Source organism: Electrophorus electricus, chromosome 8, assembly GCF_041902795.1.
Source record: "Electrophorus electricus isolate QZ-2024a chromosome 8, ASM4190279v1, whole genome shotgun sequence".
Classification (NCBI taxonomy): domain Eukaryota; kingdom Metazoa; phylum Chordata; class Actinopteri; order Gymnotiformes; family Gymnotidae; genus Electrophorus; species Electrophorus electricus.
The window spans coordinates 16,976,424-17,120,602 of record NC_137504.1 but is presented as its reverse complement, the minus strand read 5'-3'; positions in this window follow the sequence as shown (position 1 = coordinate 17,120,602).

The window sequence follows — 144,179 nt, the reverse complement described above, 5'->3', positions numbered from 1 at the left end:
GCATTGTAAGAAGAATGTTTACTTTGAAACTCTGTTCTTTACCTTTTTCACACTATGAAACAGCTTTAAATTCAACTTAAACACTGTTTCAGGGCAAGAGATTGTGTTTAGACTAAAATAGACTGCATTATAAGAAGAATCTTTACTTTGAAACTCTGTTCTTTACCTTTTTCACACTATGAAACAGCTTTGTATTCACCTTAAACACTGTTTCCGGCCAAGAGATTGTCTTTTAGACTAAAAGGGAATGCATTATAAGAAGAATGTTTACTTTGAAACTCTGTTCTTTACCTTTTTCTCACTATGAAACAGCTTTATATTCAACTTAAACACTGATTCAGGGCAAGAGATTGTGTTTTAGACTAAAAGGGCATGCATTGTAAGAAGAATGTTTACTTTGAAACTCTGTTCTTTACCTTTTTCTCACTATGAAAAAGCTTTATATTCAACTTAAACACTGTTTCAGGGCAAGAGATTGTGTTTTAGACTAAAATAGACTGCATTATAAGAAGAATCTTTACTTTGAAACACTGTTCTTTACCTTTTTCACACTATGAAACAGCTTTGTATTCACCTTAAACACTGTTTCAGGGCAAGAGATTGTGTTTTAGAATAAAACGGAATGCATTATAAGAAGAATCTTTACTTTGAAACTCTGTTGTTTACCTTTTTCTCACTATGAAACAGCTTTATATTCAACTTAAACACTGCTTCAGGGCAAGAGATTGTGTTTTAGACTAAAAGGGAATGCATTATAAGAAGAATCTTTACTTTGAAACTCTGTCCTTTACCTTTTTCTCACTATGAAACAGCTTTATATTCAACTTAAACACTGCTTCAGGGCAAGAGATTGTGTTTTAGACTAAAAGGGAATGCATTGTAAGAAGAAACTTTACTTTGAAACTCTGTTCTTTACCTTTTTCACACTATGAAACAGCTTTGTATTCACCTTAAACACTGTTTCAGGGCAAGAGATTGTGTTTTAGACTAAAAGGGAATGCATTATAAGAAGAATCTTTACTTTGAAACTCTGTTCTTTACCTTTTTCACACTATGAAACAGATTTGTATTCACCTTAAACACTGTTTCAGGGCAAGAGATTGTGTTTTAGACTAAAAGGGAATGCATTGTAAGAAGAATCTTTACTTTGAAACTGTTCTTTACCTTTTTCACACTATGAAACAGCTTTGTATTCGCCTTAAACACTGTTTCAGGGCAAAAGATTGTGTTTTAGACTAAAAGGGAATGCATTATAAGAAGAATCTTTACTTTGAATCTCTGTTCTTTACCTTTTTCTCACTATGAAACAGCTTTATATTCAACTTAAACACTGCTTCAGGGCAAGATATTGTGTTTTAGACTAAAAGGGAATGCATTATAAGAAGAATCTTTACTTTGAAACTCTGTTCTTTACCTTTTTCTCACTATGAAACAGCTTTATATTCAACTTAAACACTGCTTCAGGGCAAGAGATTGTGCTTTAGACTAAAAGGGAATGCATTATAAGAAGAATCTTTACTTTGAAACTCTGTCCTTTACCTTTTTCTCACTATGAAACAGCTTTATATTCAACTTAAACACTGCTTCAGGGCAAGAGATTGTGTTTTAGACTAAAAGGGAATACATTGTAAGAAGAATCTTTACTTTGAAACTCTGTTCTTTACCTTTTTCACACTATGAAACAGCTTTATATTCAACTTAAACACTGTTTCAGGGCAATAGATTGTGTTTTAGACAAAAATAGACTGCATTATAAGAAGAATCTTTACATTGAAACTCTGTTCTTTACCTTTTTCACACTATGAAACAGCTTTGTATTCACCTTAAACACTGTTTCAGGGCAAGAGATTGTGTTTTAGACTAAAAGGGAATGCATTGTAAGAAGAATATTTACTTTGAAACTCTGTTCTTTACCTTTTTCACACTATGAAACCGCTTTGTATTCACCTTAAACACTGTTTCAGGGCAAGAGATTGTGTTTTAGACTAAAAGGGCATGCATTGTAAGAAGAATGTTTACTTTGAAACTCTGTTCTTTACCTTTTTCACACTATGAAACAGCTTTATATTCAACTTAAACACTGTTTCAGGGCAAGAGATTGTGTTTTAGACTAAAATAGACTGCATTATAAGAAGAATCTTTACTTTGAAACTCTGTTCTTTACCTTTTTCACACTATGAAACAGCTTTGTATTCACCTTAAACACTGTTTCAGGGCAAGAGATTGTGTTTTAGACTAAAAGGGAATGCATTATAAGAAGAATCTTTACTTTGAAACTCTGTTCTTTACCTTTTTCTCACTATGAAACAGCTTTATATTCAACTTAAACACTGTTTCAGGGTAAGAGATTGTGTTTTAGACTAAAAGGGAATGCATTATAAGAAGAATCTTTACTTTGAAACTCTGTTCTTTACCTTTTTCTCACTATGAAACAGCTTTATATTCAACTTAAACACTGCTTCAGGGCAAGAGATTGTGTTTTAGACTAAAAGGGAATGCATTATAAGAAGAATCTTTACTTTGAAACTCTGTTCTTTACCTTTTTCACACTATGAAACAGCTTTATATTCAACTTAAACACTGTTTCAGGGCAAGAGATTGTGTTTTAGACTAAAATAGACTGCATTATAAGAAGAATCTTTACTTTGAAACTCTGTTCTTTACCTTTTTCACACTATGAAACAGCTTTGTATTCACCTTAAACACTGTTTCAGGGCAAGAGATTGTGTTTTAGACTAAAAGGGAATGCATTATAAGAAGAATCTTTACTTTGAAACTCTGTTCTTTACCTTTTTCTCACTATGAAACAGCTTTATATTCAACTTAAACACTGCTTCAGGGCAAGAGATTGTGTTTTAGACAAAAAGGGAATGCATTATAAGAAGAATCTTTACTTTGAAACTCTGTCCTTTACCTTTTTCACACTATGAAACCGCTTTGTATTCGCCTTAAACACTGTTTCAGGGCAAGAGATTGTGTTTTAGACTAAAAGGGCATGCATTGTAAGAAGAATGTTTACTTTGAAACTCTGTTCTTTACCTTTTTCACACTATGAAACAGCTTTATATTCAACTTAAACACTGTTTCAGGGCAAGAGATTGTGTTTTAGACTAAAAGGGAATGCATTATAAGAAGAATCTTTACTTTGAAACTCTGTTCTTTACCTTTTTCTCACTATGAAACAGCTTTATATTCAACTTAAACACTGTTTCAGGGCAATAGATTGTGTTTTAGACAAAAATAGACTGCATTATAAGAAGAATCTTTACTTTGAAACTCTGTTCTTTACCTTTTTCACACTATGAAACAGCTTTGTATTCAACTTAAACACTGTTTCAGGGCAAGAGATTGTGTTTTAGACTAAAAGGGAATGCATTGTAAGAAGAATATTTACTTTGAAACTCTGTTCTTTACCTTTTTCACACTATGAAACCGCTTTGTATTCGCCTTAAACACTGTTTCAGGGCAAGAGATTGTGTTTTAGACTAAAAGGGCATGCATTGTAAGAAGAATGTTTACTTTGAAACTCTGTTCTTTACCTTTTTCTCACTATGAAACAGCTTTATATTCAACTTAAACACTGCTTCAGGGCAAGAGATTGTGTTTTAGACTAAAAGGGCATGCATTGTAAGAAGAATGTTTACTTTGAAACTCTGTTCTTTACCTTTTTCACACTATGAAACAGCTTTATATTCAACTTAAACACTGTTTCAGGGCAAGAGATTGTGTTTTAGGTTAAAATAGACTGCATTATCAGAAGAATCTTTACTTTGAAACTCTGTTCTTTACCTTTTTCACACTATGAAACAGCTTTGTATTCACCTTAAACACTGTTTCAGGGCAAGAGATTGTGTTTTAGACTAAAAGGGAATGCATTGTAAGAAGAATATTTACTTTGAAACTCTGTTCTTTACCTTTTTCACACTATGAAACCGCTTTGTATTCGCCTTAAACACTGTTTCAGGGCAAGAGATTGTGTTTTAGACTAAAAGGGCATGCATTGTAAGAAGAATGTTTACTTTGAAACTCTGTTCTTTACCTTTTTCTCACTATGAAACAGCTTTATATTCAACTTAAACACTGCTTCAGGGCAAGAGATTGTGTTTTAGACTAAAAGGGCATGCATTGTAAGAAGAATGTTTACTTTGAAACTCTGTTCTTTACCTTTTTCACACTATGAAACAGCTTTATATTCAACTTAAACACTGTTTCAGGGCAAGAGATTGTGTTTTAGATTAAAATAGACTGCATTATAAGAAGAATCTTTACTTTGAAACTCTGTTCTTTACCTTTTTCTCACTATGAAACAGCTTTATATTCAACTTAAACACTGCTTCAGGGCAAGAGATTGTGTTTTAGACTAAAAGGGAATGCATTATAAGAAGAATCTTTACTTTGAAACTCTGTCCTTTACCTTTTTCACACTATGAAACCGCTTTGTATTCGCCTTAAACACTGTTTCAGGGCAAGAGATTGTGTTTTAGACTAAAAGGGCATGCATTGTAAGAAGAATGTTTACTTTGAAACTCTGTTCTTTACCTTTTTCACACTATGAAACAGCTTTATATTCAACTTAAACACTGTTTCAGGGCAAGAGATTGTGTTTTAGATTAAAATAGACTGCATTATAAGAAGAATCTTTACTTTGAAACTCTGTTCTTTACCTTTTTCACACTATGAAACAGCTTTGTATTCACCTTAAACACTGTTTCAGGGCAAGAGATTGTGTTTTAGACTAAAAGGGAATGCATTGTAAGAAGAATATTTACTTTGAAACTCTGTTCTTTACCTTTTTCACACTATGAAACCGCTTTGTATTCGCCTTAAACACTATTTCAGGGCAAGAGATTGTGTTTTAGACTAAAAGGGCATGCATTGTAAGAAGAATGTTTACTTTGAAACTCTGTTCTTTACCTTTTTCACACTATGAAACAGCTTTATATTCAACTTAAACACTGTTTCAGGGCAAGAGATTGTGTTTTAGATTAAAATAGACTGCATTATAAGAAGAATCTTTACTTTGAAACTCTGTTCTTTACCTTTTTCTCACTATGAAACAGCTTTATATTCAACTTAAACACTGCTTCAGGGCAAGAGATTGTGTTTTAGACTAAAAGGGCATGCATTGTAAGAAGAATGTTTACTTTGAAACTCTGTTCTTTACCTTTTTCACACTATGAAACAGCTTTATATTCAACTTAAACACTGTTTCAGGGCAAGAGATTGTGTTTTAGATTAAAATAGACTGCATTATAAGAAGAATCTTTACTTTGAAACTCTGTTCTTTACCTTTTTCACACTATGAAACAGCTTTGTATTCACCTTAAACACTGTTTCAGGGCAAGAGATTGTGTTTTAGACTAAAAGGGAATGCATTATAAGAAGAATCTTTACTTTGAAACTCTGTCCTTTACCTTTTTCACACTATGAAACCGCTTTGTATTCGCCTTAAACACTGTTTCAGGGCAAGAGATTGTGTTTTAGACTAAAAGGGCATGCATTGTAAGAAGAATGTTTACTTTGAAACTGTTCTTTACCTTTTTCACACTATGAAACAGCTTTATATTCAACTTAAACACTGTTTCAGGGCAAGAGATTGTGTTTTAGACTAAAATAGACTGCATTATAAGAAGAATCTTTACTTTGAAACTCTGTTCTTTACCTTTTTCACACTATGAAACCGCTTTGTATTCGCCTTAAACACTGTTTCAGGGCAAGAGATTGTGTTTTAGACTAAAAGGGCATGCATTGTAAGAAGAATGTTTACTTTGAAACTCTGTTCTTTACCTTTTTCACACTATGAAACAGCTTTATATTCAACTTAAACACTGTTTCAGGGCAAGAGATTGTGTTTTAGACTAAAATAGACTGCATTATAAGAAGAATCTTTACTTTGAAACTCTGTTCTTTACCTTTTTCTCACTATGAAACAGCTTTATATTCAACTTAAACACTGCTTCAGGGCAAGAGATTGTGTTTTAGACTAAAAGGGCATGCATTGTAAGAAGAATGTTTACTTTGAAACTCTGTTCTTTACCTTTTTCACACTATGAAACAGCTTTATATTCAACTTAAACACTGTTTCAGGGCAAGAGATTGTGTTTTAGATTAAAATAGACTGCATTATCAGAAGAATCTTTACTTTGAAACTCTGTTCTTTACCTTTTTCACACTATGAAACAGCTTTGTATTCACCTTAAACACTGTTTCAGGGCAAGAGATTGTGTTTTAGACTAAAAGGGAATGCATTGTAAGAAGAATATTTACTTTGAAACTCTGTTCTTTACCTTTTTCACACTATGAAACCGCTTTGTATTCGCCTTAAACACTGTTTCAGGGCAAGAGATTGTGTTTTAGACTAAAAGGGCATGCATTGTAAGAAGAATGTTTACTTTGAAACTCTGTTCTTTACCTTTTTCTCACTATGAAACAGCTTTATATTCAACTTAAACACTGCTTCAGGGCAAGAGATTGTGTTTTAGACTAAAAGGGCATGCATTGTAAGAAGAATGTTTACTTTGAAACTCTGTTCTTTACCTTTTTCACACTATGAAACAGCTTTATATTCAACTTAAACACTGTTTCAGGGCAAGAGATTGTGTTTTAGATTAAAATAGACTGCATTATAAGAAGAATCTTTACTTTGAAACTCTGTTCTTTACCTTTTTCACACTATGAAACAGCTTTGTATTCACCTTAAACACTGTTTCAGGGCTAAGAGATTGTGTTTTAGACTAAAAGGGAATGCATTGTAAGAAGAATATTTACTTTGAAACTCTGTTCTTTACCTTTTTCTCACTATGAAACAGCTTTATATTCAACTTAAACACTGCTTCAGGGCAAGAGATTGTGTTTTAGACTAAAAGGGCATGCATTGTAAGAAGAATGTTTACTTTGAAACTCTGTTCTTTACCTTTTTCACACTATGAAACAGCTTTATATTCAACTTAAACACTGTTTCAGGGCAAGAGATTGTGTTTTAGATTAAAATAGACTGCATTATAAGAAGAATCTTTACTTTGAAACTCTGTTCTTTACCTTTTTCACACTATGAAACAGCTTTGTATTCACCTTAAACACTGTTTCAGGGCAAGAGATTGTGTTTTAGACTAAAAGGGAATGCATTATAAGAAGAATCTTTACTTTGAAACTCTGTCCTTTACCTTTTTCACACTATGAAACCGCTTTGTATTCGCCTTAAACACTGTTTCAGGGCAAGAGATTGTGTTTTAGACTAAAAGGGCATGCATTGTAAGAAGAATGTTTACTTTGAAACTGTTCTTTACCTTTTTCACACTATGAAACAGCTTTATATTCAACTTAAACACTGTTTCAGGGCAAGAGATTGTGTTTTAGACTAAAATAGACTGCATTATAAGAAGAATCTTTACTTTGAAACTCTGTTCTTTACCTTTTTCACACTATGAAACCGCTTTGTATTCGCCTTAAACACTGTTTCAGGGCAAGAGATTGTGTTTTAGACTAAAAGGGCATGCATTGTAAGAAGAATGTTTACTTTGAAACTCTGTTCTTTACCTTTTTCACACTATGAAACAGCTTTATATTCAACTTAAACACTGTTTCAGGGCAAGAGATTGTGTTTTAGACTAAAATAGACTGCATTATAAGAAGAATCTTTACTTTGAAACTCTGTTCTTTACCTTTTTCACACTATGAAACAGCTTTGTATTCACCTTAAACACTGTTTCAGGGCAAGAGATTGTGTTTTAGACTAAAAGGGAATGCATTATAAGAAGAATCTTTACTTTGAAACTCTGTTCTTTACCTTTTTCTCACTATGAAACAGCTTTATATTCAACTTAAACACTGCTTCAGGGCAAGAGATTGTGTTTTAGACAAAAAGGGAATGCATTATAAGAAGAATCTTTACTTTGAAACTCTGTCCTTTACCTTTTTCACACTATGAAACCGCTTTGTATTCGCCTTAAACACTGTTTCAGGGCAAGAGATTGTGTTTTAGACTAAAAGGGCATGCATTGTAAGAAGAATGTTTACTTTGAAACTCTGTTCTTTACCTTTTTCACACTATGAAACAGCTTTATATTCAACTTAAACACTGTTTCAGGGCAAGAGATTGTGTTTTAGACTAAAAGGGAATGCATTATAAGAAGAATCTTTACTTTGAAACTCTGTTCTTTACCTTTTTCTCACTATGAAACAGCTTTATATTCAACTTAAACACTGTTTCAGGGCAATAGATTGTGTTTTAGACAAAAATAGACTGCATTATAAGTAGAATCTTTACTTTGAAACTCTGTTCTTTACCTTTTTCACACTATGAAACAGCTTTGTATTCAACTTAAACACTGTTTCAGGGCAAGAGATTGTGTTTTAGACTAAAAGGGAATGCATTGTAAGAAGAATATTTACTTTGAAACTCTGTTCTTTACCTTTTTCACACTATGAAACCGCTTTGTATTCGCCTTAAACACTGTTTCAGGGCAAGAGATTGTGTTTTAGACTAAAAGGGCATGCATTGTAAGAAGAATGTTTACTTTGAAACTCTGTTCTTTACCTTTTTCTCACTATGAAACAGCTTTATATTCAACTTAAACACTGCTTCAGGGCAAGAGATTGTGTTTTAGACTAAAAGGGCATGCATTGTAAGAAGAATGTTTACTTTGAAACTCTGTTCTTTACCTTTTTCACACTATGAAACAGCTTTATATTCAACTTAAACACTGTTTCAGGGCAAGAGATTGTGTTTTAGATTAAAATAGACTGCATTATCAGAAGAATCTTTACTTTGAAACTCTGTTCTTTACCTTTTTCACACTATGAAACAGCTTTGTATTCACCTTAAACACTGTTTCAGGGCAAGAGATTGTGTTTTAGACTAAAAGGGAATGCATTGTAAGAAGAATATTTACTTTGAAACTCTGTTCTTTACCTTTTTCACACTATGAAACCGCTTTGTATTCGCCTTAAACACTGTTTCAGGGCAAGAGATTGTGTTTTAGACTAAAAGGGCATGCATTGTAAGAAGAATGTTTACTTTGAAACTCTGTTCTTTACCTTTTTCTCACTATGAAACAGCTTTATATTCAACTTAAACACTGCTTCAGGGCAAGAGATTGTGTTTTAGACTAAAAGGGCATGCATTGTAAGAAGAATGTTTACTTTGAAACTCTGTTCTTTACCTTTTTCACACTATGAAACAGCTTTATATTCAACTTAAACACTGTTTCAGGGCAAGAGATTGTGTTTTAGATTAAAATAGACTGCATTATAAGAAGAATCTTTACTTTGAAACTCTGTTCTTTACCTTTTTCTCACTATGAAACAGCTTTATATTCAACTTAAACACTGCTTCAGGGCAAGAGATTGTGTTTTAGACTAAAAGGGAATGCATTATAAGAAGAATCTTTACTTTGAAACTCTGTCCTTTACCTTTTTCACACTATGAAACCGCTTTGTATTCGCCTTAAACACTGTTTCAGGGCAAGAGATTGTGTTTTAGACTAAAAGGGCATGCATTGTAAGAAGAATGTTTACTTTGAAACTCTGTTCTTTACCTTTTTCACACTATGAAACAGCTTTATATTCAACTTAAACACTGTTTCAGGGCAAGAGATTGTGTTTTAGATTAAAATAGACTGCATTATAAGAAGAATCTTTACTTTGAAACTCTGTTCTTTACCTTTTTCACACTATGAAACAGCTTTGTATTCACCTTAAACACTGTTTCAGGGCAAGAGATTGTGTTTTAGACTAAAAGGGAATGCATTGTAAGAAGAATGTTTACTTTGAAACTCTGTTCTTTACCTTTTTCACACTATGAAACAGCTTTATATTCAACTTAAACACTGTTTCAGGGCAAGAGATTGTGTTTTAGATTAAAATAGACTGCATTATAAGAAGAATCTTTACTTTGAAACTCTGTTCTTTACCTTTTTCACATTATGAAACAGCTTTGTATTCACCTTAAACACTGTTTCAGGGCAAGAGATTGTGTTTTAGACTAAAAGGGAATGCATTATAAGAAGAATCTTTACTTTGAAACTCTGTCCTTTACCTTTTTCACACTATGAAACCGCTTTGTATTCGCCTTAAACACTGTTTCAGGGCAAGAGATTGTGTTTTAGACTAAAAGGGCATGCATTGTAAGAAGAATGTTTACTTTGAAACTGTTCTTTACCTTTTTCACACTATGAAACAGCTTTATATTCAACTTAAACACTGTTTCAGGGCAAGAGATTGTGTTTTAGACTAAAATAGACTGCATTATAAGAAGAATCTTTACTTTGAAACTCTGTTCTTTACCTTTTTCACACTATGAAACCGCTTTGTATTCGCCTTAAACACTGTTTCAGGGCAAGAGATTGTGTTTTAGACTAAAAGGGCATGCATTGTAAGAAGAATGTTTACTTTGAAACTCTGTTCTTTACCTTTTTCACACTATGAAACAGCTTTATATTCAACTTAAACACTGTTTCAGGGCAAGAGATTGTGTTTTAGACTAAAATAGACTGCATTATAAGAAGAATCTTTACTTTGAAACTCTGTTCTTTACCTTTTTCACACTATGAAACAGCTTTGTATTCACCTTAAACACTGTTTCAGGGCAAGAGATTGTGTTTTAGACTAAAAGGGAATGCATTATAAGAAGAATCTTTACTTTGAAACTCTGTTCTTTACCTTTTTCACACTATGAAACAGCTTTGTATTCAACTTAAACACTGTTTCAGGGCAAGAGATTGTGTTTTAGACTAAAAGGGAATGCATTGTAAGAAGAATATTTACTTTGAAACTGTTCTTTACCTTTTTCACACTATGAAACCGCTTTGTATTCGCCTTAAACACTGTTTCAGGGCAAGAGATTGTGTTTTAGACTAAAAGGGCATGCATTGTAAGAAGAATGTTTACTTTGAAACTCTGTTCTTTACCTTTTTCTCACTATGAAACAGCTTTATATTCAACTTAAACACTGCTTCAGGGCAAGAGATTGTGTTTTAGACTAAAAGGGCATGCATTGTAAGAAGAATGTTTACTTTGAAACTCTGTTCTTTACCTTTTTCACACTATGAAACAGCTTTATATTCAACTTAAACACTGTTTCAGGGCAAGAGATTGTGTTTTAGATTAAAATAGACTGCATTATCAGAAGAATCTTTACTTTGAAACTCTGTTCTTTACCTTTTTCACACTATGAAACAGCTTTGTATTCACCTTAAACACTGTTTCAGGGCAAGAGATTGTGTTTTAGACTAAAAGGGAATGCATTGTAAGAAGAATATTTACTTTGAAACTCTGTTCTTTACCTTTTTCACACTATGAAACCGCTTTGTATTCGCCTTAAACACTGTTTCAGGGCAAGAGATTGTGTTTTAGACTAAAAGGGCATGCATTGTAAGAAGAATGTTTACTTTGAAACTCTGTTCTTTACCTTTTTCTCACTATGAAACAGCTTTATATTCAACTTAAACACTGCTTCAGGGCAAGAGATTGTGTTTTAGACTAAAAGGGCATGCATTGTAAGAAGAATGTTTACTTTGAAACTCTGTTCTTTACCTTTTTCACACTATGAAACAGCTTTATATTCAACTTAAACACTGTTTCAGGGCAAGAGATTGTGTTTTAGATTAAAATAGACTGCATTATAAGAAGAATCTTTACTTTGAAACTCTGTTCTTTACCTTTTTCACACTATGAAACAGCTTTGTATTCACCTTAAACACTGTTTCAGGGCTAAGAGATTGTGTTTTAGACTAAAAGGGAATGCATTGTAAGAAGAATATTTACTTTGAAACTCTGTTCTTTACCTTTTTCTCACTATGAAACAGCTTTATATTCAACTTAAACACTGCTTCAGGGCAAGAGATTGTGTTTTAGACTAAAAGGGCATGCATTGTAAGAAGAATGTTTACTTTGAAACTCTGTTCTTTACCTTTTTCACACTATGAAACAGCTTTATATTCAACTTAAACACTGTTTCAGGGCAAGAGATTGTGTTTTAGATTAAAATAGACTGCATTATAAGAAGAATCTTTACTTTGAAACTCTGTTCTTTACCTTTTTCACACTATGAAACAGCTTTGTATTCACCTTAAACACTGTTTCAGGGCAAGAGATTGTGTTTTAGACTAAAAGGGAATGCATTATAAGAAGAATCTTTACTTTGAAACTCTGTCCTTTACCTTTTTCACACTATGAAACCGCTTTGTATTCGCCTTAAACACTGTTTCAGGGCAAGAGATTGTGTTTTAGACTAAAAGGGCATGCATTGTAAGAAGAATGTTTACTTTGAAACTGTTCTTTACCTTTTTCACACTATGAAACAGCTTTATATTCAACTTAAACACTGTTTCAGGGCAAGAGATTGTGTTTTAGACTAAAATAGACTGCATTATAAGAAGAATCTTTACTTTGAAACTCTGTTCTTTACCTTTTTCACACTATGAAACCGCTTTGTATTCGCCTTAAACACTGTTTCAGGGCAAGAGATTGTGTTTTAGACTAAAAGGGCATGCATTGTAAGAAGAATGTTTACTTTGAAACTCTGTTCTTTACCTTTTTCACACTATGAAACAGCTTTATATTCAACTTAAACACTGTTTCAGGGCAAGAGATTGTGTTTTAGACTAAAATAGACTGCATTATAAGAAGAATCTTTACTTTGAAACTCTGTTCTTTACCTTTTTCACACTATGAAACAGCTTTGTATTCACCTTAAACACTGTTTCAGGGCAAGAGATTGTGTTTTAGACTAAAAGGGAATGCATTATAAGAAGAATCTTTACTTTGAAACTCTGTTCTTTACCTTTTTCACACTATGAAACAGCTTTGTATTCAACTTAAACACTGTTTCAGGGCAAGAGATTGTGTTTTAGACTAAAAGGGAATGCATTGTAAGAAGAATATTTACTTTGAAACTCTGTTCTTTACCTTTTTCACACTATGAAACCGCTTTGTATTCGCCTTAAACACTGTTTCAGGGCAAGAGATTGTGTTTTAGACTAAAAGGGCATGCATTGTAAGAAGAATGTTTACTTTGAAACTCTGTTCTTTACCTTTTTCTCACTATGAAACAGCTTTATATTCAACTTAATCACTGCTTCAGGGCAAGAGATTGTGTTTTAGACTAAAAGGGCATGCATTGTAAGAAGAATGTTTACTTTGAAACTCTGTTCTTTACCTTTTTCACACTATGAAACAGCTTTATATTCAACTTAAACACTGTTTCAGGGCAAGAGATTGTGTTTTAGATTAAAATAGACTGCATTATCAGAAGAATCTTTACTTTGAAACTCTGTTCTTTACCTTTTTCACACTATGAAACAGCTTTGTATTCACCTTAAACACTGTTTCAGGGCAAGAGATTGTGTTTTAGACTAAAAGGGAATGCATTGTAAGAAGAATATTTACTTTGAAACTCTGTTCTTTACCTTTTTCACACTATGAAACCGCTTTGTATTCGCCTTAAACACTGTTTCAGGGCAAGAGATTGTGTTTTAGACTAAAAGGGCATGCATTGTAAGAAGAATGTTTACTTTGAAACTCTGTTCTTTACCTTTTTCTCACTATGAAACAGCTTTATATTCAACTTAAACACTGCTTCAGGGCAAGAGATTGTGTTTTAGACTAAAAGGGCATGCATTGTAAGAAGAATGTTTACTTTGAAACTCTGTTCTTTACCTTTTTCACACTATGAAACAGCTTTATATTCAACTTAAACACTGTTTCAGGGCAAGAGATTGTGTTTTAGATTAAAATAGACTGCATTATAAGAAGAATCTTTACTTTGAAACTCTGTTCTTTACCTTTTTCACACTATGAAACAGCTTTGTATTCACCTTAAACACTGTTTCAGGGCTAAGAGATTGTGTTTTAGACTAAAAGGGAATGCATTGTAAGAAGAATATTTACTTTGAAACTCTGTTCTTTACCTTTTTCTCACTATGAAACAGCTTTATATTCAACTTAAACACTGCTTCAGGGCAAGAGATTGTGTTTTAGACTAAAAGGGCATGCATTGTAAGAAGAATGTTTACTTTGAAACTCTGTTCTTTACCTTTTTCACACTATGAAACAGCTTTATATTCAACTTAAACACTGTTTCAGGGCAAGAGATTGTGTTTTAGATTAAAATAGACTGCATTATAAGAAGAATCTTTACTTTGAAACTCTGTTCTTTAACTTTTTCACACTATGAAACAGCTTTGTATTCACCTTAAACACTGTTTCAGGGCAAGAGATTGTGTTTTAGACTAAAAGGGAATGCATTATAAGAAGAATCTTTACTTTGAAACTCTGTCCTTTACCTTTTTCACACTATGAAACCGCTTTGTATTCGCCTTAAACACTGTTTCAGGGCAAGAGATTGTGTTTTAGACTAAAAGGGCATGCATTGTAAGAAGAATGTTTACTTTGAAACTCTGTTCTTTACCTTTTTCACACTATGAAACAGCTTTATATTCAACTTAAACACTGTTTCAGGGCAAGAGATTGTGTTTTAGACTAAAATAGACTGCATTATAAGAAGAATCTTTACTTTGAAACTCTGTTCTTTACCTTTTTCAAACTATGAAACAGCTTTGTATTCACCTTAAACACTGTTTCAGGGCAAGAGATTGTGTTTTAGACTAAAAGGGAATGCATTATAAGAAGAATCTTTACTTTGAAACTCTGTTCTTTACCTTTTTCTCACTATGAAACAGCTTTATATTCACCTTAAACACTGTTTCAGGGCTAAGAGATTGTGTTTTAGATTAAAAAAGACTGCATTATAAGAAGAATCTTTACTTTGAAACTCTGTTCTTTACCTTTTTCACACTATGAAACAGCTTTGTATTCACCTTAAACACTGTTTCAGGGCAAGAGATTGTGTTTTAGACTAAAAGGGAATGCATTGTAAGAAGAATATTTACTTTGAAACTCTGTTCTTTACCTTTTTCACACTATGAAACCGCTTTGTATTCGCCTTAAACACTATTTCAGGGCAAGAGATTGTGTTTTAGACTAAAAGGGCATGCATTGTAAGAAGAATGTTTACTTTGAAACTCTGTTCTTTACCTTTTTCACACTATGAAACAGCTTTATATTCAACTTAAACACTGTTTCAGGGCAAGAGATTGTGTTTTAGATTAAAATAGACTGCATTATAAGAAGAATCTTTACTTTGAAACTCTGTTCTTTACCTTTTTCTCACTATGAAACAGCTTTATATTCAACTTAAACACTGCTTCAGGGCAAGAGATTGTGTTTTAGACTAAAAGGGCATGCATTGTAAGAAGAATGTTTACTTTGAAACTCTGTTCTTTACCTTTTTCACACTATGAAACAGCTTTATATTCAACTTAAACACTGTTTCAGGGCAAGAGATTGTGTTTTAGATTAAAATAGACTGCATTATAAGAAGAATCTTTACTTTGAAACTCTGTTCTTTACCTTTTTCACACTATGAAACAGCTTTGTATTCACCTTAAACACTGTTTCAGGGCAAGAGATTGTGTTTTAGACTAAAAGGGAATGCATTATAAGAAGAATCTTTACTTTGAAACTCTGTCCTTTACCTTTTTCACACTATGAAACCGCTTTGTATTCGCCTTAAACACTGTTTCAGGGCAAGAGATTGTGTTTTAGACTAAAAGGGCATGCATTGTAAGAAGAATGTTTACTTTGAAACTGTTCTTTACCTTTTTCACACTATGAAACAGCTTTATATTCAACTTAAACACTGTTTCAGGGCAAGAGATTGTGTTTTAGACTAAAATAGACTGCATTATAAGAAGAATCTTTACTTTGAAACTCTGTTCTTTACCTTTTTCACACTATGAAACCGCTTTGTATTCGCCTTAAACACTGTTTCAGGGCAAGAGATTGTGTTTTAGACTAAAAGGGCATGCATTGTAAGAAGAATGTTTACTTTGAAACTCTGTTCTTTACCTTTTTCACACTATGAAACAGCTTTATATTCAACTTAAACACTGTTTCAGGGCAAGAGATTGTGTTTTAGACTAAAATAGACTGCATTATAAGAAGAATCTTTACTTTGAAACTCTGTTCTTTACCTTTTTCACACTATGAAACAGCTTTGTATTCACCTTAAACACTGTTTCAGGGCAAGAGATTGTGTTTTAGACTAAAAGGGAATGCATTATAAGAAGAATCTTTACTTTGAAACTCTGTTCTTTACCTTTTTCACACTATGAAACAGCTTTGTATTCAACTTAAACACTGTTTCAGGGCAAGAGATTGTGTTTTAGACTAAAAGGGAATGCATTGTAAGAAGAATATTTACTTTGAAACTGTTCTTTACCTTTTTCACACTATGAAACCGCTTTGTATTCGCCTTAAACACTGTTTCAGGGCAAGAGATTGTGTTTTAGACTAAAAGGGCATGCATTGTAAGAAGAATGTTTACTTTGAAACTCTGTTCTTTACCTTTTTCTCACTATGAAACAGCTTTATATTCAACTTAAACACTGCTTCAGGGCAAGAGATTGTGTTTTAGACTAAAAGGGCATGCATTGTAAGAAGAATGTTTACTTTGAAACTCTGTTCTTTACCTTTTTCACACTATGAAACAGCTTTATATTCAACTTAAACACTGTTTCAGGGCAAGAGATTGTGTTTTAGATTAAAATAGACTGCATTATCAGAAGAATCTTTACTTTGAAACTCTGTTCTTTACCTTTTTCACACTATGAAACAGCTTTGTATTCACCTTAAACACTGTTTCAGGGCAAGAGATTGTGTTTTAGACTAAAAGGGAATGCATTGTAAGAAGAATATTTACTTTGAAACTCTGTTCTTTACCTTTTTCACACTATGAAACCGCTTTGTATTCGCCTTAAACACTGTTTCAGGGCAAGAGATTGTGTTTTAGACTAAAAGGGCATGCATTGTAAGAAGAATGTTTACTTTGAAACTCTGTTCTTTACCTTTTTCTCACTATGAAACAGCTTTATATTCAACTTAAACACTGCTTCAGGGCAAGAGATTGTGTTTTAGACTAAAAGGGCATGCATTGTAAGAAGAATGTTTACTTTGAAACTCTGTTCTTTACCTTTTTCACACTATGAAACAGCTTTATATTCAACTTAAACACTGTTTCAGGGCAAGAGATTGTGTTTTAGATTAAAATAGACTGCATTATAAGAAGAATCTTTACTTTGAAACTCTGTTCTTTACCTTTTTCACACTATGAAACAGCTTTGTATTCACCTTAAACACTGTTTCAGGGCTAAGAGATTGTGTTTTAGACTAAAAGGGAATGCATTGTAAGAAGAATATTTACTTTGAAACTCTGTTCTTTACCTTTTTCTCACTATGAAACAGCTTTATATTCAACTTAAACACTGCTTCAGGGCAAGAGATTGTGTTTTAGACTAAAAGGGCATGCATTGTAAGAAGAATGTTTACTTTGAAACTCTGTTCTTTACCTTTTTCACACTATGAAACAGCTTTATATTCAACTTAAACACTGTTTCAGGGCAAGAGATTGTGTTTTAGATTAAAATAGACTGCATTATAAGAAGAATCTTTACTTTGAAACTCTGTTCTTTACCTTTTTCACACTATGAAACAGCTTTGTATTCACCTTAAACACTGTTTCAGGGCAAGAGATTGTGTTTTAGACTAAAAGGGAATGCATTATAAGAAGAATCTTTACTTTGAAACTCTGTCCTTTACCTTTTTCACACTATGAAACCGCTTTGTATTCGCCTTAAACACTGTTTCAGGGCAAGAGATTGTGTTTTAGACTAAAAGGGCATGCATTGTAAGAAGAATGTTTACTTTGAAACTGTTCTTTACCTTTTTCACACTATGAAACAGCTTTATATTCAACTTAAACACTGTTTCAGGGCAAGAGATTGTGTTTTAGACTAAAATAGACTGCATTATAAGAAGAATCTTTACTTTGAAACTCTGTTCTTTACCTTTTTCACACTATGAAACCGCTTTGTATTCGCCTTAAACACTGTTTCAGGGCAAGAGATTGTGTTTTAGACTAAAAGGGCATGCATTGTAAGAAGAATGTTTACTTTGAAACTCTGTTCTTTACCTTTTTCACACTATGAAACAGCTTTATATTCAACTTAAACACTGTTTCAGGGCAAGAGATTGTGTTTTAGACTAAAATAGACTGCATTATAAGAAGAATCTTTACTTTGAAACTCTGTTCTTTACCTTTTTCACACTATGAAACAGCTTTGTATTCACCTTAAACACTGTTTCAGGGCAAGAGATTGTGTTTTAGACTAAAAGGGAATGCATTATAAGAAGAATCTTTACTTTGAAACTCTGTTCTTTACCTTTTTCACACTATGAAACAGCTTTGTATTCAACTTAAACACTGTTTCAGGGCAAGAGATTGTGTTTTAGACTAAAAGGGAATGCATTGTAAGAAGAATATTTACTTTGAAACTCTGTTCTTTACCTTTTTCACACTATGAAACCGCTTTGTATTCGCCTTAAACACTGTTTCAGGGCAAGAGATTGTGTTTTAGACTAAAAGGGCATGCATTGTAAGAAGAATGTTTACTTTGAAACTCTGTTCTTTACCTTTTTCTCACTATGAAACAGCTTTATATTCAACTTAATCACTGCTTCAGGGCAAGAGATTGTGTTTTAGACTAAAAGGGCATGCATTGTAAGAAGAATGTTTACTTTGAAACTCTGTTCTTTACCTTTTTCACACTATGAAACAGCTTTATATTCAACTTAAACACTGTTTCAGGGCAAGAGATTGTGTTTTAGATTAAAATAGACTGCATTATCAGAAGAATCTTTACTTTGAAACTCTGTTCTTTACCTTTTTCACACTATGAAACAGCTTTGTATTCACCTTAAACACTGTTTCAGGGCAAGAGATTGTGTTTTAGACTAAAAGGGAATGCATTGTAAGAAGAATATTTACTTTGAAACTCTGTTCTTTACCTTTTTCACACTATGAAACCGCTTTGTATTCGCCTTAAACACTGTTTCAGGGCAAGAGATTGTGTTTTAGACTAAAAGGGCATGCATTGTAAGAAGAATGTTTACTTTGAAACTCTGTTCTTTACCTTTTTCTCACTATGAAACAGCTTTATATTCAACTTAAACACTGCTTCAGGGCAAGAGATTGTGTTTTAGACTAAAAGGGCATGCATTGTAAGAAGAATGTTTACTTTGAAACTCTGTTCTTTACCTTTTTCACACTATGAAACAGCTTTATATTCAACTTAAACACTGTTTCAGGGCAAGAGATTGTGTTTTAGATTAAAATAGACTGCATTATCAGAAGAATCTTTACTTTGAAACTCTGTTCTTTACCTTTTTCACACTATGAAACAGCTTTGTATTCACCTTAAACACTGTTTTAGGGCAAGAGATTGTGTTTTAGACTAAAAGGGAATGCATTGTAAGAAGAATATTTACTTTGAAACTCTGTTCTTTACCTTTTTCACACTATGAAACCGCTTTGTATTCGCCTTAAACACTGTTTCAGGGCAAGAGATTGTGTTTTAGACTAAAAGGGCATGCATTGTAAGAAGAATGTTTACTTTGAAACTCTGTTCTTTACCTTTTTCACACTATGAAACAGCTTTATATTCAACTTAAACACTGTTTCAGGGCAAGAGATTGTGTTTTAGATTAAAATAGACTGCATTATAAGAAGAATCTTTACTTTGAAACTCTGTTCTTTACCTTTTTCTCACTATGAAACAGCTTTATATTCAACTTAAACACTGCTTCAGGGCAAGAGATTGTGTTTTAGACTAAAAGGGAATGCATTATAAGAAGAATCTTTACTTTGAAACTCTGTCCTTTACCTTTTTCACACTATGAAACCGCTTTGTATTCGCCTTAAACACTGTTTCAGGGCAAGAGATTGTGTTTTAGACTAAAAGGGCATGCATTGTAAGAAGAATGTTTACTTTGAAACTCTGTTCTTTACCTTTTTCACACTATGAAACAGCTTTATATTCAACTTAAACACTGTTTCAGGGCAAGAGATTGTGTTTTAGACTAAAATAGACTGCATTATAAGAAGAATCTTTACTTTGAAACTCTGTTCTTTACCTTTTTCAAACTATGAAACAGCTTTGTATTCACCTTAAACACTGTTTCAGGGCAAGAGATTGTGTTTTAGACTAAAAGGGAATGCATTATAAGAAGAATCTTTACTTTGAAACTCTGTTCTTTACCTTTTTCTCACTATGAAACAGCTTTATATTCAACTTAAACATTGTTTCAGGACAATAGATTGTGTTTTAGACAAAAATAGACTGCATTATAAGAAGAATCTTTACTTTGAAACTCTGTTCTTTACCTTTTTCACACTATGAAACAGCTTTGTATTCACCTTAAACACTGTTTCAGGGCAAGAGATTGTGTTTTAGACTAAAAGGGAATGCATTGTAAGAAGAATATTTACTTTGAAACTCTGTTCTTTACCTTTTTCACACTATGAAACCGCTTTGTATTCGCCTTAAACACTGTTTCAGGGCAAGAGATTGTGTTTTAGACTAAAAGGGCATGCATTGTAAGACGAATGTTTACTTTGAAACTCTGTTCTTTACCTTTTTCTCACTATGAAACAGCTTTATATTCAACTTAAACACTGCTTCAGGGCAAGAGATTGTGTTTTAGACTAAAAGGGCATGCATTGTAAGAAGAATGTTTACTTTGAAACTCTGTTCTTTACCTTTTTCACACTATGAAACAGCTTTATATTCAACTTAAACACTGTTTCAGGGCAAGAGATTGTGTTTTAGATTAAAATAGACTGCATTATAAGAAGAATCTTTACTTTGAAACTCTGTTCTTTACCTTTTTCACACTATGAAACAGCTTTGTATTCACCTTAAACACTGTTTCAGGGCAAGAGATTGTGTTTTAGACTAAAAGGGAATGCATTGTAAGAAGAATATTTACTTTGAAACTCTGTTCTTTACCTTTTTCACACTATGAAACCGCTTTGTATTCGCCTTAAACACTATTTCAGGGCAAGAGATTGTGTTTTAGACTAAAAGGGCATGCATTGTAAGAAGAATGTTTACTTTGAAACTCTGTTCTTTACCTTTTTCACACTATGAAACAGCTTTATATTCAACTTAAACACTGTTTCAGGGCAAGAGATTGTGTTTTAGATTAAAATAGACTGCATTATAAGAAGAATCTTTACTTTGAAACTCTGTTCTTTACCTTTTTCTCACTATGAAACAGCTTTATATTCAACTTAAACACTGCTTCAGGGCAAGAGATTGTGTTTTAGACTAAAAGGGCATGCATTGTAAGAAGAATGTTTACTTTGAAACTCTGTTCTTTACCTTTTTCACACTATGAAACAGCTTTATATTCAACTTAAACACTGTTTCAGGGCAAGAGATTGTGTTTTAGATTAAAATAGACTGCATTATAAGAAGAATCTTTACTTTGAAACTCTGTTCTTTACCTTTTTCTCACTATGAAACAGCTTTATATTCAATTTAAACACTGCTTCAGGGCAAGAGATTGTGTTTTAGACTAAAAGGGCATGCATTGTAAGAAGAATGTTTACTTTGAAACTGTTCTTTACCTTTTTCACACTATGAAACAGCTTTATATTCAACTTAAACACTGTTTCAGGGCAAGAGATTGTGTTTTAGACTAAAATAGACTGCATTATAAGAAGAATCTTTACTTTGAAACTCTGTTCTTTACCTTTTTCACACTATGAAACCGCTTTGTATTCGCCTTAAACACTGTTTCAGGGCAAGAGATTGTGTTTTAGACTAAAAGGGCATGCATTGTAAGAAGAATGTTTACTTTGAAACTCTGTTCTTTACCTTTTTCACACTATGAAACAGCTTTATATTCAACTTAAACACTGTTTCAGGGCAAGAGATTGTGTTTTAGACTAAAATAGACTGCATTATAAGAAGAATCTTTACTTTGAAACTCTGTTCTTTACCTTTTTCACACTATGAAACAGCTTTGTATTCAACTTAAACACTGTTTCAGGGCAAGAGATTGTGTTTTAGACTAAAAGGGAATGCATTGTAAGAAGAATATTTACTTTGAAACTCTGTTCTTTACCTTTTTCACACTATGAAACCGCTTTGTATTCGCCTTAAACACTGTTTCAGGGCAAGAGATTGTGTTTTAGACTAAAAGGGCATGCATTGTAAGAAGAATGTTTACTTTGAAACTCTGTTCTTTACCTTTTTCTCACTATGAAACAGCTTTATATTCAACTTAATCACTGCTTCAGGGCAAGAGATTGTGTTTTAGACTAAAAGGGCATGCATTGTAAGAAGAATGTTTACTTTGAAACTCTGTTCTTTACCTTTTTCACACTATGAAACAGCTTTATATTCAACTTAAACACTGTTTCAGGGCAAGAGATTGTGTTTTAGATTAAAATAGACTGCATTATCAGAAGAATCTTTACTTTGAAACTCTGTTCTTTACCTTTTTCACACTATGAAACAGCTTTGTATTCACCTTAAACACTGTTTCAGGGCAAGAGATTGTGTTTTAGACTAAAAGGGAATGCATTGTAAGAAGAATATTTACTTTGAAACTCTGTTCTTTACCTTTTTCACACTATGAAACCGCTTTGTATTCGCCTTAAACACTGTTTCAGGGCAAGAGATTGTGTTTTAGACTAAAAGGGCATGCATTGTAAGAAGAATGTTTACTTTGAAACTCTGTTCTTTACCTTTTTCTCACTATGAAACAGCTTTATATTCAACTTAAACACTGCTTCAGGGCAAGAGATTGTGTTTTAGACTAAAAGGGCATGCATTGTAAGAAGAATGTTTACTTTGAAACTCTGTTCTTTACCTTTTTCACACTATGAAACAGCTTTATATTCAACTTAAACACTGTTTCAGGGCAAGAGATTGTGTTTTAGATTAAAATAGACTGCATTATAAGAAGAATCTTTACTTTGAAACTCTGTTCTTTACCTTTTTCACACTATGAAACAGCTTTGTATTCACCTTAAACACTGTTTCAGGGCTAAGAGATTGTGTTTTAGACTAAAAGGGAATGCATTGTAAGAAGAATATTTACTTTGAAACTCTGTTCTTTACCTTTTTCTCACTATGAAACAGCTTTATATTCAACTTAAACACTGCTTCAGGGCAAGAGATTGTGTTTTAGACTAAAAGGGCATGCATTGTAAGAAGAATGTTTACTTTGAAACTCTGTTCTTTACCTTTTTCACACTATGAAACAGCTTTATATTCAACTTAAACACTGTTTCAGGGCAAGAGATTGTGTTTTAGATTAAAATAGACTGCATTATAAGAAGAATCTTTACTTTGAAACTCTGTTCTTTAACTTTTTCACACTATGAAACAGCTTTGTATTCACCTTAAACACTGTTTCAGGGCAAGAGATTGTGTTTTAGACTAAAAGGGAATGCATTATAAGAAGAATCTTTACTTTGAAACTCTGTCCTTTACCTTTTTCACACTATGAAACCGCTTTGTATTCGCCTTAAACACTGTTTCAGGGCAAGAGATTGTGTTTTAGACTAAAAGGGCATGCATTGTAAGAAGAATGTTTACTTTGAAACTCTGTTCTTTACCTTTTTCACACTATGAAACAGCTTTATATTCAACTTAAACACTGTTTCAGGGGAAGAGATTGTGTTTTAGACTAAAATAGACTGCATTATAAGAAGAATCTTTACTTTGAAACTCTGTTCTTTACCTTTTTCAAACTATGAAACAGCTTTGTATTCACCTTAAACACTGTTTCAGGGCAAGAGATTGTGTTTTAGACTAAAAGGGAATGCATTATAAGAAGAATCTTTACTTTGAAACTCTGTTCTTTACCTTTTTCTCACTATGAAACAGCTTTATATTCAACTTAAACATTGTTTCAGGACAATAGATTGTGTTTTAGACAAAAATAGACTGCATTATAAGAAGAATCTTTACTTTGAAACTCTGTTCTTTACCTTTTTCACACTATGAAACAGCTTTGTATTCACCTTAAACACTGTTTCAGGGCAAGAGATTGTGTTTTAGACTAAAAGGGAATGCATTGTAAGAAGAATATTTACTTTGAAACTCTGTTCTTTACCTTTTTCACACTATGAAACCGCTTTGTATTCGCCTTAAACACTGTTTCAGGGCAAGAGATTGTGTTTTAGACTAAAAGGGCATGCATTGTAAGACGAATGTTTACTTTGAAACTCTGTTCTTTACCTTTTTCTCACTATGAAACAGCTTTATATTCAACTTAAACACTGCTTCAGGGCAAGAGATTGTGTTTTAGACTAAAAGGGCATGCATTGTAAGAAGAATGTTTACTTTGAAACTCTGTTCTTTACCTTTTTCACACTATGAAACAGCTTTATATTCAACTTAAACACTGTTTCAGGGCAAGAGATTGTGTTTTAGATTAAAATAGACTGCATTATAAGAAGAATCTTTACTTTGAAACTCTGTTCTTTACCTTTTTCACACTATGAAACAGCTTTGTATTCACCTTAAACACTGTTTCAGGGCAAGAGATTGTGTTTTAGACTAAAAGGGAATGCATTGTAAGAAGAATATTTACTTTGAAACTCTGTTCTTTACCTTTTTCACACTATGAAACCGCTTTGTATTCGCCTTAAACACTATTTCAGGGCAAGAGATTGTGTTTTAGACTAAAAGGGCATGCATTGTAAGAAGAATGTTTACTTTGAAACTCTGTTCTTTACCTTTTTCACACTATGAAACAGCTTTATATTCAACTTAAACACTGTTTCAGGGCAAGAGATTGTGTTTTAGATTAAAATAGACTGCATTATAAGAAGAATCTTTACTTTGAAACTCTGTTCTTTACCTTTTTCTCACTATGAAACAGCTTTATATTCAACTTAAACACTGCTTCAGGGCAAGAGATTGTGTTTTAGACTAAAAGGGCATGCATTGTAAGAAGAATGTTTACTTTGAAACTCTGTTCTTTACCTTTTTCACACTATGAAACAGCTTTATATTCAACTTAAACACTGTTTCAGGGCAAGAGATTGTGTTTTAGATTAAAATAGACTGCATTATAAGAAGAATCTTTACTTTGAAACTCTGTTCTTTACCTTTTTCACACTATGAAACAGCTTTATATTCAACTTAAACACTGTTTCAGGGCAAGAGATTGTGTTTTAGATTAAAATAGACTGCATTATAAGAAGAATCTTTACTTTGAAACTCTGTTCTTTACCTTTTTCTCACTATGAAACAGCTTTATATTCAATTTAAACACTGCTTCAGGGCAAGAGATTGTGTTTTAGACTAAAAGGGCATGCATTGTAAGAAGAATGTTTACTTTGAAACTCTGTTCTTTACCTTTTTCACACTATGAAACAGCTTTATATTCAACTTAAACACTGTTTCAGGGCAAGAGATTGTGTTTTAGATTAAAATAGACTGCATTATAAGAAGAATCTTTACTTTGAAACTCTGTTCTTTACCTTTTTCACACTATGAAACAGCTTTATATTCAACTTAAACACTGTTTCAGGGCAAGAGATTGTGTTTTAGATTAAAATAGACTGCATTATAAGAAGAATCTTTACTTTGAAACTCTGTTCTTTACCTTTTTCTCACTATGAAACAGCTTTATATTCAACTTAAACACTGCTTCAGGGCAAGAGATTGTGTTTTAGACTAAAAGGGCATGCATTGTAAGAAGAATGTTTACTTTGAAACTCTGTTCTTTACCTTTTTCACACTATGAAACAGCTTTATATTCAACTTAAACACTGTTTCAGGGCAAGAGATTGTGTTTTAGATTAAAATAGACTGCATTATAAGAAGAATCTTTACTTTGAAACTCTGTTCTTTACCTTTTTCACACTATGAAACAGCTTTGTATTCACCTTAAACACTGTTTCAGGGCAAGAGATTGTGTTTTAGACTAAAAGGGAATGCATTATAAGAAGAATCTTTACTTTGAAACTCTGTCCTTTACCTTTTTCACACTATGAAACCGCTTTGTATTCGTCTTAAACACTGTTTCAGGGCAAGAGATTGTGTTTTAGACTAAAAGGGCATGCATTGTAAGAAGAATGTTTACTTTGAAACTGTTCTTTACCTTTTTCACACTATGAAACAGCTTTATATTCAACTTAAACACTGTTTCAGGGCAAGAGATTGTGTTTTAGACTAAAATAGACTGCATTATAAGAAGAATCTTTACTTTGAAACTCTGTTCTTTACCTTTTTCACACTATGAAACCGCTTTGTATTCGCCTTAAACACTGTTTCAGGGCAAGAGATTGTGTTTTAGACTAAAAGGGCATGCATTGTAAGAAGAATGTTTACTTTGAAACTCTGTTCTTTACCTTTTTCACACTATGAAACAGCTTTATATTCAACTTAAACACTGTTTCAGGGCAAGAGATTGTGTTTTAGACTAAAATAGACTGCATTATAAGAAGAATCTTTACTTTGAAACTCTGTTCTTTACCTTTTTCACACTATGAAACAGCTTTGTATTCACCTTAAACACTGTTTCAGGGCAAGAGATTGTGTTTTAGACTAAAAGGGAATGCATTATAAGAAGAATCTTTACTTTGAAACTCTGTTCTTTACCTTTTTCACACTATGAAACAGCTTTGTATTCAACTTAAACACTGTTTCAGGGCAAGAGATTGTGTTTTAGACTAAAAGGGAATGCATTGTAAGAAGAATATTTACTTTGAAACTCTGTTCTTTACCTTTTTCACACTATGAAACCGCTTTGTATTCGCCTTAAACACTGTTTCAGGGCAAGAGATTGTGTTTTAGACTAAAAGGGCATGCATTGTAAGAAGAATGTTTACTTTGAAACTCTGTTCTTTACCTTTTTCTCACTATGAAACAGCTTTATATTCAACTTAAACACTGCTTCAGGGCAAGAGATTGTGTTTTAGACTAAAAGGGCATGCATTGTAAGAAGAATCTTTACTTTGAAACTCTGTTCTTTACCTTTTTCACACTATGAAACAGCTTTGTATTCACCTTAAACACTGTTTCAGGGCAAGAGATTGTGTTTTAGACTAAAAGGGAATGCATTGTAAGAAGAATATTTACTTTGAAACTCTGTTCTTTACCTTTTTCACACTATGAAACCGCTTTGTATTCGCCTTAAACACTGTTTCAGGGCAAGAGATTGTGTTTTAGACTAAAAGGGCATGCATTGTAAGAAGAATGTTTACTTTGAAACTCTGTTCTTTACCTTTTTCTCACTATGAAACAGCTTTATATTCAACTTAAACACTGCTTCAGGGCAAGAGATTGTGTTTTAGACTAAAAGGGCATGCATTGTAAGAAGAATGTTTACTTTGAAACTCTGTTCTTTACCTTTTTCACACTATGAAACAGCTTTATATTCAACTTAAACACTGTTTCAGGGCAAGAGATTGTGTTTTAGATTAAAATAGACTGCATTATAAGAAGAATCTTTACTTTGAAACTCTGTTCTTTACCTTTTTCACACTATGAAACAGCTTTGTATTCACCTTAAACACTGTTTCAGGGCTAAGAGATTGTGTTTTAGACTAAAAGGGAATGCATTGTAAGAAGAATATTTACTTTGAAACTCTGTTCTTTACCTTTTTCTCACTATGAAACAGCTTTATATTCAACTTAAACACTGCTTCAGGGCAAGAGATTGTGTTTTAGACTAAAAGGGCATGCATTGTAAGAAGAATGTTTACTTTGAAACTCTGTTCTTTACCTTTTTCACACTATGAAACAGCTTTATATTCAACTTAAACACTGTTTCAGGGCAAGAGATTGTGTTTTAGATTAAAATAGACTGCATTATAAGAAGAATCTTTACTTTGAAACTCTGTTCTTTAACTTTTTCACACTATGAAACAGCTTTGTATTCACCTTAAACACTGTTTCAGGGCAAGAGATTGTGTTTTAGACTAAAAGGGAATGCATTATAAGAAGAATCTTTACTTTGAAACTCTGTTCTTTACCTTTTTCTCACTATGAAACAGCTTTATATTCAACTTAAACACTGTTTCAGGACAATAGATTGTGTTTTAGACAAAAATAGACTGCATTATAAGAAGAATCTTTACTTTGAAACTCTGTTCTTTACCTTTTTCACACTATGAAACAGCTTTGTATTCACCTTAAACACTGTTTCAGGGCAAGAGATTGTGTTTTAGACTAAAAGGGAATGCATTGTAAGAAGAATATTTACTTTGAAACTCTGTTCTTTACCTTTTTCACACTATGAAACCGCTTTGTATTCGCCTTAAACACTGTTTCAGGGCAAGAGATTGTGTTTTAGACTAAAAGGGCATGCATTGTAAGAAGAATGTTTACTTTGAAACTCTGTTCTTTACCTTTTTCTCACTATGAAACAGCTTTATATTCAACTTAAACACTGCTTCAGGGCAAGAGATTGTGTTTTAGACTAAAAGGGCATGCATTGTAAGAAGAATGTTTACTTTGAAACTCTGTTCTTTACCTTTTTCACACTATGAAACAGCTTTATATTCAACTTAAACACTGTTTCAGGGCAAGAGATTGTGTTTTAGATTAAAATAGACTGCATTATAAGAAGAATCTTTACTTTGAAACTCTGTTCTTTACCTTTTTCACACTATGAAACAGCTTTGTATTCACCTTAAACACTGTTTCAGGGCAAGAGATTGTGTTTTAGACTAAAAGGGAATGCATTGTAAGAAGAATATTTACTTTGAAACTCTGTTCTTTACCTTTTTCACACTATGAAACCGCTTTGTATTCGCCTTAAACACTATTTCAGGGCAAGAGATTGTGTTTTAGACTAAAAGGGCATGCATTGTAAGAAGAATGTTTACTTTGAAACTCTGTTCTTTACCTTTTTCACACTATGAAACAGCTTTATATTCAACTTAAACACTGTTTCAGGGCAAGAGATTGTGTTTTAGATTAAAATAGACTGCATTATAAGAAGAATCTTTACTTTGAAACTCTGTTCTTTACCTTTTTCTCACTATGAAACAGCTTTATATTCAACTTAAACACTGCTTCAGGGCAAGAGATTGTGTTTTAGACTAAAAGGGCATGCATTGTAAGAAGAATGTTTACTTTGAAACTCTGTTCTTTACCTTTTTCACACTATGAAACAGCTTTGTATTCACCTTAAACACTGTTTCAGGGCAAGAGATTGTGTTTTAGACTAAAAGGGAATGCATTGTAAGAAGAATATTTACTTTGAAACTCTGTTCTTTACCTTTTTCACACTATGAAACCGCTTTGTATTCGCCTTAAACACTATTTCAGGGCAAGAGATTGTGTTTTAGACTAAAAGGGCATGCATTGTAAGAAGAATGTTTACTTTGAAACTCTGTTCTTTACCTTTTTCACACTATGAAACAGCTTTATATTCAACTTAAACACTGTTTCAGGGCAAGAGATTGTGTTTTAGATTAAAATAGACTGCATTATAAGAAGAATCTTTACTTTGAAACTCTGTTCTTTACCTTTTTCTCACTATGAAACAGCTTTATATTCAACTTAAACACTGCTTCAGGGCAAGAGATTGTGTTTTAGACTAAAAGGGCATGCATTGTAAGAAGAATGTTTACTTTGAAACTCTGTTCTTTACCTTTTTCACACTATGAAACAGCTTTATATTCAACTTAAACACTGTTTCAGGGCAAGAGATTGTGTTTTAGATTAAAATAGACTGCATTATAAGAAGAATCTTTACTTTGAAACTCTGTTCTTTACCTTTTTCTCACTATGAAACAGCTTTATATTCAACTTAAACACTGTTTCAGGACAATAGATTGTGTTTTAGACAAAAATAGACTGCATTATAAGAAGAATCTTTACTTTGAAACTCTGTTCTTTACCTTTTTCACACTATGAAACAGCTTTGTATTCACCTTAAACACTGTTTCAGGGCAAGAGATTGTGTTTTAGACTAAAAGGGAATGCATTGTAAGAAGAATATTTACTTTGAAACTCTGTTCTTTACCTTTTTCACACTATGAAACCGCTTTGTATTCGCCTTAAACACTGTTTCAGGGCAAGAGATTGTGTTTTAGACTAAAAGGGCATGCATTGTAAGAAGAATGTTTACTTTGAAACTCTGTTCTTTACCTTTTTCTCACTATGAAACAGCTTTATATTCAACTTAAACACTGCTTCAGGGCAAGAGATTGTGTTTTAGACTAAAAGGGCATGCATTGTAAGAAGAATGTTTACTTTGAAACTCTGTTCTTTACCTTTTTCACACTATGAAACAGCTTTATATTCAACTTAAACACTGTTTCAGGGCAAGAGATTGTGTTTTAGATTAAAATAGACTGCATTATAAGAAGAATCTTTACTTTGAAACTCTGTTCTTTACCTTTTTCACACTATGAAACAGCTTTGTATTCACCTTAAACACTGTTTCAGGGCTAAGAGATTGTGTTTTAGACTAAAAGGGAATGCATTGTAAGAAGAATATTTACTTTGAAACTCTGTTCTTTACCTTTTTCTCACTATGAAACAGCTTTATATTCAACTTAAACACTGCTTCAGGGCAAGAGATTGTGTTTTAGACTAAAAGGGCATGCATTGTAAGAAGAATGTTTACTTTGAAACTCTGTTCTTTACCTTTTTCACACTATGAAACAGCTTTATATTCAACTTAAACACTGTTTCAGGGCAAGAGATTGTGTTTTAGATTAAAATAGACTGCATTATAAGAAGAATCTTTACTTTGAAACTCTGTTCTTTAACTTTTTCACACTATGAAACAGCTTTGTATTCACCTTAAACACTGTTTCAGGGCAAGAGATTGTGTTTTAGACTAAAAGGGAATGCATTATAAGAAGAATCTTTACTTTGAAACTCTGTTCTTTACCTTTTTCTCACTATGAAACAGCTTTATATTCAACTTAAACACTGTTTCAGGACAATAGATTGTGTTTTAGACAAAAATAGACTGCATTATAAGAAGAATCTTTACTTTGAAACTCTGTTCTTTACCTTTTTCACACTATGAAACAGCTTTGTATTCACCTTAAACACTGTTTCAGGGCAAGAGATTGTGTTTTAGACTAAAAGGGAATGCATTGTAAGAAGAATATTTACTTTGAAACTGTTCTTTACCTTTTTCACACTATGAAACCGCTTTGTATTCGCCTTAAACACTGTTTCAGGGCAAGAGATTGTGTTTTAGACTAAAAGGGCATGCATTGTAAGAAGAATGTTTACTTTGAAACTCTGTTCTTTACCTTTTTCTCACTATGAAACAGCTTTATATTCAACTTAAACACTGCTTCAGGGCAAGAGATTGTGTTTTAGACTAAAAGGGCATGCATTGTAAGAAGAATGTTTACTTTGAAACTCTGTTCTTTACCTTTTTCACACTATGAAACAGCTTTATATTCAACTTAAACACTGTTTCAGGGCAAGAGATTGTGTTTTAGATTAAAATAGACTGCATTATAAGAAGAATCTTTACTTTGAAACTCTGTTCTTTACCTTTTTCACACTATGAAACAGCTTTGTATTCACCTTAAACACTGTTTCAGGGCAAGAGATTGTGTTTTAGACTAAAAGGGAATGCATTGTAAGAAGAATATTTACTTTGAAACTCTGTTCTTTACCTTTTTCACACTATGAAACCGCTTTGTATTCGCCTTAAACACTATTTCAGGGCAAGAGATTGTGTTTTAGACTAAAAGGGCATGCATTGTAAGAAGAATGTTTACTTTGAAACTCTGTTCTTTACCTTTTTCACACTATGAAACAGCTTTATATTCAACTTAAACACTGTTTCAGGGCAAGAGATTGTGTTTTAGATTAAAATAGACTGCATTATAAGAAGAATCTTTACTTTGAAACTCTGTTCTTTACCTTTTTCTCACTATGAAACAGCTTTATATTCAACTTAAACACTGCTTCAGGGCAAGAGATTGTGTTTTAGACTAAAAGGGCATGCATTGTAAGAAGAATGTTTACTTTGAAACTCTGTTCTTTACCTTTTTCACACTATGAAACAGCTTTGTATTCACCTTTAACACTGTTTCAGGGCAAGAGATTGTGTTTTAGACTAAAAGGGAATGCATTGTAAGAAGAATATTTACTTTGAAACTCTGTTCTTTACCTTTTTCACACTATGAAACCGCTTTGTATTCGCCTTAAACACTATTTCAGGGCAAGAGATTGTGTTTTAGACTAAAAGGGCATGCATTGTAAGAAGAATGTTTACTTTGAAACTCTGTTCTTTACCTTTTTCACACTATGAAACAGCTTTATATTCAACTTAAACACTGTTTCAGGGCAAGAGATTGTGTTTTAGATTAAAATAGACTGCATTATAAGAAGAATCTTTACTTTGAAACTCTGTTCTTTACCTTTTTCTCACTATGAAACAGCTTTATATTCAACTTAAACACTGCTTCAGGGCAAGAGATTGTGTTTTAGACTAAAAGGGCATGCATTGTAAGAAGAATGTTTACTTTGAAACTCTGTTCTTTACCTTTTTCACACTATGAAACAGCTTTATATTCAACTTAAACACTGTTTCAGGGCAAGAGATTGTGTTTTAGATTAAAATAGACTGCATTATAAGAAGAATCTTTACTTTGAAACTCTGTTCTTTACCTTTTTCACACTATGAAACAGCTTTATATTCAACTTAAACACTGTTTCAGGGCAAGAGATTGTGTTTTAGATTAAAATAGACTGCATTATAAGAAGAATCTTTACTTTGAAACTCTGTTCTTTACCTTTTTCACACTATGAAACAGCTTTATATTCAACTTAAACACTGTTTCAGGGCAAGAGATTGTGTTTTAGATTAAAATAGACTGCATTATAAGAAGAATCTTTACTTTGAAACTCTGTTCTTTACCTTTTTCTCACTATGAAACAGCTTTATATTCAACTTAAACACTGCTTCAGGGCAAGAGATTGTGTTTTAGACTAAAAGGGCATGCATTGTAAGAAGAATGTTTACTTTGAAACTCTGTTCTTTACCTTTTTCACACTATGAAACAGCTTTATATTCAACTTAAACACTGTTTCAGGGCAAGAGATTGTGTTTTAGATTAAAATAGACTGCATTATAAGAAGAATCTTTACTTTGAAACTCTGTTCTTTACCTTTTTCACACTATGAAACAGCTTTGTATTCACCTTAAACACTGTTTCAGGGCAAGAGATTGTGTTTTAGACTAAAAGGGAATGCATTATAAGAAGAATCTTTACTTTGAAACTCTGTCCTTTACCTTTTTCACACTATGAAACCGCTTTGTATTCGCCTTAAACACTGTTTCAGGGCAAGAGATTGTGTTTTAGACTAAAAGGGCATGCATTGTAAGAAGAATGTTTACTTTGAAACTGTTCTTTACCTTTTTCACACTATGAAACAGCTTTATATTCAACTTAAACACTGTTTCAGGGCAAGAGATTGTGTTTTAGACTAAAATAGACTGCATTATAAGAAGAATCTTTACTTTGAAACTCTGTTCTTTACCTTTTTCACACTATGAAACCGCTTTGTATTCGCCTTAAACACTGTTTCAGGGCAAGAGATTGTGTTTTAGACTAAAAGGGCATGCATTGTAAGAAGAATGTTTACTTTGAAACTCTGTTCTTTACCTTTTTCACACTATGAAACAGCTTTATATTCAACTTAAACACTGTTTCAGGGCAAGAGATTGTGTTTTAGACTAAAATAGACTGCATTATAAGAAGAATCTTTACTTTGAAACTCTGTTCTTTACCTTTTTCACACTATGAAACAGCTTTGTATTCACCTTAAACACTGTTTCAGGGCAAGAGATTGTGTTTTAGACTAAAAGGGAATGCATTATAAGAAGAATCTTTACTTTGAAACTCTGTTCTTTACCTTTTTCACACTATGAAACAGCTTTGTATTCAACTTAAACACTGTTTCAGGGCAAGAGATTGTGTTTTAGACTAAAAGGGAATGCATTGTAAGAAGAATATTTACTTTGAAACTCTGTTCTTTACCTTTTTCACACTATGAAACCGCTTTGTATTCGCCTTAAACACTGTTTCAGGGCAAGAGATTGTGTTTTAGACTAAAAGGGCATGCATTGTAAGAAGAATGTTTACTTTGAAACTCTGTTCTTTACCTTTTTCTCACTATGAAACAGCTTTATATTCAACTTAAACACTGCTTCAGGGCAAGAGATTGTGTTTTAGACTAAAAGGGCATGCATTGTAAGAAGAATGTTTACTTTGAAACTCTGTTCTTTACCTTTTTCACACTATGAAACAGCTTTATATTCAACTTAAACACTGTTTCAGGGCAAGAGATTGTGTTTTAGATTAAAATAGACTGCATTATCAGAAGAATCTTTACTTTGAAACTCTGTTCTTTACCTTTTTCACAATATGAAACAGCTTTGTATTCACCTTAAACACTGTTTCAGGGCAAGAGATTGTGTTTTAGACTAAAAGGGAATGCATTGTAAGAAGAATATTTACTTTGAAACTCTGTTCTTTACCTTTTTCACACTATGAAACCGCTTTGTATTCGCCTTAAACACTGTTTCAGGGCAAGAGATTGTGTTTTAGACTAAAAGGGCATGCATTGTAAGAAGAATGTTTACTTTGAAACTCTGTTCTTTACCTTTTTCTCACTATGAAACAGCTTTATATTCAACTTAAACACTGCTTCAGGGCAAGAGATTGTGTTTTAGACTAAAAGGGCATGCATTGTAAGAAGAATGTTTACTTTGAAACTCTGTTCTTTACCTTTTTCACACTATGAAACAGCTTTATATTCAACTTAAACACTGTTTCAGGGCAAGAGATTGTGTTTTAGATTAAAATAGACTGCATTATAAGAAGAATCTTTACTTTGAAACTCTGTTCTTTACCTTTTTCACACTATGAAACAGCTTTGTATTCACCTTAAACACTGTTTCAGGGCTAAGAGATTGTGTTTTAGACTAAAAGGGAATGCATTGTAAGAAGAATATTTACTTTGAAACTCTGTTCTTTACCTTTTTCTCACTATGAAACAGCTTTATATTCAACTTAAACACTGCTTCAGGGCAAGAGATTGTGTTTTAGACTAAAAGGGCATGCATTGTAAGAAGAATGTTTACTTTGAAACTCTGTTCTTTACCTTTTTCACACTATGAAACAGCTTTATATTCAACTTAAACACTGTTTCAGGGCAAGAGATTGTGTTTTAGATTAAAATAGACTGCATTATAAGAAGAATCTTTACTTTGAAACTCTGTTCTTTAACTTTTTCACACTATGAAACAGCTTTGTATTCACCTTAAACACTGTTTCAGGGCAAGAGATTGTGTTTTAGACTAAAAGGGAATGCATTATAAGAAGAATCTTTACTTTGAAACTCTGTTCTTTACCTTTTTCTCACTATGAAACAGCTTTATATTCAACTTAAACACTGTTTCAGGACAATAGATTGTGTTTTAGACAAAAATAGACTGCATTATAAGAAGAATCTTTACTTTGAAACTCTGTTCTTTACCTTTTTCACACTATGAAACAGCTTTGTATTCACCTTAAACACTGTTTCAGGGCAAGAGATTGTGTTTTAGACTAAAAGGGAATGCATTGTAAGAAGAATATTTACTTTGAAACTCTGTTCTTTACCTTTTTCACACTATGAAACCGCTTTGTATTCGCCTTAAACACTGTTTCAGGGCAAGAGATTGTGTTTTAGACTAAAAGGGCATGCATTGTAAGAAGAATGTTTACTTTGAAACTCTGTTCTTTACCTTTTTCTCACTATGAAACAGCTTTATATTCAACTTAAACACTGCTTCAGGGCAAGAGATTGTGTTTTAGACTAAAAGGGCATGCATTGTAAGAAGAATGTTTACTTTGAAACTCTGTTCTTTACCTTTTTCACACTATGAAACAGCTTTATATTCAACTTAAACACTGTTTCAGGGCAAGAGATTGTGTTTTAGATTAAAATAGACTGCATTATAAGAAGAATCTTTACTTTGAAACTCTGTTCTTTACCTTTTTCACACTATGAAACAGCTTTGTATTCACCTTAAACACTGTTTCAGGGCAAGAGATTGTGTTTTAGACTAAAAGGGAATGCATTGTAAGAAGAATATTTACTTTGAAACTCTGTTCTTTACCTTTTTCACACTATGAAACCGCTTTGTATTCGCCTTAAACACTATTTCAGGGCAAGAGATTGTGTTTTAGACTAAAAGGGCATGCATTGTAAGAAGAATGTTTACTTTGAAACTCTGTTCTTTACCTTTTTCACACTATGAAACAGCTTTATATTCAACTTAAACACTGTTTCAGGGCAAGAGATTGTGTTTTAGATTAAAATAGACTGCATTATAAGAAGAATCTTTACTTTGAAACTCTGTTCTTTACCTTTTTCTCACTATGAAACAGCTTTATATTCAACTTAAACACTGCTTCAGGGCAAGAGATTGTGTTTTAGACTAAAAGGGCATGCATTGTAAGAAGAATGTTTACTTTGAAACTCTGTTCTTTACCTTTTTCACACTATGAAACAGCTTTATATTCAACTTAAACACTGTTTCAGGGCAAGAGATTGTGTTTTAGATTAAAATAGACTGCATTATAAGAAGAATCTTTACTTTGAAACTCTGTTCTTTACCTTTTTCTCACTATGAAACAGCTTTATATTCAACTTAAACACTGCTTCAGGGCAAGAGATTGTGTTTTAGACTAAAAGGGCATGCATTGTAAGAAGAATGTTTACTTTGAAACTCTGTTCTTTACCTTTTTCACACTATGAAACAGCTTTATATTCAACTTAAACACTGTTTCAGGGCAAGAGATTGTGTTTTAGATTAAAATAGACTGCATTATCAGAAGAATCTTTACTTTGAAACTCTGTTCTTTACCTTTTTCACACTATGAAACAGCTTTGTATTCACCTTAAACACTGTTTCAGGGCAAGAGATTGTGTTTTAGACTAAAAGGGAATGCATTGTAAGAAGAATATTTACTTTGAAACTCTGTTCTTTACCTTTTTCACACTATGAAACCGCTTTGTATTCGCCTTAAACACTGTTTCAGGGCAAGAGATTGTGTTTTAGACTAAAAGGGCATGCATTGTAAGAAGAATGTTTACTTTGAAACTCTGTTCTTTACCTTTTTCTCACTATGAAACAGCTTTATATTCAACTTAAACACTGCTTCAGGGCAAGAGATTGTGTTTTAGACTAAAAGGGCATGCATTGTAAGAAGAATGTTTACTTTGAAACTCTGTTCTTTACCTTTTTCACACTATGAAACAGCTTTATATTCAACTTAAACACTGTTTCAGGGCAAGAGATTGTGTTTTAGATTAAAATAGACTGCATTATAAGAAGAATCTTTACTTTGAAACTCTGTTCTTTACCTTTTTCACACTATGAAACAGCTTTGTATTCACCTTAAACACTGTTTCAGGGCTAAGAGATTGTGATTTAGACTAAAAGGGAATGCATTGTAAGAAGAATATTTACTTTGAAACTCTGTTCTTTACCTTTTTCTCACTATGAAACAGCTTTATATTCAACTTAAACACTGCTTCAGGGCAAGAGATTGTGTTTTAGACTAAAAGGGCATGCATTGTAAGAAGAATGTTTACTTTGAAACTCTGTTCTTTATCTTTTTCACACTATGAAACAGCTTTATATTCAACTTAAACACTGTTTCAGGGCAAGAGATTGTGTTTTAGATTAAAATAGACTGCATTATAAGAAGAATCTTTACTTTGAAACTCTGTTCTTTAACTTTTTCACACTATGAAACAGCTTTGTATTCACCTTAAACACTGTTTCAGGGCAAGAGATTGTGTTTTAGACTAAAAGGGAATGCATTATAAGAAGAATCTTTACTTTGAAACTCTGTTCTTTACCTTTTTCTCACTATGAAACAGCTTTATATTCAACTTAAACACTGTTTCAGGACAATAGATTGTGTTTTAGACAAAAATAGACTGCATTATAAGAAGAATCTTTACTTTGAAACTCTGTTCTTTACCTTTTTCACACTATGAAACAGCTTTGTATTCACCTTAAACACTGTTTCAGGGCAAGAGATTGTGTTTTAGACTAAAAGGGAATGCATTGTAAGAAGAATATTTACTTTGAAACTCTGTTCTTTACCTTTTTCACACTATGAAACCGCTTTGTATTCGCCTTAAACACTGTTTCAGGGCAAGAGATTGTGTTTTAGACTAAAAGGGCATGCATTGTAAGAAGAATGTTTACTTTGAAACTCTGTTCTTTACCTTTTTCTCACTATGAAACAGCTTTATATTCAACTTAAACACTGCTTCAGGGCAAGAGATTGTGTTTTAGACTAAAAGGGCATGCATTGTAAGAAGAATGTTTACTTTGAAACTCTGTTCTTTACCTTTTTCACACTATGAAACAGCTTTATATTCAACTTAAACACTGTTTCAGGGCAAGAGATTGTGTTTTAGATTAAAATAGACTGCATTATAAGAAGAATCTTTACTTTGAAACTCTGTTCTTTACCTTTTTCACACTATGAAACAGCTTTGTATTCACCTTAAACACTGTTTCAGGGCAAGAGATTGTGTTTTAGACTAAAAGGGAATGCATTGTAAGAAGAATATTTACTTTGAAACTCTGTTCTTTACCTTTTTCACACTATGAAACCGCTTTGTATTCGCCTTAAACACTATTTCAGGGCAAGAGATTGTGTTTTAGACTAAAAGGGCATGCATTGTAAGAAGAATGTTTACTTTGAAACTCTGTTCTTTACCTTTTTCACACTATGAAACAGCTTTATATTCAACTTAAACACTGTTTCAGGGCAAGAGATTGTGTTTTAGATTAAAATAGACTGCATTATAAGAAGAATCTTTACTTTGAAACTCTGTTCTTTACCTTTTTCTCACTATGAAACAGCTTTATATTCAACTTAAACTGCTTCAGGGCAAGAGATTGTGTTTTAGACTAAAAGGGCATGCATTGTAAGAAGAATGTTTACTTTGAAACTCTGTTCTTTACCTTTTTCACACTATGAAACAGCTTTATATTCAACTTAAACACTGTTTCAGGGCAAGAGATTGTGTTTTAGATTAAAATAGACTGCATTATAAGAAGAATCTTTACTTTGAAACTCTGTTCTTTACCTTTTTCACACTATGAAACAGCTTTATATTCAACTTAAACACTGTTTCAGGGCAAGAGATTGTGTTTTAGATTAAAATAGACTGCATTATAAGAAGAATCTTTACTTTGAAACTCTGTTCTTTACCTTTTTCTCACTATGAAACAGCTTTATATTCAATTTAAACACTGCTTCAGGGCAAGAGATTGTGTTTTAGACTAAAAGGGCATGCATTGTAAGAAGAATGTTTACTTTGAAACTCTGTTCTTTACCTTTTTCACACTATGAAACAGCTTTATATTCAACTTAAACACTGTTTCAGGGCAAGAGATTGTGTTTTAGATTAAAATAGACTGCATTATAAGAAGAATCTTTACTTTGAAACTCTGTTCTTTACCTTTTTCACACTATGAAACAGCTTTATATTCAACTTAAACACTGTTTCAGGGCAAGAGATTGTGTTTTAGATTAAAATAGACTGCATTATAAGAAGAATCTTTACTTTGAAACTCTGTTCTTTACCTTTTTCTCACTATGAAACAGCTTTATATTCAACTTAAACACTGCTTCAGGGCAAGAGATTGTGTTTTAGACTAAAAGGGCATGCATTGTAAGAAGAATGTTTACTTTGAAACTCTGTTCTTTACCTTTTTCACACTATGAAACAGCTTTATATTCAACTTAAACACTGTTTCAGGGCAAGAGATTGTGTTTTAGATTAAAATAGACTGCATTATAAGAAGAATCTTTACTTTGAAACTCTGTTCTTTACCTTTTTCACACTATGAAACAGCTTTGTATTCACCTTAAACACTGTTTCAGGGCAAGAGATTGTGTTTTAGACTAAAAGGGAATGCATTATAAGAAGAATCTTTACTTTGAAACTCTGTCCTTTACCTTTTTCACACTATGAAACCGCTTTGTATTCGCCTTAAACACTGTTTCAGGGCAAGAGATTGTGTTTTAGACTAAAAGGGCATGCATTGTAAGAAGAATGTTTACTTTGAAACTGTTCTTTACCTTTTTCACACTATGAAACAGCTTTATATTCAACTTAAACACTGTTTCAGGGCAAGAGATTGTGTTTTAGACTAAAATAGACTGCATTATAAGAAGAATCTTTACTTTGAAACTCTGTTCTTTACCTTTTTCACACTATGAAACCGCTTTGTATTCGCCTTAAACACTGTTTCAGGGCAAGAGATTGTGTTTTAGACTAAAAGGGCATGCATTGTAAGAAGAATGTTTACTTTGAAACTCTGTTCTTTACCTTTTTCACACTATGAAACAGCTTTATATTCAACTTAAACACTGTTTCAGGGCAAGAGATTGTGTTTTAGACTAAAATAGACTGCATTATAAGAAGAATCTTTACTTTGAAACTCTGTTCTTTACCTTTTTCACACTATGAAACAGCTTTGTATTCACCTTAAACACTGTTTCAGGGCAAGAGATTGTGTTTTAGACTAAAAGGGAATGCATTATAAGAAGAATCTTTACTTTGAAACTCTGTTCTTTACCTTTTTCTCACTATGAAACAGCTTTATATTCAACTTAAACACTGTTTCAGGGCAATAGATTGTGTTTTAGACAAAAATAGACTGCATTATAAGAAGAATCTTTACTTTGAAACTCTGTTCTTTACCTTTTTCACACTATGAAACCGCATTGTATTCGCCTTAAACACTGTTTCAGGGCAAGAGATTGTGTTTTAGACTAAAAGGGCATGCATTGTAAGAAGAATGTTTACTTTGAAACTCTGTTCTTTACCTTTTTCACACTATGAAACAGCTTTATATTCAACTTAAACACTGTTTCAGGGCAAGAGATTGTGTTTTAGATTAAAATAGACTGCAATATAAGAAGAATCTTTACTTTGAAACTCTGTTCTTTACCTTTTTCACACGATGAAACAGCTTTGTATTCACCTTAAACACTGTTTCAGGGCAAGAGATTGTGTTTTAGACTAAAAGGGAATGCATTATAAGAAGAATCTTTACTTTGAAACTCTGTCCTTTACCTTTTTCACACTATGAAACAGCTTTGTATTCACCTTAAACACTGTTTCAGGGCAAGAGATTGTGTTTTAGACTAAAAGGGAATGCATTGTAAGAAGAATCTTTACTTTGAAACTCTGTTCTTTACCTTTTTCTCACTATGAAACAGCTTTATATTGAACTTAAACACTGATTCAGGGCAAGAGATTGTGGTTTAGACTAAAAGGGCATGCATTGTAAGAAGCATGTTTACTTTGAAACTCTGTTCTTTACCTTTTTCACACTATGAAACAGCTTTGTATTCGCCTTAAAAACTGTTTCAGGGCAAAAGATTGTGTTTTAGACTAAAAGGGAATGCTTTATAAGAAGAATCTTTACTTTGAAACTCTGTTCTTTACCTTTTTCTCACTATGAAACAGCTTTATATTCAACTTAAACACTGTTTCAGGGCAATAGATTGTGTTTTAGACAAAAATAGACTGCATTATAAGAAGAATCTTTACTTTGAAACTCTGTTCTTTACCTTTTTCACACTATGAAACAGCTTTGTATTCAACTTAAACACTGTTTCAGGGCAAGAGATTGTGTTTTAGACTAAAAGGGAATGCATTGTAAGAAGAATATTTACTTTGAAACTCTGTTCTTTACCTTTTTCACACTATGAAACCGCTTTGTATTCAACTTAAACACTGCTTCAGGGCAAGAGATTGTGTTTTAGACTAAAAGGGCATGCATTGTAAGAAGAATATTTACTTTGAAACTCTGTTCTTTACCTTTTTCACACTATGAAACCGCTTTGTATTCAACTTAAACACTGTTTCAGGGCAAGAGATTGTGTTTTAGATTAAAATAGACTGCATTATCAGAAGAATCTTTACTTTGAAACTCTGTTCTTTACCTTTTTCACACTATGAAACAGCTATGTATTCACCTTAAACACTGTTTCAGGGCAAGAGATTGTGTTTTAGACTAAAAGGGAATGCATTGTAAGAAGAATATTTACTTTGAAACTCTGTTCTTTACCTTTTTCACACTATGAAACAGCTTTGTATTCACCTTAAACACTGTTTCAGGGCAAGAGATTGTGTTTTAGACTAAAAGGGAATGCATTATAAGAAGAATCTTTACTTTGAAACTCTGTCCTTTACCTTTTTCACACTATGAAACCGCTTTGTATTCGCCTTAAACACTGTTTCAGGGCAAGAGATTGTGTTTTAGACTAAAAGGGCATGCATTGTAAGAAGAATGTTTACTTTGAAACTCTGTTCTTTACCTTTTTCACACTATGAAACAGCTTTATATTCAACTTAAACACTGTTTCAGGGCAAGAGATTGTGTTTTAGACTAAAATAGACTGCATTATAAGAAGAATCTTTACTTTGAAACTCTGTTCTTTACCTTTTTCAAACTATGAAACAGCTTTGTATTCACCTTAAACACTGTTTCAGGGCAAGAGATTGTGTTTTAGACTAAAAGGGAATGCATTGTAAGAAGAATGTTTACTTTGAAACTCTGTTCTTTACCTTTTTCACACTATGAAACAGCTTTATATTCAACTTAAACACTGTTTCAGGGCAAGAGATTGTGTTTTAGATTAAAATAGACTGCATTATAAGAAGAATCTTTACTTTGAAACTCTGTTCTTTACCTTTTTCACACTATGAAACAGCTTTGTATTCACCTTAAACACTGTTTCAGGGCTAAGAGATTGTGTTTTAGACTAAAAGGGAATGCATTGTAAGAAGAATATTTACTTTGAAACTCTGTTCTTTACCTTTTTCACACTATGAAACCGCTTTGTATTCGCCTTAAACACTATTTCAGGGCAAGAGATTGTGTTTTAGACTAAAAGGGCATGCATTGTAAGAAGAATGTTTACTTTGAAACTCTGTTCTTTACCTTTTTCACACTATGAAACAGCTTTATATTCAACTTAAACACTGTTTCAGGGCAAGAGATTGTGTTTTAGATTAAAATAGACTGCATTATAAGAAGAATCTTTACTTTGAAACTCTGTTCTTTACCTTTTTCTCACTATGAAACAGCTTTATATTCAACTTAAACACTGCTTCAGGGCAAGAGATTGTGTTTTAGACTAAAAGGGCATGCATTGTAAGAAGAATGTTTACTTTGAAACTCTGTTCTTTACCTTTTTCACACTATGAAACAGCTTTATATTCAACTTAAACACTGTTTCAGGGCAAGAGATTGTGTTTTAGATTAAAATAGACTGCATTATAAGAAGAATCTTTACTTTGAAACTGTTCTTTACCTTTTTCACACTATGAAACAGCTTTGTATTCACCTTAAACACTGTTTCAGGGCAAGAGATTGTGTTTTAGACTAAAAGGGAATGCATTATAAGAAGAATCTTTACTTTGAAACTCTGTCCTTTACCTTTTTCACACTATGAAACCGCTTTGTATTCGCCTTAAACACTGTTTCAGGGCAAGAGATTGTGTTTTAGACTAAAAGGGCATGCATTGTAAGAAGAATGTTTACTTTGAAACTCTGTTCTTTACCTTTTTCACACTATGAAACAGCTTTATATTCAACTTAAACACTGTTTCAGGGCAAGAGATTGTGTTTTAGACTAAAATAGACTGCATTATAAGAAGAATCTTTACTTTGAAACTCTGTTCTTTACCTTTTTCAAACTATGAAACAGCTTTGTATTCACCTTAAACACTGTTTCAGGGCAAGAGATTGTGTTTTAGACTAAAAGGGAATGCATTATAAGAAGAATCTTTACTTTGAAACTCTGTTCTTTACCTTTTTCTCACTATGAAACAGCTTTATATTCAACTTAAACACTGTTTCAGGACAATAGATTGTGTTTTAGACAAAAATAGACTGCATTATAAGAAGAATGTTTACTTTGAAACTCTGTTCTTTACCTTTTTCACACTATGAAACAGCTTTGTATTCACCTTAAACACTGTTTCAGGGCAAGAGATTGTGTTTTAGACTAAAAGGGAATGCATTGTAAGAAGAATATTTACTTTGAAACTCTGTTCTTTACCTTTTTCACACTATGAAACAGCTTTATATTCAACTTAAACACTGTTTCAGGGCAAGAGATTGTGTTTTAGATTAAAATAGACTGCATTATAAGAAGAATCTTTACTTTGAAACTCTGTTCTTTACCTTTTTCACACTATGAAACCGCTTTGTATTCGCCTTAAACACTGTTTCAGGGCAAGAGATTGTGTTTTAGACTAAAAGGGCATGCATTGTAAGAAGAATGTTTACTTTGAAACTCTGTTCTTTACCTTTTTCTCACTATGAAACAGCTTTATATTCAACTTAAACACTGCTTCAGGGCAAGAGATTGTGTTTTAGACTAAAAGGGCATGCATTGTAAGAAGAATGTTTACTTTGAAACTCTGTTCTTTACCTTTTTCACACTATGAAACAGCTTTATATTCAACTTAAACACTGTTTCAGGGCAAGAGATTGTGTTTTAGATTAAAATAGACTGCATTATAAGAAGAATCTTTACTTTGAAACTCTGTTCTTTACCTTTTTCACACTATGAAACAGCTTTGTATTCACCTTAAACACTGTTTCAGGGCTAAGAGATTGTGTTTTAGACTAAAAGGGAATGCATTGTAAGAAGAATATTTACTTTGAAACTCTGTTCTTTACCTTTTTCACACTATGAAACCGCTTTGTATTCGCCTTAAACACTATTTCAGGGCAAGAGATTGTGTTTTAGACTAAAAGGGCAGGCATTGTAAGAAGAATGTTTACTTTGAAACTCTGTTCTTTACCTTTTTCACACTATGAAACAGCTTTATATTCAACTTAAACACTGTTTCAGGGCAAGAGATTGTGTTTTAGATTAAAATAGACTGCATTATAAGAAGAATCTTTACTTTGAAACTCTGTTCTTTACCTTTTTCTCACTATGAAACAGCTTTATATTCAACTTAAACACTGCTTCAGGGCAAGAGATTGTGTTTTAGACTAAAAGGGCATGCATTGTAAGAAGAATGTTTACTTTGAAACTCTGTTCTTTACCTTTTTCACACTATGAAACAGCTTTATATTCAACTTAAACACTGTTTCAGGGCAAGAGATTGTGTTTTAGATTAAAAAAGACTGCATTATAAGAAGAATCTTTACTTTGAAACTCTGTTCTTTACCTTTTTCACACTATGAAACAGCTTTGTATTCACCTTAAACACTGTTTCAGGGCAAGAGATTGTGTTTTAGACTAAAAGGGAATGCATTATAAGAAGAATCTTTACTTTGAAACTCTGTCCTTTACCTTTTTCACACTATGAAACCGCTTTGTATTCGCCTTAAACACTGTTTCAGGGCAAGAGATTGTGTTTTAGACTAAAAGGGCATGCATTGTAAGAAGAATGTTTACTTTGAAACTCTGTTCTTTACCTTTTTCACACTATGAAACAGCTTTATATTCAACTTAAACACTGTTTCAGGGCAAGAGATTGTGTTTTAGACTAAAATAGACTGCATTATAAGAAGAATCTTTACTTTGAAACTCTGTTCTTTACCTTTTTCAAACTATGAAACAGCTTTGTATTCACCTTAAACACTGTTTCAGGGCAAGAGATTGTGTTTTAGACTAAAAGGGAATGCATTGTAAGAAGAATGTTTACTTTGAAACTCTGTTCTTTACCTTTTTCACACTATGAAACAGCTTTATATTCAACTTAAACACTGTTTCAGGGCAAGAGATTGTGTTTTAGATTAAAATAGACTGCATTATAAGAAGAATCTTTACTTTGAAACTCTGTTCTTTACCTTTTTCACACTATGAAACAGCTTTGTATTCACCTTAAACACTGTTTCAGGGCTAAGAGATTGTGTTTTAGACTAAAAGGGAATGCATTGTAAGAAGAATATTTACTTTGAAACTCTGTTCTTTACCTTTTTCACACTATGAAACCGCTTTGTATTCGCCTTAAACACTATTTCAGGGCAAGAGATTGTGTTTTAGACTAAAAGGGCAGGCATTGTAAGAAGAATGTTTACTTTGAAACTCTGTTCTTTACCTTTTTCACACTATGAAACAGCTTTATATTCAACTTAAACACTGTTTCAGGGCAAGAGATTGTGTTTTAGATTAAAATAGACTGCATTATAAGAAGAATCTTTACTTTGAAACTCTGTTCTTTACCTTTTTCAAACTATGAAACAGCTTTGTATTCACCTTAAACACTGTTTCAGGGCAAGAGATTGTGTTTTAGACTAAAAGGGAATGCATTATAAGAAGAATCTTTACTTTGAAACTCTGTTCTTTACCTTTTTCTCACTATGAAACAGCTTTATATTCAACTTAAACACTGTTTCAGGGCAAGAGATTGTGTTTTAGATTAAAATAGACTGCATTATAAGAAGAATCTTTACTTTGAAACTCTGTTCTTTACCTTTTTCAAACTATGAAACAGCTTTGTATTCACCTTAAACACTGTTTCAGGGCAAGAGATTGTGTTTTAGACTAAAAGGGAATGCATTATAAGAAGAATCTTTACTTTGAAACTCTGTTCTTTACCTTTTTCTCACTATGAAACAGCTTTATATTCAACTTAAACACTGTTTCAGGACAATAGATTGTGTTTTAGACAAAAATAGACTGCATTATAAGAAGAATGTTTACTTTGAAACTCTGTTCTTTACCTTTTTCACACTATGAAACAGCTTTGTATTCACCTTAAACACTGTTTCAGGGCAAGAGATTGTGTTTTAGACTAAAAGGGAATGCATTGTAAGAAGAATATTTACTTTGAAACTCTGTTCTTTACCTTTTTCACACTATGAAACAGCTTTATATTCAACTTAAACACTGTTTCAGGGCAAGAGATTGTGTTTTAGATTAAAATAGACTGCATTATAAGAAGAATCTTTACTTTGAAACTCTGTTCTTTACCTTTTTCACACTATGAAACCGCTTTGTATTCGCCTTAAACACTGTTTCAGGGCAAGAGATTGTGTTTTAGACTAAAAGGGCATGCATTGTAAGAAGAATGTTTACTTTGAAACTCTGTTCTTTACCTTTTTCTCACTATGAAACAGCTTTATATTCAACTTAAACACTGCTTCAGGGCAAGAGATTGTGTTTTAGACTAAAAGGGCATGCATTGTAAGAAGAATGTTTACTTTGAAACTCTGTTCTTTACCTTTTTCACACTATGAAACAGCTTTATATTCAACTTAAACACTGTTTCAGGGCAAGAGATTGTGTTTTAGATTAAAATAGACTGCATTATAAGAAGAATCTTTACTTTGAAACTCTGTTCTTTACCTTTTTCACACTATGAAACAGCTTTGTATTCACCTTAAACACTGTTTCAGGGCTAAGAGATTGTGTTTTAGACTAAAAGGGAATGCATTGTAAGAAGAATATTTACTTTGAAACTCTGTTCTTTACCTTTTTCACACTATGAAACCGCTTTGTATTCGCCTTAAACACTATTTCAGGGCAAGAGATTGTGTTTTAGACTAAAAGGGCAGGCATTGTAAGAAGAATGTTTACTTTGAAACTCTGTTCTTTACCTTTTTCACACTATGAAACAGCTTTATATTCAACTTAAACACTGTTTCAGGGCAAGAGATTGTGTTTTAGATTAAAATAGACTGCATTATAAGAAGAATCTTTACTTTGAAACTCTGTTCTTTACCTTTTTCTCACTATGAAACAGCTTTATATTCAACTTAAACACTGCTTCAGGGCAAGAGATTGTGTTTTAGACTAAAAGGGCATGCATTGTAAGAAGAATGTTTACTTTGAAACTCTGTTCTTTACCTTTTTCACACTATGAAACAGCTTTATATTCAACTTAAACACTGTTTCAGGGCAAGAGATTGTGTTTTAGATTAAAATAGACTGCATTATAAGAAGAATCTTTACTTTGAAACTCTGTTCTTTACCTTTTTCACACTATGAAACAGCTTTGTATTCACCTTAAACACTGTTTCAGGGCAAGAGATTGTGTTTTAGACTAAAAGGGAATGCATTATAAGAAGAATCTTTACTTTGAAACTCTGTCCTTTACCTTTTTCACACTATGAAACCGCTTTGTATTCGCCTTAAACACTGTTTCAGGGCAAGAGATTGTGTTTTAGACTAAAAGGGCATGCATTGTAAGAAGAATGTTTACTTTGAAACTCTGTTCTTTACCTTTTTCACACTATGAAACAGCTTTATATTCAACTTAAACACTGTTTCAGGGCAAGAGATTGTGTTTTAGACTAAAATAGACTGCATTATAAGAAGAATCTTTACTTTGAAACTCTGTTCTTTACCTTTTTCAAACTATGAAACAGCTTTGTATTCACCTTAAACACTGTTTCAGGGCAAGAGATTGTGTTTTAGACTAAAAGGGAATGCATTATAAGAAGAATCTTTACTTTGAAACTCTGTTCTTTACCTTTTTCTCACTATGAAACAGCTTTATATTCAACTTAAACACTGTTTCAGGACAATAGATTGTGTTTTAGACAAAAATAGACTGCATTATAAGAAGAATCTTTACTTTGAAACTCTGTTCTTTACCTTTTTCACACTATGAAACAGCTTTGTATTCACCTTAAACACTGTTTCAGGGCAAGAGATTGTGTTTTAGACTAAAAGGGAATGCATTGTAAGAAGAATATTTACTTTGAAACTCTGTTCTTTACCTTTTTCACACTATGAAACCGCTTTGTATTCGCCTTAAACACTGTTTCAGGGCAAGAGATTGTGTTTTAGACTAAAAGGGCATGCATTGTAAGAAGAATGTTTACTTTGAAACTCTGTTCTTTACCTTTTTCTCACTATGAAACAGCTTTATATTCAACTTAAACACTGCTTCAGGGCAAGAGATTGTGTTTTAGACTAAAAGGGCATGCATTGTAAGAAGAATGTTTACTTTGAAACTCTGTTCTTTACCTTTTTCACACTATGAAACAGCTTTATATTCAACTTAAACACTGTTTCAGGGCAAGAGATTGTGTTTTAGATTAAAATAGACTGCATTATAAGAAGAATCTTTACTTTGAAACTCTGTTCTTTACCTTTTTCACACTATGAAACAGCTTTGTATTCACCTTAAACACTGTTTCAGGGCAAGAGATTGTGTTTTAGACTAAAAGGGAATGCATTGTAAGAAGAATATTTACTTTGAAACTCTGTTCTTTACCTTTTTCACACTATGAAACCGCTTTGTATTCGCCTTAAACACTATTTCAGGGCAAGAGATTGTGTTTTAGACTAAAAGGGCATGCATTGTAAGAAGAATGTTTACTTTGAAACTCTGTTCTTTACCTTTTTCACACTATGAAACAGCTTTATATTCAACTTAAACACTGTTTCAGGGCAAGAGATTGTGTTTTAGATTAAAATAGACTGCATTATAAGAAGAATCTTTACTTTGAAACTCTGTTCTTTACCTTTTTCTCACTATGAAACAGCTTTATATTCAACTTAAACACTGCTTCAGGGCAAGAGATTGTGTTTTAGACTAAAAGGGCATGCATTGTAAGAAGAATGTTTACTTTGAAACTCTGTTCTTTACCTTTTTCACACTATGAAACAGCTTTATATTCAACTTAAACACTGTTTCAGGGCAAGAGATTGTGTTTTAGATTAAAATAGACTGCATTATAAGAAGAATCTTTACTTTGAAACTCTGTTCTTTACCTTTTTCACACTATGAAACAGCTTTGTATTCACCTTAAACACTGTTTCAGGGCAAGAGATTGTGTTTTAGACTAAAAGGGAATGCATTATAAGAAGAATCTTTACTTTGAAACTCTGTCCTTTACCTTTTTCACACTATGAAACCGCTTTGTATTCGCCTTAAACACTGTTTCAGGGCAAGAGATTGTGTTTTAGACTAAAAGGGCATGCATTGTAAGAAGAATGTTTACTTTGAAACTGTTCTTTACCTTTTTCACACTATGAAACAGCTTTATATTCAACTTAAACACTGTTTCAGGGCAAGAGATTGTGTTTTAGACTAAAATAGACTGCATTATAAGAAGAATCTTTACTTTGAAACTCTGTTCTTTACCTTTTTCACACTATGAAACAGCTTTGTATTCAACTTAAACACTGTTTCAGGGCAAGAGATTGTGTTTTAGATTAAAATAGACTGCATTATAAGAAGAATCTTTACTTTGAAACTCTGTTCTTTACCTTTTTCACACTATGAAACAGCTTTGTATTCACCTTAAACACTGTTTCAGGGCAAGAGATTGTGTTTTAGACTAAAAGGGAATGCATTGTAAGAAGAATATTTACTTTGAAACTCTGTTCTTTACCTTTTTCACACTATGAAACCGCTTTGTATTCGCCTTAAACACTGTTTCAGGGCAAGAGATTGTGTTTTAGACTAAAAGGGCATGCATTGTAAGAAGAATGTTTACTTTGAAACTCTGTTCTTTACCTTTTTCTCACTATGAAACAGCTTTATATTCAACTTAAACACTGCTTCAGGGCAAGAGATTGTGTTTTAGACTAAAAGGGCATGCATTGTAAGAAGAATGTTTACTTTGAAACTCTGTTCTTTACCTTTTTCACACTATGAAACAGCTTTATATTCAACTTAAACACTGTTTCAGGGCAAGAGATTGTGTTTTAGATTAAAATAGACTGCATTATAAGAAGAATCTTTACTTTGAAACTCTGTTCTTTACCTTTTTCACACTATGAAACAGCTTTGTATTCACCTTAAACACTGTTTCAGGGCAAGAGATTGTGTTTTAGACTAAAAGGGAATGCATTGTAAGAAGAATATTTACTTTGAAACTCTGTTCTTTACCTTTTTCACACTATGAAACCGCTTTGTATTCGCCTTAAACACTATTTCAGGGCAAGAGATTGTGTTTTAGACTAAAAGGGCATGCATTGTAAGAAGAATGTTTACTTTGAAACTCTGTTCTTTACCTTTTTCACACTATGAAACAGCTTTATATTCAACTTAAACACTGTTTCAGGGCAAGAGATTGTGTTTTAGATTAAAATAGACTGCATTATAAGAAGAATCTTTACTTTGAAACTCTGTTCTTTACCTTTTTCTCACTATGAAACAGCTTTATATTCAACTTAAACACTGCTTCAGGGCAAGAGATTGTGTTTTAGACTAAAAGGGCAAGCATTGTAAGAAGAATGTTTACTTTGAAACTCTGTTCTTTACCTTTTTCACACTATGAAACAGCTTTATATTCAACTTAAACACTGTTTCAGGGCAAGAGATTGTGTTTTAGATTAAAATAGACTGCATTATAAGAAGAATCTTTACTTTGAAACTCTGTTCTTTACCTTTTTCACACTATGAAACAGCTTTGTATTCACCTTAAACACTGTTTCAGGGCAAGAGATTGTGTTTTAGACTAAAAGGGAATGCATTATAAGAAGAATCTTTACTTTGAAACTCTGTTCTTTACCTTTTTCTCACTATGAAACAGCTTTATATTCAACTTAAACACTGTTTCAGGACAATAGATTGTGTTTTAGACAAAAATAGACTGCATTATAAGAAGAATCTTTACTTTGAAACTCTGTTCTTTACCTTTTTCACACTATGAAACAGCTTTGTATTCACCTTAAACACTGTTTCAGGGCAAGAGATTGTGTTTTAGACTAAAAGGGAATGCATTGTAAGAAGAATATTTACTTTGAAACTCTGTTCTTTACCTTTTTCACACTATGAAACCGCTTTGTATTCGCCTTAAACACTGTTTCAGGGCAAGAGATTGTGTTTTAGACTAAAAGGGCATGCATTGTAAGAAGAATGTTTACTTTGAAACTCTGTTCTTTACCTTTTTCTCACTATGAAACAGCTTTATATTCAACTTAAACACTGCTTCAGGGCAAGAGATTGTGTTTTAGACTAAAAGGGAATGCATTGTAAGAAGAATATTTACTTTGAAACTCTGTTCTTTACCTTTTTCACACTATGAAACCGCTTTGTATTCGCCTTAAACACTGTTTCAGGGCAAGAGATTGTGTTTTAGACTAAAACGGCATGCATTGTAAGAAGAATGTTTACTTTGAAACTGTGTTCTTTACATTTTTCACACTATGAAACAGCTTTGTATTCACCTTAAACACTGTTTCAGGGCAAGAGATTGTGTTTTAGACTAAAAGGGAATGCATTATAAGAAGAATCTTTACTTTGAAACTCTGTCCTTTACCTTTTTCTCACTATGAAACAGCTTTATATTCACCTTAAACACTGTTTCAGGGCAAGAGATTGTGTTTTAGACTAAAAGGGAATGCATTATAAGAAGAATCTTTACTTTGAAACTCTGTCCTTTACCTTTTTCTCAATATGAAACCGCTTTGTATTCGCCTTAAACACTGTTTCAGGGCAAGAGATTGTGTTTTAGACTAAAAGGGCATGCATTGTAAGAAGAATGTTTACTTTGAAACTGTTCTTTACCTTTTTCACACTATGAAACAGCTTTATATTCAACTTAAACACTGTTTCAGGGCAAGAGATTGTGTTTTAGACTAAAATAGACTGCATTATAAGAAGAATCTTTACTTTGAAACTCTGTTCTTTACCTTTTTCACACTATGAAACCGCTTTGTATTCGCCTTAAACACTGTTTCAGGGCAAGAGATTGTGTTTTAGACTAAAAGGGCATGCATTGTAAGAAGAATGTTTACTTTGAAACTCTGTTCTTTACCTTTTTCACACTATGAAACAGCTTTATATTCAACTTAAACACTGTTTCAGGGCAAGAGATTGTGTTTTAGACTAAAATAGACTGCATTATAAGAAGAATCTTTACTTTGAAACTCTGTTCTTTACCTTTTTCACACTATGAAACAGCTTTGTATTCACCTTAAACACTGTTTCAGGGCAAGAGATTGTGTTTTAGACTAAAAGGGAATGCATTGTAAGAAGAATATTTACTTTGAAACTCTGTTCTTTACCTTTTTCACACTATGAAACCGCTTTGTATTCGCCTTAAACACTGTTTCAGGGCAAGAGATTGTGTTTTAGACTAAAAGGGCATGCATTGTAAGAAGAATGTTAACTTTGAAACTCTGTTCTTTACCTTTTTCACACTATGAAACAGCTTTATATTCAACTTAAACACTGTTTCAGGGCAAGAGATTGTGTTTTAGACTAAAATAGACTGCATTATAAGAAGAATCTTTACTTTGAAACTCTGTTCTTTACCTTTTTCACACTATGAAACAGCTTTGTATTCACCTTAAACACTGTTTCAGGGCAAGAGATTGTGTTTTAGACTAAAAGGGAATGCATTATAAGAAGAATATTTACTTTGAAACTCTGTTCTTTACCTTTTTCACACTATGAAACAGCTTTGTATTCACCTTAAACACTGTTTCAGGGCAAGAGATTGTGTTTTAGACTAAAAGGGAATGCATTATAAGAAGAATCTTTACTTTGAAACTCTGTCCTTTACCTTTTTTTCACTATGAAACAGCTTTATATTCAACTTAAACACTGCTTCAGGGCAAGAGATTGTGTTTTAGACTAAAAGGGAATGCATTGTAAGAAGAATCTTTACTTTGAAACTGTTCTTTACCTTTTTCACACTATGAAACAGCTTTGTATTCGCCTTAAACACTGTTTCAGGGCAAAAGATTGTGTTTTATACTAAAAGGGAATGCATTATAAGAAGAATCTTTACTTTGAAACTCTGTTCTTTACCTTTTTCTCACTATGAAACAGCTTTATATTCAACTTAAACACTGCTTCAGGGCAAGAGATTGTGTTTTAGACTAAAAGGGAATGCATTATAAGAAGAATCTTTACTTTGAAACTCTGTTCTTTACCTTTTTCTCACTATGAAACAGCTTTGTATTCAACTTAAACACTGCTTCAGGGCAAGAGATTGTGTTTTAGACTAAAAGGGAATGCATTATAAGAAGAATCTTTACTTTGAAACTCTGTCCTTTACCTTTTTCTCACTATGAAACAGCTTTGTATTCACCTTAAACACTGTTTCAGGGCAAGAGATTGTGTTTTAGACTAAAAGGGAATGCATTGTAAGAAGAATATTTACTTTGAAACTCTGTTCTTTACCTTTTTCACACTATGAAACCGCTTTGTATTCGCCTTAAACACTGTTTCAGGGCAAGAGATTGTGTTTTAGACTAAAAGGGCATGCATTGTAAGAAGAATGTTTACTTTGAAACTGTGTTCTTTACATTTTTCACACTATGAAACAGCTTTGTATTCACCTTAAACACTGTTTCAGGGCAAAAGATTGTGTTTTAGACTAAAAGGGAATGCATTATAAGAAGAATCTTTACTTTGAAACTCTGTTCTTTACCTTTTTCTCACTATGAAACAGCTTTATATTCAAGTTAAACACTGCTTCAGGGCAAAAGATTGTGTTTTAGACTAAAAGGGAATGCATTATAAGAAGAATCTTTACTTTGAAACTCTGTCCTTTACCTTTTTTTCACTATGAAACAGCTTTATATTCAACTTAAACACTGCTTCAGGGCAAGAGATTGTGTTTTAGACTAAAAGGGAATGCATTGTAAGAAGAATATTTACTTTGAAACTCTGTTCTTTACCTTTTTCACACTATGAAACCGCTTTGTATTCGCCTTAAACACTATTTCAGGGCAAGAGATTGTGTTTTAGACTAAAAGGGCATGCATTGTAAGAAGAATGTTTACTTTGAAACTCTGTTCTTTACCTTTTTCACACTATGAAACAGCTTTATATTCAACTTAAACACTGTTTCAGGGCAATAGATTGTGTTTTAGACAAAAATAGACTGCATTATAAGAAGAATCTTTACTTTGAAACTCTGTTCTTTACCTTTTTCACACTATGAAACAGCTTTGTATTCACCTTAAACACTGTTTCAGGGCAAGAGATTGTGTTTTAGAATAAAACGGAATGCATTATAAGAAGAATCTTTACTTTGAAACTCTGTCCTTTACCTTTTTCTCACTATGAAACAGCTTTATATTCAACTTAAACACTGTTTCAGGCCAAGAGATTGTGTTTTAGACTAAAAGGGAATGCATTGTAAGAAGAATCTTTACTTTGAAACTGTTCTTTACCTTTTTCACACTATGAAACAGCTTTGTATTCGCCTTAAACACTGTTTCAGGGCAAAAGATTGTGTTTTATACTAAAAGGGAATGCATTATAAGAAGAATCTTTACTTTGAAACTCTGTTCTTTACCTTTTTCTCACTATGAAACAGCTTTATATTCAACTTAAACACTGCTTCAGGGCAAGAGATTGTGTTTTAGACTAAAAGGGAATGCATTATAAGAAGAATCTTTACTTTGAAACTCTGTTCTTTACCTTTTTCTCACTATGAAACAGCTTTGTATTCAACTTAAACACTGCTTCAGGGCAAGAGATTGTGTTTTAGACTAAAAGGGAATGCATTATAAGAAGAATCTTTACTTTGAAACTCTGTCCTTTACCTTTTTCTCACTATGAAACAGCTTTGTATTCACCTTAAACACTGTTTCAGGGCAAGAGATTGTGTTTTAGACTAAAAGGGAATGCATTGTAAGAAGAATATTTACTTTGAAACTCTGTTCTTTACCTTTTTCACACTATGAAACCGCTTTGTATTCGCCTTAAACACTGTTTCAGGGCAAGAGATTGTGTTTTAGACTAAAAGGGCATGCATTGTAAGAAGAATGTTTACTTTGAAACTGTGTTCTTTACATTTTTCACACTATGAAACAGCTTTGTATTCACCTTAAACACTGTTTCAGGGCAAGAGATTGTGTTTTAGACTAAAAGGGAATGCATTATAAGAAGAATCTTTACTTTGAAACTCTGTCCTTTACCTTTTTCTCACTATGAAACAGCTTTATATTCACCTTAAACACTGTTTCAGGGCAAGAGATTGTGTTTTAGACTAAAAGGGAATGCATTGTAAGAAGAATATTTACTTTGAAACTCTGTTCTTTACCTTTTTCACACTATGAAACCGCTTTGTATTCGCCTTAAACACTATTTCAGGGCAAGAGATTGTGTTTTAGACTAAAAGGGCATGCATTGTAAGAAGAATGTTTACTTTGAAACTCTGTTCTTTACCTTTTTCACACTATGAAACAGCTTTATATTCAACTTAAACACTGTTTCAGGGCAAGAGATTGTGTTTTAGATTAAAATAGACTGCATTATAAGAAGAATCTTTACTTTGAAACTCTGTTCTTTACCTTTTTCTCACTATGAAACAGCTTTATATTCAACTTAAACACTGCTTCAGGGCAAGAGATTGTGTTTTAGACTAAAAGGGAATGCATTATAAGAAGAATCTTTACTTTGAAACTCTGTCCTTTACCTTTTTCACACTATGAAACCGCTTTGTATTCGCCTTAAACACTGTTTCAGGGCAAGAGATTGTGTTTTAGACTAAAAGGGCATGCATTGTAAGAAGAATGTTTACTTTGAAACTGTTCTTTACCTTTTTCACACTATGAAACAGCTTTATATTCAACTTAAACACTGTTTCAGGGCAAGAGATTGTGTTTTAGACTAAAATAGACTGCATTATAAGAAGAATCTTTACTTTGAAACTCTGTTCTTTACCTTTTTCACACTATGAAACAGCTTTGTATTCACCTTAAACACTGTTTCAGGGCAAGAGATTGTGTTTTAGACTAAAAGGGAATGCATTGTAAGAAGAATATTTACTTTGAAACTCTGTTCTTTACCTTTTTCACACTATGAAACCGCTTTGTATTCGCCTTAAACACTGTTTCAGGGCAAGAGATTGTGTTTTAGACTAAAAGGGCATGCATTGTAAGAAGAATGTTAACTTTGAAACTCTGTTCTTTACCTTTTTCACACAATGAAACAGCTTTATATTCAACTTAAACACTGTTTCAGGGCAAGAGATTGTGTTTTAGACTAAAATAGACTGCATTATAAGAAGAATCTTTACTTTGAAACTCTGTTCTTTACCTTTTTCACACTATGAAACAGCTTTGTATTCACCTTAAACACTGTTTCAGGGCAAGAGATTGTGTTTTAGAATAAAACGGAATGCATTATAAGAAGAATCTTTACTTTGAAACTCTGTCCTTTACCTTTTTCTCACTATGAAACAGCTTTATATTCAACTTAAACACTGTTTCAGGGCAAGAGACTGTGTTTTAGACTAAAAGGTAATGCATTGTAAGAAGAATCTTTACTTTGAAACTGTTCTTTACCTTTTTCACACTATGAAACAGCTTTGTATTCGCCTTAAACACTGTTTCAGGGCAAAAGATTGTGTTTTATACTAAAAGGGAATGCATTATAAGAAGAATCTTTACTTTGAAACTCTGTTCTTTACCTTTTTCTCACTATGAAACAGCTTTATATTCAACTTAAACACTGCTTCAGGGCAAGAGATTGTGTTTTAGACTAAAAGGGAATGCATTATAAGAAGAATCTTTACTTTGAAACTCTGTTCTTTACCTTTTTCTCACTATGAAACAGCTTTGTATTCAACTTAAACACTGCTTCAGGGCAAGAGATTGTGTTTTAGACTAAAAGGGAATGCATTATAAGAAGAATCTTTACTTTGAAACTCTGTCCTTTACCTTTTTCTCACTATGAAACAGCTTTGTATTCACCTTAAACACTGTTTCAGGGCAAGAGATTGTGTTTTAGACTAAAAGGGAATGCATTGTAAGAAGAATATTTACTTTGAAACTCTGTTCTTTACCTTTTTCACACTATGAAACCGCTTTGTATTCGCCTTAAACACTGTTTCAGGGCAAGAGATTGTGTTTTAGACTAAAACGGCATGCATTGTAAGAAGAATGTTTACTTTGAAACTGTGTTCTTTACATTTTTCACACTATGAAACAGCTTTGTATTCACCTTAAACACTGTTTCAGGGCAAGAGATTGTGTTTTAGACTAAAAGGGAATGCATTATAAGAAGAATCTTTACTTTGAAACTCTGTCCTTTACCTTTTTCTCACTATGAAACAGCTTTATATTCACCTTAAACACTGTTTCAGGGCAAGAGATTGTGTTTTAGACTAAAAGGGAATGCATTGTAAGAAGAATATTTACTTTGAAACTCTGTTCTTTACCTTTTTCACACTATGAAACCGCTTTGTATTCGCCTTAAACACTATTTCAGGGCAAGAGATTGTGTTTTAGATTAAAAGGGCATGCATTGTAAGAAGAATGTTTACTTTGAAACCCTGTTCTTTACCTTTTTCACACTATGAAACAGCTTTATATTCAACTTAAACACTGTTTCAGGGCAAGAGATTGTGTTTTAGATTAAAATAGACTGCATTATAAGAAGAATCTTTACTTTGAAACTCTGTTCTTTACCTTTTTCTCACTATGAAACAGCTTTATATTCAACTTAAACACTGCTTCAGGGCAAGAGATTGTGTTTTAGACTAAAAGGGCATGCATTGTAAGAAGAATGTTTACTTTGAAACTCTGTTCTTTACCTTTTTCACACTATGAAACAGCTTTATATTCAACTTAAACACTGTTTCAGGGCAAGAGATTGTGTTTTAGATTAAAATAGACTGCATTATAAGAAGAATCTTTACTTTGAAACTCTGTTCTTTACCTTTTTCACACTATGAAACAGCTTTGTATTCACCTTAAACACTGTTTCAGGGCAAGAGATTGTGTTTTAGACTAAAAGGGAATGCATTATAAGAAGAATCTTTACTTTAAAACTCTGTCCTTTACCTTTTTCACACTATGAAACCGCTTTGTATTCGCCTTAAACACTGTTTCAGGGCAAGAGATTGTGTTTTAGACTAAAAGGGCATGCATTGTAAGAAGAATGTTTACTTTGAAACTGTTCTTTACCTTTTTCACACTATGAAACAGCTTTATATTCAACTTAAACACTGTTTCAGGGCAAGAGATTGTGTTTTAGACTAAAATAGACTGCATTATAAGAAGAATCTTTACTTTGAAACTCTGTTCTTTACCTTTTTCACACTATGAAACAGCTTTGTATTCACCTTAAACACTGTTTCAGGGCAAGAGATTGTGTTTTAGACTAAAAGGGAATGCATTATAAGAAGAATATTTACTTTGAAACTCTGTTCTTTACCTTTTTCACACTATGAAACAGCTTTGTATTCACCTTAAACACTGTTTCAGGGCAAGAGATTGTGTTTTAGACTAAAAGGGAATGCATTGTAAGAAGAATATTTACTTTGAAACTCTGTTCTTTACCTTTTTCACACTATGAAACCGCTTTGTATTCGCCTTAAACACTGTTTCAGGGCAAGAGATTGTGTTTTAGACTAAAAGGGCATGCATTGTAAGAAGAATGTTAACTTTGAAACTCTGTTCTTTACCTTTTTCACACTATGAAACAGCTTTATATTCAACTTAAACACTGTTTCAGGGCTAGAGATTGTGTTTTAGACTAAAATAGACTGCATTATAAGAAGAATCTTTACTTTGAAACTCTGTTCTTTACCTTTTTCACACTATGAAACAGCTTTGTATTCACCTTAAACACTGTTTCAGGGCAAGAGATGGTGTTTTAGACTAAAAGGGAATGCATTATAAGAAGAATCTTTACTTTGAAACTCTGTTCTTTACCTTTTTCTCACTATGAAACAGCTTTATATTCAACATAAACACTGTTTCAGGGCAATAGATTGTGTTTTAGACAAAAATAGACTGCATTATAAGAAGAATCTTTACTTTGAAACTCTGTTCTTTACCTTTTTCACACTATGAAACAGCTTTGTATTCACCTTAAACACTGTTTCAGGGCAAGAGATTGTGTTTTAGACTAAAAGGGAATGCATTGTAAGAAGAATATTTACTTTGAAACTCTGTTCTTTACCTTTTTCACACTATGAAACCGCTTTGTATTCGCCTTAAACACTGTTTCAGGGCAAGAGATTGTGTTTTAGACTAAAAGGGCATGCATTGTAAGAAGAATGTTTACTTTGAAACTCTGTTCTTTACCTTTTTCTCACTATGAAACAGCTTTATATTCAACTTAAACACTGCTTCAGGGCAAGAGATTGTGTTTTAGACTAAAAGGGCATGCATTGTAAGAAGAATGTTTACTTTGAAACTCTGTTCTTTACCTTTTTCACACTATGAAACAGCTTTATATTCAACTTAAACACTGTTTCAGGGCAAGAGATTGTGTTTTAGATTAAAATAGACTGCATTATAAGAAGAATCTTTACTTTGAAACTCTGTTCTTTACCTTTTTCTCACTATGAAACAGCTTTATATTCAACTTAAACACTGCTTCAGGGCAAGAGATTGTGTTTTAGACTAAAAGGGCATGCATTGTAAGAAGAATGTTTACTTTGAAACTCTGTTCTTTACCTTTTTCACACTATGAAACAGCTTTATATTCAACTTAAACACTGTTTCAGGGCAAGAGATTGTGTTTTAGATTAAAATAGACTGCATTATAAGAAGAATCTTTACTTTGAAACTCTGTTCTTTACCTTTTTCACACGATGAAACAGCTTTGTATTCACCTTAAACACTGTTTCAGGGCAAGAGATTGTGTTTTAGACTAAAAGGGAATGCATTATAAGAAGAATCTTTACTTTGAAACTCTGTCCTTTACCTTTTTCACACTATGAAACAGCTTTGTATTCACCTTAAACACTGTTTCAGGGCAAGAGATTGTGTTTTAGACTAAAAGGGAATGCATTGTAAGAAGAATCTTTACTTTGAAACTGTTCTTTACCTTTTTCACACTATGAAACAGCTTTGTATTCGCCTTAAACACTGTTTCAGGGCAAAAGATTGTGTTTTAGACTAAAAGGGAATGCATTATAAGAAGAATCTTTACTTTGAAACTCTGTTCTTTACCTTTTTCTCACTATGAAACAGCTTTATATTCAACTTAAACACTGCTTCAGGGCAAGAGATTGTGTTTTAGACTAAAAGGGCATGCATTGTAAGAAGAATGTTTACTTTGAAACTCTGTTCTTTACCTTTTTCACACTATGAAACAGCTTTATATTCAAGTTAAACACTGCTTCAGGGCAAAAGATTGTGTTTTAGACTAAAAGGGAATGCATTATAAGAAGAATCTTTACTTTGAAACTCTGTACTTTACCTTTTTCACACTATGAAACAGCTTTATATTCAACTTAAACACTGTTTCAGTGCAATAGATTGTGTTTTAGACAAAAATAGACTGCATTATAAGAAGAATCTTTACTTTGAAACTCTGTTCTTTACCTTTTTCACACTATGAAACAGCTTTGTATTCACCTTAAACACTGTTTCAGGGCAAGAGATTGTGTTTTAGAATAAAACGGAATGCATTGTAAGAAGAATATTTACTTTGAAACTCTGTTCTTTACCTTTTTCACACTATGAAACCGCTTTGTATTCGCCTTAAACACTGTTTCAGGGCAAGAGATTGTGTTTTAGACTAAAAGGGCATGCATTGTAAGAAGAATGTTTACTTTGAAACTCTGTTCTTTACCTTTTTCTCACTATGAAACAGCTTTATATTCAACTTAAACACTGCTTCAGGGCAAGAGATTGTGTTTTAGACTAAAAGGGCATGCATTGTAAGAAGAATGTTTACTTTGAAACTCTGTTCTTTACCTTTTTCACACTATGAAACAGCTTTATATTCAACTTAAACACTGTTTCAGGGCAAGAGATTGTGTTTTAGATTAAAATAGAATGCATTATAAGAAGAATCTTTACTTTGAAACTCTGTTCTTTACCTTTTTCACACTATGAAACAGCTTTGTATTCACCTTAAACACTGTTTCAGGGCAAGAGATTGTGTTTTAGACTAAAAGGGAATGCATTATAAGAAGAATCTTTACTTTGAAACTCTGTCCTTTACCTTTTTCACACTATGAAACCGCTTTGTATTCGCCTTAAACACTGTTTCAGGGCAAGAGATTGTGTTTTAGACTAAAAGGGCATGCATTGTAAGAAGAATGTTTACTTTGAAACTGTTCTTTACCTTTTTCACACTATGAAACAGCTTTATATTCAACTTAAACACTGTTTCAGGGCAAGAGATTGTGTTTTAGACTAAAATAGACTGCATTATAAGAAGAATCTTTACTTTGAAACTCTGTTCTTTACCTTTTTCACACTATGAAACAGCTTTGTATTCACCTTAAACACTGTTTCAGGGCAAGAGATTGTGTTTTAGACTAAAAGGGAATGCATTATAAGAAGAATATTTACTTTGAAACTCTGTTCTTTACCTTTTTCACACTATGAAACAGCTTTGTATTCACCTTAAACACTGTTTCAGGGCAAGAGATTGTGTTTTAGACTAAAAGGGAATGCATTGTAAGAAGAATATTTACTTTGAAACTCTGTTCTTTACCTTTTTCACACTATGAAACCGCTTTGTATTCGCCTTAAACACTGTTTCAGGGCAAGAGATTGTGTTTTAGACTAAAAGGGCATGCATTGTAAGAAGAATGTTTACTTTGAAACTCTGTTCTTTACCTTTTTCTCACTATGAAACAGCTTTATATTCAACTTAAACACTGCTTCAGGGCAAGAGATTGTGTTTTAGACTAAAAGGGCATGCATTGTAAGAAGAATGTTTACTTTGAAACTCTGTTCTTTACCTTTTTCACACTATGAAACAGCTTTATATTCAACTTAAACACTGTTTCAGGGCAAGAGATTGTGTTTTAGATTAAAATAGACTGCATTATAAGAAGAATCTTTACTTTGAAACTCTGTTCTTTACCTTTTTCACACTATGAAACAGCTTTATATTCAACTTAAACACTGTTTCAGGGCAAGAGATTGTGTTTTAGATTAAAATAGAATGCATTATAAGAAGAATCTTTACTTTGAAACTCTGTTCTTTACCTTTTTCACACTATGAAACAGCTTTGTATTCACCTTAAACACTGTTTCAGGGCAAGAGATTGTGTTTTAGACTAAAAGGGAATGCATTATAAGAAGAATCTTTACTTTGAAACTCTGTCCTTTACCTTTTTCACACTATGAAACCGCTTTGTATTCGCCTTAAACACTGTTTCAGGGCAAGAGATTGTGTTTTAGACTAAAAGGGCATGCATTGTAAGAAGAATGTTTACTTTGAAACTGTTCTTTACCTTTTTCACACTATGGAACAGCTTTATATTCAACTTAAACACTGTTTCAGGGCAAGAGATTGTGTTTTAGACTAAAATAGACTGCATTATAAGAAGAATCTTTACTTTGAAACTCTGTTCTTTACCTTTTTCACACTATGAAACAGCTTTGTATTCACCTTAAACACTGTTTCAGGGCAAGAGATTGTGTTTTAGACTAAAAGGGAATGCATTATAAGAAGAATATTTACTTTGAAACTCTGTTCTTTACCTTTTTCACACTATGAAACAGCTTTGTATTCACCTTAAACACTGTTTCAGGGCAAGAGATTGTGTTTTAGACTAAAAGGGAATGCATTGTAAGAAGAATATTTACTTTGAAACTCTGTTCTTTACCTTTTTCACACTATGAAACCGCTTTGTATTCGCCTTAAACACTGTTTCAGGGCAAGAGATTGTGTTTTAGACTAAAAGGGCATGCATTGTAAGAAGAATGTTTACTTTGAAACTCTGTTCTTTACCTTTTTCTCACTATGAAACAGCTTTATATTCAACTTAAACACTGCTTCAGGGCAAGAGATTGTGTTTTAGACTAAAAGGGCATGCATTGTAAGAAGAATGTTTACTTTGAAACTCTGTTCTTTACCTTTTTCACACTATGAAACAGCTTTATATTCAACTTAAACACTGTTTCAGGGCAAGAGATTGTGTTTTAGATTAAAATAGACTGCATTATAAGAAGAATCTTTACTTTGAAACTCTGTTCTTTACCTTTTTCACACTATGAAACAGCTTTGTATTCACCTTAAACACTGTTTCAGGGCTAAGAGATTGTGTTTTAGACTAAAAGGGAATGCATTGTAAGAAGAATATTTACTTTGAAACTCTGTTCTTTACCTTTTTCACACTATGAAACCGCTTTGTATTCGCCTTAAACACTATTTCAGGGCAAGAGATTGTGTTTTAGACTAAAAGGGCATGCATTGTAAGAAGAATGTTTACTTTGAAACTCTGTTCTTTACCTTTTTCACACTATGAAACAGCTTTATATTCAACTTAAACACTGTTTCAGGGCAAGAGATTGTGTTTTAGATTAAAATAGACTGCATTATAAGAAGAATCTTTACTTTGAAACTCTGTTCTTTACCTTTTTCTCACTATGAAACAGCTTTATATTCAACTTAAACACTGCTTCAGGGCAAGAGATTGTGTTTTAGACTAAAAGGGCATGCATTGTAAGAAGAATGTTTACTTTGAAACTCTGTTCTTTACCTTTTTCACACTATGAAACAGCTTTATATTCAACTTAAACACTGTTTCAGGACAATAGATTGTGTTTTAGACAAAAATAGACTGCATTATAAGAAGAATCTTTACTTTGAAACTCTGTTCTTTACCTTTTTCACACTATGAAACAGCTTTGTATTCACCTTAAACACTGTTTCAGGGCAAGAGATTGTGTTTTAGACTAAAAGGGAATGCATTGTAAGAAGAATATTTACTTTGAAACTCTGTTCTTTACCTTTTTCACACTATGAAACCGCTTTGTATTCGCCTTAAACACTATTTCAGGGCAAGAGATTGTGTTTTAGACTAAAAGGGCATGCATTGTAAGAAGAATGTTTACTTTGAAACTCTGTTCTTTACCTTTTTCACACTATGAAACAGCTTTATATTCAACTTAAACACTGTTTCAGGGCAAGAGATTGTGTTTTAGATTAAAATAGACTGCATTATAAGAAGAATCTTTACTTTGAAACTCTGTTCTTTACCTTTTTCTCACTATGAAACAGCTTTATATTCAACTTAAACACTGCTTCAGGGCAAGAGATTGTGTTTTAGACTAAAAGGGCATGCATTGTAAGAAGAATGTTTACTTTGAAACTCTGTTCTTTACCTTTTTCACACTATGAAACAGCTTTATATTCAACTTAAACACTGTTTCAGGGCAAGAGATTGTGTTTTAGATTAAAATAGACTGCATTATAAGAAGAATCTTTACTTTGAAACTCTGTTCTTTACCTTTTTCACACTATGAAACAGCTTTGTATTCACCTTAAACACTGTTTCAGGGCAAGAGATTGTGTTTTAGACTAAAAGGGAATGCATTGTAAGAAGAATATTTACTTTGAAACTCTGTTCTTTACCTTTTTCACACTATGAAACCGCTTTGTATTCGCCTTAAACACTGTTTCAGGGCAAGAGATTGTGTTTTAGACTAAAAGGGCATGCATTGTAAGAAGAATGTTTACTTTGAAACTGTTCTTTACCTTTTTCACACTATGAAACAGCTTTATATTCAACTTAAACACTGTTTCAGGGCAAGAGATTGTGTTTTAGACTAAAATAGACTGCATTATAAGAAGAATCTTTACTTTGAAACTCTGTTCTTTACCTTTTTCAAACTATGAAACAGCTTTGTATTCACCTTAAACACTGTTTCAGGACAATAGATTGTGTTTTAGACAAAAATAGACTGCATTATAAGAAGAATCTTTACTTTGAAACTCTGTTCTTTACCTTTTTCACACTATGAAACAGCTTTGTATTCACCTTAAACACTGTTTCAGGGCAAGAGATTGTGTTTTAGACTAAAAGGGAATGCATTGTAAGAAGAATATTTACTTTGAAACTCTGTTCTTTACCTTTTTCACACTATGAAACCGCTTTGTATTCGCCTTAAACACTATTTCAGGGCAAGAGATTGTGTTTTAGACTAAAAGGGCATGCATTGTAAGAAGAATGTTTACTTTGAAACTCTGTTCTTTACCTTTTTCACACTATGAAACAGCTTTATATTCAACTTAAACACTGTTTCAGGGCAAGAGATTGTGTTTTAGATTAAAATAGACTGCATTATAAGAAGAATCTTTACTTTGAAACTCTGTTCTTTACCCTTTTCTCACTATGAAACAGCTTTATATTCAACTTAAACACTGCTTCAGGGCAAGAGATTGTGTTTTAGACTAAAAGGGCATGCATTGTAAGAAGAATGTTTACTTTGAAACTCTGTTCTTTACCTTTTTCACACTATGAAACAGCTTTATATTCAACTTAAACACTGTTTCAGGGCAAGAGATTGTGTTTTAGATTAAAATAGACTGCATTATAAGAAGAATCTTTACTTTGAAACTCTGTTCTTTACCTTTTTCACACTATGAAACAGCTTTGTATTCACCTTAAACACTGTTTCAGGGCAAGAGATTGTGTTTTAGACTAAAAGGGAATGCATTATAAGAAGAATCTTTACTTTGAAACTCTGTCCTTTACCTTTTTCACACTATGAAACCGCTTTGTATTCGCCTTAAACACTGTTTCAGGGCAAGAGATTGTGTTTTAGACTAAAAGGGCATGCATTGTAAGAAGAATGTTTACTTTGAAACTGTTCTTTACCTTTTTCACACTATGAAACAGCTTTATATTCAACTTAAACACTGTTTCAGGGCAAGAGATTGTGTTTTAGACTAAAATAGACTGCATTATAAGAAGAATCTTTACTTTGAAACTCTGTTCTTTACCTTTTTCACACTATGAAACAGCTTTGTATTCACCTTAAACACTGTTTCAGGGCAAGAGATTGTGTTTTAGACTAAAAGGGAATGCATTATAAGAAGAATCTTTACTTTGAAACTCTGTTCTTTACCTTTTTCTCACTATGAAACAGCTTTATATTCAACTTAAACACTGTTTCAGGGCAATAGATTGTGTTTTAGACAAAAATAGACTGCATTATAAGAAGAATCTTTACTTTGAAACTCTGTTCTTTACCTTTTTCACACTATGAAACCGCATTGTATTCGCCTTAAACACTGTTTCAGGGCAAGAGATTGTGTTTTAGACTAAAAGGGCATGCATTGTAAGAAGAATGTTTACTTTGAAACTCTGTTCTTTACCTTTTTCTCACTATGAAACAGCTTTATATTCAACTTAAACACTGCTTCAGGGCAAGAGATTGTGTTTTAGACTAAAAGGGCATGCATTGTAAGAAGAATGTTTACTTTGAAACTCTGTTCTTTACCTTTTTCACACTATGACACAGCTTTATATTCAACTTAAACACTGTTTCAGGGCAAGAGATTGTGTTTTAGATTAAAATAGACTGCATTATAAGAAGAATCTTTACTTTGAAACTCTGTTCTTTACCTTTTTCACACGATGAAACAGCTTTGTATTCACCTTAAACACTGTTTCAGGGCAAGAGATTGTGTTTTAGACTAAAAGGGAATGCATTATAAGAAGAATCTTTACTTTGAAACTCTGTCCTTTACCTTTTTCACACTATGAAACAGCTTTGTATTCACCTTAAACACTGTTTCAGGGCAAGAGATTGTGTTTTAGACTAAAAGGGAATGCATTGTAAGAAGAATCTTTACTTTGAAACTGTTCTTTACCTTTTTCACACTATGAAACAGCTTTGTATTCGCCTTAAACACTGTTTCAGGGCAAAAGATTGTGTTTTAGACTAAAAGGGAATGCATTATAAGAAGAATCTTTACTTTGAAACTCTGTTCTTTACCTTTTTCTCACTATGAAACAGCTTTATATTCAAGTTAAACACTGCTTCAGGGCAAAAGATTGTGTTTTAGACTAAAAGGGAATGCATTATAAGAAGAATCTTTACTTTGAAACTCTGTCCTTTACCTTTTTCTCACTATGAAACAACTTTATATTCAACTTAAACACTGCTTCAGGGCAAGAGATTGTGTTTTAGACTAAAAGGGAATGCATTATAAGAAGAATCTTTACTTTGAAACTCTGTTCTTTACCTTTTTCTCACTATGAAACAGCTTTGTATTCAACTTAAACACTGCTTCAGGGCAAGAGATTGTGTTTTAGACTAAAAGGGAATGCATTATAAGAAGAATCTTTACTTTGAAACTCTGTCCTTTACCTTTTTCTCACTATGAAACAGCTTTGTATTCACCTTAAACACTGTTTCAGGGCAAGAGATTGTGTTTTAGACTAAAAGGGAATGCATTGTAAGAAGAATACTTACTTTGAAACTCTGTTCTTTACCTTTTTCACACTATGAAACCGCTTTGTATTCGCCTTAAACACTGTTTCAGGGCAAGAGATTGTGTTTTAGACTAAAAGGGCATGCATTGTAAGAAGAATGTTTACTTTGAAACTGTGTTCTTTACATTTTTCACACTATGAAACAGCTTTGTATTCACCTTAAACACTATTTCAGGGCAAGAGATTGTGTTTTAGACTAAAAGGGAATGCATTATAAGAAGAATCTTTACTTTGAAACTCTGTCCTTTACCTTTTTCTCACTATGAAACAGCTTTATATTCACCTTAAACACTGTTTCAGGGCAAGAGATTGTGTTTTAGACTAAAAGGGAATGCATTGTAAGAAGAATATTTACTTTGAAACTCTGTTCTTTACCTTTTTCACACTATGAAACCGCTTTGTATTCGCCTTAAACACTATTTCAGGGCAAGAGATTGTGTTTTAGACTAAAAGGGCATGCATTGTAAGAAGAATGTTTACTTTGAAACTCTGTTCTTTACCTTTTTCACACTATGAAACAGCTTTATATTCAACTTAAACACTGTTTCAGGGCAAGAGATTGTGTTTTAGATTAAAATAGACTGCATTATAAGAAGAATCTTTACTTTGAAACTCTGTTCTTTACCTTTTTCTCACTATGAAACAGCTTTATATTCAACTTAAACACTGCTTCAGGGCAAGAGATTGTGTTTTAGACTAAAAGGGCATGCATTGTAAGAAGAATGTTTACTTTGAAACTCTGTTCTTTACCTTTTTCACACTATGAAACAGCTTTATATTCAACTTAAACACTGTTTCAGGGCAAGAGATTGTGTTTTAGATTAAAATAGTCTGCATTATAAGAAGAATCTTTACTTTGAAACTCTGTTCTTTACCTTTTTCACACTATGAAACAGCTTTGTATTCACCTTAAACACTGTTTCAGGGCAAGAGATTGTGTTTTAGACTAAAAGGGAATGCATTATAAGAAGAATCTTTACTTTGAAACTCTGTCCTTTACCTTTTTCACACTATGAAACCGCTTTGTATTCGCCTTAAACACTGTTTCAGGGCAAGAGATTGTGTTTTAGACTAAAAGGGCATGCATTGTAAGAAGAATGTTTACTTTGAAACTGTTCTTTACCTTTTTCACACTATGAAACAGCTTTATATTCAACTTAAACACTGTTTCAGGGCAAGAGATTGTGTTTTAGACTAAAATAGACTGCATTATAAGAAGAATCTTTACTTTGAAACTCTGTTCTTTACCTTTTTCACACTATGAAACAGCTTTGTATTCACCTTAAACACTGTTTCAGGGCAAGAGATTGTGTTTTAGACTAAAAGGGAATGCATTATAAGAAGAATATTTACTTTGAAACTCTGTTCTTTACCTTTTTCACACTATGAAACAGCTTTGTATTCACCTTAAACACTGATTCAGGGCAAGAGATTGAGTTTTAGACTAAAAGGGAATGCATTGTAAGAAGAATATTTACTTTGAAACTCTGTTCTTTACCTTTTTCACACTATGAAACCGCTTTGTATTCGCCTTAAACACTGTTTCAGGGCAAGAGATTGTGTTTTAGACTAAAAGGGCATGCATTGTAACAAGAATGTTAACTTTGAAACTCTGTTCTTTACCTTTTTCACACTATGAAACAGCTTTATATTCAACTTAAACACTGTTTCAGGGCAAGAGATTGTGTTTTAGACTAAAATAGACTGCATTATAAGAAGAATCTTTACTTTGAAACTCTGTTCTTTACCTTTTTCACACTATGAAACAGCTTTGTATTCACCTTAAACACTGTTTCAGGGCAAGAGATGGTGTTTTAGACTAAAAGGGAATGCATTATAAGAAGAATCTTTACTTTGAAACTCTGTTCTTTACCTTTTTCTCACTATGAAACAGCTTTATATTCAACTTAAACACTGTTTCAGGGCAATAGATTGTGTTTTCGACAAAAATAGACTGCATTATAAGAAGAATCTTTACTTTGAAACTCTGTTCTTTACCTTTTTCACACTATGAAACAGCTTTGTATTCACCTTAAACACTGTTTCAGGGCAAGAGATTGTGTTTTAGACTAAAAGGGAATGCATTGTAAGAAGAATATTTACTTTGAAACTCTGTTCTTTACCTTTTTCACACTATGAAACCGCTTTGTATTCGCCTTAAACACTGTTTCAGGGCAAGAGATTGTGTTTTAGACTAAAAGGGCATGCATTGTAAGAAGAATGTTTACTTTGAAACTCTGTTCTTTACCTTTTTCTCACTATGAAACAGCTTTATATTCAACTTAAACACTGCTTCAGGGCAAGAGATTGTGTTTTAGACTAAAAGGGCATGCATTGTAAGAAGAATGTTTACTTTGAAACTCTGTTCTTTACCTTTTTCACACTATGAAACAGCTTTATATTCAACTTAAACACTGTTTCAGGGCAAGAGATTGTGTTTTAGATTAAAATAGACTGCATTATAAGAAGAATCTTTACTTTGAAACTCTGTTCTTTACCTTTTTCACACGATGAAACAGCTTTGTATTCACCTTAAACACTGTTTCAGGGCAAGAGATTGTGTTTTAGACTAAAAGGGAATGCATTATAAGAAGAATCTTTACTTTGAAACTCTGTCCTTTACCTTTTTCACACTATGAAACAGCTTTGTATTCACCTTAAACACTGTTTCAGGGCAAGAGATTGTGTTTTAGACTAAAAGGGAATGCATTGTAAGAAGAATCTTTACTTTGAAACTGTTCTTTACCTTTTTCACACTATGAAACAGCTTTGTATTCGCCTTAAACACTGTTTCAGGGCAAAAGATTGTGTTTTAGACTAAAAGGGAATGCATTATAAGAAGAATCTTTACTTTGAAACTCTGTTCTTTACCTTTTTCTCACTATGAAACAGCTTTATATTCAACTTAAACACTGCTTCAGGGCAAGATATTGTCTTTTAGACTAAAAGGGAATGCATTATAAGAAGAATCTTTACTTTGAAACTCTGTTCTTTACCTTTTTCTCAATATGAAACAGCTTTATATTCAAGTTAAACACTGCTTCAGGGCAAAAGATTGTGTTTTAGACTAAAAGGGAATGCATTATAAGAAGAATCTTTACTTTGAAACTCTGTCCTTTACCTTTTTCACACTATGAAACCGCTTTGTATTCACCTTAAACACTGTTTCAGGGCAAGAGATTGTGTTTTAGACTAAAAGGGCATGCATTGTAAGAAGAATGTTTACTTTGAAACTGTTCTTTACCTTTTTCACACTATGAAACAGCTTTATATTCAACTTAAACACTGTTTCAGGGCAAGAGATTGTGTTTTAGACTAAAATAGACTGCATTATAAGAAGAATCTTTACTTTGAAACTCTGTTCTTTACCTTTTTCACACTATGAAACAGCTTTGTAATCGCCTTAAACACTGTTTCAGGGCAAAAGATTGTGTTTTAGACTAAAAGGGAATGCATTATAAGAAGAATCTTTACTTTGAAACTCTGTTCTTTACCTTTTTCTCACTATGAAACAGCTTTATATTCAACTTAAACACTGCTTCAGGGCAAGATATTGTCTTTTAGACTAAAAGGGAATGCATTATAAGAAGAATCTTTACTTTGAAACTCTGTTCTTTACCTTTTTCTCACTATGAAACAGCTTTATATTCAAGTTAAACACTGCTTCAGGGCAAAAGATTGTGTTTTAGACTAAAAGGGAATGCATTATAAGAAGAATCTTTACTTTGAAACTCTGTCCTTTACCTTTTTCACACTATGAAACCGCTTTGTATTCACCTTAAACACTGTTTCAGGGCAAGAGATTGTGTTTTAGAATAAAACGGAATGCATTATAAGAAGAATCTTTACTTTGAAACTCTGTTCTTTACCTTTTTCACACTATGAAACAGCTTTGTATTCACCTTAAACACTGTTTCAGGGCAAGAGATTGTGTTTTAGACTAAAAGGGAATGCATTATAAGAAGAATCTTTACTTTGAAACTCTGTCCTTTACCTTTTTCACACTATGAAACCGCTTTGTATTCGCCTTAAACACTGTTTCAGGGCAAGAGATTGTGTTTTAGACTAAAAGGGCATGCATTGTAAGAAGAATGTTTACTTTGAAACTGTTCTTTACCTTTTTCACACTATGAAACAGCTTTATATTCAACTTAAACACTGTTTCAGGGCAAGAGATTGTGTTTTAGAGTAAAATAGACTGCATTATAAGAAGAATCTTTACTTTGAAACTCTGTTCTTTACCTTTTTCACACTATGAAACAGCTTTGTATTCACCTTAAACACTGTTTCAGGGCAAGAGATTGTGTTTTAGACTAAAAGGGAATGCATTATAAGAAGAATATTTACTTTGAAACTCTGTTCTTTACCTTTTTCACACTATGAAACAGCTTTGTATTCACCTTAAACACTGTTTCAGGGCAAGAGATTGTGTTTTAGACTAAAAGGGAATGCATTGTAAGAAGAATATTTACTTTGAAACTCTGTTCTTTACCTTTTTCACACTATGAAACAGCTTTGTATTCACCTTAAACACTGTTTCAGGGCAAGAGATTGTGTTTTAGACTAAAAGGGAATGCATTGTAAGAAGAATATTTACTTTGAAACTCTGTTCTTTACCTTTTTCACACTATGAAACCGCTTTGTATTCGCCTTAAACACTGTTTCAGGGCAAGAGATTGTGTTTCAGACTAAAAGGGAATGCATTGTAAGAAGAATCTTTACTTTGAAACTGTTCTTTACCTTTTTCACACTATGAAACAGCTTTGTATTCGCCTTAAACACTGTTTCAGGGCAAAAGATTGTGTTTTAGACTAAAAGGGAATGCATTATAAGAAGAATCTTTACTTTGAAACTCTGTTCTTTACCTTTTTCTCACTATGAAACAGCTTTATATTCAACTTAAACACTGCTTCAGGGCAAGATATTGTCTTTTAGACTAAAAGGGAATGCATTATAAGAAGAATCTTTACTTTGAAACTCTGTTCTTTACCTTTTTCTCACTATGAAACAGCTTTATATTCAAGTTAAACACTGCTTCAGGGCAAAAGATTTTGTTTTAGACTAAAAGGGAATGCATTATAAGAAGAATCTTTACTTTGAAACTCTGTCCTTTACCTTTTTCTCACTATGAAACAGCTTTATATTCAACTTAAACACTGCTTCAGGGCAAGAGATTGTGTTTTAGACTGAAAGGGCATGCATTGTAAGAAGAATGTTTACTTTGAAACTCTGTTCTTTACCTTTTTCACACTATGAAACAGCTTTAAATTCAACTTAAACACTGTTTCAGGGCAAGAGATTGTGTTTTAGACTAAAATAGACTGCATTGTAAGAAGAATCTTTACTTTGAAACTCTGTTCTTTACCTTTTTCACACTATGAAACAGCTTTGTATTCACCTTAAACACTGTTTCAGGGCAAGAGATTGTGTTTTAGACTAAAAGGGAATGCATTATAAGAAGAATCTTTACTTTGAAGCTCTGTTGTTTACCTTTTTCTCACTATAAAACAGCTTTATATTCAACTTAAACACTGCTTCAGGGCAAGAGATTGTGTTTTAGACTAAAAGGGAATGCATTATAAGAAGAATCTTTACTTTGAAACTCTGTCCTTTACCTTTTTCTCACTATGAAACAGCTTTGTATTCACCTTAAACACTGTTTCAGGGCAAGAGATTGTGTTTTAGACTAAAAGGGAATGCATTGTAAGAAGAATATTTACTTTGAAACTCTGTTCTTTACCTTTTTCACACTATGAAACCGCTTTGTATTCAAGTTAAACACTGCTTCAGGGCAAAAGATTGTGTTTTAGACTAAAAGGGAATGCATTATAAGAAGAATCTTTACTTTGAAACTCTGTCCTTTACCTTTTTCACACTATGAAACCGCTTTGTATTCACCTTAAACACTGTTTCAGGGCAAGAGATTGTGTTTTAGACTAAAAGGGCATGCATTGTAAGAAGAATGTTTACTTTGAAACTGTTCTTTACCTTTTTCACACTATGAAACAGCTTTATATTCAACTTAAACACTGTTTCAGGGCAAGAGATTGTGTTTTAGACTAAAATAGACTGCATTATAAGAAGAATCTTTACTTTGAAACTCTGTTCTTTACCTTTTTCACACTATGAAACAGCTTTGTAATCGCCTTAAACACTGTTTCAGGGCAAAAGATTGTGTTTTAGACTAAAAGGGAATGCATTATAAGAAGAATCTTTACTTTGAAACTCTGTTCTTTACCTTTTTCTCACTATGAAACAGCTTTATATTCAACTTAAACACTGCTTCAGGGCAAGATATTGTCTTTTAGACTAAAAGGGAATGCATTATAAGAAGAATCTTTACTTTGAAACTCTGTTCTTTACCTTTTTCTCACTATGAAACAGCTTTATATTCAAGTTAAACACTGCTTCAGGGCAAAAGATTGTGTTTTAGACTAAAAGGGAATGCATTATAAGAAGAATCTTTACTTTGAAACTCTGTCCTTTACCTTTTTCACACTATGAAACCGCTTTGTATTCACCTTAAACACTGTTTCAGGGCAAGAGATTGTGTTTTAGAATAAAACGGAATGCATTATAAGAAGAATCTTTACTTTGAAACTCTGTTCTTTACCTTTTTCACACTATGAAACAGCTTTGTATTCACCTTAAACACTGTTTCAGGGCAAGAGATTGTGTTTTAGACTAAAAGGGAATGCATTATAAGAAGAATCTTTACTTTGAAACTCTGTCCTTTACCTTTTTCACACTATGAAACCGCTTTGTATTCGCCTTAAACACTGTTTCAGGGCAAGAGATTGTGTTTTAGACTAAAAGGGCATGCATTGTAAGAAGAATGTTTACTTTGAAACTGTTCTTTACCTTTTTCACACTATGAAACAGCTTTATATTCAACTTAAACACTGTTTCAGGGCAAGAGATTGTGTTTTAGAGTAAAATAGACTGCATTATAAGAAGAATCTTTACTTTGAAACTCTGTTCTTTACCTTTTTCACACTATGAAACAGCTTTGTATTCACCTTAAACACTGTTTCAGGGCAAGAGATTGTGTTTTAGACTAAAAGGGAATGCATTATAAGAAGAATATTTACTTTGAAACTCTGTTCTTTACCTTTTTCACACTATGAAACAGCTTTGTATTCACCTTAAACACTGTTTCAGGGCAAGAGATTGTGTTTTAGACTAAAAGGGAATGCATTGTAAGAAGAATATTTACTTTGAAACTCTGTTCTTTACCTTTTTCACACTATGAAACCGCTTTGTATTCGCCTTAAACACTGTTTCAGGGCAAGAGATTGTGTTTCAGACTAAAAGGGAATGCATTGTAAGAAGAATCTTTACTTTGAAACTGTTCTTTACCTTTTTCACACTATGAAACAGCTTTGTATTCGCCTTAAACACTGTTTCAGGGCAAAAGATTGTGTTTTAGACTAAAAGGGAATGCATTATAAGAAGAATCTTTACTTTGAAACTCTGTTCTTTACCTTTTTCTCACTATGAAACAGCTTTATATTCAACTTAAACACTGCTTCAGGGCAAGATATTGTCTTTTAGACTAAAAGGGAATGCATTATAAGAAGAATCTTTACTTTGAAACTCTGTTCTTTACCTTTTTCTCACTATGAAACAGCTTTATATTCAAGTTAAACACTGCTTCAGGGCAAAAGATTTTGTTTTAGACTAAAAGGGAATGCATTATAAGAAGAATCTTTACTTTGAAACTCTGTCCTTTACCTTTTTCTCACTATGAAACAGCTTTATATTCAACTTAAACACTGCTTCAGGGCAAGAGATTGTGTTTTAGACTGAAAGGGCATGCATTGTAAGAAGAATGTTTACTTTGAAACTCTGTTCTTTACCTTTTTCACACTATGAAACAGCTTTAAATTCAACTTAAACACTGTTTCAGGGCAAGAGATTGTGTTTTAGACAAAAATAGACTGCATTATAAGAAGAATCTTTACTTTGAAACTCTGTTCTTTACCTTTTTCTCACTATGAAACAGCTTTATATTCAACTTAAACACTGATTCAGGGCAAGAGATTGTGGTTTAGACTAAAAGGGCATGCATTGTAAGAAGAATGATTACTTTGAAACTCTGTTCTTTACCTTTTTCACAATAAGTAACAGCTTTATATTCAACTTAAACACTGTTTCAGGGCAAGAGATTGTGTTTTAGACTAAAATAGACTGCATTATAAGAAGAATCTTTACTTTGAAACTCTGTTCTTTACCTTTTTCTCACTATGAAACAGCTTTATATTCAACTTAAACACTGCTTCAGGGCAAGAGATTGTGTTTTAGACTAAAAGGGAATGCATTATAAGAAGAATCTTTACTTTGAAACTCTGTCCTTTACCTTTTTCTCACTATGAAACAGCTTTATATTCAACTTAAACACTGCTTCAGGGCAAGAGATTGTGTTTTAGACTAAAAGGGAATGCATTGTAAGAAGAATCTTTACTTTGAAACTCTGTTCTTTACCTTTTTCACACTATGAAACAGCTTTGTATTCGCCTTAAACACTGTTTCAGGGCAAGAGATTGTGTTTTAGACTAAAATAGACTGCATTATAAGAAGAATCTTTACTTTGAAACTCTGTTCTTTACCTTTTTCACACTATGAAACAGCTTTGTAATCGCCTTAAACACTGTTTCAGGGCAAAAGATTGTGTTTTAGACTAAAAGGGAATGCATTATAAGAAGAATCTTTACTTTGAAACTCTGTTCTTTACCTTTTTCTCACTATGAAACAGCTTTATATTCAACTTAAACACTGCTTCAGGGCAAGATATTGTCTTTTAGACTAAAAGGGAATGCATTATAAGAAGAATCTTTACTTTGAAACTCTGTTCTTTACCTTTTTCTCACTATGAAACAGCTTTATATTCAAGTTAAACACTGCTTCAGGGCAAAAGATTGTGTTTTAGACTAAAAGGGAATGCATTATAAGAAGAATCTTTACTTTGAAACTCTGTCCTTTACCTTTTTCACACTATGAAACCGCTTTGTATTCACCTTAAACACTGTTTCAGGGCAAGAGATTGTGTTTTAGACTAAAATAGACTGCATTATAAGAAGAATCTTTACTTTGAAACTCTGTTCTTTACCTTTTTCTCACTATGAAACAGCTTTATATTCAACTTAAACACTGCTTCAGGGCAAGAGATTGTGTTTTAGACTAAAAGGGAATGCATTATAAGAAGAATCTTTACTTTGAAACTCTGTCCTTTACCTTTTTCTCACTATGAAACAGCTTTATATTCAACTTAAACACTGTTTCAGGGCAATAGATTGTGTTTTAGACTAAAAGGGAATGCATTATAAGAAGAATCTTTACTTTGAAACTCTGTTCTTTACCTTTTTCTCACTATGAAACAGCTTTATATTGAACTTAAACACTGATTCAGGGCAAGAGATTGTGGTTTAGACTAAAAGGGCATGCATTGTAAGAAGCATGTTTACTTTGAAACTGTTCTTTACCTTTTTCACACTATGAAACAGCTTTATATTCAACTTAAACACTGTTTCAGGGCAATAGATTGTGTTTTAGACAAAAATAGACTGCATTATAAGAAGAATCTTTACATTGAAACTCTGTTCTTTACCTTTTTCACACTATGAAACAGCTTTGTATTCACCTTAAACACTGTTTCAGGGCAAGAGATTGTGTTTTAGACTAAAAGGGAATGCATTGTAAGAAGAATATTTACTTTGAAACTCTGTTCTTTACCTTTTTCACACTATGAAACCGCTTTGTATTCGCCTTAAACACTGCTTCAGGGCAAGAGATTGTGTTTTAGACTAAAAGGGAATGCATTATAAGAAGAATCTTTACTTTGAAACTCTGTCCTTTACCTTTTTCTCACTATGAAACAGCTTTATATTCAACTTAAAAACTGCTTCAGGGCAAGAGATTGTGTTTTAGACTAAAAGGGAATGCATTGTAAGAAGAATCTTTACTTTGAAACTCTGTTCTTTACCTTTTTCACACTATGAAACAGCTTTGTATTCACCTTAAACACTGTTTCAGGGCAAGAGATTGTGTTTTAGACTAAAAGGGAATGCATTATAAGAAGAATCTTTACTTTGAAACTCTGTTCTTTACCTTTTTCACACTATGAAACAGCTTGGTATTCGCCTTAAACACTGTTTCAGGGCAAAAGATTGTGTTTTAGACTAAAAGGGAATGCATTATAAGAAGAATCTTTACTTTGAAACTCTGTTCTTTACCTTTTTCTCACTATGAAACAGCTTTATATTCAACTTAAACACTGATTCAGGGCAAGATATTGTGTTTTAGACTAAAAGGGAATGCATTATAAGAAGAATCTTTACTTTGAAACTCTGTTTTTTACCTTTTTCACACTATGAAACAGCTTTGTATTCACCTTAAACACTGTTTCAGGGCAAGAGATTGTGTTTTAGAATAAAAGGGAATGCATTGTAAGAAGAATATTTACTTTGAAACTCTGTTCTTTACCTTTTTCACACTATGAAACCGCTTTGTATTCGCCTTAAACACTGTTTCAGGGCAAGAGATTGTGTTTTAGACTAAAAGGGAATGCATTATAAGAAGAATCTTTACTTTGAAACTCTGTTCTTTACCTTTTACTCACTATGAAACAGCTTTATATTCAACTTAAACACTGCTTCAGGACAAGAGATTGTGTTTTAGACTAAAAGGGAATGCATTATAAGAAGAATCTTTACTTTGAAACTCTGTCCTTTACCTTTTTCTCACTATGAAACAGCTTTATATTCAACTTAAACACTGCTTCAGGGCAAGAGATTGTGTTTTAGACTAAAAGGGAATGCATTGTAAGAAGAATCTTTACTTTGAAACTCTGTTCTTTACCTTTTTCACACTATGAAACAGCTTTGTATTCGCCTTAAACACTGTTTCAGGGCAAGAGATTGTGTTTTAGACTAAAAGGGAATGCATTATAAGAAGAATCTTTACTTTGAAACTCTGTCCTTTACCTTTTTCATACTATGAAACCGCTTTGTATTCGCCTTAAACACTGTTTCAGGGCAAGAGATTGTGTTTTAGACTAAAAGGGCATGCATTGTAAGAAGAATGTTTACTTTGAAACTCTGTTCTTTACCTTTTTCACACTATGAAACAGCTTTATATTCAACTTAAACACTGTTTCAGGGCAAGAGATTGTGTTTTAGACTAAAAGGGAATGCATTGCAAGAAGAATATTTACTTTGAAACTCTGTCCTTTACCTTTTTCACACTATGAAACCGCTTTGTATTCGCCTTAAACACTGTTTCAGGGCAAGAGATTGTGTTTTAGACTGAAAGGGCATGCATTGTAAGAAGAATGTTTACTTTGAAACTCTGTTCTTTACCTTTTTCACACTATGAAACAGCTTTAAATTCAACTTAAACACTGTTTCAGGGCAAGAGATTGTGTTTTAGACTAAAATAGACTGCATTGTAAGAAGAATCTTTACTTTGAAACTCTGTTCTTTACCTTTTTTACACTATGAAACAGCTTTGTATTCACCTTAAACACTGTTTCAGGGCAAGAGATTGTGTTTTAGACTAAAAGGGAATGCATTATAAGAAGAATCTTTACTTTGAAACTCTGTTCTTTACCTTTTTCACACTATGAAACAGATTTGTATTCACCTTAAACAGTTTCAGGGCAAGAGATTGTGTTTTAGACTAAAAGGGAATGCATTGTAAGAAGAATATTTACTTTGAAACTCTGTTCTTTACCTTTTTCACACTATGAAACCGCTTTGTATTCGCCTTAAACACTGTTTCAGGGCAAGAGATTGTGTTTTAGACTAAAAGGGCATGCATTGTAAGAAGAATGTTTACTTTGAAACTCTGTTCTTTACCTTTTTCACACTATGAAACAGCTTTATATTCAACTTAAACACTGTTTCAGGGCAAGAGATTGTGTTTTAGACTAAAATAGACTGCATTATAAGAAGAATCTTTACTTTGAAATTCTGTTCTTTACCTTTTTCACACTATGAAACAGCTTTGTATTCACCTTAAACACTGTTTCAGGGCAAGAGATTGTGTTTTAGACTAAAAGGGAATGCATTATAAGAAGAATCTTTACTTTGAAACTCTGTTCTTTACCTTTTTCTCACTATGAAACAGCTTTATATTGAACTTAAACACTGATTCAGGGCAAGAGATTGTGGTTTAGACTAAAAGGGCATGCATTGTAAGAAGCATGTTTACTTTGAAACTCTGTTCTTTACCTTTTTCACACTATGAAACAGCTTTGTATTCGCCTTAAACACTGTTTCAGGGCAAAAGATTGTGTTTTAGACTAAAAGGGAATGCATTATAAGAAGAATCTTTACTTTGAAACTCTGTTCTTTACCTTTTTCACACTATGAAACAGCTTTATATTCAACTTAAACACTGTTTCAGGGCAATAGATTGTGTTTTAGACAAAAATAGACTGCATTATAAGAAGAATCTTTACATTGAAACTCTGTTCTTTACCTTTTTCACACTATGAAACAGCTTTGTATTCACCTTAAACACTGTTTCAGGGCAAGAGATTGTGTTTTAGACTAAAAGGGAATGCATTGTAAGAAGAATATTTACTTTGAAACTCTGTTCTTTACCTTTTTCACACTATGAAACCGCTTTGTATTCGCCTTAAACACTGCTTCAGGGCAAGAGATTGTGTTTTAGACTAAAAGGGAATGCATTATAAGAAGAATCTTTACTTTGAAACTCTGTCCTTTACCTTTTTCTCACTATGAAACAGCTTTATATTCAACTTAAACACTGCTTCAGGGCAAGAGATTGTGTTTTAGACTAAAAGGGAATGCATTGTAAGAAGAATATTTACTTTGAAACTCTGTTCTTTACCTTTTTCACACTATGAAACAGCTTTGTATTCACCTTAAACACTGTTTCAGGGCAAGAGATTGTGTTTTAGACTAAAAGGGAATGCATTATAAGAAGAATCTTTACTTTGAAACTCTGTTCTTTACCTTTTTCACACTATGAAACAGCTTTGTATTCACCTTAAACACTGTTTCAGGGCAAGAGATTGTGTTTTACACTAAAAGGGAATGCATTGTAAGAAGAATCTTTACTTTGAAACTCTGTTCTTTACCTTTTTCACACTATGAAACAGCTTGGTATTCGCCTTAAACACTGTTTCAGGGCAAAAGATTGTGTTTTAGACTAAAAGGGAATGCATTATAAGAAGAATCTTTACTTTGAAACTCTGTTCTTTACCTTTTTCTCACTATGAAACAGCTTTATATTCAACTTAAACACTGATTCAGGGCAAGATATTGTGTTTTAGACTAAAAGGGAATGCATTATAAGAAGAATCTTTACTTTGAAACTCTGTTTTTTACCTTTTTCACACTATGAAACAGCTTTGTATTCACCTTAAACACTGTTTCAGGGCAAGAGATTGTGTTTTAGAATAAAAGGGAATGCATTGTAAGAAGAATATTTACTTTGAAACTCTGTTCTTTACCTTTTTCACACTATGAAACCGCTTTGTATTCGCCTTAAACACTGTTTCAGGGCAAGAGATTGTGTTTTAGACTAAAAGGGCATGCATTGTAAGAAGAATGTTTACTTTGAAACTGTGTTCTTTACATTTTTCACACTATGAAACAGCTTTGTATTCACCTTAAACACTGTTTCAGGGCAAGAGATTGTGTTTTAGACTAAAAGGGAATGCATTATAAGAAGAATCTTTACTTTGAAACTCTGTTCTTTACCTTTTACTCACTATGAAACAGCTTTATATTCAACTTAAACACTGCTTCAGGGCAAGAGATTGTGTTTTAGACTAAAAGGGAATGCATTATAAGAAGAATCTTTACTTTGAAACTCTGTCCTTTACCTTTTTCTCACTATGAAACAGCTTTATATTCAACTTAAACACTGCTTCAGGGCAAGAGATTGTGTTTTAGACTAAAAGCGAATGCATTGTAAGAAGAATCTTTACTTTGAAACTCTGTTCTTTACCTTTTTCACACTATGAAACAGCTTTGTATTCGCCTTAAACACTGTTTCAGGGCAAGAGATTGTGTTTTAGACTAAAAGGGAATGCATTATAAGAAGAATCTTTACTTTGAAACTCTGTCCTTTACCTTTTTCATACTATGAAACCGCTTTGTATTCGCCTTAAACACTGTTTCAGGGCAAGAGATTGTGTTTTAGACTAAAAGGGCATGCATTGTAAGAAGAATGTTTACTTTGAAACTCTGTTCTTTACCTTTTTCACACTATGAAACAGCTTTATATTCAACTTAAACACTGTTTCAGGGCAAGAGATTGTGTTTTAGACTAAAAGGGAATGCATTGTAAGAAGAATATTTACTTTGAAACTCTGTCCTTTACCTTTTTCACACTATGAAACCGCTTTGTATTCGCCTTAAACACTGTTTCAGGGCAAGAGATTGTGTTTTAGACTGAAAGGGCATGCATTGTAAGAAGAATGTTTACTTTGAAACTCTGTTCTTTACCTTTTTCACACTATGAAACAGCTTTAAATTCAACTTAAACACTGTTTCAGGGCAAGAGATTGTGTTTTAGACTAAAATAGACTGCATTGTAAGAAGAATCTTTACTTTGAAACTCTGTTCTTTACCTTTTTTACACTATGAAACAGCTTTGTATTCACCTTAAACACTGTTTCAGGGCAAGAGATTGTGTTTTAGACTAAAAGGGAATGCATTATAAGAAGAATCTTTACTTTGAAACTCTGTCCTTTACCTTTTTCACACTATGAAACCGCTTTGTATTCGCCTTAAACACTGTTTCAGGGCAAGAGATTGTGTTTTAGACTAAAAGGGCATGCATTGTAAGAAGAATGTTTACTTTGAAACTCTGTTCTTTACCTTTTTCACACTATGAAACAGCTTTATATTCAACTTAAACACTGTTTCAGGGCAAGAGATTGTGTTTTAGACTAAAATAGACTGCATTATAAGAAGAATCTTTACTTTGAAATTCTGTTCTTTACCTTTTTCACACTATGAAACAGCTTTGTATTCACCTTAAACACTGTTTCAGGGCAAGAGATTGTGTTTTAGACTAAAAGGGAATGCATTATAAGAAGAATCTTTACTTTGAAACTCTGTTCTTTACCTTTTTCTCACTATGAAACAGCTTTATATTGAACTTAAACACTGATTCAGGGCAAGAGATTGTGGTTTAGACTAAAAGGGCATGCATTGTAAGAAGCATGTTTACTTTGAAACTCTGTTCTTTACCTTTTTCACACTATGAAACAGCTTTGTATTCGCCTTAAACACTGTTTCAGGGCAAAAGATTGTGTTTTAGACTAAAAGGGAATGCATTATAAGAAGAATCTTTACTTTGAAACTCTGTTCTTTACCTTTTTCACACTATGAAACAGCTTTATATTCAACTTAAACACTGTTTCAGGGCAATAGATTGTGTTTTAGACAAAAATAGACTGCATTATAAGAAGAATCTTTACATTGAAACTCTGTTCTTTACCTTTTTCACACTATGAAACAGCTTTGTATTCACCTTAAACACTGTTTCAGGGCAAGAGATTGTGTTTTAGACTAAAAGGGAATGCATTGTAAGAAGAATATTTACTTTGAAACTCTGTTCTTTACCTTTTTCACACTATGAAACCGCTTTGTATTCGCCTTAAACACTGCTTCAGGGCAAGAGATTGTGTTTTAGACTAAAAGGGAATGCATTATAAGAAGAATCTTTACTTTGAAACTCTGTCCTTTACCTTTTTCTCACTATGAAACAGCTTTATATTCAACTTAAACACTGCTTCAGGGCAAGAGATTGTGTTTTAGACTAAAAGGGAATGCATTGTAAGAAGAATATTTACTTTGAAACTCTGTTCTTTACCTTTTTCACACTATGAAACAGCTTTGTATTCACCTTAAACACTGTTTCAGGGCAAGAGATTGTGTTTTAGACTAAAAGGGAATGCATTATAAGAAGAATCTTTACTTTGAAACTCTGTTCTTTACCTTTTTCACACTATGAAACAGCTTTGTATTCACCTTAAACACTGTTTCAGGGCAAGAGATTGTGTTTTACACTAAAAGGGAATGCATTGTAAGAAGAATCTTTACTTTGAAACTCTGTTCTTTACCTTTTTCACACTATGAAACAGCTTGGTATTCGCCTTAAACACTGTTTCAGGGCAAAAGATTGTGTTTTAGACTAAAAGGGAATGCATTATAAGAAGAATCTTTACTTTGAAACTCTGTTCTTTACCTTTTTCTCACTATGAAACAGCTTTATATTCAACTTAAACACTGATTCAGGGCAAGATATTGTGTTTTAGACTAAAAGGGAATGCATTATAAGAAGAATCTTTACTTTGAAACTCTGTTTTTTACCTTTTTCACACTATGAAACAGCTTTGTATTCACCTTAAACACTGTTTCAGGGCAAGAGATTGTGTTTTAGAATAAAAGGGAATGCATTATAAGAAGAATCTTTACTTTGAAACTCTGTTCTTTACCTTTTTCACACTATGAAACAGCTTTGTATTCACCTTAAACACTGTTTCAGGGCAAGAGATTGTGTTTTAGACTAAAAGGGAATGCATTGTAAGAAGAATCTTTACTTTGAAACTCTGTTCTTTACCTTTTTCACACTATGAAACAGCTTTATATTCAACTTAAACACTGTTTCAGGGCAAGAGATTGTGTTTTAGACAAAAATAGACTGCATTATAAGAAGAATCTTTACTTTGAAACTCTGTTCTTTACCTTTTTCACACTATGAAACAGCTTTGTATTCACCTTAAACACTGTTTCAGGGCAAGAGATTGTGTTTTAGTCTCAAAGGGCATGCATTGTAAGAAGAATGTTTACTTTGAAACTCTGTTCTTTACCTTTTTCACACTATGAAACAGCTTTATATTCAACTTAAACACTGTTTCAGGGCAAGAGATTGTGTTTTAGACTAAAATAGACTGCATTATAAGAAGAATCTTTACTTTGAAATTCTGTTCTTTACCTTTTTCACACTATGAAACAGCTTTGTATTCACCTTAAACACTGTTTCAGGGCAAGAGATTGTGTTTTAGACTAAAAGGGAATGCATTATAAGAAGAATCTTTACTTTGAAACTCTGTTCTTTACCTTTTTCTCACTATGAAACAGCTTTATATTGAACTTAAACACTGATTCAGGGCAAGAGATTGTGGTTTAGACTAAAAGGGCATGCATTGTAAGAAGCATGTTTACTTTGAAACTCTGTTCTTTACCTTTTTCACACTATGAAACAGCTTTGTATTCGCCTTAAACACTGTTTCAGGGCAAAAGATTGTGTTTTAGACTAAAAGGGAATGCATTATAAGAAGAATCTTTACTTTGAAACTCTGTTCTTTACCTTTTTCACACTATGAAACAGCTTTATATTCAACTTAAACACTGTTTCAGGGCAATAGATTGTGTTTTAGACAAAAATAGACTGCATTATAAGAAGAATCTTTACATTGAAACTCTGTTCTTTACCTTTTTCACACTATGAAACAGCTTTGTATTCACCTTAAACACTGTTTCAGGGCAAGAGATTGTGTTTTAGACTAAAAGGGAATGCATTGTAAGAAGAATATTTACTTTGAAACTCTGTTCTTTACCTTTTTCACACTATGAAACCGCTTTGTATTCGCCTTAAACACTGCTTCAGGGCAAGAGATTGTGTTTTAGACTAAAAGGGAATGCATTATAAGAAGAATCTTTACTTTGAAACTCTGTCCTTTACCTTTTTCTCACTATGAAACAGCTTTATATTCAACTTAAACACTGCTTCAGGGCAAGAGATTGTGTTTTAGACTAAAAGGGAATGCATTGTAAGAAGAATATTTACTTTGAAACTCTGTTCTTTACCTTTTTCACACTATGAAACAGCTTTGTATTCACCTTAAACACTGTTTCAGGGCAAGAGATTGTGTTTTAGACTAAAAGGGAATGCATTATAAGAAGAATCTTTACTTTGAAACTCTGTTCTTTACCTTTTTCACACTATGAAACAGCTTTGTATTCACCTTAAACACTGTTTCAGGGCAAGAGATTGTGTTTTACACTAAAAGGGAATGCATTGTAAGAAGAATCTTTACTTTGAAACTCTGTTCTTTACCTTTTTCACACTATGAAACAGCTTGGTATTCGCCTTAAACACTGTTTCAGGGCAAAAGATTGTGTTTTAGACTAAAAGGGAATGCATTATAAGAAGAATCTTTACTTTGAAACTCTGTTCTTTACCTTTTTCTCACTATGAAACAGCTTTATATTCAACTTAAACACTGATTCAGGGCAAGATATTGTGTTTTAGACTAAAAGGGAATGCATTATAAGAAGAATCTTTACTTTGAAACTCTGTTTTTTACCTTTTTCACACTATGAAACAGCTTTGTATTCACCTTAAACACTGTTTCAGGGCAAGAGATTGTGTTTTAGAATAAAAGGGAATGCATTGTAAGAAGAATATTTACTTTGAAACTCTGTTCTTTACCTTTTTCACACTATGAAACCGCTTTGTATTCGCCTTAAACACTGTTTCAGGGCAAGAGATTGTGTTTTAGACTAAAAGGGCATGCATTGTAAGAAGAATGTTTACTTTGAAACTGTGTTCTTTACATTTTTCACACTATGAAACAGCTTTGTATTCACCTTAAACACTGTTTCAGGGCAAGAGATTGTGTTTTAGACTAAAAGGGAATGCATTATAAGAAGAATCTTTACTTTGAAACTCTGTTCTTTACCTTTTACTCACTATGAAACAGCTTTATATTCAACTTAAACACTGCTTCAGGGCAAGAGATTGTGTTTTAGACTAAAAGGGAATGCATTATAAGAAGAATCTTTACTTTGAAACTCTGTCCTTTACCTTTTTCTCACTATGAAACAGCTTTATATTCAACTTAAACACTGCTTCAGGGCAAGAGATTGTGTTTTAGACTAAAAGCGAATGCATTGTAAGAAGAATCTTTACTTTGAAACTCTGTTCTTTACCTTTTTCACACTATGAAACAGCTTTGTATTCGCCTTAAACACTGTTTCAGGGCAAGAGATTGTGTTTTAGACTAAAAGGGAATGCATTATAAGAAGAATCTTTACTTTGAAACTCTGTCCTTTACCTTTTTCATACTATGAAACCGCTTTGTATTCGCCTTAAACACTGTTTCAGGGCAAGAGATTGTGTTTTAGACTAAAAGGGCATGCATTGTAAGAAGAATGTTTACTTTGAAACTCTGTTCTTTACCTTTTTCACACTATGAAACAGCTTTATATTCAACTTAAACACTGTTTCAGGGCAAGAGATTGTGTTTTAGACTAAAAGGGAATGCATTGTAAGAAGAATATTTACTTTGAAACTCTGTCCTTTACCTTTTTCACACTATGAAACCGCTTTGTATTCGCCTTAAACACTGTTTCAGGGCAAGAGATTGTGTTTTAGACTGAAAGGGCATGCATTGTAAGAAGAATGTTTACTTTGAAACTCTGTTCTTTACCTTTTTCACACTATGAAACAGCTTTAAATTCAACTTAAACACTGTTTCAGGGCAAGAGATTGTGTTTTAGACTAAAATAGACTGCATTGTAAGAAGAATCTTTACTTTGAAACTCTGTTCTTTACCTTTTTTACACTATGAAACAGCTTTGTATTCACCTTAAACACTGTTTCAGGGCAAGAGATTGTGTTTTAGACTAAAAGGGAATGCATTATAAGAAGAATCTTTACTTTGAAACTCTGTCCTTTACCTTTTTCACACTATGAAACCGCTTTGTATTCGCCTTAAACACTGTTTCAGGGCAAGAGATTGTGTTTTAGACTAAAAGGGCATGCATTGTAAGAAGAATGTTTACTTTGAAACTCTGTTCTTTACCTTTTTCACACTATGAAACAGCTTTATATTCAACTTAAACACTGTTTCAGGGCAAGAGATTGTGTTTTAGACTAAAATAGACTGCATTATAAGAAGAATCTTTACTTTGAAATTCTGTTCTTTACCTTTTTCACACTATGAAACAGCTTTGTATTCACCTTAAACACTGTTTCAGGGCAAGAGATTGTGTTTTAGACTAAAAGGGAATGCATTATAAGAAGAATCTTTACTTTGAAACTCTGTTCTTTACCTTTTTCTCACTATGAAACAGCTTTATATTGAACTTAAACACTGATTCAGGGCAAGAGATTGTGGTTTAGACTAAAAGGGCATGCATTGTAAGAAGCATGTTTACTTTGAAACTCTGTTCTTTACCTTTTTCACACTATGAAACAGCTTTGTATTCGCCTTAAACACTGTTTCAGGGCAAAAGATTGTGTTTTAGACTAAAAGGGAATGCATTATAAGAAGAATCTTTACTTTGAAACTCTGTTCTTTACCTTTTTCACACTATGAAACAGCTTTATATTCAACTTAAACACTGTTTCAGGGCAATAGATTGTGTTTTAGACAAAAATAGACTGCATTATAAGAAGAATCTTTACATTGAAACTCTGTTCTTTACCTTTTTCACACTATGAAACAGCTTTGTATTCACCTTAAACACTGTTTCAGGGCAAGAGATTGTGTTTTAGACTAAAAGGGAATGCATTGTAAGAAGAATATTTACTTTGAAACTCTGTTCTTTACCTTTTTCACACTATGAAACCGCTTTGTATTCGCCTTAAACACTGCTTCAGGGCAAGAGATTGTGTTTTAGACTAAAAGGGAATGCATTATAAGAAGAATCTTTACTTTGAAACTCTGTCCTTTACCTTTTTCTCACTATGAAACAGCTTTATATTCAACTTAAACACTGCTTCAGGGCAAGAGATTGTGTTTTAGACTAAAAGGGAATGCATTGTAAGAAGAATATTTACTTTGAAACTCTGTTCTTTACCTTTTTCACACTATGAAACAGCTTTGTATTCACCTTAAACACTGTTTCAGGGCAAGAGATTGTGTTTTAGACTAAAAGGGAATGCATTATAAGAAGAATCTTTACTTTGAAACTCTGTTCTTTACCTTTTTCACACTATGAAACAGCTTTGTATTCACCTTAAACACTGTTTCAGGGCAAGAGATTGTGTTTTACACTAAAAGGGAATGCATTGTAAGAAGAATCTTTACTTTGAAACTCTGTTCTTTACCTTTTTCACACTATGAAACAGCTTGGTATTCGCCTTAAACACTGTTTCAGGGCAAAAGATTGTGTTTTAGACTAAAAGGGAATGCATTATAAGAAGAATCTTTACTTTGAAACTCTGTTCTTTACCTTTTTCTCACTATGAAACAGCTTTATATTCAACTTAAACACTGATTCAGGGCAAGATATTGTGTTTTAGACTAAAAGGGAATGCATTATAAGAAGAATCTTTACTTTGAAACTCTGTTTTTTACCTTTTTCACACTATGAAACAGCTTTGTATTCACCTTAAACACTGTTTCAGGGCAAGAGATTGTGTTTTAGAATAAAAGGGAATGCATTATAAGAAGAATCTTTACTTTGAAACTCTGTTCTTTACCTTTTTCACACTATGAAACAGCTTTGTATTCACCTTAAACACTGTTTCAGGGCAAGAGATTGTGTTTTAGACTAAAAGGGAATGCATTGTAAGAAGAATCTTTACTTTGAAACTCTGTTCTTTACCTTTTTCACACTATGAAACAGCTTTATATTCAACTTAAACACTGTTTCAGGGCAAGAGATTGTGTTTTAGACAAAAATAGACTGCATTATAAGAAGAATCTTTACTTTGAAACTCTGTTCTTTACCTTTTTCACACTATGAAACAGCTTTGTATTCACCTTAAACACTGTTTCAGGGCAAGAGATTGTGTTTTAGTCTCAAAGGGAATGCATTGTAAGAAGAATCTTTACTTTGAAACTCTGTTCTTTACCTTTTTCACAATATGAAACCGCTTTGTATTCGCCTTAAACACTGTTTCAGGGCAAGAGTTTGTGTTTTAGACTAAAAGGGCATGCATTGTAAGAAGAATGTTTACTTTGAAACTCTGTTCTTTACCTTTTTCACACTATGAAACAGCTTTATATTCAACTTAAACACTGTTTCAGGGCAAGAGATTGTGTTTTAGAATAAAAGGGAATGCATTATAAGAAGAATCTTTACTTTGAAACTCTGTTCTTTACCTTTTTCACACTATGAAACAGCTTTGTATTCACCTTAAACACTGTTTCAGGGCAAGAGATTGTGTTTTAGACTAAAAGGGAATGCATTATAAGAAGAATCTTTACTTTGAAACTCTGTTCTTTACCTTTTTCTCACTATGAACCAGCTTTATATTCAACTCAAACACTGCTTCAGGGCAAGAGATTGTGTTTTAGACTAAAAGGGAATGCATTATAAGAAGAATCTTTACTTTGAAACTCTGTCCTTTACCTTTTTCTCACTATGAAACAGCTTTATATTCAACTTAAACACTGTTTCAGGGCAAGAGATTGTGTTTTAGACTAAAAGGGAATGCATTGTAAGAAGAATATTTACTTTGAAACTCTGTTCTTTACCTTTTTCACACTATGAAACAGCTTTGTATTCGCCTTAAACACTGTTTCAGGGCAAGAGATTGTGTTTTAGACTAAAAGGGCATGCATTGTAAGAAGAATGTTTACTTTGAAACTCTGTTCTTTACCTTTTTCACACTATGAAACAGCTTTATATTCAACTTAAACACTGTTTCAGGGCAAGAGATTGTGTTTTAGACTAAAATAGACTGCATTATAAGAAGAATCTTTACTTTGAAACTCTGTTCTTTACCTTTTTCACACTATGAAACAGCTTTGTATTCACCTTAAACACTGTTTCAGGGCAAGAGATTGTGTTTTAGACTAAAAGGGAATGCATTATAAGAAGAATCTTTACTTTGAAACTCTGTTCTTTACCTTTTTCTCACTATGAAACAGCTTTATATTCAACTTAAACACTGATTCAGGGCAAGAGATTGTGGTTTAGACTAAAAGGGCATGCATTGTAAGAAGAATGATTACTTTGAAACTCTGTTCTTTACCTTTTTCACAATAAGAAACAGCTTTATATTCAACTTAAACACTGTTTCAGGGCAAGAGATTGTGTTTTAGACTAAAATAGACTGCATTATAAGAAGAATCTTTACTTTGAAACTCTGTTCTTTACCTTTTTCTCACTATGAAACAGCTTTATATTCAACTTAAACACTGCTTCAGGGCAAGAGATTGTGTTTTAGACTAAAAGGGAATGCATTATAAGAAGAATCTTTACTTTGAAACTCTGTCCTTTACCTTTTTCTCACTATGAAACAGCTTTATATTCAACTTAAACACTGCTTCAGGGCAAGAGATTGTGTTTTAGACTAAAAGGGAATGCATTGTAAGAAGAATCTTTACTTTGAAACTCTGTTCTTTACCTTTTTCACACTATGAAACAGCTTTGTATTCGCCTTAAACACTGTTTCAGGGCAAGAGATTGTGTTTTAGACTAAAAGGGAATGCATTATAAGAAGAATCTTTACTTTGAAACTCTGTCCTTTACCTTTTTCATACTATGAAACCGGTTTGTATTCGCCTTAAACACTGTTTCAGGGCAAGAGATTGTGTTTTAGACTAAAAGGGCATGCATTGTAAGAAGAATGTTTACTTTGAAACTCTGTTCTTTACCTTTTTCACACTATGAAACAGCTTTGTATTCACCTTAAACACTGTTTCAGGGCAAGAGATTGTGTTTTAGACTAAAAGGGAATGCATTATAAGAAGAATCTTTACTTTGAAACTCTGTTCTTTACCTTTTTCACACTATGAAACAGATTTGTATTCACCTTAAACACTGTTTCAGGGCAAGAGATTGTGTTTTAGACTAAAAGGGAATGCATTGTAAGAAGAATCTTTACTTTGAAACTGTTCTTTACCTTTTTCACACTATGAAACAGCTTTGTATTCGCCTTAAACACTGTTTCAGGGCAAAAGATTGTGTTTTAGACTAAAAGGGAATGCATTATAAGAAGAATCTTTACTTTGAAACTCTGTTCTTTACCTTTTTCTCACTATGAAACAGCTTTATATTCAACTTAAACACTGCTTCAGGGCAAGATATTGTGTTTTAGACTAAAAGGGAATGCATTATAAGAAGAATCTTTACTTTGAAACTCTGTTCTTTACCTTTTTCTCACTATGAAACAGCTTTATATTCAACTTAAACACTGCTTCAGGGCAAGAGATTGTGTTTTAGACTAAAAGGGAATGCATTATAAGAAGAATCTTTACTTTGAAACTCTGTCCTTTACCTTTTTCTCACTATGAAACAGCTTTATATTCAACTTAAACACTGTTTCAGGGCAATAGATTGTGTTTTAGACTAAAAGGGAATGCATTATAAGAAGAATCTTTACTTTGAAACTCTGTTCTTTACCTTTTTCTCACTATGAAACAGCTTTATATTGAACTTAAACACTGATTCAGGGCAAGAGATTGTGGTTTAGACTAAAAGGGCATGCATTGTAAGAAGCATGTTTACTTTGAAACTCTGTTCTTTACCTTTTTCACACTATGAAACAGCTTTATATTCAACTTAAACACTGTTTCAGGGCAAGAGATTGTGTTTTAGACTAAAATAGACTGCATTATAAGAAGAATCTTTACTTTGAAACTCTGTTCTTTACCTTTTTCACACTATGAAACAGCTTTGTATTCACCTTAAACACTGTTTCAGGGCAAGAGATTGTGTTTTAGTCTCAAAGGGAATGCATTGTAAGAAGAATCTTTACTTTGAAACTCTGTTCTTTACCTTTTTCACAATATGAAACCGCTTTGTATTCGCCTTAAACACTGTTTCAGGGCAAGAGTTTGTGTTTTAGACTAAAAGGGCATGCATTGTAAGAAGAATGTTTACTTTGAAACTCTGTTCTTTACCTTTTTCACACTATGAAACAGCTTTATATTCAACTTAAACAATGTTTCAGGGCAAGAGATTGTGTTTTAGAATAAAAGGGAATGCATTATAAGAAGAATCTTTACTTTGAAACTCTGTTCTTTACCTTTTTCACACTATGAAACAGCTTTGTATTCACCTTAAACACTGTTTCAGGGCAAGAGATTGTGTTTTAGACTAAAAGGGAATGCATTATAAGAAGAATCTTTACTTTGAAACTCTGTTCTTTACCTTTTTCTCACTATGAACCAGCTTTATATTCAACTCAAACACTGCTTCAGGGCAAGAGATTGTGTTTTAGACTAAAAGGGAATGCATTATAAGAAGAATCTTTACTTTGAAACTCTGTCCTTTACCTTTTTCTCACTATGAAACAGCTTTATATTCAACTTAAACACTGTTTCAGGGCAAGAGATTGTGTTTTAGACTAAAAGGGAATGCATTGTAAGAAGAATATTTACTTTGAAACTCTGTTCTTTACCTTTTTCACACTATGAAACAGCTTTGTATTCGCCTTAAACACTGTTTCAGGGCAAGAGATTGTGTTTTAGACTAAAAGGGCATGCATTGTAAGAAGAATGTTTACTTTGAAACTCTGTTCTTTACCTTTTTCACACTATGAAACAGCTTTATATTCAACTTAAACACTGTTTCAGGGCAAGAGATTGTTTTAGACTAAAATAGACTGCATTATAAGAAGAATCTTTACTTTGAAACTCTGTTCTTTACCTTTTTCACACTATGAAACAGCTTTGTATTCACCTTAAACACTGTTTCAGGGCAAGAGATTGTGTTTTAGACTAAAAGGGAATGCATTATAAGAAGAATCTTTACTTTGAAACTCTGTTCTTTACCTTTTTCTCACTATGAAACAGCTTTATATTCAACTTAAACACTGATTCAGGGCAAGAGATTGTGGTTTAGACTAAAAGGGCATGCATTGTAAGAAGAATGATTACTTTGAAACTCTGTTCTTTACCTTTTTCACAATAAGAAACAGCTTTATATTCAACTTAAACACTGTTTCAGGGCAAGAGATTGTGTTTTAGACTAAAATAGACTGCATTATAAGAAGAATCTTTACTTTGAAACTCTGTTCTTTACCTTTTTCTCACTATGAAACAGCTTTATATTCAACTTAAACACTGCTTCAGGGCAAGAGATTGTGTTTTAGACTAAAAGGGAATGCATTATAAGAAGAATCTTTACTTTGAAACTCTGTCCTTTACCTTTTTCTCACTATGAAACAGCTTTATATTCAACTTAAACACTGCTTCAGGGCAAGAGATTGTGTTTTAGACTAAAAGGGAATGCATTGTAAGAAGAATCTTTACTTTGAAACTCTGTTCTTTACCTTTTTCACACTATGAAACAGCTTTGTATTCGCCTTAAACACTGTTTCAGGGCAAGAGATTGTGTTTTAGACTAAAAGGGAATGCATTATAAGAAGAATCTTTACTTTGAAACTCTGTCCTTTACCTTTTTCATACTATGAAACCGGTTTGTATTCGCCTTAAACACTGTTTCAGGGCAAGAGATTGTGTTTTAGACTAAAAGGGCATGCATTGTAAGAAGAATGTTTACTTTGAAACTCTGTTCTTTACCTTTTTCACACTATGAAACAGCTTTGTATTCACCTTAAACACTGTTTCAGGGCAAGAGATTGTGTTTTAGACTAAAAGGGAATGCATTATAAGAAGAATCTTTACTTTGAAACTCTGTTCTTTACCTTTTTCACACTATGAAACAGATTTGTATTCACCTTAAACACTGTTTCAGGGCAAGAGATTGTGTTTTAGACTAAAAGGGAATGCATTGTAAGAAGAATCTTTACTTTGAAACTGTTCTTTACCTTTTTCACACTATGAAACAGCTTTGTATTCGCCTTAAACACTGTTTCAGGGCAAAAGATTGTGTTTTAGACTAAAAGGGAATGCATTATAAGAAGAATCTTTACTTTGAAACTCTGTTCTTTACCTTTTTCTCACTATGAAACAGCTTTATATTCAACTTAAACACTGCTTCAGGGCAAGATATTGTGTTTTAGACTAAAAGGGAATGCATTATAAGAAGAATCTTTACTTTGAAACTCTGTTCTTTACCTTTTTCTCACTATGAAACAGCTTTATATTCAACTTAAACACTGCTTCAGGGCAAGAGATTGTGTTTTAGACTAAAAGGGAATGCATTATAAGAAGAATCTTTACTTTGAAACTCTGTCCTTTACCTTTTTCTCACTATGAAACAGCTTTATATTCAACTTAAACACTGTTTCAGGGCAATAGATTGTGTTTTAGACTAAAAGGGAATGCATTATAAGAAGAATCTTTACTTTGAAACTCTGTTCTTTACCTTTTTCTCACTATGAAACAGCTTTATATTGAACTTAAACACTGATTCAGGGCAAGAGATTGTGGTTTAGACTAAAAGGGCATGCATTGTAAGAAGCATGTTTACTTTGAAACTCTGTTCTTTACCTTTTTCACACTATGAAACAGCTTTATATTCAACTTAAACACTGTTTCAGGGCAAGAGATTGTGTTTTAGACTAAAATAGACTGCATTATAAGAAGAATCTTTACTTTGAAACTCTGTTCTTTACCTTTTTCTCACTATGAAACAGCTTTATATTCAACTTAAACACTGCTTCAGGGCAAGAGATTGTGTTTTAGACTAAAAGGGAATGCATTATAAGAAGAATCTTTACTTTGAAACTCTGTTCTTTACCTTTTTCTCACTATGAAACAGCTTTATATTCAACTTAAACACTGCTTCAGGGCAAGAGATTGTGTTTTAGACTAAAAGGGAATGCATTATAAGAAGAATCTTTACTTTGAAACTCTGTCCTTTACCTTTTTCTCACTATGAAACAGCTTTATATTCAACTTAAACACTGCTTCAGGGCAAGAGATTGTGTTTTAGACTAAAAGGGAATGCATTGTAAGAAGAATCTTTACTTTGAAACTCTGTTCTTTACCTTTTTCACACTATGAAACAGCTTTGTATTCGCCTTAAACACTGTTTCAGGGCAAGAGATTGTGTTTTAGACTAAAAGGGAATGCATTATAAGAAGAATCTTTACTTTGAAACTCTGTCCTTTACCTTTTTCATACTATGAAACCGGTTTGTATTCGCCTTAAACACTGTTTCAGGGCAAGAGATTGTGTTTTAGACTAAAAGGGCATGCATTGTAAGAAGAATGTTTACTTTGAAACTCTGTTCTTTACCTTTTTCACACTATGAAACAGCTTTGTATTCACCTTAAACACTGTTTCAGGGCAAGAGATTGTGTTTTAGACTAAAAGGGAATGCATTATAAGAAGAATCTTTACTTTGAAACTCTGTTCTTTACCTTTTTCACACTATGAAACAGATTTGTATTCACCTTAAACACTGTTTCAGGGCAAGAGATTGTGTTTTAGACTAAAAGGGAATGCATTGTAAGAAGAATCTTTACTTTGAAACTGTTCTTTACCTTTTTCACACTATGAAACAGCTTTGTATTCGCCTTAAACACTGTTTCAGGGCAAAAGATTGTGTTTTAGACTAAAAGGGAATGCATTATAAGAAGAATCTTTACTTTGAAACTCTGTTCTTTACCTTTTTCTCACTATGAAACAGCTTTATATTCAACTTAAACACTGCTTCAGGGCAAGATATTGTGTTTTAGACTAAAAGGGAATGCATTATAAGAAGAATCTTTACTTTGAAACTCTGTTCTTTACCTTTTTCTCACTATGAAACAGCTTTATATTCAACTTAAACACTGCTTCAGGGCAAGAGATTGTGTTTTAGACTAAAAGGGAATGCATTATAAGAAGAATCTTTACTTTGAAACTCTGTCCTTTACCTTTTTCTCACTATGAAACAGCTTTATATTCAACTTAAACACTGTTTCAGGGCAATAGATTGTGTTTTAGACTAAAAGGGAATGCATTATAAGAAGAATCTTTACTTTGAAACTCTGTTCTTTACCTTTTTCTCACTATGAAACAGCTTTATATTGAACTTAAACACTGATTCAGGGCAAGAGATTGTGGTTTAGACTAAAAGGGCATGCATTGTAAGAAGCATGTTTACTTTGAAACTCTGTTCTTTACCTTTTTCACACTATGAAACAGCTTTGTATTCGCCTTAAACACTGTTTCAGGGCAAAAGATTGTGTTTTAGACTAAAAGGGAATGCATTATAAGAAGAATGTTTACTTTGAAACTCTGTTCTTTACCTTTTTCACACTATGAAACAGCTTTATATTCAACTTAAACACTGTTTCAGGGCAAGAGATTGTGTTTTAGACTAAAATAGACTGCATTGTAAGAAGAATCTTTACTTTGAAACTCTGTTGTTTACCTTTTTCTCACTATAAAACAGCTTTATATTCAACTTAAACACAGCTTCAGGGAAGAGATTGTGTTTTAGACTAAAAGGGAATGCATTATAAGAAGAATCTTTACTTTGAAACTCTGTCCTTTACCTTTTTCTCACTATGAAACAGCTTTATATTCAACTTAAACACTGCTTCAGGGCAAGAGATTGTGTTTTAGACTAAAAGGGAATGCATTGTAAGAAGAAACTTTACTTTGAAACTCTGTTCTTTACCTTTTTCACACTATGAAACAGCTTTGTATTCACCTTAAACACTGTTTCAGGGCAAGAGATTGTGTTTTAGACTAAAAGGGAATGCATTATAAGAAGAATCTTTACTTTGAAACTCTGTTCTTTACCTTTTTCACACTATGAAACAGATTTGTATTCACCTTAAACACTGTTTCAGGGCAAGAGATTGTGTTTTAGACTAAAAGGGAATGCATTGTAAGAAGAATCTTTACTTTGAAACTGTTCTTTACCTTTTTCACACTATGAAACAGCTTTGTATTCGCCTTAAACACTGTTTCAGGGCAAAAGATTGTGTTTTAGACTAAAAGGGAATGCATTATAAGAAGAATCTTTACTTTGAAACTCTGTTCTTTACCTTTTTCTCACTATGAAACAGCTTTATATTCAACTTAAACACTGCTTCAGGGCAAGATATTGTGTTTTAGACTAAAAGGGAATGCATTATAAGAACAATCTTTACTTTGAAACTCTGTTCTTTACCTTTTTCTCACTATGAAACAGCTTTATATTTAACTTAAACACTGCTTCAGGGCAAGAGATTGTGTTTTAGACTAAAAGGGAATGCATTATAAGAAGAATCTTTACTTTGAAACTCTGTCCTTTACCTTTTTCTCACTATGAAACAGCTTTATATTCAACTTAAACACTGTTTCAGGGCAATAGATTGTGTTTTAGACAAAAATAGACTGCATTATAAGAAGAATCTTTACATTGAAACTCTGTTCTTTACCTTTTTCACAGTATGAAACAGCTTTGTATTCACCTTAAACACTGTTTCAGGGCAAGAGATTGTGTTTTAGACTAAAAGGGAATGCATTGTAAGAAGAATATTTACTTTGAAACTCTGTTCTTTACCTTTTTCACACTATGAAACCGCTTTGTATTCGCCTTAAACACTGTTTCAGGGCAAGAGATTGTGTTTTAGACTAAAAGGGCATGCATTGTAAGAAGAATGTATACTTTGAAACTCTGTTCTTTACCTTTTTCACACTATGAAACAGCTTTATATTCAACTTAAACACTGTTTCAGGGCAAGAGACTGTGTTTTAGACTAAAATAGACTGCATTATAAGAAGAATCTTTACTTTGAAACTCTGTTCTTTACCTTTTTCACACTATGAAACAGCTTTGTATTCAACTTAAACACTGTTTCAGGGCAAGAGATTGTGTTTTAGACTAAAAGGGAATGCATTATAAGAAGAATCTTTACTTTGAAACTCTGTTCTTTACCTTTTTCACACTATGAAACAGCTTTATATTCAACTTAAACACTGTTTCAGGGCAAGAGATTGTGTTTTAGACTAAAAGGGAATGCATTATAAGAAGAATCTTTACTTTGAAACTCTGTTCTTTACCTTTTTCACACTATGAAACAGATTTGTATTCACCTTAAACACTGTTTCAGGGCAAGAGATTGTGTTTTAGACTAAAAGGGAATGCATTGTAAGAAGAATCTTTACTTTGAAACTGTTCTTTACCTTTTTCACACTATGAAACAGCTTTGTATTCGCCTTAAACACTGTTTCAGGGCAAAAGATTGTGTTTTAGACTAAAAGGGAATGCATTATAAGAAGAATCTTTACTTTGAAACTCTGTTCTTTACCTTTTTCTCACTATGAAACAGCTTTATATTCAACTTAAACACTGCTTCAGGGCAAGATATTGTGTTTTAGACTAAAAGGGAATGCATTATAAGAACAATCTTTACTTTGAAACTCTGTTCTTTACCTTTTTCTCACTATGAAACAGCTTTATATTTAACTTAAACACTGCTTCAGGGCAAGAGATTGTGTTTTAGACTAAAAGGGAATGCATTATAAGAAGAATCTTTACTTTGAAACTCTGTCCTTTACCTTTTTCTCACTATGAAACAGCTTTATATTCAACTTAAACACTGTTTCAGGGCAATAGATTGTGTTTTAGACAAAAATAGACTGCATTATAAGAAGAATCTTTACATTGAAACTCTGTTCTTTACCTTTTTCACAGTATGAAACAGCTTTGTATTCACCTTAAACACTGTTTCAGGGCAAGAGATTGTGTTTTAGACTAAAAGGGAATGCATTGTAAGAAGAATATTTACTTTGAAACTCTGTTCTTTACCTTTTTCACACTATGAAACCGCTTTGTATTCGCCTTAAACACTGTTTCAGGGCAAGAGATTGTGTTTTAGACTAAAAGGGCATGCATTGTAAGAAGAATGTATACTTTGAAACTCTGTTCTTTACCTTTTTCACACTATGAAACAGCTTTATATTCAACTTAAACACTGTTTCAGGGCAAGAGATTGTGTTTTAGACTAAAATAGACTGCATTGTAAGAAGAATCTTTACTTTGAAACTCTGTTGTTTACCTTTTTCTCACTATAAAACAGCTTTATATTCAACTTAAACACTGCTTCAGGGAAGAGATTGTGTTTTAGACTAAAAGGGAATGCATTGTAAGAAGAAACTTTACTTTGAAACTCTGTTCTTTACCTTTTTCACACTATGAAACAGCTTTGTATTCACCTTAAACACTGTTTCAGGGCAAGAGATTGTGTTTTAGACTAAAAGGGAATGCATTATAAGAAGAATCTTTACTTTGAAACTCTGTTCTTTACCTTTTTCACACTATGAAACAGATTTGTATTCACCTTAAACACTGTTTCAGGGCAAGAGATTGTGTTTTAGACTAAAAGGGAATGCATTGTAAGAAGAATCTTTACTTTGAAACTGTTCTTTACCTTTTTCACACTATGAAACAGCTTTGTATTCGCCTTAAACACTGTTTCAGGGCAAAAGATTGTGTTTTAGACTAAAAGGGAATGCATTATAAGAAGAATCTTTACTTTGAAACTCTGTTCTTTACCTTTTTCTCACTATGAAACAGCTTTATATTCAACTTAAACACTGCTTCAGGGCAAGATATTGTGTTTTAGACTAAAAGGGAATGCATTATAAGAACAATCTTTACTTTGAAACTCTGTTCTTTACCTTTTTCTCACTATGAAACAGCTTTATATTTAACTTAAACACTGCTTCAGGGCAAGAGATTGTGTTTTAGACTAAAAGGGAATGCATTATAAGAAGAATCTTTACTTTGAAACTCTGTCCTTTACCTTTTTCTCACTATGAAACAGCTTTATATTCAACTTAAACACTGTTTCAGGGCAATAGATTGTGTTTTAGACAAAAATAGACTGCATTATAAGAAGAATCTTTACATTGAAACTCTGTTCTTTACCTTTTTCACAGTATGAAACAGCTTTGTATTCACCTTAAACACTGTTTCAGGGCAAGAGATTGTGTTTTAGACTAAAAGGGAATGCATTGTAAGAAGAATATTTACTTTGAAACTCTGTTCTTTACCTTTTTCACACTATGAAACCGCTTTGTATTCGCCTTAAACACTGTTTCAGGGCAAGAGATTGTGTTTTAGACTAAAAGGGCATGCATTGTAAGAAGAATGTTTACTTTGAAACTCTGTTCTTTACCTTTTTCACACTATGAAACAGCTTTATATTCAACTTAAACACTGTTTCAGGGCAAGAGACTGTGTTTTAGACTAAAATAGACTGCATTATAAGAAGAATCTTTACTTTGAAACTCTGTTCTTTACCTTTTTCACACTATGAAACAGCTTTGTATTCAACTTAAACACTGTTTCAGGGCAAGAGATTGTGTTTTAGACTAAAAGGGAATGCATTATAAGAAGAATCTTTACTTTGAAACTCTGTTCTTTACCTTTTTCACACTATGAAACAGCTTTATATTCAACTTAAACACTGTTTCAGGGCAAGAGATTGTGTTTTAGACTAAAAGGGAATGCATTATAAGAAGAATCTTTACTTTGAAACTCTGTTCTTTACCTTTTTCACACTATGAAACAGATTTGTATTCACCTTAAACACTGTTTCAGGGCAAGAGATTGTGTTTTAGACTAAAAGGGAATGCATTGTAAGAAGAATCTTTACTTTGAAACTGTTCTTTACCTTTTTCACACTATGAAACAGCTTTGTATTCGCCTTAAACACTGTTTCAGGGCAAAAGATTGTGTTTTAGACTAAAAGGGAATGCATTATAAGAAGAATCTTTACTTTGAAACTCTGTTCTTTACCTTTTTCTCACTATGAAACAGCTTTATATTCAACTTAAACACTGCTTCAGGGCAAGATATTGTGTTTTAGACTAAAAGGGAATGCATTATAAGAACAATCTTTACTTTGAAACTCTGTTCTTTACCTTTTTCTCACTATGAAACAGCTTTATATTTAACTTAAACACTGCTTCAGGGCAAGAGATTGTGTTTTAGACTAAAAGGGAATGCATTATAAGAAGAATCTTTACTTTGAAACTCTGTCCTTTACCTTTTTCTCACTATGAAACAGCTTTATATTCAACTTAAACACTGTTTCAGGGCAATAGATTGTGTTTTAGACAAAAATAGACTGCATTATAAGAAGAATCTTTACATTGAAACTCTGTTCTTTACCTTTTTCACAGTATGAAACAGCTTTGTATTCACCTTAAACACTGTTTCAGGGCAAGAGATTGTGTTTTAGACTAAAAGGGAATGCATTGTAAGAAGAATATTTACTTTGAAACTCTGTTCTTTACCTTTTTCACACTATGAAACCGCTTTGTATTCGCCTTAAACACTGTTTCAGGGCAAGAGATTGTGTTTTAGACTAAAAGGGCATGCATTGTAAGAAGAATGTATACTTTGAAACTCTGTTCTTTACCTTTTTCACACTATGAAACAGCTTTATATTCAACTTAAACACTGTTTCAGGGCAAGAGACTGTGTTTTAGACTAAAATAGACTGCATTATAAGAAGAATCTTTACTTTGAAACTCTGTTCTTTACCTTTTTCACACTATGAAACAGCTTTGTATTCAACTTAAACACTGTTTCAGGGCAAGAGATTGTGTTTTAGACTAAAAGGGAATGCATTATAAGAAGAATCTTTACTTTGAAACTCTGTCCTTTATCTTTTTCACACTATGAAACCGCTTTGTATTCGCCTTAAACACTGTTTCAGGGCAAGAGATTGTGTTTTAGACTAAAAGGGCATGCATTGTAAGAAGAATGTTTACTTTGAAACTCTGTTCTTTACCTTTTTCACACTATGAAACAGCTTTATATTCAACTTAAACACTGTTTCAGGGCAAGAGATTGTGTTTTAGACTAAAATAGACTGCATTATAAGAAGAATCTTTACTTTGAAACTGTTCTTTACCTTTTTCACACTATGAAACAGCTTTGTATTCACCTTAAACACTGTTTCAGGGCAAGAGATTGTGTTTTAGACTAAAAGGGAATGCATTATAAGAAGAATCTTTACTTTGAAACTCTGTTCTTTACCTTTTTCACACTATGAAACAGATTTGTATTCACCTTAAACACTGTTTCAGGGCAAGAGATTGTGTTTTAGACTAAAAGGGAATGCATTGTAAGAAGAATCTTTACTTTGAAACTGTTCTTTACCTTTTTCACACTATGAAACAGCTTTGTATTCGCCTTAAACACTGTTTCAGGGCAAAAGATTGTGTTTTAGACTAAAAGGGAATGCATTATAAGAAGAATCTTTACTTTGAAACTCTGTTCTTTACCTTTTTCTCACTATGAAACAGCTTTATATTCAACTTAAACACTGCTTCAGGGCAAGATATTGTGTTTTAGACTAAAAGGGAATGCATTATAAGAACAATCTTTACTTTGAAACTCTGTTCTTTACCTTTTTCTCACTATGAAACAGCTTTATATTTAACTTAAACACTGCTTCAGGGCAAGAGATTGTGTTTTAGACTAAAAGGGAATGCATTATAAGAAGAATCTTTACTTTGAAACTCTGTCCTTTACCTTTTTCTCACTATGAAACAGCTTTATATTCAACTTAAACACTGTTTCAGGGCAATAGATTGTGTTTTAGACAAAAATAGACTGCATTATAAGAAGAATCTTTACATTGAAACTCTGTTCTTTACCTTTTTCACAGTATGAAACAGCTTTGTATTCACCTTAAACACTGTTTCAGGGCAAGAGATTGTGTTTTAGACTAAAAGGGAATGCATTGTAAGAAGAATATTTACTTTGAAACTCTGTTCTTTACCTTTTTCACACTATGAAACCGCTTTGTATTCGCCTTAAACACTGTTTCAGGGCAAGAGATTGTGTTTTAGACTAAAAGGGCATGCATTGTAAGAAGAATGTATACTTTGAAACTCTGTTCTTTACCTTTTTCACACTATGAAACAGCTTTATATTCAACTTAAACACTGTTTCAGGGCAAGAGATTGTGTTTTAGACTAAAATAGACTGCATTGTAAGAAGAATCTTTACTTTGAAACTCTGTTGTTTACCTTTTTCTCACTATAAAACAGCTTTATATTCAACTTAAACACTGCTTCAGGGAAGAGATTGTGTTTTAGACTAAAAGGGAATGCATTGTAAGAAGAAACTTTACTTTGAAACTCTGTTCTTTACCTTTTTCACACTATGAAACAGCTTTGTATTCACCTTAAACACTGTTTCAGGGCAAGAGATTGTGTTTTAGACTAAAAGGGAATGCATTATAAGAAGAATCTTTACTTTGAAACTCTGTTCTTTACCTTTTTCACACTATGAAACAGATTTGTATTCACCTTAAACACTGTTTCAGGGCAAGAGATTGTGTTTTAGACTAAAAGGGAATGCATTGTAAGAAGAATCTTTACTTTGAAACTGTTCTTTACCTTTTTCACACTATGAAACAGCTTTGTATTCGCCTTAAACACTGTTTCAGGGCAAAAGATTGTGTTTTAGACTAAAAGGGAATGCATTATAAGAAGAATCTTTACTTTGAAACTCTGTTCTTTACCTTTTTCTCACTATGAAACAGCTTTATATTCAACTTAAACACTGCTTCAGGGCAAGATATTGTGTTTTAGACTAAAAGGGAATGCATTATAAGAACAATCTTTACTTTGAAACTCTGTTCTTTACCTTTTTCTCACTATGAAACAGCTTTATATTTAACTTAAACACTGCTTCAGGGCAAGAGATTGTGTTTTAGACTAAAAGGGAATGCATTATAAGAAGAATCTTTACTTTGAAACTCTGTCCTTTACCTTTTTCTCACTATGAAACAGCTTTATATTCAACTTAAACACTGTTTCAGGGCAATAGATTGTGTTTTAGACAAAAATAGACTGCATTATAAGAAGAATCTTTACATTGAAACTCTGTTCTTTACCTTTTTCACAGTATGAAACAGCTTTGTATTCACCTTAAACACTGTTTCAGGGCAAGAGATTGTGTTTTAGACTAAAAGGGAATGCATTGTAAGAAGAATATTTACTTTGAAACTCTGTTCTTTACCTTTTTCACACTATGAAACCGCTTTGTATTCGCCTTAAACACTGTTTCAGGGCAAGAGATTGTGTTTTAGACTAAAAGGGCATGCATTGTAAGAAGAATGTATACTTTGAAACTCTGTTCTTTACCTTTTTCACACTATGAAACAGCTTTATATTCAACTTAAACACTGTTTCAGGGCAAGAGACTGTGTTTTAGACTAAAATAGACTGCATTATAAGAAGAATCTTTACTTTGAAACTCTGTTCTTTACCTTTTTCACACTATGAAACAGCTTTGTATTCAACTTAAACACTGTTTCAGGGCAAGAGATTGTGTTTTAGACTAAAAGGGAATGCATTATAAGAAGAATCTTTACTTTGAAACTCTGTTCTTTACCTTTTTCACACTATGAAACAGCTTTATATTCAACTTAAACACTGTTTCAGGGCAAGAGATTGTGTTTTAGACTAAAAGGGAATGCATTATAAGAAGAATCTTTACTTTGAAACTCTGTTCTTTACCTTTTTCACACTATGAAACAGATTTGTATTCACCTTAAACACTGTTTCAGGGCAAGAGATTGTGTTTTAGACTAAAAGGGAATGCATTGTAAGAAGAATCTTTACTTTGAAACTGTTCTTTACCTTTTTCACACTATGAAACAGCTTTATATTCAACTTAAACACTGCTTCAGGGCAAGATATTGTGTTTTAGACTAAAAGGGAATGCATTATAAGAACAATCTTTACTTTGAAACTCTGTTCTTTACCTTTTTCTCACTATGAAACAGCTTTATATTTAACTTAAACACTGCTTCAGGGCAAGAGATTGTGTTTTAGACTAAAAGGGAATGCATTATAAGAAGAATCTTTACTTTGAAACTCTGTCCTTTACCTTTTTCTCACTATGAAACAGCTTTATATTCAACTTAAACACTGTTTCAGGGCAATAGATTGTGTTTTAGACAAAAATAGACTGCATTATAAGAAGAATCTTTACATTGAAACTCTGTTCTTTACCTTTTTCACAGTATGAAACAGCTTTGTATTCACCTTAAACACTGTTTCAGGGCAAGAGATTGTGTTTTAGACTAAAAGGGAATGCATTGTAAGAAGAATATTTACTTTGAAACTCTGTTCTTTACCTTTTTCACACTATGAAACCGCTTTGTATTCGCCTTAAACACTGTTTCAGGGCAAGAGATTGTGTTTTAGACTAAAAGGGCATGCATTGTAAGAAGAATGTATACTTTGAAACTCTGTTCTTTACCTTTTTCACACTATGAAACAGCTTTATATTCAACTTAAACACTGTTTCAGGGCAAGAGACTGTGTTTTAGACTAAAATAGACTGCATTATAAGAAGAATCTTTACTTTGAAACTCTGTTCTTTACCTTTTTCACACTATGAAACAGCTTTGTATTCAACTTAAACACTGTTTCAGGGCAAGAGATTGTGTTTTAGACTAAAAGGGAATGCATTATAAGAAGAATCTTTACTTTGAAACTCTGTCCTTTATCTTTTTCACACTATGAAACCGCTTTGTATTCGCCTTAAACACTGTTTCAGGGCAAGAGATTGTGTTTTAGACTAAAAGGGCATGCATTGTAAGAAGAATCTTTACTTTGAAACTCTGTTCTTTACCTTTTTCTCACTATGAAACAGCTTTATATTCAACTTAAACACTGTTTCAGGGCAATAGATTGTGTTTTAGACAAAAATAGACTGCATTATAAGAAGAATCTTTACTTTGAAACTCTGTTCTTTACCTTTTTCACACTATGAAACAGCTTTGTATTCACCTTAAACACTGTTTCAGGGCAAGAGATTGTGTTTTAGACTAAAAGGGAATGCATTGTAAGAAGAATGTTTACTTTGAAACTCTGTTCTTTACCTTTTTCACACTATGAAACAGCTTTATATTCAACTTAAACACTGTTTCAGGGCAAGAGATTGTGTTTTAGATTAAAATAGACTGCATTATAAGAAGAATCTTTACTTTGAAACTCTGTTCTTTACCTTTTTCTCACTATGAAACAGCTTTATATTCAACTTAAACACTGCTTCAGGGAAGAGATTGTGTTTTAGACTAATAGGGCATGCATTGTAAGAAGAATGTTTACTTTGAAACTCTGTTCTTTACCTTTTTCACACTATGAAACAGCTTTATATTCAACTTAAACACTGTTTCAGGGCAAGAGATTGTGTTTTAGATTAAAATAGACTGCATTATAAGAAGAATCTTTACTTTGAAACTCTGTTCTTTACCTTTTTCACACTATGAAACAGCTTTGTATTCACCTTAAACACTGTTTCAGGGCAAGAGATTGTATTTTAGACTAAAAGGGAATGCATTATAAGAAGAATCTTTACTTTGAAACTCTGTTCTTTACCTTTTTCTCACTATGAAACAGCTTTATATTCAACTTAAACACTGTTTCAGGGCAATAGATTGTGTTTTAGACAAAAATAGACTGCATTATAAGAAGAATCTTTACTTTGAAACTCTGTTCTTTACCTTTTTCACACTATGAAACAGCTTTGTATTCACCTTAAACACTGTTTCAGGGCAAGAGATTGTGTTTTAGACTAAAAGGGAATGCATTATAAGAAGAATCTTTACTTTGAAACTCTGTTCTTTACCTTTTTCACACTATGAAACAGCTTTGTATTCACCTTAAACACTGTTTCAGGGCAAGAGATTGTGTTTTAGACTAAAAGGGAATGCATTATAAGAAGAATCTTTACTTTGAAACTCTGTCCTTTACCTTTTTCACACTATGAAACCGCTTTGTATTCGCCTTAAACACTGTTTCAGGGCAAGAGATTGTGTTTTAGACTAAAAGGTCATGCATTGTTAGAAGAATGTTTACTTTGAAACTCTGTTCTTTACCTTTTTCACACTATGAAACAGCTTTATATTCAACTTAAACACTGTTTCAGGGCAAGAGATTGTGTTTTAGACTAAAATAGACTGCATTATAAGAAGAATCTTTACTTTGAAACTCTGTTCTTTACCTTTTTCACACTATGAAACAGCTTTGTATTCACCTTAAACACTGTTTCAGGGCAAGAGATTGTGTTTTAGACTAAAAGGGAATGCATTATAAGAAGAATCTTTACTTTGAAACTCTGTTCTTTACCTTTTTCTCACTATGAAACAGCTTTATATTCAACTTAAACACTGTTTCAGGGCAATAGATTGTGTTTTAGACAAAAATAGACTGCATTATAAGAAGAATCTTTACTTTGAAACTCTGTTCTTTACCTTTTTCACACTATGAAACAGCTTTGTATTCACCTTAAACACTGTTTCAGGGCAAGAGATTGTGTTTTAGACTAAAAGGGAATGCATTGTAAGAAGAATGTTTACTTTGAAACTGTTCTTTACCTTTTTCACACTATGAAACAGCTTTATATTCAACTTAAACACTGTTTCAGGGCAAGAGATTGTGTTTTAGACTAAAATAGACTGCATTATAAGAAGAATCTTTACTTTGAAACTCTGTTCTTTACCTTTTTCACACTATGAAACAGCTTTGTATTCACCTTAAACACTGTTTCAGGGCAAGAGATTGTGTTTTAGACTAAAAGGGAATGCATTATAAGAAGAATCTTTACTTTGAAACTCTGTTCTTTACCTTTTTCTCACTATGAAACAGCTTTATATTCAACTTAAACACTGTTTTAGGGCAATAGATTGTGTTTTAGACAAAAATAGACTGCATTATAAGAAGAATCTTTACTTTGAAACTCTGTTCTTTACCTTTTTCACACTATGAAACAGCTTTGTATTCACCTTAAACACTGTTTCAGGGCAAGAGATTGTGTTTTAGACTAAAAGGGAATGCATGATAAGAAGAATCTTTACTTTGAAACTCTGTCCTTTACCTTTTTCACACTATGAAACCGCTTTGTATTCACCTTAAACACTGTTTCAGGGCAAGAGATTGTGTTTTAGACTAAAAGGGCATGCATTGTAAGAAGAATGTTTACTTTGAAACTCTGTTCTTTACCTTTTTCACACTATGAAACAGCTTTATATTCAACTTAAACACTGTTTCAGGGCAAGAGATTGTGTTTTAGACTAAAATAGACTGCATTATAAGAAGAATCTTTACTTTGAAACTCTGTTCTTTACCTTTTTCACAGTATGAAACAGCTTTGTATTCACCTTAAACACTGTTTCAGGGCAAGAGATTGTGTTTTAGACTAAAAGGGCATGCATTGTAAGAAGAATGTATACTTTGAAACTCTGTTCTTTACCTTTTTCACACTATGAAACAGCTTTATATTCAACTTAAACACTGTTTCAGGGCAAGAGACTGTGTTTTAGACTAAAATAGACTGCATTATAAGAAGAATCTTTACTTTGAAACTCTGTTCTTTACCTTTTTCACACTATGAAACAGCTTTGTATTCAACTTAAACACTGTTTCAGGGCAAGAGATTGTGTTTTAGACTAAAAGGGAATGCATTATAAGAAGAATCTTTACTTTGAAACTCTGTTCTTTACCTTTTTCTCACTATGAAACAGCTTTATATTCAACTTAAACACTGTTTCAGGGCAAGAGATTGTGTTTTAGACTAAAAGGGAATGCATTATAAGAAGAATCTTTACTTTGAAACTCTGTCCTTTATCTTTTTCACACTATGAAACCGCTTTGTATTCGCCTTAAACACTGTTTCAGGGCAAGAGATTGTGTTTTAGACTAAAAGGGCATGCATTGTAAGAAGAATGTTTACTTTGAAACTCTGTTCTTTACCTTTTTCACACTATGAAACAGCTTTATATTCAACTTAAACACTGTTTCAGGGCAAGAGATTCTGTTTTAGACTAAAATAGACTGCATTATAAGAAGAATCTTTACTTTGAAACTGTTCTTTACCTTTTTCACACTATGAAACAGCTTTGTATTCACCTTAAACACTGTTTCAGGGCAAGAGATTGTGTTTTAGACTAAAAGGGAATGCATTATAAGAAGAATGTTTTCTTTGAAACTCTGTTCTTTACCTTTTTCACACTATGAAACAGCTTTATATTCAACTTAAACACTGTTTCAGGGCAAGAGATTGTGTTTTAGATTAAAATAGACTGCATTATAAGAAGAATCTTTACTTTGAAACTCTGTTCTTTACCTTTTTCACACTATGAAACAGCTTTGTATTCACCTTAAACACTGTTTCAGGGCAAGAGATTGTGTTTTAGACTAAAAGGGAATGCATTATAAGAAGAATCTTTACTTTGAAACTCTGTTCTTTACCTTTTTCTCACTATGAAACAGCTTTGTATTCGCCTTAAACACTGTTTCAGGGCAAGAGATTGTGTTTTAGACTAAAAGGGAATGCATTATAAGAAGAATCTTTACTTTGAAACTCTGTCCTTTACCTTTTTCATACTATGAAACCGCTTTGTATTCGCCTTAAACGCTGTTTCAGGGCAAGAGATTGTGTTTTAGACTAAAAGGGCATGCATTGTAAGAAGAATGTTTACTTTGAAACTCTGTTCTTTACCTTTTTCACACTATGAAACAGCTTTATATTCAACTTAAACACTGTTTCAGGGCAAGAGATTGTGTTTTAGACTAAAAGGGAATGCATTGTAAGAAGAATATTTACTTTGAAACTCTGTCCTTTACCTTTTTCACACTATGAAACAGCTTTATATTCAACTTAAACACTGTTTCAGGGCAAGAGATTGTGTTTTAGACTAAAAGGGAATGCATTATAAGAAGAATCTTTACTTTGAAACTCTGTTCTTTACCTTTTTCACACTATGAAACAGATTTGTATTCACCTTAAACACTGTTTCAGGGCAAGAGATTGTGTTTTAGACTAAAAGGGAATGCATTGTAAGAAGAATCTTTACTTTGAAACTGTTCTTTACCTTTTTCACACTATGAAACAGCTTTGTATTCGCCTTAAACACTGTTTCAGGGCAAGAGATTGTGTTTTAGACTAAAAGGGAATGCATTATAAGAAGAATCTTTACTTTGAAACTCTGTTCTTTACCTTTTTCTCACTATGAAACAGCTTTATATTCAACTTAAACACTGCTTCAGGGCAAGATATTGTGTTTTAGACTAAAAGGGAATGCATTATAAGAACAATCTTTACTTTGAAACTCTGTTCTTTACCTTTTTCTCACTATGAAACAGCTTTATATTTAACTTAAACACTGCTTCAGGGCAAGAGATTGTGTTTTAGACTAAAAGGGAATGCATTATAAGAAGAATCTTTACTTTGAAACTCTGTCCTTTACCTTTTTCTCACTATGAAACAGCTTTATATTCAACTTAAACACTGTTTCAGGGCAATAGATTGTGTTTTAGACAAAAATAGACTGCATTATAAGAAGAATCTTTACATTGAAACTCTGTTCTTTACCTTTTTCACAGTATGAAACAGCTTTGTATTCACCTTAAACACTGTTTCAGGGCAAGAGATTGTGTTTTAGACTAAAAGGGAATGCATTGTAAGAAGAATATTTACTTTGAAACTCTGTTCTTTACCTTTTCACACTATGAAACCGCTTTGTATTCGCCTTAAACACTGTTTCAGGGCAAGAGATTGTGTTTTAGACTAAAAGGGCATGCATTGTAAGAAGAATGTATACTTTGAAACTCTGTTCTTTACCTTTTTCACACTATGAAACAGCTTTATATTCAACTTAAACACTGTTTCAGGGCAAGAGACTGTGTTTTAGACTAAAATAGACTGCATTATAAGAAGAATCTTTACTTTGAAACTCTCTTCTTTACCTTTTTCACACTATGAAACAGCTTTGTATTCAACTTAAACACTGTTTCAGGGCAAGAGATTGTGTTTTAGACTAAAAGGGAATGCATTATAAGAAGAATCTTTACTTTGAAACTCTGTCCTTTATCTTTTTCACACTATGAAACCGCTTTGTATTCGCCTTAAACACTGTTTCAGGGCAAGAGATTGTGTTTTAGACTAAAAGGGAATGCATTATAAGAAGAATCTTTACATTGAAACTCTGTTCTTTACCTTTTTCACAGTATGAAACAGCTTTGTATTCACCTTAAACACTGTTTCAGGGCAAGAGATTGTGTTTTAGACTAAAAGGGAATGCATTGTAAGAAGAATATTTACTTTGAAACTCTGTTCTTTACCTTTTTCACACTATGAAACAGCTTTGTATTCACCTTAAACACTGTTTCAGGGCAAGAGATTGTGTTTTAGACTAAAAGGGAATGCATTATAAGAAGAATCTTTACTTTGAAACTCTGTTCTTTACCTTTTTCTCACTATGAAACAGCTTTATATTCAACTTAAACACTGTTTCAGGGCAATAGATTGTGTTTTAGACAAAAATAGACTGCATTATAAGAAGAATCTTTACTTTGAAACTCTGTTCTTTACCTTTTTCACACTATGAAACAGCTTTGTATTCACCTTAAACACTGTTTCAGGGCAAGAGATTGTGTTTTAGACTAAAAGGGAATGCATTGTAAGAAGAATGTTTACTTTGAAACTCTGTTCTTTACCTTTTTCACACTATGAAACAGCTTTATATTCAACTTAAACACTGTTTCAGGGCAAGAGATTGTGTTTTAGATTAAAATAGACTGCATTATAAGAAGAATCTTTACTTTGAAACTCTGTTCTTTACCTTTTTCTCACTATGAAACAGCTTTATATTCAACTTAAACACTGCTTCAGGGAAGAGATTGTGTTTTAGACTAATAGGGCATGCATTGTAAGAAGAATGTTTACTTTGAAACTCTGTTCTTTACCTTTTTCACACTATGAAACAGCTTTATATTCAACTTAAACACTGTTTCAGGGCAAGAGATTGTGTTTTAGATTAAAATAGACTGCATTATAAGAAGAATCTTTACTTTGAAACTCTGTTGTTTACCTTTTTCACACTATGAAACAGCTTTGTATTCACCTTAAACACTGTTTCAGGGCAAGAGATTGTGTTTTAGACTAAAAGGGAATGCATTATAAGAAGAATCTTTACTTTGAAACTCTGTTCTTTACCTTTTTCTCACTATGAAACAGCTTTGTATTCGCCTTAAACACTGTTTCAGGGCAAGAGATTGTGTTTTAGACTAAAAGGGAATGCATTATAAGAAGAATCTTTACTTTGAAACTCTGTCCTTTACCTTTTTCATACTATGAAACCGCTTTGTATTCGCCTTAAACACTGTTTCAGGGCAAGAGATTGTGTTTTAGACTAAAAGGGCATGCATTGTAAGAAGAATGTTTACTTTGAAACTCTGTTCTTTACCTTTTTCACACTATGAAACAGCTTTATATTCAACTTAAACACTGTTTCAGGGCAAGAGATTGTGTTTTAGACTAAAAGGGCATGCATTGTAAGAAGAATGTTTACTTTGAAACTCTGTTCTTTACCTTTTTCACACTATGAAACAGCTTTATATTCAACTTAAACACTGTTTCAGGGCAAGAGATTGTGTTTTAGACTAAAATAGACTGCATTATAAGAAGAATCTTTACTTTGAAACTCTGTTCTTTACCTTTTTCACACTATGAAACAGCTTTGTATTCACCTTAAACACTGTTTCAGGGCAAGAGATTGTGTTTTAGACTAAAAGGGAATGCATTATAAGAAGAATCTTTACTTTGAAACTCTGTTCTTTACCTTTTTCTCACTATGAAACAGCTTTATATTCAACTTAAACACTGCTTCAGGGCAAGAGATTGTGTTTTAGACTAAAAGGGAATGCATTATAAGAAGAATCTTTACTTTGAAACTCTGTCCTTTACCTTTTTCACACTATGAAACCACTTTGTATTCGCCTTAAACACTGTTTCAGGGCAAGAGATTGTGTTTTAGACTAAAAGGGCATGCATTGTAAGAAGAATGTTTACTTTGAAACTCTGTTCTTTACCTTTTTCACACTATGAAACAGATTTATATTCAACTTAAACACTGTTTCAGGGCAAGAGATTGTGTTTTAGACTAAAATAGACTGCATTATAAGAAGAATCTTTACTTTGAAACTCTGTTCTTTACGTTTTTCACACTATGAAACAGCTTTGTATTCACCTTAAACACTGTTTCAGGGCAAGAGATTGTGTTTTAGACTAAAAGGGAATGCATTATAAGAAGAATCTTTACTTTGAAACTCTGTTCTTTACCTTTTTCTCACTATGAAACAGCTTTATATTCAACTTAAACACTGTTTCAGGGCAATAGATTGTGTTTTAGACAAAAATAGACTGCATTATAAGAAGAATCTTTACTTTGAAACTCTGTTCTTTACCTTTTTCACACTATGAAACAGCTTTGTATTCACCTTAAACACTGTTTCAGGGCAAGAGATTGTGTTTTAGACTAAAAGGGAATGCATTATAAGAAGAATCTTTACTTTGAAACTCTGTTCTTTACCTTTTTCACACTATGAAACAGCTTTGTATTCACCTTAAACACTGTTTCAGGGCAAGAGATTGTGTTTTAGACTAAAAGGGAATGCATTATAAGAAGAATCTTTACTTTGAAACTCTGTCCTTTACCTTTTTCACACTATGAAACCGCTTTGTATTCGCCTTAAACACTGTTTCAGGGCAAGAGATTGTGTTTTAGACTAAAAGGTCATGCATTGTAAGAAGAATGTTTACTTTGAAACTCTGTTCTTTACCTTTTTCACACTATGAAACAGCTTTATATTCAACTTAAACACTGTTTCAGGGCAAGAGATTGTGTTTTAGACTAAAATAGACTGCATTATAAGAAGAATCTTTACTTTGAAACTCTGTTCTTTACCTTTTTCACACTATGAAACAGCTTTGTATTCACCTTAAACACTGTTTCAGGGCAAGAGATTGTGTTTTAGACTAAAAGGGAATGCATTATAAGAAGAATCTTTACTTTTAAACTCTGTTCTTTACCTTTTTCACACTATGAAACAGCTTTTTATTCACCTTAAACACTGTTTCAGGGCAAGAGATTGTGTTTTAGACTAAAAGGGAATGCATTATAAGAAGAATCTTTACTTTGAAACTCTGTTCTTTACCTTTTTCTCACTATGAAACAGCTTTATATTCAACTTAAACACTGCTTCAGGGCAAGAGATTGTGTTTTAGACTAAAAGGGAATGCATTATAAGAAGAATCTTTACTTTGAAACTCTGTCCTTTACCTTTTTCACACTATGAAACCGCTTTGTATTCGCCTTAAACACTGTTTCAGGGCAAGAGATTGTGTTTTAGACTAAAAGGGCATGCATTGTAAGAAGAATGTTTACTTTGAAACTCTGTTCTTTACCTTTTTCACACTATGAAACAGCTTTATATTCAACTTAAACACTGTTTCAGGGCAATAGATTGTGTTTTAGACAAAAATAGACTGCATTATAAGAAGAATCTTTACTTTGAAACTCTGTTCTTTACCTTTTTCACACTATGAAACAGCTTTGTATTCACCTTAAACACTGTTTCAGGGCAAGAGATTGTGTTTTAGACTAAAAGGGAATGCATTGTAAGAAGAATGTTTACTTTGAAACTCTGTTCTTTACCTTTTTCACACTATGAAACAGCTTTATATTCAACTTAAACACTGTTTCAGGGCAAGAGATTGTGTTTTAGATTAAAATAGACTGCATTATAAGAAGAATCTTTACTTTGAAACTCTGTTCTTTACCTTTTTCTCACTATGAAACAGCTTTATATTCAACTTAAACACTGCTTCAGGGAAGAGATTGTGTTTTAGACTAATAGGGCATGCATTGTAAGAAGAATGTTTTCTTTGAAACTCTGTTCTTTACCTTTTTCACACTATGAAACAGCTTTATATTCAACTTAAACACTGTTTCAGGGCAAGAGATTGTGTTTAGATTAAAATAGACTGCATTATAAGAAGAATCTTTACTTTGAAACTCTGTTCTTTACCTTTTTCACACTATGAAACAGCTTTGTATTCACCTTAAACACTGTTTCAGGGCAAGAGATTGTGTTTTAGACTAAAAGGGAATGCATTATAAGAAGAATCTTTACTTTGAAACTCTGTTCTTTACCTTTTTCTCACTATGAAACAGCTTTGTATTCGCCTTAAACACTGTTTCAGGGCAAGAGATTGTGTTTTAGACTAAAAGGGAATGCATTATAAGAAGAATCTTTACTTTGAAACTCTGTCCTTTACCTTTTTCATACTATGAAACCGCTTTGTATTCGCCTTAAACACTGTTTCAGGGCAAGACTAAAAGGGCATGCATTGTAAGAAGAATGTTTACTTTGAAACTCTGTTCTTTACCTTTTTCACACTATGAAACAGCTTTATATTCAACTTAAACACTGTTTCAGGGCAAGAGATTGTGTTTTAGACTAAAAGGGAATGCATTGTAAGAAGAATATTTACTTTGAAACTCTGTCCTTTACCTTTTTCACACTATGAAACCGCTTTGTATTCGCCTTAAACACTGTTTCAGGGCAAGAGATTGTGTTTTAGACTATAAGGGCATGCATTGTAAGAAGAATGTTTACTTTGAAACTCTGTTCTTTACCTTTTTCACACTATGAAACAGCTTTATATTCAACTTAAACACTGTTTCAGGGCAAGAGATTGTGTTTTAGACTAAAATAGACTGCATTATAAGAAGAATCTTTACTTTGAAACTCTGTTCTTTACCTTTTTCACACTATGAAACAGCTTTGTATTCACCTTAAACACTGTTTCAGGGCAAGAGATTGTGTTTTAGACTAAAAGGGAATGCATTATAAGAAGAATCTTTACTTTGAAACTCTGTTCTTTACCTTTTTCTCACTATGAAACAGCTTTATATTCAACTTAAACACTGCTTCAGGGCAAGAGATTGTGTTTTAGACTAAAAGGGAATGCATTATAAGAAGAATCTTTACTTTGAAACTCTGTCCTTTACCTTTTTCACACTATGAAACCACTTTGTATTCGCCTTAAACACTGTTTCAGGGCAAGAGATTGTGTTTTAGACTAAAAGGGCATGCATTGTAAGAAGAATGTTTACTTTGAAACTCTGTTCTTTACCTTTTTCACACTATGAAACAGATTTATATTCAACTTAAACACTGTTTCAGGGCAAGAGATTGTGTTTTAGACTAAAATAGACTGCATTATAAGAAGAATCTTTACTTTGAAACTCTGTTCTTTACCTTTTTCACACTATGAAACAGCTTTGTATTCACCTTAAACACTGTTTCAGGGCAAGAGATTGTGTTTTAGACTAAAATAGACTGCATTATAAGAAGAATCTTTACTTTGAAACTCTGTTCTTTACCTTTTTCACACTATGAAACAGCTTTGTATTCACCTTAAACACTGTTTCAGGGCAAGAGATTGTGTTTTAGACTAAAAGGGAATGCATTATAAGAAGAATCTTTACTTTGAAACTCTGTTCTTTACCTTTTTCTCACTATGAAACAGCTTTATATTCAACTTAAACACTGCTTCAGGGCAAGAGATTGTGTTTTAGACTAAAAGGGAATGCATTATAAGAAGAATCTTTACTTTGAAACTCTGTCCTTTACCTTTTTCACACTATGAAACCACTTTGTATTCGCCTTAAACACTGTTTCAGGGCAAGAGATTGTGTTTTAGACTAAAAGGGCATGCATTGTAAGAAGAATGTTTACTTTGAAACTCTGTTCTTTACCTTTTTCACACTATGAAACAGATTTATATTCAACTTAAACACTGTTTCAGGGCAAGAGATTGTGTTTTAGACTAAAATAGACTGCATTATAAGAAGAATCTTTACTTTGAAACTCTGTTCTTTACGTTTTTCACACTATGAAACAGCTTTGTATTCACCTTAAACACTGTTTCAGGGCAAGAGATTGTGTTTTAGACTAAAAGGGAATGCATTATAAGAAGAATCTTTACTTTGAAACTCTGTTCTTTACCTTTTTCTCACTATGAAACAGCTTTATATTCAACTTAAACACTGTTTCAGGGCAATAGATTGTGTTTTAGACAAAAATAGACTGCATTATAAGAAGAATCTTTACTTTGAAACTCTGTTCTTTACCTTTTTCACACTATGAAACAGCTTTGTATTCACCTTAAACACTGTTTCAGGGCAAGAGATTGTGTTTTAGACTAAAAGGGAATGCATTATAAGAAGAATCTTTACTTTGAAACTCTGTTCTTTACCTTTTTCACACTATGAAACAGCTTTGTATTCACCTTAAACACTGTTTCAGGGCAAGAGATTGTGTTTTAGACTAAAAGGGAATGCATTATAAGAAGAATCTTTACTTTGAAACTCTGTCCTTTACCTTTTTCACACTATGAAACCGCTTTGTATTCGCCTTAAACACTGTTTCAGGGCAAGAGATTGTGTTTTAGACTAAAAGGTCATGCATTGTAAGAAGAATGTTTACTTTGAAACTCTGTTCTTTACCTTTTTCACACTATGAAACAGCTTTATATTCAACTTAAACACTGTTTCAGGGCAAGAGATTGTGTTTTAGACTAAAATAGACTGCATTATAAGAAGAATCTTTACTTTGAAACTCTGTTCTTTACCTTTTTCACACTATGAAACAGCTTTGTATTCACCTTAAACACTGTTTCAGGGCAAGAGATTGTGTTTTAGACTAAAAGGGAATGCATTATAAGAAGAATCTTTACTTTTAAACTCTGTTCTTTACCTTTTTCACACTATGAAACAGCTTTTTATTCACCTTAAACACTGTTTCAGGGCAAGAGATTGTGTTTTAGACTAAAAGGGAATGCATTATAAGAAGAATCTTTACTTTGAAACTCTGTTCTTTACCTTTTTCTCACTATGAAACAGCTTTATATTCAACTTAAACACTGCTTCAGGGCAAGAGATTGTGTTTTAGACTAAAAGGGAATGCATTATAAGAAGAATCTTTACTTTGAAACTCTGTCCTTTACCTTTTTCACACTATGAAACCGCTTTGTATTCGCCTTAAACACTGTTTCAGGGCAAGAGATTGTGTTTTAGACTAAAAGGGCATGCATTGTAAGAAGAATGTTTACTTTGAAACTCTGTTCTTTACCTTTTTCACACTATGAAACAGCTTTATATTCAACTTAAACACTGTTTCAGGGCAATAGATTGTGTTTTAGACAAAAATAGACTGCATTATAAGAAGAATCTTTACTTTGAAACTCTGTTCTTTACCTTTTTCACACTATGAAACAGCTTTGTATTCACCTTAAACACTGTTTCAGGGCAAGAGATTGTGTTTTAGACTAAAAGGGAATGCATTATAAGAAGAATCTTTACTTTGAAACTCTGTTCTTTACCTTTTTCTCACTATGAAACAGCTTTATATTCAACTTAAACACTGCTTCAGGGAAGAGATTGTGTTTTAGACTAATAGGGCATGCATTGTAAGAAGAATGTTTTCTTTGAAACTCTGTTCTTTACCTTTTTCACACTATGAAACAGCTTTATATTCAACTTAAACACTGTTTCAGGGCAAGAGATTGTGTTTTAGATTAAAATAGACTGCATTATAAGAAGAATCTTTACTTTGAAACTCTGTTCTTTACCTTTTTCACACTATGAAACAGCTTTGTATTCACCTTAAACACTGTTTCAGGGCAAGAGATTGTGTTTTAGACTAAAAGGGAATGCATTATAAGAAGAATCTTTACTTTGAAACTCTGTTCTTTACCTTTTTCTCACTATGAAACAGCTTTGTATTCGCCTTAAACACTGTTTCAGGGCAAGAGATTGTGTTTTAGACTAAAAGGGAATGCATTATAAGAAGAATCTTTACTTTGAAACTCTGTCCTTTACCTTTTTCATACTATGAAACCGCTTTGTATTCGCCTTAAACACTGTTTCAGGGCAAGACTAAAAGGGCATGCATTGTAAGAAGAATGTTTACTTTGAAACTCTGTTCTTTACCTTTTTCACACTATGAAACAGCTTTATATTCAACTTAAACACTGTTTCAGGGCAAGAGATTGTGTTTTAGACTAAAAGGGAATGCATTGTAAGAAGAATATTTACTTTGAAACTCTGTCCTTTACCTTTTTCACACTATGAAACCGCTTTGTATTCGCCTTAAACACTGTTTCAGGGCAAGAGATTGTGTTTTAGACTATAAGGGCATGCATTGTAAGAAGAATGTTTACTTTGAAACTCTGTTCTTTACCTTTTTCACACTATGAAACAGCTTTATATTCAACTTAAACACTGTTTCAGGGCAAGAGATTGTGTTTTAGACTAAAATAGACTGCATTATAAGAAGAATCTTTACTTTGAAACTCTGTTCTTTACCTTTTTCACACTATGAAACAGCTTTGTATTCACCTTAAACACTGTTTCAGGGCAAGAGATTGTGTTTTAGACTAAAAGGGAATGCATTATAAGAAGAATCTTTACTTTGAAACTCTGTTCTTTACCTTTTTCTCACTATGAAACAGCTTTATATTCAACTTAAACACTGCTTCAGGGCAAGAGATTGTGTTTTAGACTAAAAGGGAATGCATTATAAGAAGAATCTTTACTTTGAAACTCTGTCCTTTACCTTTTTCACACTATGAAACCACTTTGTATTCGCCTTAAACACTGTTTCAGGGCAAGAGATTGTGTTTTAGACTAAAAGGGCATGCATTGTAAGAAGAATGTTTACTTTGAAACTCTGTTCTTTACCTTTTTCACACTATGAAACAGATTTATATTCAACTTAAACACTGTTTCAGGGCAAGAGATTGTGTTTTAGACTAAAATAGACTGCATTATAAGAAGAATCTTTACTTTGAAACTCTGTTCTTTACCTTTTTCACACTATGAAACAGCTTTGTATTCACCTTAAACACTGTTTCAGGGCAAGAGATTGTGTTTTAGACTAAAAGGGAATGCATTATAAGAAGAATCTTTACTTTGAAACTCTGTTCTTTACCTTTTTCTCACTATGAAACAGCTTTATATTCAACTTAAACACTGTTTCAGGGCAATAGATTGTGTTTTAGACAAAAATAGACTGCATTATAAGAAGAATCTTTACTTTGAAACTCTGTTCTTTACCTTTTTCACACTATGAAACAGCTTTGTATTCACCTTAAACACTGTTTCAGGGCAAGAGATTGTGTTTTAGACTAAAAGGGAATGCATTATAAGAAGAATCTTTACTTTGAAACTCTGTTCTTTACCTTTTTCTCACTATGAAACAGCTTTATATTCAACTTAAACACTGTTTCAGGGCAAGAGATTGTGTTTTAGATTAAAATAGACTGCATTATAAGAAGAATCTTTACTTTGAAACTCTGTTCTTTACCTTTTTCTCACTATGAAACAGCTTTATATTCAACTTAAACACTGCTTCAGGGAAGAGATTGTGTTTTAGACTAATAGGGCATGCATTGTAAGAAGAATGTTTTCTTTGAAACTCTGTTCTTTACCTTTTTCACACTATGAAACAGCTTTATATTCAACTTAAACACTGTTTCAGGGCAAGAGATTGTGTTTTAGATTAAAATAGACTGCATTATAAGAAGAATCTTTACTTTGAAACTCTGTTCTTTACCTTTTTCACACTATGAAACAGCTTTGTATTCACCTTAAACACTGTTTCAGGGCAAGAGATTGTGTTTTAGACTAAAAGGGAATGCATTATAAGAAGAATCTTTACTTTGAAACTCTGTTCTTTACCTTTTTCTCACTATGAAACAGCTTTGTATTCGCCTTAAACACTGTTTCAGGGCAAGAGATTGTGTTTTAGACTAAAAGGGAATGCATTATAAGAAGAATCTTTACTTTGAAACTCTGTCCTTTACCTTTTTCATACTATGAAACCGCTTTGTATTCGCCTTAAACACTGTTTCAGGGCAAGACTAAAAGGGCATGCATTGTAAGAAGAATGTTTACTTTGAAACTCTGTTCTTTACCTTTTTCACACTATGAAACAGCTTTATATTCAACTTAAACACTGTTTCAGGGCAAGAGATTGTGTTTTAGACTAAAAGGGAATGCATTGTAAGAAGAATATTTACTTTGAAACTCTGTCCTTTACCTTTTTCACACTATGAAACCGCTTTGTATTCGCCTTAAACACTGTTTCAGGGCAAGAGATTGTGTTTTAGACTAAAAGGGCATGCATTGTAAGAAGAATGTTTACTTTGAAACGCTGTTCTTTACCTTTTTCACACTATGAAACAGCTTTATATTCAACTTAAACACTGTTTCAGGGCAAGAGATTGTGTTTTAGACTAAAATAGACTGCATTATAAGAAGAATCTTTACTTTGAAACTCTGTTCTTTACCTTTTTCACACTATGAAACAGCTTTGTATTCACCTTAAACACTGTTTCAGGGCAAGAGATTGTGTTTTAGACTAAAAGGGAATGCATTATAAGAAGAATCTTTACTTTGAAACTCTGTTCTTTACCTTTTTCTCACTATGAAACAGCTTTATATTCAACTTAAACACTGCTTCAGGGCAAGAGATTGTGTTTTAGACTAAAAGGGAATGCATTATAAGAAGAATCTTTACTTTGAAACTCTGTCCTTTACCTTTTTCACACTATGAAACCACTTTGTATTCGCCTTAAACACTGTTTCAGGGCAAGAGATTGTGTTTTAGACTAAAAGGGCATGCATTGTAAGAAGAATGTTTACTTTGAAACTCTGTTCTTTACCTTTTTCACACTATGAAACAGATTTATATTCAACTTAAACACTGTTTCAGGGCAAGAGATTGTGTTTTAGACTAAAATAGACTGCATTATAAGAAGAATCTTTACTTTGAAACTCTGTTCTTTACCTTTTTCACACTATGAAACAGCTTTGTATTCACCTTAAACACTGTTTCAGGGCAAGAGATTGTGTTTTAGACTAAAAGGGAATGCATTATAAGAAGAATCTTTACTTTGAAACTCTGTTCTTTACCTTTTTCTCACTATGAAACAGCTTTATATTCAACTTAAACACTGTTTCAGGGCAATAGATTGTGTTTTAGACAAAAATAGACTGCATTATAAGAAGAATCTTTACTTTGAAACTCTGTTCTTTACCTTTTTCACACTATGAAACAGCTTTGTATTCACCTCAAACACTGTTTCAGGGCAAGAGATTGTGTTTTAGACTAAAAGGGAATGCATTATAAGAAGAATCTTTACTTTGAAACTCTGTTCTTTACCTTTTTCACACTATGAAACAGCTTTGTATTCACCTTAAACACTGTTTCAGGGCAAGAGATTGTGTTTTAGACTAAAAGGGAATGCATTATAAGAAGAATCTTTACTTTGAAACTCTGTCCTTTACCTTTTTCACACTATGAAACCGCTTTGTATTCGCCTTAAACACTGTTTCAGGGCAAGAGATTGTGTTTTAGACTAAAAGGGAATGCATTATAAGAAGAATCTTTACTTTGAAACTCTGTCCTTTACCTTTTTCACACTATGAAACCGCTTTGTATTCGCCTTAAACACTGTTTCAGGGCAAGAGATTGTGTTTTAGACTAAAAGGGCATGCATTGTAAGAAGAATGTTTACTTTGAAACTCTGTTCTTTACCTTTTTCACACTATGAAACAGCTTTATATTCAACTTAAACACTGTTTCAGGGCAAGAGATTGTGTTTTAGACTAAAATAGACTGCATTATAAGAAGAATCTTTACTTTGAAACTCTGTTCTTTACCTTTTTCACACTATGAAACAGCTTTGTATTCACCTTAAACACTGTTTCAGGGCAAGAGATTGTGTTTTAGACTAAAAGGGAATGCATTATAAGAAGAATCTTTACTTTGAAACTCTGTTCTTTACCTTTTTCTCACTATGAAACAGCTTTATATTCAACTTAAACACTGTTTCAGGGCAATAGATTGTGTTTTAGACAAAAATAGACTGCATTATAAGAAGAATCTTACTTTGAAACTCTGTTCTTTACCTTTTTCACACTATGAAACAGCTTTGTATTCACCTTAAACACTGTTTCAGGGCAAGAGATTGTGTTTTAGACTAAAAGGGAATGCATTATAAGAAGAATCTTTACTTTGAAACTCTGTTCTTTACCTTTTTCTCACTATGAAACAGCTTTATATTCAACTTAAACACTGTTTCAGGGCAAGAGATTGTGTTTTAGATTAAAATAGACTGCATTATAAGAAGAATCTTTACTTTGAAACTCTGTTCTTTACCTTTTTCTCACTATGAAACAGCTTTATATTCAACTTAAACACTGCTTCAGGGAAGAGATTGTGTTTTAGACTAATAGGGCATGCATTGTAAGAAGAATGTTTTCTTTGAAACTCTGTTCTTTACCTTTTTCACACTATGAAACAGCTTTATATTCAACTTAAACACTGTTTCAGGGCAAGAGATTGTGTTTTAGATTAAAATAGACTGCATTATAAGAAGAATCTTTACTTTGAAACTCTGTTCTTTACCTTTTTCACACTATGAAACAGCTTTGTATTCACCTTAAACACTGTTTCAGGGCAAGAGATTGTGTTTTAGACTAAAAGGGAATGCATTATAAGAAGAATCTTTACTTTGAAACTCTGTTCTTTACCTTTTTCTCACTATGAAACAGCTTTGTATTCGCCTTAAACACTGTTTCAGGGCAAGAGATTGTGTTTTAGACTAAAAGGGAATGCATTATAAGAAGAATCTTTACTTTGAAACTCTGTCCTTTACCTTTTTCATACTATGAAACCGCTTTGTATTCGCCTTAAACACTGTTTCAGGGCAAGACTAAAAGGGCATGCATTGTAAGAAGAATGTTTACTTTGAAACTCTGTTCTTTACCTTTTTCACACTATGAAACAGCTTTATATTCAACTTAAACACTGTTTCAGGGCAAGAGATTGTGTTTTAGACTAAAAGGGAATGCATTGTAAGAAGAATATTTACTTTGAAACTCTGTCCTTTACCTTTTTCACACTATGAAACCGCTTTGTATTCGCCTTAAACACTGTTTCAGGGCAAGAGATTGTGTTTTAGACTAAAAGGGCATGCATTGTAAGAAGAATGTTTACTTTGAAACTCTGTTCTTTACCTTTTTCACACTATGAAACAGCTTTATATTCAACTTAAACACTGTTTCAGGGCAAGAGATTGTGTTTTAGATTAAAATAGACTGCATTATAAGAAGAATCTTTACTTTGAAACTCTGTTCTTTACCTTTTTCACACTATGAAACAGCTTTGTATTCACCTTAAACACTGTTTCAGGGCAAGAGATTGTGTTTTAGACTAAAAGGGAATGCATTATAAGAAGAATCTTTACTTTGAAACTCTGTTCTTTACCTTTTTCTCACTATGAAACAGCTTTATATTCAACTTAAACACTGCTTCAGGGCAAGAGATTGTGTTTTAGACTAAAAGGGAATGCATTATAAGAAGAATCTTTACTTTGAAACTCTGTCCTTTACCTTTTTCTCACTATGAAACAGCTTTATATTCAACTTAAACACTGTTTCAGGGCAAGAGATTGTGTTTTAGACTAAAATAGACTGCATTATAAGAAGAATCTTTACTTTGAAACTCTGTTCTTTACCTTTTTCTCACTATGAAACAGCTTTATATTCAACTTAAACACTGCTTCAGGGAAGAGATTGTGTTTTAGACTAATAGGGCATGCATTGTAAGAAGAATGTTTTCTTTGAAACTCTGTTCTTTACCTTTTTCACACTATGAAACAGCTTTATATTCAACTTAAACACTGTTTCAGGGCAAGAGATTGTGTTTTAGATTAAAATAGACTGCATTATAAGAAGAATCTTTACTTTGAAACTCTGTTCTTTACCTTTTTCACACTATGAAACAGCTTTGTATTCACCTTAAACACTGTTTCAGGGCAAGAGATTGTGTTTTAGACTAAAAGGGAATGCATTATAAGAAGAATCTTTACTTTGAAACTCTGTTCTTTACCTTTTTCTCACTATGAAACAGCTTTGTATTCGCCTTAAACACTGTTTCAGGGCAAGAGATTGTGTTTTAGACTAAAAGGGAATGCATTATAAGAAGAATCTTTACTTTGAAACTCTGTCCTTTACCTTTTTCATACTATGAAACCGCTTTGTATTCGCCTTAAACACTGTTTCAGGGCAAGACTAAAAGGGCATGCATTGTAAGAAGAATGTTTACTTTGAAACTCTGTTCTTTACCTTTTTCACACTATGAAACAGCTTTATATTCAACTTAAACACTGTTTCAGGGCAAGAGATTGTGTTTTAGACTAAAAGGGAATGCATTGTAAGAAGAATATTTACTTTGAAACTCTGTCCTTTACCTTTTTCACACTATGAAACCGCTTTGTATTCGCCTTAAACACTGTTTCAGGGCAAGAGATTGTGTTTTAGACTAAAAGGGCATGCATTGTAAGAAGAATGTTTACTTTGAAACTCTGTTCTTTACCTTTTTCACACTATGAAACAGCTTTATATTCAACTTAAACACTGTTTCAGGGCAAGAGATTGTGTTTTAGACTAAAAGGGAATGCATTGTAAGAAGAATATTTACTTTGAAACTCTGTCCTTTACCTTTTTCACACTATGAAACCGCTTTGTATTCGCCTTAAACACTGTTTCAGGGCAAGAGATTGTGTTTTAGACTAAAAGGGCATGCATTGTAAGAAGAATGTTTACTTTGAAACTCTGTTCTTTACCTTTTTCACACTATGAAACAGCTTTATATTCAACTTAAACACTGTTTCAGGGCAAGAGATTGTGTTTTAGACTAAAATAGACTGCATTATAAGAAGAATCTTTACTTTGAAACTCTGTTCTTTACCTTTTTCACACTATGAAACAGCTTTGTATTCACCTTAAACACTGTTTCAGGGCAAGAGATTGTGTTTTAGACTAAAAGGGAATGCATTATAAGAAGAATCTTTACTTTGAAACTCTGTTCTTTACCTTTTTCTCACTATGAAACAGCTTTATATTCAACTTAAACACTGCTTCAGGGCAAGAGATTGTGTTTTAGACTAAAAGGGAATGCACTATAAGAAGAATCTTTACTTTGAAACTCTGTCCTTTACCTTTTTCTCACTATGAAACAGCTTTATATTCAACTTAAACACTGTTTCAGGGCAAGAGATTGTGTTTTAGATTAAAATAGACTGCATTATAAGAAGAATCTTTACTTTGAAACTCTGTTCTTTACCTTTTTCTCACTATGAAACAGCTTTATATTCAACTTAAACACTGCTTCAGGGAAGAGATTGTGTTTTAGACTAATAGGGCATGCATTGTAAGAAGAATGTTTTCTTTGAAACTCTGTTCTTTACCTTTTTCACACTATGAAACAGCTTTATATTCAACTTAAACACTGTTTCAGGGCAAGAGATTGTGTTTTAGATTAAAATAGACTGCATTATAAGAAGAATCTTTACTTTGAAACTCTGTTCTTTACCTTTTTCACACTATGAAACAGCTTTGTATTCACCTTAAACACTGTTTCAGGGCAAGAGATTGTGTTTTAGACTAAAAGGGAATGCATTATAAGAAGAATCTTTACTTTGAAACTCTGTTCTTTACCTTTTTCTCACTATGAAACAGCTTTGTATTCGCCTTAAACACTGTTTCAGGGCAAGAGATTGTGTTTTAGACTAAAAGGGAATGCATTATAAGAAGAATCTTTACTTTGAAACTCTGTCCTTTACCTTTTTCATACTATGAAACCGCTTTGTATTCGCCTTAAACACTGTTTCAGGGCAAGACTAAAAGGGCATGCATTGTAAGAAGAATGTTTACTTTGAAACTCTGTTCTTTACCTTTTTCACACTATGAAACAGCTTTATATTCAACTTAAACACTGTTTCAGGGCAAGAGATTGTGTTTTAGACTAAAAGGGAATGCATTGTAAGAAGAATATTTACTTTGAAACTCTGTCCTTTACCTTTTTCACACTATGAAACCGCTTTGTATTCGCCTTAAACACTGTTTCAGGGCAAGAGATTGTGTTTTAGACTAAAAGGGCATGCATTGTAAGAAGAATGTTTACTTTGAAACTCTGTTCTTTACCTTTTTCACACTATGAAACAGCTTTATATTCAACTTAAACACTGTTTCAGGGCAAGAGATTGTGTTTTAGACTAAAATAGACTGCATTATAAGAAGAATCTTTACTTTGAAACTCTGTTCTTTACCTTTTTCACACTATGAAACAGCTTTGTATTCACCTTAAACACTGTTTCAGGGCAAGAGATTGTGTTTTAGACTAAAAGGGAATGCATTATAAGAAGAATCTTTACTTTGAAACTCTGTTCTTTACCTTTTTCTCACTATGAAACAGCTTTATATTCAACTTAAACACTGCTTCAGGGCAAGAGATTGTGTTTTAGACTAAAAGGGAATGCATTATAAGAAGAATCTTTACTTTGAAACTCTGTCCTTTACCTTTTTCACACTATGAAACCACTTTGTATTCGCCTTAAACACTGTTTCAGGGCAAGAGATTGTGTTTTAGACTAAAAGGGCATGCATTGTAAGAAGAATGTTTACTTTGAAACTCTGTTCTTTACCTTTTTCACACTATGAAACAGCTTTGTATTCACCTTAAACACTGTTTCAGGGCAAGAGATTGTGTTTTAGACTAAAATAGACTGCATTATAAGAAGAATCTTTACTTTGAAACTCTGTTCTTTACCTTTTTCACACTATGAAACAGCTTTGTATTCACCTTAAACACTGTTTCAGGGCAAGAGATTGTGTTTTAGACTAAAAGGGAATGCATTATAAGAAGAATCTTTACTTTGAAACTCTGTTCTTTACCTTTTTCTCACTATGAAACAGCTTTATATTCAACTTAAACACTGCTTCAGGGCAAGAGATTGTGTTTTAGACTAAAAGGGAATGCATTATAAGAAGAATCTTTACTTTGAAACTCTGTCCTTTACCTTTTTCACACTATGAAACCGCTTTGTATTCGCCTTAAACACTGTTTCAGGGCAAGAGATTGTGTTTTAGACTAAAAGGGAATGCATTGTAAGAAGAATGTTTACTTTGAAACTGTTCTTTACCTTTTTCACACTATGAAACAGCTTTATATTCAACTTAAACACTGTTTCAGGGCAAGAGATTGTGTTTTAGATTAAAATAGACTGCATTATAAGAAGAATCTTTACTTTGAAACTCTGTTCTTTACCTTTTTCTCACTATGAAACAGCTTTATATTCAACTTAAACACTGCTTCAGGGCAAGAGATTGTGTTTTAGTCTAAAAGGGCATGCATTTTAAGAAGAATCTTTACTTTGAAACTCTGTCCTTTACGTTTTTCACACTATGAAACCGCTTTGTATTCGCCTTAAACACTGTTTCAGGGCAAGAGATTGTGTTTTAGACTAAAAGGGCATGCATTGTAAGAAGAATGTTTACTTTGAAACTCTGTTCTTTACCTTTTTCACACTATGAAACAGCTTTATATTCAACTTAAACACTGTTTCAGGGCAAGAGATTGTGTTTTAGACTAAAATAGACTGCATTATAAGAAGAATCTTTACTTTGAAACTCTGTTCTTTACCTTTTTCACACTATGAAACAGCTTTGTATTCACCTTAAACACTGTTTCAGGGCAAGAGATTGTGTTTTAGACTAAAAGGGAATGCATTATAAGAAGAATCTTTACTTTGAAACTCTGTTCTTTACCTTTTTCTCACTATGAAACAGCTTTATATTCAACTTAAACACTGCTTCAGGGCAAGAGATTGTGTTTTAGACTAAAAGGGAATGCATTATAAGAAGAATCTTTACTTTGAAACTCTGTCCTTTACCTTTTTCACACTATGAAACCGCTTTGTATTCGCCTTAAACACTGTTTCAGGGCAAGAGATTGTGTTTTAGACTAAAAGGGCATGCATTGTAAGAAGAATGTTTACTTTGAAACTCTGTTCTTTACCTATTTCACACTATGAAACAGCTTTATATTCAACTTAAACACTGTTTCAGGGCAAGAGATTGTGTTTTAGACTAAAATAGACTGCATTATAAGAAGAATCTTTACTTTGAAACTCTGTTCTTTACCTTTTTCACACTATGAAACAGCTTTGTATTCACCTTAAACACTGTTTCAGGGCAAGAGATTGTGTTTTAGACTAAAAGGGAATGCATTATAAGAAGAATCTTTACTTTGAAACTCTGTTCTTTACCTTTTTCTCACTATGAAACAGCTTTATATTCAACTTAAACACTGTTTCAGGGCAATAGATTGTGTTTTAGACAAAAATAGACTGCATTATAAGAAGAATCTTTACTTTGAAACTCTGTTCTTTACCTTTTTCACACTATGAAACAGCTTTGTATTCACCTTAAACACTGTTTCAGGGCAAGAGATTGTGTTTTAGACTAAAAGGGAATGCATTGTAAGAAGAATGTTTACTTTGAAACTGTTCTTTACCTTTTTCACACTATGAAACAGCTTTATATTCAACTTAAACACTGTTTCAGGGCAAGAGATTGTGTTTTAGATTAAAATAGACTGCATTATAAGAAGAATCTTTACTTTGAAACTCTGTTCTTTACCTTTTTCACACTATGAAACAGCTTTGTATTCACCTTAAACACTGTTTCAGGGCAAGAGATTGTGTTTTAGACTAAAAGGGAATGCATGATAAGAAGAATCTTTACTTTGAAACTCTGTCCTTTACCTTTTTCACACTATGAAACCGCTTTGTATTCACCTTAAACACTGTTTCAGGGCAAGAGATTGTGTTTTAGACTAAAAGGGCATGCATTGTAAGAAGAATGTTTACTTTGAAACTCTGTTCTTTACCTTTTTCACACTATGAAACAGCTTTATATTCAACTTAAACACTGTTTCAGGGCAAGAGATTGTGTTTTAGACTAAAATAGACTGCATTATAAGAAGAATCTTTACTTTGAAACTCTGTTCTTTACCTTTTTCACACTATGAAACAGCTTTATATTCAACTTAAACACTGTTTCAGGGCAAGAGATTGTGTTTTAGACTAAAATAGACTGCATTATAAGAAGAATCTTTACTTTGAAACTCTGTTCTTTACCTTTTTCACACTATGAAACAGCTTTGTATTCACCTTAAACACTGTTTCAGGGCAAGAGATTGTGTTTTAGACTAAAAGGGAATGCATTATAAGAAGAATCTTTACTTTGAAACTCTGTTCTTTACCTATTTCTCACTATGAAACAGCTTTATATTCAACTTAAACACTGCTTCAGGGCAAGAGATTGCGTTTTAGACTAAAAGGGAATGCATTATAAGAAGAATCTTTACTTTGAAACTCTGTCCTTTACCTTTTTCACACTATGAAACCGCTTTGTATTCGCCTTAAACACTGTTTCAGGGCAAGAGATTGTGTTTTAGACTAAAAGGGCATGCATTGTAAGAAGAATGTTTACTTTGAAACTCTGTTCTTTACCTTTTTCACACTATGAAACAGCTTTATATTCAACTTAAACACTGTTTCAGGGCAAGAGATTGTGTTTTAGACTAAAATAGACTGCATTATAAGAAGAATCTTTACTTTGAAACTCTGTTCTTTACCTTTTTCACACTATGAAACAGCTTTGTATTCACCTTAAACACTGTTTCAGGGCAAGAGATTGTGTTTTAGACTAAAAGGGAATGCATTATAAGAAGAATCTTTACTTTGAAACTCTGTTCTTTACCTTTTTCTCACTATGAAACAGCTTTATATTCAACTTAAACACTGTTTCAGGGCAATAGATTGTGTTTGAGACAAAAATAGACTGCATTATAAGAAGAATCTTTACTTTGAAACTCTGTTCTTTACCTTTTTCACACTATGAAACAGCTTTGTATTCACCTTAAACACTGTTTCAGGGCAAGAGATTGTGTTTTAGACTAAAAGGGAATGCATTGTAAGAAGAATGTTTACTTTGAAACTGTTCTTTACCTTTTTCACACTATGAAACAGCTTTATATTCAACTTAAACACTGTTTCAGGGCAAGAGATTGTGTTTTAGATTAAAATAGACTGCATTATAAGAAGAATCTTTACTTTGAAACTCTGTTCTTTACCTTTTTCACACTATGAAACAGCTTTATATTCAACTTAAACACTGTTTCAGGGCAAGAGATTGTGTTTTAGACTAAAATAGACTGCATTATAAGAAGAATCTTTACTTTGAAACTCTGTTCTTTACCTTTTTCACACTATGAAACAGCTTTGTATTCACCTTAAACACTGTTTCAGCGCAAGAGATTGTGTTTTAGACTAAAAGGGAATGCATTATAAGAAGAATCTTTACTTTGAAACTCTGTTCTTTACCTTTTTCTCACTATGAAACAGCTTTATATTCAACTTAAACACTGCTTCAGGGCAAGAGATTGTGTTTTAGACTAAAAGGGAATGCATTATAAGAAGAATCTTTACTTTGAAACTCTGTCCTTTACCTTTTTCACACTATGAAACCGCTTTGTATTCGCCTTAAACACTGTTTCAGGGCAAGAGATTGTGTTTTAGACTAAAAGGGCATGCATTGTAAGAAGAATGTTTACTTTGAAACTCTGTTCTTTACCTTTTTCACACTATGAAACAGCTTTGTATTCACCTTAAACACTGTTTCAGGGCAAGAGATTGTGTTTTAGACTAAAATAGACTGCATTATAAGAAGAATCTTTACTTTGAAATTCTGTTCTTTACCTTTTTCACACTATGAAACAGCTTTGTATTCACCTTAAACACTGTTTCAGGGCAAGAGATTGTGTTTTAGACTAAAAGGGAATGCATTATAAGAAGAATCTTTACTTTGAAACTCTGTTCTTTACCTTTTTCTCACTATGAAACAGCTTTATATTGAACTTAAACACTGATTCAGGGCAAGAGATTGTGGTTTAGACTAAAAGGGCATGCATTGTAAGAAGCATGTTTACTTTGAAACTCTGTTCTTTACCTTTTTCACACTATGAAACAGCTTTGTATTCGCCTTAAACACTGTTTCAGGGCAAAAGATTGTGTTTTAGACTAAAAGGGAATGCATTATAAGAAGAATGTTTACTTTGAAACTCTGTTCTTTACCTTTTTCACACTATGAAACAGCTTTATATTCAACTTAAACACTGTTTCAGGGCAAGAGATTGTGTTTTAGACTAAAATAGACTGCATTGTAAGAAGAATCTTTACTTTGAAACTCTGTTGTTTACCTTTTTCTCACTATAAAACAGCTTTATATTCAACTTAAACACTGTTTCAGGGCAAGAGATTGTGTTTTAGACTAAAATAGACTGCATTATAAGAAGAATCTTTACTTTGAAACTCTGTTCTTTACCTTTTTCACACTATGAAACAGCTTTGTATTCAACTTAAACACTGTTTCAGGGCAAGAGATTGTGTTTTAGACTAAAAGGGAATGCATTATAAGAAGAATCTTTACTTTGAAACTCTGTTCTTTACCTTTTTCTCACTATGAAACAGCTTTATATTCAACTTAAACACTGTTTCAGGGCAAGAGATTGTGTTTTAGACTAAAAGGGAATGCATTATAAGAAGAATCTTTACTTTGAAACTCTGTCCTTTACCTTTTTCACACTATGAAACCGCTTTGTATTCGCCTTAAACACTGTTTCAGGGCAAGAGATTGTGTTTTAGACTAAAATAGACTGCATTACAAGAAGAATCTTTACTTTGAAACTCTGTTCTTTACCTTTTTCACACTATGAAACAGCTTTGTATTCACCTTAAACACTGTTTCAGGGCAAGAGATTGTGTTTTAGACTAAAAGGGCATGCATTGTAAGAAGAATGTTTACTTTGAAACTCTGTTCTTTACCTTTTTCACACTATGAAACAGCTTTATATTCAACTTAAACACTGTTTCAGGGCAAGAGATTGTGTTTTAGACTAAAATAGACTGCATTATAAGAAGATTCTTTACTTTGAAACTCTGTTCTTTACCTTTTTCACACTATGAAACAGCTTTGTATTCACCTTAAACACTGTTTCAGGGCAAGAGATTGTGTTTTAGACTAAAAGGGAATGCATTATAAGAAGAATCTTTACTTTGAAACTCTGTTCTTTACCTATTTCTCACTATGAAACAGCTTTATATTCAACTTAAACACTGCTTCAGGGCAAGAGATTGTGTTTTAGACTAAAAGGGAATGCATTATAAGAAGAATCTTTACTTTGAAACTCTGTCCTTTACCTTTTTCACACTATGAAAACGCTTTGTATTCGCCTTAAACACTGTTTCAGGGCAAGAGATTGTGTTTTAGACTAAAAGGGCATGCATTGTAAGAAGAATGTTTACTTTGAAACTCTGTTCTTTACCTTTTTCACACTATGAAACAGCTTTATATTCAAGTTAAACACTGTTTCAGGGCAAGAGATTGTGTTTTAGACTAAAATAGACTGCATTATAAGAAGAATCTTTACTTTGAAACTCTGTTCTTTACCTTTTTCACACTATGAAACAGCTTTGTATTCACCTTAAACACTGTTTCAGGGCAAGAGATTGTGTTTTAGACTAAAAGGGAATGCATTATAAGAAGAATCTTTACTTTGAAACTCTGTTCTTTACCTTTTTCTCACTATGAAACAGCTTTATATTCAACTTAAACACTGTTTCAGGGCAATAGATTGTGTTTGAGACAAAAATAGACTGCATTATAAGAAGAATCTTTACTTTGAAACTCTGTTCTTTACCTTTTTCACACTATGAAACAGCTTTGTATTCACCTTAAACACTGTTTCAGGGCAAGAGATTGTGTTTTAGACTAAAAGGGCATGCATTGTAAGAAGAATGTTTACTTTGAAACTCTGTTCTTTACCTTTTTCACACTATGAAACAGCTTTATATTCAACTTAAACACTGTTTCAGGGCAAGAGATTGTGTTTTAGACTAAAATAGACTGCATTATAAGAAGAATCTTTACTTTGAAACTCTGTTCTTTACCTTTTTCACACTATGAAACAGCTTTGTATTCACCTTAAACACTGTTTCAGGGCAAGAGATTGTGTTTTAGACTAAAAGGGCATGCATTGTAAGAAGAATGTTTACTTTGAAACTCTGTTCTTTACCTTTTTCACACTATGAAACAGCTTTATATTCAACTTAAACACTGTTTCAGGGCAAGAGATTGTGTTTTAGACTAAAATAGACTGCATTATAAGAAGAATCTTTACTTTGAAACTCTGTTCTTTACCTTTTTCACACTATGAAACAGCTTTGTATTCACCTTAAACACTGTTTCAGCGCAAGAGATTGTGTTTTAGACTAAAAGGGAATGCATTATAAGAAGAATCTTTACTTTGAAACTCTGTTCTTTACCTTTTTCTCACTATGAAACAGCTTTATATTCAACTTAAACACTGCTTCAGGGCAAGAGATTGTGTTTTAGACTAAAAGGGAATGCATTATAAGAAGAATCTTTACTTTGAAACTCTGTCCTTTACCTTTTTCACACTATGAAACCGCTTTGTATTCGCCTTAAACACTGTTTCAGGGCAAGAGATTGTGTTTTAGACTAAAAGGGCATGCATTGTAAGAAGAATGTTTACTTTGAAACTCTGTTCTTTACCTTTTTCACACTATGAAACAGCTTTGTATTCACCTTAAACACTGTTTCAGGGCAAGAGATTGTGTTTTAGACTAAAATAGACTGCATTATAAGAAGAATCTTTACTTTGAAATTCTGTTCTTTACCTTTTTCACACTATGAAACAGCTTTGTATTCACCTTAAACACTGTTTCAGGGCAAGAGATTGTGTTTTAGACTAAAAGGGAATGCATTATAAGAAGAATCTTTACTTTGAAACTCTGTTCTTTACCTTTTTCTCACTATGAAACAGCTTTATATTGAACTTAAACACTGATTCAGGGCAAGAGATTGTGGTTTAGACTAAAAGGGCATGCATTGTAAGAAGCATGTTTACTTTGAAACTCTGTTCTTTACCTTTTTCACACTATGAAACAGCTTTGTATTCGCCTTAAACACTGTTTCAGGGCAAAAGATTGTGTTTTAGACTAAAAGGGAATGCATTATAAGAAGAATGTTTACTTTGAAACTCTGTTCTTTACCTTTTTCACACTATGAAACAGCTTTATATTCAACTTAAACACTGTTTCAGGGCAAGAGATTGTGTTTTAGACTAAAATAGACTGCATTGTAAGAAGAATCTTTACTTTGAAACTCTGTTGTTTACCTTTTTCTCACTATAAAACAGCTTTATATTCAACTTAAACACTGCTTCAGGGAAGAGATTGTGTTTTAGACTAAAAGGGAATGCATTATAAGAAGAATCTTTACTTTGAAACTCTGTCCTTTACCTTTTTCTCACTATGAAACAGCTTTATATTCAACTTAAACACTGCTTCAGGGCAAGAGATTGTGTTTTAGACTAAAAGGGAATGCATTGTAAGAAGAAACTTTACTTTGAAACTCTGTTCTTTACCTTTTTCACACTATGAAACAGCTTTGTATTCAACTTAAACACTGTTTCAGGGCAAGAGATTGTGTTTTAGACTAAAAGGGAATGCATTATAAGAAGAATCTTTACTTTGAAACTCTGTTCTTTACCTTTTTCACACTATGAAACAGATTTGTATTCACCTTAAACACTGTTTCAGGGCAAGAGATTGTGTTTTAGACTAAAAGGGAATGCATTGTAAGAAGAATCTTTACTTTGAAACTGTTCTTTACCTTTTTCACACTATGAAACAGCTTTGTATTCGCCTTAAACACTGTTTCAGGGCAAAAGATTGTGTTTTAGACTAAAAGGGAATGCATTATAAGAAGAATCTTTACTTTGAAACTCTGTTCTTTACCTTTTTCTCACTATGAAACAGCTTTATATTCAACTTAAACACTGCTTCAGGGCAAGATATTGTGTTTTAGACTAAAAGGGAATGCATTATAAGAAGAATCTTTACTTTGAAACTCTGTTCTTTACCTTTTTCTCACTATGAAACAGCTTTATATTCAACTTAAACACTGTTTCAGGGCAAGAGATTGTGTTTTAGACTAAAATAGACTGCATTATAAGAAGAATCTTTACTTTGAAACTCTGTTCTTTACCTTTTTCACACTATGAAACAGCTTTGTATTCACCTTAAACACTGTTTCAGGGCAAGAGATTGTGTTTTAGACTAAAAGGGAATGCATTATAAGAAGAATCTTTACTTTGAAACTCTGTTCTTTACCTTTTTCTCACTATGAAACAGCTTTATATTCAACTTAAACACTGTTTCAGGGCAATAGATTGTGTTTTAGACAAAAATAGACTGCATTATAAGAAGAATCTTACTTTGAAACTCTGTTCTTTACCTTTTTCACACTATGAAACAGCTTTGTATTCACCTTAAACACTGTTTCAGGGCAAGAGATTGTGTTTTAGACTAAAAGGGAATGCATTGTAAGAAGAATGTTTACTTTGAAACTGTTCTTTACCTTTTTCACACTATGAAACAGCTTTATATTCAACTTAAACACTGTTTCAGGGCAAGAGATTGTGTTTTAGATTAAAATAGACTGCATTATAAGAAGAATCTTTACTTTGAAACTCTGTTCTTTACCTTTTTCTCACTATGAAACAGCTTTATATTCAACTTAAACACTGCTTCAGGGCAAGAGATTGTGTTTTAGTCTAAAAGGGCATGCATTTTAAGAAGAATCTTTACTTTGAAACTCTGTCCTTTACGTTTTTCACACTATGAAACCGCTTTGTATTCGCCTTAAACACTGTTTCAGGGCAAGAGATTGTGTTTTAGACTAAAAGGGCATGCATTGTAAGAAGAATGTTTACTTTGAAACTCTGTTCTTTACCTTTTTCACACTATGAAACAGCTTTATATTCAACTTAAACACTGTTTCAGGGCAAGAGATTGTGTTTTAGACTAAAATAGACTGCATTATAAGAAGAATCTTTACTTTGAAACTCTGTTCTTTACCTTTTTCACACTATGAAACAGCTTTGTATTCACCTTAAACACTGTTTCAGGGCAAGAGATTGTGTTTTAGACTAAAAGGGAATGCATTATAAGAAGAATCTTTACTTTGAAACTCTGTTCTTTACCTTTTTCTCACTATGAAACAGCTTTATATTCAACTTAAACACTGCTTCAGGGCAAGAGATTGTGTTTTAGACTAAAAGGGAATGCATTATAAGAAGAATCTTTACTTTGAAACTCTGTCCTTTACCTTTTTCACACTATGAAACCGCTTTGTATTCGCCTTAAACACTGTTTCAGGGCAAGAGATTGTGTTTTAGACTAAAAGGGCATGCATTGTAAGAAGAATGTTTACTTTGAAACTCTGTTCTTTACCTTTTTCACACTATGAAACAGCTTTATATTCAACTTAAACACTGTTTCAGGGCAAGAGATTGTGTTTTAGACTAAAATAGACTGCATTATAAGAAGAATCTTTACTTTGAAACTCTGTTCTTTACCTTTTTCACACTATGAAACAGCTTTGTATTCACCTTAAACACTGTTTCAGGGCAAGAGATTGTGTTTTAGACTAAAAGGGAATGCATTATAAGAAGAATCTTTACTTTGAAACTCTGTTCTTTACCTTTTTCTCACTATGAAACAGCTTTATATTCAACTTAAACACTGTTTCAGGGCAATAGATTGTGTTTTAGACAAAAATAGACTGCATTATAAGAAGAATCTTTACTTTGAAACTCTGTTCTTTACCTTTTTCACACTATGAAACAGCTTTGTATTCACCTTAAACACTGTTTCAGGGCAAGAGATTGTGTTTTAGACTAAAAGGGAATGCATTGTAAGAAGAATGTTTACTTTGAAACTGTTCTTTACCTTTTTCACACTATGAAACAGCTTTATATTCAACTTAAACACTGTTTCAGGGCAAGAGATTGTGTTTTAGACTAAAATAGACTGCATTGTAAGAAGAATCTTTACTTTGAAACTCTGTTGTTTACCTTTTTCTCACTATAAAACAGCTTTATATTCAACTTAAACACTGTTTCAGGGCAAGAGATTGTGTTTTAGACTAAAATAGACTGCATTATAAGAAGAATCTTTACTTTGAAACTCTGTTCTTTACCTTTTTCACACTATGAAACAGCTTTGTATTCAACTTAAACACTGTTTCAGGGCAAGAGATTGTGTTTTAGACTAAAAGGGAATGCATTATAAGAAGAATCTTTACTTTGAAACTCTGTTCTTTACCTTTTTCTCACTATGAAACAGCTTTATATTCAACTTAAACACTGTTTCAGGGCAAGAGATTGTGTTTTAGACTAAAAGGGAATGCATTATAAGAAGAATCTTTACTTTGAAACTCTGTCCTTTACCTTTTTCACACTATGAAACCGCTTTGTATTCGCCTTAAACACTGTTTCAGGGCAAGAGATTGTGTTTTAGACTAAAATAGACTGCATTATAAGAAGAATCTTTACTTTGAAACTCTGTTCTTTACCTTTTTCACACTATGAAACAGCTTTGTATTCACCTTAAACACTGTTTCAGGGCAAGAGATTGTGTTTTAGACTAAAAGGGCATGCATTGTAAGAAGAATGTTTACTTTGAAACTCTGTTCTTTACCTTTTTCACACTATGAAACAGCTTTATATTCAACTTAAACACTGTTTCAGGGCAAGAGATTGTGTTTTAGACTAAAATAGACTGCATTATAAGAAGATTCTTTACTTTGAAACTCTGTTCTTTACCTTTTTCACACTATGAAACAGCTTTGTATTCACCTTAAACACTGTTTCAGGGCAAGAGATTGTGTTTTAGACTAAAAGGGAATGCATTATAAGAAGAATCTTTACTTTGAAACTCTGTTCTTTACCTATTTCTCACTATGAAACAGCTTTATATTCAACTTAAACACTGCTTCAGGGCAAGAGATTGTGTTTTAGACTAAAAGGGAATGCATTATAAGAAGAATCTTTACTTTGAAACTCTGTCCTTTACCTTTTTCACACTATGAAAACGCTTTGTATTCGCCTTAAACACTGTTTCAGGGCAAGAGATTGTGTTTTAGACTAAAAGGGCATGCATTGTAAGAAGAATGTTTACTTTGAAACTCTGTTCTTTACCTTTTTCACACTATGAAACAGCTTTATATTCAACTTAAACACTGTTTCAGGGCAAGAGATTGTGTTTTAGACTAAAATAGACTGCATTATAAGAAGAATCTTTACTTTGAAACTCTGTTCTTTACCTTTTTCACACTATGAAACAGCTTTGTATTCACCTTAAACACTGTTTCAGGGCAAGAGATTGTGTTTTAGACTAAAAGGGAATGCATTATAAGAAGAATCTTTACTTTGAAACTCTGTTCTTTACCTTTTTCTCACTATGAAACAGCTTTATATTCAACTTAAACACTGTTTCAGGGCAATAGATTGTGTTTGAGACAAAAATAGACTGCATTATAAGAAGAATCTTTACTTTGAAACTCTGTTCTTTACCTTTTTCACACTATGAAACAGCTTTGTATTCACCTTAAACACTGTTTCAGGGCAAGAGATTGTGTTTTAGACTAAAAGGGCATGCATTGTAAGAAGAATGTTTACTTTGAAACTCTGTTCTTTACCTTTTTCACACTATGAAACAGCTTTATATTCAACTTAAACACTGTTTCAGGGCAAGAGATTGTGTTTTAGACTAAAATAGACTGCATTATAAGAAGAATCTTTACTTTGAAACTCTGTTCTTTACCTTTTTCACACTATGAAACAGCTTTGTATTCACCTTAAACACTGTTTCAGGGCAAGAGATTGTGTTTTAGACTAAAAGGGCATGCATTGTAAGAAGAATGTTTACTTTGAAACTCTGTTCTTTACCTTTTTCACACTATGAAACAGCTTTATATTCAACTTAAACACTGTTTCAGGGCAAGAGATTGTGTTTTAGACTAAAATAGACTGCATTATAAGAAGAATCTTTACTTTGAAACTCTGTTCTTTACCTTTTTCACACTATGAAACAGCTTTGTATTCACCTTAAACACTGTTTCAGCGCAAGAGATTGTGTTTTAGACTAAAAGGGAATGCATTATAAGAAGAATCTTTACTTTGAAACTCTGTTCTTTACCTTTTTCTCACTATGAAACAGCTTTATATTCAACTTAAACACTGCTTCAGGGCAAGAGATTGTGTTTTAGACTAAAAGGGAATGCATTATAAGAAGAATCTTTACTTTGAAACTCTGTCCTTTACCTTTTTCACACTATGAAACCGCTTTGTATTCGCCTTAAACACTGTTTCAGGGCAAGAGATTGTGTTTTAGACTAAAAGGGCATGCATTGTAAGAAGAATGTTTACTTTGAAACTCTGTTCTTTACCTTTTTCACACTATGAAACAGCTTTGTATTCACCTTAAACACTGTTTCAGGGCAAGAGATTGTGTTTTAGACTAAAATAGACTGCATTATAAGAAGAATCTTTACTTTGAAATTCTGTTCTTTACCTTTTTCACACTATGAAACAGCTTTGTATTCACCTTAAACACTGTTTCAGGGCAAGAGATTGTGTTTTAGACTAAAAGGGAATGCATTATAAGAAGAATCTTTACTTTGAAACTCTGTTCTTTACCTTTTTCTCACTATGAAACAGCTTTATATTGAACTTAAACACTGATTCAGGGCAAGAGATTGTGGTTTAGACTAAAAGGGCATGCATTGTAAGAAGCATGTTTACTTTGAAACTCTGTTCTTTACCTTTTTCACACTATGAAACAGCTTTGTATTCGCCTTAAACACTGTTTCAGGGCAAAAGATTGTGTTTTAGACTAAAAGGGAATGCATTATAAGAAGAATGTTTACTTTGAAACTCTGTTCTTTACCTTTTTCTCACTATGAAACAGCTTTATATTGAACTTAAACACTGTTTCAGGGCAAGAGATTGTGTTTTAGACTAAAATAGACTGCATTATAAGAAGAATCTTTACTTTGAAACTCTGTTCTTTACCTTTTTCACACTATGAAACAGCTTTGTATTCAACTTAAACACTGTTTCAGGGCAAGAGATTGTGTTTTAGACTAAAATAGACTGCATTATAAGAAGAATCTTTACTTTGAAATTCTGTTCTTTACCTTTTTCACACTATGAAACAGCTTTGTATTCACCTTAAACACTGTTTCAGGGCAAGAGATTGTGTTTTAGACTAAAAGGGAATGCATTATAAGAAGAATCTTTACTTTGAAACTCTGTTCTTTACCTTTTTCTCACTATGAAACAGCTTTATATTGAACTTAAACACTGATTCAGGGCAAGAGATTGTGGTTTAGACTAAAAGGGCATGCATTGTAAGAAGCATGTTTACTTTGAAACTCTGTTCTTTACCTTTTTCACACTATGAAACAGCTTTGTATTCGCCTTAAACACTGTTTCAGGGCAAAAGATTGTGTTTTAGACTAAAAGGGAATGCATTATAAGAAGAATGTTTACTTTGAAACTCTGTTCTTTACCTTTTTCTCACTATGAAACAGCTTTATATTGAACTTAAACACTGTTTCAGGGCAAGAGATTGTGTTTTAGACTAAAATAGACTGCATTATAAGAAGAATCTTTACTTTGAAACTCTGTTCTTTACCTTTTTCACACTATGAAACAGCTTTGTATTCAACTTAAACACTGTTTCAGGGCAAGAGATTGTGTTTTAGACTAAAAGGGAATGCATTATAAGAAGAATCTTTACTTTGAAACTCTGTTCTTTACCTTTTTCTCACTATGAAACAGCTTTATATTCAACTTAAACACTGTTTCAGGGCAAGAGATTGTGTTTTAGACTAAAAGGGAATGCATTATAAGAAGAATCTTTACTTTGAAACTCTGTCCTTTACCTTTTTCACACTATGAAACCGCTTTGTATTCGCCTTAAACACTGTTTCAGGGCAAGAGATTGTGTTTTAGACTAAAATAGACTGCATTATAAGAAGAATCTTTACTTTGAAACTCTGTTCTTTACCTTTTTCACACTATGAAACAGCTTTGTATTCACCTTAAACACTGTTTCAGGGCAAGAGATTGTGTTTTAGACTAAAAGGGCATGCATTGTAAGAAGAATGTTTACTTTGAAACTCTGTTCTTTACCTTTTTCACACTATGAAACAGCTTTATATTCAACTTAAACACTGTTTCAGGGCAAGAGATTGTGTTTTAGACTAAAATAGACTGCATTATAAGAAGATTCTTTACTTTGAAACTCTGTTCTTTACCTTTTTCACACTATGAAACAGCTTTGTATTCACCTTAAACACTGTTTCAGGGCAAGAGATTGTGTTTTAGACTAAAAGGGAATGCATTATAAGAAGAATCTTTACTTTGAAACTCTGTTCTTTACCTATTTCTCACTATGAAACAGCTTTATATTCAACTTAAACACTGCTTCAGGGCAAGAGATTGTGTTTTAGACTAAAAGGGAATGCATTATAAGAAGAATCTTTACTTTGAAACTCTGTCCTTTACCTTTTTCACACTATGAAAACGCTTTGTATTCGCCTTAAACACTGTTTCAGGGCAAGAGATTGTGTTTTAGACTAAAAGGGCATGCATTGTAAGAAGAATGTTTACTTTGAAACTCTGTTCTTTACCTTTTTCACACTATGAAACAGCTTTATATTCAACTTAAACACTGTTTCAGGGCAAGAGATTGTGTTTTAGACTAAAATAGACTGCATTATAAGAAGAATCTTTACTTTGAAACTCTGTTCTTTACCTTTTTCACACTATGAAACAGCTTTGTATTCACCTTAAACACTGTTTCAGGGCAAGAGATTGTGTTTTAGACTAAAAGGGAATGCATTATAAGAAGAATCTTTACTTTGAAACTCTGTTCTTTACCTTTTTCTCACTATGAAACAGCTTTATATTCAACTTAAACACTGTTTCAGGGCAATAGATTGTGTTTGAGACAAAAATAGACTGCATTATAAGAAGAATCTTTACTTTGAAACTCTGTTCTTTACCTTTTTCACACTATGAAACAGCTTTGTATTCACCTTAAACACTGTTTCAGGGCAAGAGATTGTGTTTTAGACTAAAAGGGCATGCATTGTAAGAAGAATGTTTACTTTGAAACTCTGTTCTTTACCTTTTTCACACTATGAAACAGCTTTATATTCAACTTAAACACTGTTTCAGGGCAAGAGATTGTGTTTTAGACTAAAATAGACTGCATTATAAGAAGAATCTTTACTTTGAAACTCTGTTCTTTACCTTTTTCACACTATGAAACAGCTTTGTATTCACCTTAAACACTGTTTCAGGGCAAGAGATTGTGTTTTAGACTAAAAGGGCATGCATTGTAAGAAGAATGTTTACTTTGAAACTCTGTTCTTTACCTTTTTCACACTATGAAACAGCTTTATATTCAACTTAAACACTGTTTCAGGGCAAGAGATTGTGTTTTAGACTAAAATAGACTGCATTATAAGAAGAATCTTTACTTTGAAACTCTGTTCTTTACCTTTTTCACACTATGAAACAGCTTTGTATTCACCTTAAACACTGTTTCAGGGCAAGAGATTGTGTTTTAGACTAAAAGGGCATGCATTGTAAG